Below are 121,896 nucleotides of genomic sequence, written 5' to 3'. Positions count from 1 at the left end.
CCCAGTTTGTGTCTGAAAGTTACTTCTTTGCAGGATCTACACATCTTTGTGAGGATTTCATTCGAAATTAATTGCTTTCTTCCTTTCTTTGGAAGCTTCTCACATTTTTTGTATGAAGATGAAGAAGTAGAAAAGCAAAAACCCTTCTTAAACTTAATATTTCTTAAAAATATACCTCTTTCAATTTAAACGAGAAATTCGAGGCTTTATAAACCAATAGCATTTTGAATTTTTGATAGCCCAATCAATTCCAAAGAAATTTATGTGTAATTCATCATATCTATTTGAAAGCTTCTGTGATTCATACGACCTATTGTATCATATTTATTCCGACATATACGTCAATAAAAAATCCATGTGAATAAAAAACCACCTGATTTAGTTAAGTCACCACCTAACCACTATCAACTACCAGCGATGACCTTGATTGGCTGAGGAGCCTGTGGTTGCGGGAACAAAAATTCTCTCGGCTCGGCGGTCTAACATAGAAACAGTTGAATACGCCACCGCTGCTGTAGTAGACCCACTACTACTGTGTATGTGCCCCCTTCCATCTCTTGAATAGTCTCAGGTGTCTAACCTGACCGACCGTCAACTTGATTCTTGGTCTCTCCTTCCTTGTAACTGTTAGTCGGCTCGAATCGAGTGACGAGGGGCTCAAGCGTCTACCTACCTGTGCTTCTGTTTTGGGATTATCTATTTATTTCGCCCTTTGTTACCTATTATGCGTGGCTTTTGTCAACCCCCATAGGTATTATACACCTGTTCCCAATAATAGTCTTGTGGTGCAATGTGTTTTGTGAACAGTAAACTTATTGTTATGTTTAGTGTCTTCGTAATGGCATTGGATTCTTATTCTTCAGATTCATCTTGAGCAAACTGGTGAGGATTATGATACAAGTAATGAGTAGCTTACCTAATAAGAGATAATGAAATTCATCCGGATTGTAAACCTAAAACCAGCTAATTAATTTGTCCCAGATTCTAATGTTTACTTCACTATGAACAGACAAAATACTTCATATATTTACAAAACCAATAAGAAGAAGAAATTCCAACAACTTACGTACTTTCTTGGTTTTTTGTATATATGAAATGTTTCTCCAAAGTTTACCCGTAAGTAAACAAGCATTTCCACTAGATATACCTAACTAATAATAATTTTTCGGTGGAATTATCGTTATTGTTTTATCACCAAACATGTTTGAATTGAATATGAGCCTTGAAGCAACCATATAGCTTTATCAGTTATTGTCGTTCTCGCTACTATCACCTGTTTGAAAGAAAAACGGAATAATAATTTAAAGCAAATATCGTACTCTACTTTACACTGTTGCCACGTGAACACGGCACATTTAATATAGCCAAGCTCCATATCAAGCGGAAGATAAAATTTGCCGCCATCTTGACTAACGAGTTCAGATGAATTGACAGATCGACACTCTCACCTTCTGTCCTTTTTTCAAACTATTGGCGTATAGAACACTTGGTGTTATGAAATGATAATTTTCTATTCATCCAGGTGCTTGAAATTATTGCTGTCTGAACCACATCTGGAGGCTTGTCGGACAAGAAATATTTTAACATATTTCGCCCACCAGAGTTTGTATCATTTACTGTTCTGGCTACTAGAAATAAAGACTTGTGTCTTGTGTTATTGCCAGTATATTTAGGTGATGGTGGTTAGATATTCCGGAATATCGGAGATGTAGTTAAGCTTCCAGTTGAAAATATTTTTTAAAGTACCTATATATTACTATATTTTTGATACGTTATCTCGCCAAAAGTTCATTTAATGTTGTTTTTTTTATTCATTTATTACCGTTTCATCGATTTCTAATTTGGTTGCGATTCAACAGTTTGTTTTGCTTTCCCAGTTGATGATTGATTTAAACAATCAAAGATTATCAGATGATTGCCTGGAACTAATGACTATATAACTGCCCAAGTCAAGATGATTAGTAAATTGTGATACCTTTGTTAACTTTTGCTTCTTACTTTATAAAGTAAATTTTCTATAATTAGAGAATGACAGCTTTATTGAACAATATATATACACAAACTTCATTAGTGACACTGATATATTTTTTTAATTTTCTGTGGCTTCCATTTTAATGATTACCGGTCAAATGTGAATTCAGATGCCTTGTGAGGTTGGTTCAGTAACCCCTGTCAACCACATTGAATTTTCATATTTATTTTCAGGCCTTAATTGTAGTCTGATTTTATACTTTATTTCAGAGTGTTTTGCTCTTCTTTTAACACAGATATCGTTGAGCTAGCAGGATCCAACCACAGAAATAAACATTTTTTGAACCAGGTTACCTAACCTAAACTAACCTATCCTAACCTAACCTTACCTAACCTTTTGTTGAATCAGGTTGCGTCATAATTTTAGGTTTATTTTAAGAACCAATTGCAACTTATCACCGATTTTCTATGTGTTTTTTTAATCAGTGTGTTCTGCTAGCTTTAGTGTTAGGCTGGCAGAACTGGATAAAAATCTTTCTCTTTTGGAAACCAGTTTTTTGCTTCTCGTTTGAAGCAAATATTTGGATGATTACCTTACAGACGCAATAAAAGCGGAAATAATTTTTGAAAATATTTCTCAACTATGTGGGAGGAATATACTGAGAAATTTCAGGCTCATTAAGGCTCCTGTGTCCCCCCATCGCCGACTTTAGATGTGTGTGCTTTAGACCACACGACAGAAGTGAAACTTCTTCAGCTCCATATATAATAAGTATTATGTACAAATGTATATACATATACATATATTAATTTTATACAAATATTTTAATTTATTATGGGTTTTCATTGATAAAATTATTTTTGAATATATTATTTATTTTTATTTATTATATCTATAGAAAACTGCATAGATTGTTCTTCCATGTCCTGTAGTAGCCCCATTTCGGTTATTATTCAATAGCGACCCCCTCCGGCTTCGCATGGGTGCAATGCTGATACTAAATCACTATACCGGGTGTCAACGAATCTATTAGACAAGTCATAACTTCTAGACTATTAGGAGAATTGAAATGAGATTTGGTATAGTTGAATGGTATGTGGAGAGGAATGTTTTCACATATTTTTCACTTTCCGGTCACTTCCGGTTTCAGCGGAAATGGCTCCGGTTCTGAATTTTTAAATGGAACACCCTGTATATTGTAACATTTTTGGATTTCTGAGACAATTCTGGATCAGAAACTGACATTTCCGGAAGTTTTTCAGCCTACTTGATTTTTTCAGAGTCACTTTTAAAATTGCATCTAGGTGGTAAACTAATCTATGGACCTCAGGTGATATCAGAAAATTGCAATAGCGGAGTTTTAGTGACTAGTGTGTTGAATGTGAATGAGACAAGTTTACAAAATAACATTTTCGTGTCTAACTATTATTTTTCAAATGGCGACCATTTTTTGACAAGCACTTTCCGAAAAAAGGATTTTTTGACTAATCTAACGATACTAATTTATTTGCGATTGGATTACAAATAAGAACATAAATTAAATATTACTGAGGAAAATACTCCATACAAATTCATTTACTTTTGTCAAGGGTGCCATGGATAGGAATGATGCATAATATTTTGCGGTTATTTCCATCAAGTCTACTTTGGAGAACAAAACGCTCACCTAGGTTATGACAGTGACATAAGCTTTATGAGCAGAAAGTAGAAGTTTCTCTTGATTTTCGTTAATTTTAGTTTAATTTTTCGTCGAAATAATGTATACTCAAAGTGAAAAAGTGGATATGTTGTTATTGTTTGGAGAATGCCACAGAAATTCAAGGAAAGCTGCTGAGTTGTATGCTCAGAGATATCCCAATCGGCAACACCCATCTCATCAGTATTTTCCCTATGTTGAGAGTCGTTTTAGGCAAGAGGGAAATCGAGACGCAGAACAGAGGTTTGTCATAAATGAGGAGACTGAGATTAACGTTCTTACTATGGTAGAAGTTGACAAAACGGTTTCTTTAAGAGAAATTAGTAGAGAAATGCAGATAAGTCACGAATCAGCAAGAAAAATACTGAAAAAGCACGGATATCGAGCATTTAAATATCAGTTACATCAACATTTGTATGCTGACGACGGCAATAGAAGAGTAGTATTTTGTGATTGGTTGCTTCAAAATCATAGAGTTAACCCAAATTTTATCAACTTCATTCTATTTTCCGACGAATCACGGTTTACAAATAATGGCATGTTTAATAAGCAGAATTGTCGATACTGGGCCCAACAAAATCAACATGCAATGAGAGAGGGCAATTTTCAATAAAGGTTTGGCGTCAATGTCTGGGCTGGTATCGTTGGAAACAGAATAATTGGTCCAATATTGTTTCAAGGTCAGTTAACAGGGGTTAGATACTTGGGTTTTCTTCAAAATGAAATCGAGGATCATCTTAATGATATGCCTTTAGAAGTTTAACGGCAAATTTACTTCCAGCAAGATGGAGCACCACCCCATAATAGCAGAGACGTACTTGATTTTTTAATAGAGCATTTTAATAATAGAGTTATTGCAACCGACGGTCCAGTACGGTGGCCTGCCCTCTCACCGGATCTGACTGTGTTAGATTTCTTCATTTGGGGATATGTAAAAGAAAGGGTCTACTATGCAACAGCCCCAGCCACTCTCGAAATCTTAGAAGAAAGGATTCAACAGGCATTTAGAAGTATATCGCCTCAAATGTTACAAAACGTGTTGAGAGAAACAATTGAACGAGCTGAAATGTGTCTTGAACAAGGAGGGATGCACTTTGAAAATTTACTTTAGTGGAATTTTCAAGAACTTAGGATATTGCAAAAAATCTAAGTGCATCGCTGAAATTATTAGTTAAATTTGTTAAATTTGTTGATCCAATCGCAAATAAATTAGTAACGTTAGTGACCGGAAAGTGAAAAATATGTGAAAATATTCCTCTCCACATACCATTCAACTATACCAAATCTCATTTCAATTCTCCTAATAGTCTAGAAATTATGACTTGTCTAATAGATTCGTTGACACCCGGTATAGTATAAAACAAAGTTGCTTCCCGCTGTCTGTTCCTATGTATGCTTAGATCTTTAAAACTTCACATTGGATTTTGATGCGAGTTTTATTAAATAGATCTGTTTAAATCTGTTTTTCCGTTAACCAGCTGTCGCACCCCTACGAACGACAACCCTCAGAAGCCGAAACTTGTGCGAGCTAAGGATTAACGAGGTCTTGCCTTTTGACATGTGATTCCTAACACGGATTGGACGATAGCAAGTGAAAATCGATTGTTCAGACTAGAGCTTGAACCACCGACCAACACGGCAGTGAAGTCGAGTGAGTGAACAAAGCACCCACGTCGAACCGCCTGGCTACCGATAGAGTGATTTAAGAGAAAGGTAACAAGTATAAAACATGCATAATATAGTAGAGAAACACTGATAATTATAGAGGTTTCTGATGGGATGTCATCTATCTCTATGAGATAGATCAAAAAATGTACTACAGTATTTGTACACATTAAAACGATTCACAAAATAGTTCGCGATGGTATATGTCTATCTCTTAGACATAACCCACGATAACCATTATTTATCCTCGAAAATTAATGGCTTGTGTACGAAGTAAAATTAAGCAATACAACATTAATCCTTATCCAATTAAGTACCTCAGATACATTTTGCATGTAATATATGTATCAATATGGTCCTTTACAGCATTGGTTGCGGCGGTACCGGCCGGAATGCCGGCGGCGCGTGCCTTTAAATAGCTCGTCGAAGGCTGCGCTTCGCCCTATAGCACGTTATGATTAGCAACGATCTCATGCATTCATATGTATTAGTATCTGCATTGCACCCGTGCGGAGCCGGGGCGATTCGCTACTAGACATGTTAACTCATACGAATCATGAAGTGCTATAAAGCGAAACGCGGCCTTTGACGCGGTATTCAGAGGCACGCGCCGCCTGTCCCCGGCCGGTACCGCCGCAACCGCTATGTCCGTGCGGTTTAAATCTGTCATATCTTTGTAAACATTCATTCAAATCACATGATGTAAAAGGTCGCATTGATCTATATTAAATGCACAATGTTTATAAGGTACTTAATTGGATGAGGATTACTGTTGTATTGCTTAAAATCGCTTCGTTTATTGTACCATGACGGACTTTTTTGTAGACCTTTTTAAGGTGTACAATACTGTTGTACATTATTTTGATCTCGTAAGGTTCATCCAGCGTTTGCAATTTAAGCGCAAAAAATTTGTTCATTAACGATATCACATTAGAAACGTCTTAAATTATCATTGTTTCTCTAGTACATTATGCATGTTACATACATATAAACCTAATTGAATCACTCTATCTATTAAAAAACCCGCATCAAAATTCGTTGCGTAGTTTTAAAGATCTAAGCATACATGGGGAAAGAGAGCGAAAAGCGACTTTGTTTTGTACGATGCAGTGATTTGTAGTCTCTAATTTATCTTGTAAAAAGTTCACCAATAATTGTCCATCTTCGGTCGCGAAATTAACATTGAAATCTTCTGCTAAAATTAATGGCAACGTATGATAGTTTCCTTCTAATTTTTCAGTACTCGTCCGTAAATGTGTACTCGCACACATTTATGCACGAGTAGGCTATTACTGTAGTACCTTATAGTAATATATAAAACGTATATCTCTTCTTTTCTATCTTTACCAACTTATACCTCCCTGTCAACTTCCGTTCGCCTCGTCCGATCACACTTTTCGTAACACTCACGTTACGCATTCGGACAGTTTAAATGAGGAGAAATAAATTGTTCAACAGCATAATTTGGGTTCTTTAATTATTGCAATATCAAAAATTTTCAAAAAGTGAATGACTTCCTTTTGGTTTCGCTAACTCAACGGTAAAGCTAGCAGAACCCACTGGGTTATTAAAATTAACAGATGGAAAATAGGCGATGGGGGTAATAGAAGCCTAAAAGAAGCCTTCAATTCTCATTATATTTTATTCCCACCCATAATTGAAGAATGTTTCCGAAAAATTATTTTCGTTCTTGTCGCTTGTGTCTGAGGTAATCACCCAAATAGTCAATGCAAATTAGGAGCAAAATAAAGCTCAATATCATAACGGGGGAGCAATTTAAAAGTTTCCAAAAAGTGAAGTATTTGGTTGTGTCAAAGGTGAAGGTAACAGATCTCTCTGATTTAAAAAAATAGAACGTACATAATCGGCGATACAATCAATCGGAGCCTAAAATTATGACGTAGCCTAATCTAACAAAATGTTTTTTCCCGTGGTTTGGTTCTGCTAGCTTAACAGGGGTCGTACGGTGAAATATATCCGGTGAAATAGACATGACACTATGACGATCACCAGTGTGAAAAAAGAAACACTATGAGGGATATTGAGCTTTATTTTGCTCCTAATTTGCATTGACTATTTGGGTGATTACCTCAGACACAAGCGACAAGAACGAAAATAATTTTTCGGAAACATTCTTCAATTATGGGTGGGAATAAAATATAATGAGAATTGAAGGCTTCTTTTAGGCTTCTATTACCCCCATCGCCTATTTTCCATCTGTTAATTTTAATAACCCAGTGGGTTCTGCTAGCTTTACCGTTGAGTTAGCGAAACCAAAAGGAAGTCATTCACTTTTTGAAAATTTTTGATATTGCAATAATTAAAGAACCCAAATTATGCTGTTGAACAATTTATTTCTCCTCATTTAAACTGTCCGAATGCGTAACGTGAGTGTTACGAAAAGTGTGATCGGACGAGACCTCATTAATCCTCCTGAGAGTTGTCGTTCAGATTTGACAGACATAAATTCATTTCAACATATCTATTCATCATTATATAGATAGATATGTATACTGAATATTGGATTTAAATATATTTTTGATGATCTTTTTTGTTCTTCCCTCGATTTAAGAGCGTTATTTATATTTTACACGATTTTCATTTTGTAAACCTTATTATATAGAGCTGTTCTTTTTTCAGCAACTATTGAATATTCTTCTTTGTTTCGTGTATATTCATGCGAACTTCTTTTTTATGAAGAAGTTGCATAAATAGCCATCAATTTTAGTGCAGCAGATAAACATGCACATTTCTAATGGACCTACTTCGTCAAGTGTTACAGTATTTTTATAAATTTGAAAACTCTTCAGAAGTCCTTATAATTCGATCTTGAAAATTACTGAATCAGTTTCTTTTTTTTTTTTTGATTTTGTACATTATTAACATTGGTTACTCATTATTGACAAAAAATTTTCGAAATAAATTGAAAGTGTATTCCATCATCAAACAACTTGTACAATATGATCTTTCAAAACTTTAGAGAGCAAACAAGGTATGTAATTATAGGATGATTTAATAATTCTAAATTTTTTTCTTCATATTCACCATGTTACCTGCGTCATCAGTCATTTCACTAATAACACAGTAAAATATATTCTTGCACATTTATTGAATTAATAACCAATTCGGTAAGGTAATGAGCAGTATGGGGATGACCAGATGTATCTATGATTTCTAAAAAACTATTTCGCAATTTTAGTTATTGAATCGTCTCTCATTATGGCTCATTATAGACCTTCATCATTAGACCTTCATCAAAGATCATACAAATTGTGAGTCCAGATGAGACGTTGAAACTTTCAGATTGTTTTTTTTTCAAATATATAATTCCACCATATGGTGGAATTAGCCAGATTTCAATATTTTGACAGCTCTCAAAAATCGTTTTATGCATCGATCTAATACTTTTCTTGTAAACTGCTTTATAACTATTTTCCCAACAGCAAACCGTTATTTTACCAACTCGACACGTGTTTCGATCACCAAGTGATCATCTTCAAGAAGAAGTTTGATCTTTCTTTTGAATATGATCACTTGGTGATTGAAACACGTGTCGAGGTGTTAAAATAACGGTTTGTGTTGGAAAAAAACTCCAGTAATATTCATTTAAAAAGAAAGCAACTGGAAAACTCCAAAAAAAATTACACCTATTGCGTTGTTATCTGGATCTTCAAATGAGAGTTCTTTCAATACTCGTTGTTAAACACCTGAAATATTCGAGGATACTGATAGATCGTTGATATGGTCGGGCGGATCTTTGTTGTGGTGGTTGATGACAAAGTCTGATGCTCTGATTCATTAGGTATAAAGACTGGTATGGTATGGTTCAATTCTCTAAAGTTTCTATTTTTCTATGCTACCTGAGTAACCTTTATTCATACTGTTGTAAATCACGCTCAAAAGAAAATAACGCCGGCCGACCATAAACCAAATGTGACGTTGCTACGAGCGCGCGAGAAGCAGCGAGAATAATGCTGCCGACTTCGACAGAAATTCGGAGGCATTTTTTTATCGGAAAAGTGGATACCCCATTCGATTTGGGCATATTTGCAACATCTAGGTTCCAAGTTTCAGCCCAATATCTCATAAATGGTGCTAGGTTATAGGATGACAAATTTCCAAATGCATGATTTTTTGACTGACCCTGTATGAAAGTCTATGAACTTTACAGAAAAGATGAAGTAATCATTCAATGAAATAATACTTCGCATACTCAGCTACGAAGTTACATAGATTGTAATCGTTTCATGGAGTTGTGTATAATTTAATTAAAATCAACAAATCAAAAGTTTAAAACGTGTTTTTAATTTTAGAATACTTACCAACAACATAAATAAATTAAACAGTAAATGGAACAGTTTTTTCATATATTGGAGTTTTCAATATATCCTCCTTCAAGCTTTATACATTTTTCGTAACTTTGTCGCAAATTCTGGCGGGTCTTCCTTAATTGGTCTGGTGTTATTTCACCACACTTTTGCTTTATCCTCTCTTTCAATTTTATGGTCTATCAAGTATCCCCACAGAAAAAAATGTAATGGAGTCAGATCTGGTGATCGAGGGAGCCAACAAATAAGAGGGCTGTTTCTTCCAATCCATCTTCCTTGAAGTTTTTCATCAAGATATTGCTGCACAGCAATTACATTGTGAATGGAGGCACCGTCTAGCTGAAATATAACATTTCTGCGTTCTTCAATGCTTAGTTCTAACATGTAGTTCAAGAATTTCTTGTCAAAAAATTATAAAATCCTCCACCGTCTAGTGTATTTTCAAAAAACACTGGACCTATTATATGGTTTTTCAATATTCGTACCCAGACATTGATTTTTTGTGAATATTGTCTTTTTGCATTTATCATCCAGTGTGAATTCTCACTTCCCCAGTACCTGGAATTCTAAGTGGAAACTGTACCGTTAGTGGTGAAGAGAATATTGCCCAGAAAGATATTGAAATTAATAGACAGTTACATACTCTCGCTACTTACAATATGTCTATCAAAAGTGAAATATTTCCAGTAGCAATTGTAGTTCCTCTTTTCAAACAAGAAAATACATCTCTCATAGATAATTACCATCAAATATCATTGTTATCCTCGTTTTCTATAAAAGTTTTGGAGCGAGCTGTGTACAAAATAATAATGAATTTTGTTGAAACGTTCAATATACTATTTCCAAGTCATCAAGGAAATAGGAGAAATAAATCAGTTGAGACAGCCGTATTATCATCTATTGAATTTTGTTTATTTTTATTTGGATCAAAGTCGTTATGTATTAGTATCATTGATGCTTGATCTATTATATCAAATGCTTTTGGACAAGTTGTATTGGCAAAAGTGGCATACTGTTGGAATGGATCATATCATATTCAGAAAATAGAGTGACATCGTCAGGCAATTTGTCCTGCTTGGGGTTCCACAAGGTACTGCACTGGGGACATTAATTTTTCTGCTATTCAATATTGATCTTCCCAGATATATGAGTAGAGGAGAAATTACTATTTTTGAAGAGCATACCACCATCCTCAAGTGTCTGTCCTGGTGGATGAAAAAGCAAAAATCAAGGGATCAAATTTTTTTTGTCGTGTTTGAATGCAGATAAGTTCACATCGGTGCCTTGACTGGAGTTCTTTTATTCAGATAATTGCATATATGATGCTTATGTTTGCCTTTTTATATTATTTTTGTTGTTTAATCAATTGAATTGATTCCTTTAATCCAGTATATAGAGTGAGAGATTTCTTGCAATAATTTCATTCTGTAGATAGGTTCATACCTTGTTCTTCAAATAACCAAAATGTCCAGAGCTGAAATGAAAGCTGAAACCAATACATAAAAATGAACCGATTAGGAACTATCCGCGTGGACTGTTGGATTGGCGGTTCGTATGGGATAATTTTTACTGAGTTTCATAATTGGCTGAAGAGTCATAAAATTAAATTAGAAGTCATGTTACGGTGATGAATAGAAATCGGGGAATGCGGGGATGGTTAACGTCGTCGTGTTCAGTTCAGGAACTGCTCGCGATTTGAGTGTTGAAATTCGATATTGGTGCAGTTATAATTACCCGAAATTTTTAAATTTTTGTTATCTGTTTAAAATGTGGCGTTCTGGACAAGTACTAATAGTAATAACAAGTGTGATAACAACGCAGACTTTTTCCTAAAAAGAAATACCAGTGTATATTTAAATGTATATAAGAATCTACATGTCAAGTTTGGTTTCGAGGGAAACAAACTATTATAAGCAACATCAGATTTTACCAAAATTCCTTTCTCGACTGTACGTAAAATAGTCAAAAACAAACCTTATGATACAGGATTACCAATATCGTTAGATGTTCATCTAATAAAATCATTGAAAAAAACAATATACGACTGTTACAAAAGCAATGAGATTCCTACAACTGAAATCATAAGGAAGAAATTGAATTATTCCGGCTATAACATCAGCTGCTGTGACAAAACTCTTCAGAATTGGATGAAGAAACTAGGATTTAGATTTGAAATAATAAACAAACGTCAAACAGTCATAGAAAGCCGAAGAATATTGGAATTGCGTAACAAATACTTGGTACAAATACCGATGGTTGGCCGACGGGTGGACCGATGGTTCGAGAATGTGTACGCCTAACATGCCTACAAACAAAGGATCGCGACAATCATTGTGCATTGCGGAGAAAGTAAAGGATGGGTTCCGAGTTCTTTAAAATTATGTGGAAAAAAACTTGAGGACTGCAATATTGACTATCATAAGAACATGGAAGCTAATATTTTCGAGGAATGGTTTGAAAACACATTGATCCCAAATTTGGATGCAAATATTGAAATAGTTCTTGACAACGCTTCCTATCATTCGCGACAGCTCATCAAAGTACCGAATAAAAATTCGAGGAAAGATAAAATCAAAGTTTTTTAATGGATAACAATTTGTTTTTTGAAGATTACTATACTAAAAAGCAACTACTTGAAGTTTTACAGACAAGTATCCAAACAAAGTATTTCTTTTAAGTCCCAATCCATTTATTGAAAATATCTGTATCCAAACCCGCACCATCTTGACGGTCGTATTGTGATCGAAAATTTTTTCTAGTAACTCAGATATATGAATCTGTAAAACTTCAGATGAGCCTTAAAGGCTCTTCGAAAAAGTAAAATGCTATCAGATATTCATTGATTGGTATATTCGCGACCAAAAATGATGAAATGTTACGTCTAGCATGTCACAGCGAAAAAAAAACAGAAAAATAGTTTTTTAGATTGTCCCTTTTGTTGTCTCCTTTCTTCCTTTTTGTTTTATTAATCCTTCCGCCATATAACTGTTTCTTCTCATTCCATGTTGATTCAGTTATTTTAGCAGTTTCTTGTTCTTTCATTTTCCTTTTTTTAATTGTTTGTTTCATTTCTTGTTGCTTCAGTTATTTCAGCAACTTGTCTTGTTGATTTTTGCTGTCATGTAATCGGAGGGATCAAATATGCCTTTTTTAGCGAGAGCTCGTTAACATTCCACGTTAACACTCCATCATTATCACCTTTTTGAAGAACCAGAGCTGTGTGAACTCACACATGTTTGCATATGCTTTCAACAAGTTTTTATATACTCCTCCAAAAAACAATATGTCGGAGTCGAACGGTCAAAGTCTTCCAGGTATTGATGAATCTTCAAAATGAGTTGATCGTATTTGCGTTTGATATCCACAAATAGAAATCGGTTAGTAAGGCAAATAAAAGCCATGATTCCAATAATTCCATAAGTGTCTGAAGAATTGAAAAAAATATATATTGCCAATAATATCCATTATGGAAATTCTAAATAAAATTTCCCGTGAAGAAGCATTATCAGTGAGTTTTGGGATCTGAATAATTTTATGAGAGGACTGAAAAGAAATCGAATTTATGGTTTCCCAATAACCAAAGTGAAACTTAGAACTTGGATAGTTTTAGGACAAAAAACATTTTCTCAGTGTGCATTAGTGACTTTGCATAATTTTGCAATAGTTTGAGTAACGCTTATAATGATATTTTTATAGACTCCCAGAAACTTCTTGTGAACTATCACACCGTTATTTTTTCTTTGAAACTCTCCCAGAATATGCTTTGAATATTCTTGTTGAGGCCATTAATAAATTATTTCATTCTGGCAGATTTCCTACAAGTCTGAAACTAGCAATAGTCATTCCGCTTCATGAAGGTGGTGAAAAGAATGATCCATCCAACTTCCGGCCTAAATCATTGCTTCCGACAATCTCAAAAATTATTGAAAAACTGGTAAAAAAGAGAATGCTCAACTTCTTAAGTATTCATAACATACTATGCGAATCTCAATATGGATTCCAAAGCCATAAAAACACAGGCGATGCTATCTTCTATTTTCTGGAAGATGTATACATTGGTTTAAATAATAACGAATATATTGGGGCAGTATTCTGTGATTTCTCAAAAGCGTTCGACTGCGTGAACCATGAAAAACTATTATTTAAACTTCAGTGCTATGGCTTTGGAGGATTGTTGAATAACTGGCTTTACAATTATCTAACAGGCAGGAAACAGTTAGTAAATCTCCAAGGAAATACATCGCATATTGAGAATAATACATCAGGTGTACCACAAGGTTCGGTTCTGGGTCCTATCCTTTTTCTGCTTAATTTGAATGATCTCGTAACCATAAAGGGAAGTTTACACTTTTTGCGGATGACAGACACCACGATCCTTTGGCGTGGGACAAATGAAGCTAATCTCTGGATCTTTATAGGGTTAAACAGTGGTGCAATTCAAATTCCTTATGTTTCAACACAAATAAAACAAACATAGTTTGCTTTAAACTCAATTTTGACGACTTACTTATAGAAAATCACGCTATAGTTAACAAAACTCACAAAATTTTAAGGGGTATTTATAAATGATGAACTAAAATTTGATGGGCATATAACATATTTATGCAAAACAATAGCATCTGGCTCCTATGCAGTTCAAGTCGTTTCTAACGAACTCAATCAATCCTCAGCCAGAACTGTGTGTTTTTCCTTGATAGAGTCGCACTTGAGATATGGAATTGCCTTTTGGGGCTCTTGTAGTCAGAAACTACTAAATTCAGTATTCGTTCTACAAAAAAAGGGCTGTCAAATACATATGTAGGGCAAAATCACAAGACCACTGCAAACGACTTTTCATCTTACTGTACCTTGTTTATTCCTTTCAGAAACCGTTTGCCTAATTCACAAAAAATACTCCAGCTCAGCAGCAAATAATGACAGACATTACAACACGAGAGGAAATCGGAATTTACCCTTGCCAATTCTAAAATCAGCAAATACAATTTTTTTATATATGAAAGCAAAAAAATATACAACCACCTTCCAATGTGCTATAGGGCCATAGCAAATTTAAAAAAAAATTATTTAAAGGGGTACTTCTGCAAAAAGCCTACCATGACTTAAAGGAATATTACGATGATGTATTTTAACTTTCAGTATTTCAGATGCTTACATACTTATCTGTAATGATTTATTTATTGTCTGTAATGGTTTATATATTGTTTTATTTATGTGTGTCCGTATATTTATATTTTTTATCACTATAATGACTGTTCACTGTATATCATAATTTTAATATTTTTTAAAAACTTTAAAATTGTGGACTTCATAAAGTTTCACTAGCTTTGTCAATAAGGATTTCTCGAACAATAATATTATTGGGTACCTTTAATTGATATTTTGAAATCGTCCCGGATTTTCAATTGTCATTATCACCAGGAATGAAACCTTGAAAGAGGGAGAAGTAGTCAACTTGAAACTCAATCCGCAAACTTAAAATGAGTATTCGATTCAGAGAAAGATTGTTATCAATACTGGGTGGAATCAATTCGTCACGAATCACTGTTATATTGTTCACATTCTTTTATTACGTAAACAAGTAAACCGCACCCTGTCATACATTTTAATATAAATGGTTTCATTAGATATTAGCGGTTTTATGAAACAATACTGAGAATTGAGTTTGTGGATAAAATATCGTGATACGTGTATGATTTGCAAATGTGAACGTGACACAACCAATGCTAAACTTATTATATTTAGAATTTCCGTGGGACAATGATTTGCGGGAAAAAAATTAATCGTTAGTAGCCACTGTTATCACTCGAATGACAGTTGACATCATTTAAGTGTTTCCCCGTTAGGGAAGTACCTACAGCTTGTTGAATGTAGGAAGAGCTTTCTGAATTCCTTTATGGCCCCGCTCACTAGATTTATAGAATAGATAATAAAATTTATCAAGTCTCTTCCTAGATTTGACAAGCTGTAGTTCCTTTTGATGAAAACCTCAGCGAATCGTTTTTTTATAAGTTTCTTTTGGAGTTATATTGTATATATGTTTTGTGTACACATATAATTCTAAAGTTGGGATTGGAGTCATTAGCTCAAGTTTTCAAGCTATCTATATGAATGATTAATATCCTACAATATCAAATTTTTGATGAGATTGTAGGAATTCGGTTCCGAAATTTTCAAATATAAGGCAATCGTGTATGAACTTCGAATCGTCGTTAAAACTATTTAAAATACTACCGCTGAAGAGTCGAAACCCAGTATTTTTACCGAAAACTTGGGTTTCTTTGACAACAAAAAGATTCGCAGGAAATTTAATATAAAAATAATCTCTGCAATTTGACATATTTATGCGAAGCTCTCAAAATATGATCACTCATAAATTTCGGCACTTTTCTTGATGATATGATCTGTTCATTCTAACTTTTTCACTATGAATATTGCTGAGAATGAAAATAAAAGGGTTAACTCATTCCTTGATTTTTTTGTGATAACTACAAAGGCAGTCAAACCACGAATATGTTTTGAAACAAAATGGACTATCCCATTCCTAAAATTCGACTCAAATTTTTAATTAGATCTATGTACTGTGAGATTGTTCAAAATCGAGGTGATTTTTGGGAAAGAAAGGTTTTGGATTTCTATTTCTTCATCAGTATTATTTTTGAATTGGCAAATAAAGGAAGTCCTGATGATATAAATGCAGAATTTTTAAAAAATTGTTTTCATAATGTTGCAATGCCCTTAATTAATGTCATAAATACTTCTATAGAAACCAGTACCATTCCATCAATCTTAAAAATTTCAACTATAACACCAATTGCTAAAGTTGCTAATTCGAATAAGGCATCTGATCTTAGACCAATCAATATGCTCTGTACTATTGAGAAAGTATTGGAAAAAGTAGTCTATAGGCTACTTGTTGAATATTTAGAAGAAAATAGTTTGTTAAATAGTGTACAGTCAGGATTTAGGGACAAACACAGTTGCGAAACAGCACTGCAGTATGTTTTAGATGAGTGGAAACTAAACCAAAATAATAAATTAATCACAGGTGCTGTTTTTTTAGATCTTCAGAGGGCATTTGAAACTGTTAACCGCTCTTTACTTATTAGAAAACTAGAAAGCTTTGGTATTATTGATGATGCTTTAAAATGGATGATGGAATATTTAGATAATAGAAAACAGAAATTAAAATTAAATAACATTTTATCTTCAGAAATTATAAACGAGTGTGGTGTACCGCAAGGTAGCGTGTTAGGTCCTCTTCTATTTTTATTGTATATCGATGATATTTCATTTATAATTGATAGATGCTTTGTTCATCTGTTTGCAGATGATACTTTAATATATTATGCATCAAATGATCTGCTTGATATAATTAATGTAATGAATGAGACACTAAAATCTGTATATAACTGGTGCTGCTTCAACTCGTTAAAAATTAATAAAAATAAAACAAAATTCATGATTATAGGAAATGAGAAGCAGTACTATGACTTCAAAAAATATAATTACAATATTAAAATATCAAATGATAAAATTGAGTTAGTAAGAAAAATTGAATATTTGGGTGTAATTGTAGATAATAGAATATTTTTTAAGGAACATGCTTTATATATTATTAAAACAATAGCATTCAAAATTAATTACATAAGTAGGCAATCTAAGCACTTAAACCAATGGTCGCTTTTACTTTTGTATAATAGCTTGATTTTACCTCATTTTACTTATTGTGGAACCATCCTATACTTACTAAACCAAAATGAAATTGGAAGACTTCAGAAACTTCAAAATAGAGGAATGAGAATAATATTATCTTGTGATAGAAGAACACATATAACATTAATGTTGAATACATTAAAATGGTTATCAGTAAAAAATTACTTTCGTTATTTAGCATTAATATTTATTTTTAAAATTAAAACTGGTGATGTTCCTGTATATCTACGTGACAAATTAAAGTATAACTTTGAATATCATGAATACAATACAAGAAATCGCAATAACTTTCATATACGTCAGACTAGTAATGTCAATTCAAATAATACAGTTTTCATTAAAGGAGTTCAAGCATTCAACGAACTACCGGAGGATATTAAGAATGCTACCTCTCTAAATATATTTAAAAGAAAATTAAAAGTGCACCTTTTAGACCTACAAAGTGTTTAGTATAGGAACCTGCTAATACAGTTTTTTTTCTTCTTTTTATTTTATTTATTGTGCTGTTTTTATTTATATGTTTCAATGTACATGATTTCAAATTTTAAATTTTAATTGTGACATTTAAATTTTTAAATTAGATTAAGACTAATATTGTAACTGCATTAGCTTGTGCTAAATAAACGATACATATATAGTATACAAAAATGTAGGAATCTTTCTAAGAAAGGAAGAAAGCAATCAACTTCAAAAACATGTGTAGATCATGCAAGGAAGTTCAAAGTACAGTTTGTCAAGAATAGGAAAAAGGGTGAAATTTTTGCAGCCTGCGCATAACGAAGAGATAGAAAGCATTCGGAGGAACAAAGATGCACATATTTGCGATTAAAGTTGTCTCTGCTTAGTGTAGATGTAGTCTGCTGAATAAACTGTAAAACCAACGTACAAAGTCCCCGCTATTAGTCCATCTCATTATTGAATTCAAAATAATTTTGGTCAAGACAGGAAATGAGGACTATAAAGATAACTTGTTTCTTTTGAGCTAGAAAATTATGAATAATGGTTATGCCATTCATCGGAGAAATGTTTGGAATAAATAAATAAAACTTGCTTTGAATTAGAAGGTTACTTTTATTTTACTTTTAAGTATGTACGGTTTTTATACTTAAATTAAACGCAAAATACGGCGAAAATTTTCTAAGAACGTAACAATTACAAATAAAAAAATACAAAGCAAAAAATTATAAAAGACAAAAAACGCAATCACACGTTAAAAGGTATGACCTGGTTAGTCCTTAGCTCACACAAGTTCCTCAACTTCTGAGAGTTGTCGTTCGTATGGGGGCGACAGCTGATTAACGGAAAAACATATTTTTGAACAGACAGACAGAAATATTTTATCCATATCTTCGGAGGATGAATCTTCGCTAAGGTCTGAACAGATGTAATCTGGTTCAGTGTCACTATCATCTTGCAAGTTGATTATCATGTCGTCTACCATGAAATCTAATATCGCTTCCTTTTCCATGAAAAACTGTTCAAAACTTTGAACATGCTCACATCTTTTTTTCGACTCAGTTTCAGAAAACTGAGTTCATCGCATAATCTTTCCACGGTCTTTAAGCTAAAATCTACATTTCTTTGTGCAACATATTGCTTTGAAGACGCCCACACTAACTCTATAGGATTTAGGTCAGGGTGGTATGGAGGAAGCCTTAGAACGGTATGCCCGTGGGCGCTCATAATTTCATCAATTTTATACATTTTATATCGCGGTTTATCAATTTTAATAGAAATACAAATCAATTTTCAACATATCTTCTGTAAAAGGTATATTTCGTTGCGTTAGCCATTCCATCATTTCGATCTTTCTATTACATAAAGTAGGAGACTGCACATTGTGATAGGGAGCATTGTCTATCACTAAGACACTCTTTGGTGGTAAATTAGGAATAAGTATCTCCTGTAGCCATTTTATGTAATTCGTAAAGTTCATCTCGTTATGATAATCACCTGACTTCGTATTTGATCTATTTTTTAAATAAGCATTTTTCACAAAACCATTTTCACTGCCCGCATTCACTATTATTAGTCTTTGCCCTTTTGATATTGGTTTATGTAAACCTTCACTAGTGTTGTCATTCCAGGTTTTTATGTGGGTGTGCGAGGAATGAATATAGATTTCGTCCATGAAAATTATAGGTCGCTTTTCTTCTCGAATTTTTTTCATATTTCGCAATAAATTGTTCTCAACTGAACGATATCTGGCTTTTCCATTATTAATTTTCGATTATTTTCGTTTTCCTTCAACGAAATCCCATGTCATGCATAACTTATCCAAGCTTTCGTAGGAACCAGCTTAGTCATTTTCGGATTCAAATTTATGCTGTATACGCCGAAGAGTTGCAACCTTTTTATCGACAGTATAATAATTAATAATAAATCTTCGAAGAAATCCTTAATCAAAACCATCTAAGTTTTAGCTGCGGCTTTCTTTCTTTTTATCTTTGGTGTCAAAAAAGCAGTGGCTATTCCATTCTCAATTGATTTCATTTCCTTTGAAATTTTTTGTATACTGCTTAAACTTACGCCAGTTGCCATAGCAGCTCTTTCTTGAACTATTTTAAAGTACTTTATAGGTTTATTTTCTGCCGCTTCTCGTTGCATAAAAAATTACATTGGCTATAACTTCCCTTGTTTGATTTGTCAGCACCTTACTATTTAGGTTTCATTTGAACTCCATCCTGGTTAAGTTACAATACTCAAATTGTACCCTTTACGCTTTATTGCTGCTTGGACTGTACACTCGATTAACCCGCGATGCTCACTTCACAACAGACAAATTCGACTGACTGGGCTGTGTGTGTTTCCACTCCTGTCTTCTGCGCACAGCTAAGGTGGTCTCAAATTAAGATTTTGAAATTTTTTCCTAATCTTGTTCAAATTGAAAGGGTATCTTTCTAGGACAGTTATATTTTTGGGAAAGAAAGGTTTTGGCTTTCTACTTCTCCATCTTGATACAAAAAATGTGGGAAACTTCCAAAGAAAGGAAAAAAACAATTAATTTCAAAAAATTTACTCTAAATAACGATATGAAGATCATACAAAGAAGTAAATTTCAGACACAAACTGGAAGAAATAGCCCTATCGAAATAGCTATTTTCATGTAAACATTAAATTACACGATGGAGGTGATGTTCTAGATGGTTTTGCGGTACCCTAGAAAAAGTATTGCAAAGACTTAAAAACCAAATCCATTGATATAATTATTGTGGTGAATTTTATATCCTTTCAGATCCTAATTCAACATTATTAACATATAAAGAAATAATAAGAGATGGACACCGAAGAAAAACTAACAAATAATATGACAAGTAACCAGACTATAATTTTTTGGCCGAATGACCATCATGAAACAATACGATGAGTAATAACTTTTTTTTTACTTATATGTCGCAATTAGTAATACTTTGATATTATCAAAATTAATCTTCGCCTTGAAGATGATCACATGGTGATTGAAACACGTGTCGAGGTTTTGAAAATAACGGTTTGGTGTTGTGATAAAACTCCAGTTATATTTGTTACTACACCAAAGGTTCCAAAGAGTGAATCACAATTACCAATCAGACTTTTCGTTAATTAACATTATGGAAAGGTTCTAAAATATCAAAGACATACTAAAAGCGTTTTGACCTTGAAGTGAGTACTGAAGTTATATAACGACAATAATGGTAGCGCTAGTGTCTAGGCACAGCAGCCACCTTGCGTGCTAAGTTTAGCGCAGCGAGAATAAACGTCATCATATCTCCAAGTGTACAATTATTGATATTCTAATATGTCCTTAAGTAAGAATATATTATGGACAATACTTATTCGAAGAGTAAATGAATAAGAAGTACGAATTGGAAAGTTTTATAGTAGTATTTTCTTTTCAAAGAAACCAAATCCATCTGGTAACCAAACATAATTAATACTAGATTCAGTAGATGATGGCTATAACTGAAAGAACTATTCCTGTACTTCATTTTAGAATATTGTCTTAGAGTAGAATGTTCGTTGAAATCAAACCTAACGTTAACTAAATATAGTTGTCTCCAAATAAATTTGACATCTCAGAACTAGATTATGAGATATTTCCATTGTATGAACAATTCGAAATCAATTAATTTTAAGTTCAGGAAAACCCCGTTGATAAATTCATGAAGAAAAGTAATGTGTAGTGAGTTTTCTCAGTTTTCCTTCACTATGAGCACAAAATATTTTTTATATTATTTTTTTTTCTAGCAACAATCAATACACATTTTTTCCAGTCAAATTATCTACATACTCCTCTCTAGAATTCGATTTAAAACTACTTTCAAATGCCATTATTCTACTCGTATATGAATATACTTGATCATTAATATAATTCAACTTGAATGTGAATTCGACCCTACGAGTCATTGTGATAATCTGTAAAAATATTCTGGATTGTGAGAATCTATGTGTATATCATAAATGATATGCAACTTGATACCAAATAGACTTCTGAAATTGTCAGACAGTTTACAAAGCGTGAAACTGATTATCATAAGACGACAATTTATGCAATGAATTATTTATGACTTCATTTTGTTACGGTTATGTACTATAGGCACTACAAATGGTTATCGTTAGCATGTTATTAGTAAAATATCAGTTTGAACAGTTACTATTTTAACTGTTTTTGTTAAAGTAATTAATCATGTATTAGAACAAATAATAACACTTCGATGTGAAAAATAGTGAAGAGGTAAACCTACACGAAAGTTCATAATTGAAAAAAAAAATTTATTGGACCAATTTTTCTACACAGTAACACTTGGCAAACTTCTGTAGGAAAACAACTATTTCCTTGCTAATAGCCAAGAATAGTATGTGCCTATCTGACCTTGACAGTTCTGGGTGGTCTCATGAAATGAGCTCCTCTCGCTCTCGTATTACGTTTGTAAAACTGATAATTGGTTAGAATTACATGCTTATTCTTATGTATTTCCAGTAGACATTGGTGAATTAATATAGACGTTACTGTCATTATACCAAGTTTTTTCGAAAAAGGAACAACAGGAATCTTTGAAACCAGTGCTGAGAATTATTCTGACAGCTGGAATTAATTTTGGGGCTGAAGTCATCTTCTAAATTGCCGCAGATATCATATTTTCAAAAACTCATTTTGATTCATCTTTCGAGAGAGACATGAAATTAGTCTCGAAGAAGCTCTGTTCAGATACTTTTTTATATGTTTATGTTATACCTTGGGACCTTGCGCTAATATAAAATTTATGACTTTCATTATTGGTTTACCGAAAAAAATGTCTTGAATTTTCTTACTTGAGAGATAAAGGAGCTCCACCTCTCATTTTCGAAATATATCCATAGACGTTGGCCCAACATAAACATAGGTTTTACTTTTTCGTAAAATGTTTATTGAATTCCTTTACTTGATAGATGGAAGAATAAAAACAGGTTCCCGTTTCATTTTTGAAGAATATCCAGTTTCGCCCAACATAACACTTTGACTGACTCAAATTTTTGAGCTGGGCGTTTTTGAAATTTTGCCAGTATTTGAAATTATTCTGCTGGCATTTTTTTGAAGAATGAACATCTTTAAGGTATTAATTTTGAGGATAATGTCGTATCTCAAGCTATGATACATATTATCTATTAAAAACATCATTGCGAAATATCTTTCGAGAAAACTAAAGCTAGTCTCGAAGAGGCTCTGTTCAGATATCTGTTTATATTTTTATAGTTTATCTCATGACCTTTATATTCTTAGGTATAGTGCTTATACCAAATCTCTAACTTTTATTATTGGTTTTCAGAAAAGTTTGTCTGGATTCCCTTACTTAAGAGATAAAATGTTGTTCTTAGGAAACAAATACCTTTGTCGTTTTTAATTAAATCGGTTTGGTGTAACTAAAAGGTCTTCCATTAGGCGCTTCTTATCTTGAAATGTAACCAAACATTTTTTTCAAAAACTACACCTCACGATTTGACCTCCACAAACTTTATTTGAAAAATATAATCACAACATGTTCAAAGTTAATGAACACTTTATCACAACATGAATATACTTTCATATAGTTAAGAAAGCTACTGTGCAAGCGAAACATGTTGTGATTATATTTTTCAAATAAAGTTTGTGGAGATCAAATCGTGAGTTGTAGTTTATGAAATTACTATGGATCTTCATCAAGTAACGGCCGAATCAATCAGAAAAAAAAAGTAAATATACAAAATGTGTGTGGGATATCATCAAAATTTTTCATTCGTTTGAAACCCTATTGATGCCATTATGTGTGGAATATAACATCCTTCAAATGTCTTCCTCGGCTTCTCTGGGTGAAGCGCATCCGAAACGTCCAATTTTCCATGACTCTGGCGCATAAGTCAGGCTGAGTTTGACTGATGACATGGGTTATGTTAGCTTTGAGGTCCGCTGTAGTTTGTGGCTTATTTGCATACACCTGCAACTTAAGAAAAAAAATTCACAATAAAAAGTCTAAATCGCACAATCTCGTGGCCAGTGCACATCACCTCCACGTAAGATAATCATAACCTTAAATCGCTAGTGCCAGTTGTGTGGCACCTACCCTTGAAACCACATTTCGTGGGGTCTACATCATCCAATTCAGGCCTTAATAAGTTGGTAATCATCGATGGCCTGACCAACGTAGTTCTCAAAGAAATATAGACCGATGACGCCGCCAGCCCGTAATCCACATCAAACAGTGACTTTTTTATGATGCATTGGACGCTCATGGATCTCATATGGATTGGTATCGTCCCAAATTCGACAATTTTATTTGTTCACTACACATTCATCCAGAAATTAACCTCATCGCTGAAGATGAGAAAATTTGGGTCAGTTGCCAACTGCTCCAGAGCAGGTCGTTTATCTTCAGTTCCTGTGGAGATGAATTTTGTATGGGTGCAGGCTCAAGTCACGATGCAAAATTCGCTAAGTTGTGGTCTGCGAATGGTCGAGTTCTTGTGAGCGACTCGAAATCGACTGCCTCGGATTCTCTTGAAGTAACGATGTTTTCGGCAGATTTTGGGTTTCGTCGACGTACGTGTGTTGGTCGATCGTTTACTGAACAAGTGGACTCAAATTCATCCACCACATTGCGAATAGGCCTATCGGTAAGACGACTAAGGCGTCCGAAAAATGGACGAGGGGAGCGATACGCTGCCCGAACAGAACACCCATTTTGATAAAACAATATTTGCACGTGAAGTTGAATGATATACCCGTCCATGGTGAGTTGGCAAAACAGACTGAATAAACGGCAACTAATTTGACAGATGTAGCAAGATGGCCGTTATCAATTGTCAAAGTTAAATGGGAAATTAACGATAAAGCCATGATGATTTCATTTGATATACCTACATAAAAACTTATTTTTACATGGACTGGATAACGTATTCTGTTTACCCAATATTTTAACAGCATTAACCGACGATACAGTCGGTTAATGCTGTTATTAGAAACTAACGTTTACTGAAAATTTGGTGATGAGAGAAATAATACGTAACGCAATGTCTTGTTTCAGAAAAGATGCCGGAAACAGCAACAAACCTATCTGCAGAAGATCGCCCAATCTCACGCCGTGAATTTTCTCTACCGTCTGGTGTTAATAGTAGGTCTTCTTCTGCTACTCGCTATGAGGGGCAGTTGTCCTACCACCATCAAGTACCTCTCCAATCAACTATGAGCCACCACAGGGAAAGTTCAGCGTTTGTACCGGTTGTTCCTTCTCGGAGTATGCATCCTATATTATATCCTGGTGAGATGCATCCTTTACTGGGATCTGATCTGATTCAGGAAAACAGAGAAAGGAACGAGGGAGCACCCAGTTCGGAGAAAAATGTTTCCAGCAGTTTTTCGACGGTAAGGAAGTCTACCTCTACTTTTGATCTGATGGCCATGATGCAGGATAAACGGAAGGAACTCCATTTTCGCGAAGAAGCAGCCTGCGTCGCAGCGGCGCATGCTGCAGCTTTGATGCTTCCTCATCGTCCAGGGCTACTGGAAGCGTCGGGAAGTTCGCAGAATCATTCTTTCTCCGGATTTTTGCCTACTTCACCAGCCAACCCGTCCACATTTACGTTTCGGGAAGTGGGACTCTTTTTCCGCCTGGCCCTCCTCAGATGCACGCCCATTTAGACCGAAGGCTACTCAGAGCACCAGGACGGGCGTCAAGACCTAAGAAGCAGTTTATTTGCAAATACTGTAACAGACAGTTCACGAAAAGTTACAATTTGTTGATACATGAACGAACCCATACCGATGAAAGGCCTTACTCATGTGATATTTGTGGAAAAGCTTTCAGGAGACAAGACCATTTGAGAGATCACAGGTGAGCAGAACTAATATCATTACTGTTATCCGAGGAGTCAATTTGGAAAGTTTCCATCCTCAATTTAATGTTTTCATGAAATGGTGTGAACAATGGGAAATACTTCAATTTCATTTCTAAGGGAACAGTTGCGAGAAATATTTTCAGATCTCGTAGTTCAACTCCCTATGAGGGATAGGAAAATGGGAAAGGTCATTTAGTCCTTTATTTTAATGGTCTTTTGATTCTCTTACCAGGGTTATACAAATACTTTATATTTGAAAAGCATTTTCTGAACAATCGTGTTCGAAAATCATTGGAAGAATTATTACAACTCACCAGCTCTTAAAGTAATATTTTTCGGGTTATTACTGAAAAAATACCGCGGAAATCAGCGCAGAAAGTTGATGGTATTTCAGAAAATCAACGAATCAATCATATAGGCCAATAAATTGCAAAAAAAAAACAATATACGATTTTAACACAGAAAAAAAAACAAACGTATTCCAAACTAACTTTGAACAATCGATTACTAGAAACAGAATTAACGCCATTAACGTATTTTTGTAGCACATACCACATCCTTTATTAATGAGATTGGATGGCTGAAGATGTGTAATAGACGTGAGCATCACTTAATAAACTTTGTTTATAGGTACACTTCTGAGTAGTAAAACTCCCGAATGAATAACTTTGTACTCAGAAGCTTCATATATGACAGAAATCTCCGTCTTACAAATCTTCTCACAATTCCCAAACATTCTTCACAATTATATGAACGCCCATTTTTTTCACCAGGCAGCAGCTCTGCTCAACATCTACTTTTATTATATTAAAATCAAATCACTATTTTCATTTAGAAAAACATTCAGGGAAATTATTTCCAGTAAACAGTGAAATGAAAAAAAAAAACAAAATTGAATATTGTTCCCTTTTTTTGTCTATCTTTGTATGATTCGTCATATGATAAGAATATTATCAAACGCTTTTGTCAAATGTCTGTTCTTAGTTGAGTAGAAGCTATACTAAAATCCGCCAAGTTCGTAAAGATCATTTTTTAATTTTTTTTTAACCGAAGTATGCGCTGGTCAGGCCCTATCCCACAAAGCCCCCATACTTTCGAGAGGAAGCGCCAGCATTATCAACTATCGGCCACTCTTCACACCGTGGGGTAAGTGATCATTGGGTCCGAGAATCGTGTGTCCTGAGCAGGCGCAATGAGCCAAGAATAACAGCCTTCTGCATCTGACCGGCTAAGATTTCTGCCTTAGTACGGCAAGCTGGTATGATTTTGAGATTCGAGAGTAGAGAGGGCATTATTCTATCAAGGACTCCAGTTATCAGAACAACCATCTTGACAGAGTGATCTGGATAGAGTCTGCGGAGTTTGAAGAGAAAATCTCGATATTTCATCCGTTTTTTTCTCCTGTTTTCTGACGATATTCATTTCGCCAGGAGCCGAAAACTCCACGACAAATATTGTCTTGCTCTGGTGGTCGAGAAGGACTACATCAGGCTCAATAGCTTGTATGAGCCTGAGAGTGGGAAACGAATAGTTCCAATAAATTCAGCATGTCTCGTTCCCCACAACAGATTCAATATCCCCCGGAGCATAGGGCAACACTGGTGACTCGTCAATACCGTAGGAATGCCGTAGATAGTAATATAGCACTCTAGGGCCGCGTTATGTCGATGGATATAGGCCGAGAACGCATATGCTGGACATGCTGATAGCAAGTGCATTAGGGTCTCGGGCGCCTCACGGCAGGCCCTGCACCTTGTGTCAGGAACCCATCACGCGATTGCGGTAGACTAAGGTGTTGAAGACACTATCCTGGCAAGCCATGATGGACTCCTCAGTTTCCGACTTCAGCCCATTCGACCTGAGAAAAGCGAACGTTAGGCGCTTTGATAAGCCAAGGTCTCCAATGTTATTGTAGAAGACCCCATGCATTGGCTTATCCTTGTGTTTCCGCAGAAGTAAGGAGATCTCGGCGGCTTTTATCTGAGCTTTTTGCTGAACAGGTTCCAACTCGGTGACAAAGTTGTGGTCACTTCGTTCAGTGTCGTAAACTATACCGAGTTCATCAGCTGCTCGGGCAGCTGCCCTAAAGAGAAATGCTCCAATTCCTGGTCTCTCATGATCACGGACCATGCAGAGAAGGGGATCCGAACTTCTGACGACTTTACAGGCTGTATCCAGTAAGTACCATTCTGACATGTAGACACTGCAAACTCAAAAGTCCATGGCCTCCCTGTTGTCGGGGGAAGTACAACCGTGGAACGGACGATTTGGGATGCAAACTCCTATAGAGATGCATCATTTTTCGGGTCTTTACGTCGAGTTGATACAGCTCCTCCGAGTCCACTTCACTACTCCAAACGAGTAGAGTAAGATTAGAACGGCAAGCATATTTGTTGCATCATTGCATTATTATTATTATTAATATTATTTGTTCAATCTCGGAAATGAAAAATATTTATATTATCTGTAGATTATTTGATGATAAATCTTGAAAGTTAAAAAAAAATACAGTGTTACATACAAAAGTTTGTGTTTTTTGAAATATTCTCAAATATACCGAGTAGAAGAATTGCCTATCAAAGTTTTTTTTAGCAAAATTACATGCATATATTGCTTTCCATATCCCGATTACGTCAGAGAGGTACTTCCAAAAAATATATGATTATTTTGGTATAAACCGAGCCGTTCAGAAGTGATATAAAAAATATTGCCAGAAAGCTGATTCGTTCAATTATCATCATTTTCAATGAAAACTGTATTGAAAAATATAGCTTTGCACTTGACAATATTAACGGGAGAGCTTTCTTCAGGAATATATAATTTTCAACTTTTTGAGATCCATAACGCTCATCGGTTTGACTAGTTTCGTAATGTACTGGGAATTTTGCACATTTTTTGGTACCAAGTAGTTTTTTCCTAGCTGACTCTTTCACAATTTCAGGGATGTATTTTGTTGTATGGATGCCTGGATTTCTCCTTGTTAATTTTCTGTAATGAACATTATAGGGCTGCAACATATCCTATCTCATAACTAACCCTGGAAAATAATTTTTGTTATACTCCTTGAGTGGAATTTTATCTTGGCTGTACATGATTCGATATCCCTTATCAAACCACAATCTGCCATTTGTGATGTGTTGTCTTTTTCATTTTCCTATCCTAAGCAAAAATATGATTCGTGTTTGAAACGATTTTCAAAGGTGCATTAGTGACATTATTTTTGAAGTTCTTCAGCTCAAAATCCAAGGGCTCAATTATTGGAAGAATCAATGTCTTGTTGATGTTAGAGTTCTCTTCCTTACAGTTGAAATTATTCTTATGTTTATATATTTATATGACTTCTTTGAATAACCTCGGATAATACCCTCTGATTGTAACAAGAAATTGCAGACGTTCAAAGGCAATGTCAACGCTGCCGCCTGAGAGAGCAACTACGAATTTATTTGTTTTGGACATAGCGGCAATTTTTGATGGTCAGTCATGGGTCTTAAGTGTCGGGGTATTTCGGCTTGGTTATATCCGTTACCCATGAACGCATTCTCCAGATGACATATTTCCTCTTGTAGCCTCTCCGGAAAGACCTCCGACAGAGCCTTACGACCGATACAGAAATACTCCAGGGTGACACTGGAGTGAACGGCCAATAGAAGAACTTTTCTGCCCTACATAAGTGATGTGGTGGGCCAAATTGTAAGGATCTTTGGAAAATATTGAAGTTAAGGTCCAATTTCAAGCCAACAAGAACGATAGAGAATAGTCTCAGGTCAGCAAAAGACCCCGGGGATAATTAAGTACCCAAAGAGTACACCACATACCGTGTAGTTGTGGTTCGTCTACAACGGAACCATGGAAAGAAGCGTTAAAACTCCACAATACAAGAGCAGTCGGCCGTCCGACACCTGGTCCTGCGCATCACAGCAGTTCAGGTTACTTCGACCTTTGACGCATCGTCTTTGATAATGTCTGCCGCCGTAGCAGACGAAATGTCAAGTATAAAAACTTGCAGACCACGGCTAATGAACCCGGAAACATCGGACAATTTATTGGACACTAGCCGTGAAAGCTTATGGCTATTGTCTTTGTCCGCGATCAACTATTTATATTTTATTTTGGGCATATCAATGGTGAACATGAATCCATCGCGAATATGGGGGAAGTATCAGTATGGTGTGTCCATACTTTTCAGCAATACTCTCAAGGGTATACACTTTTTCAAATTTTTTTGTCTGTAAAACTTGAAGTAGTTGATTTTTGGTATAGTAATCTTCAAAATACAAATTGTCATCCATTAAAAAACTTTGTATTTCATTTTTATTCAAATTTGGTACTTTGATGAGGTGTCTCGAATGATAGGAAGCGTTGTCAAGAACTATTACACTATTCGCATCCAAATTTGGGATCAATGTGTTAGCTTCCATGTTCTTTTGATAGTTAACATTGCAGTCCTAAAGTTTTTTTCCACATAGTTTCAAAGAATTCTGAACCCATCCTTCACTTCCTCCGTAATGCACTATGATTAGTCGTGATCCTTTGTTTGCAGGCATGTTAGTCGTACACATTCTCGAACCATCAGTCCACCCTTTCGTACCTTTCTCCTGAATGTCATACCAAGTTTCATCCAAATAGAAAATTTGCCGTTGTTCTTGTCTATATTTGAATAGGATGGCGACCGTTGAATATGATTTCGATTGTCAAGTTGGCGGCTTTCCGAGTTGAAGAGTGAAGTGAATAATTTCGACATAAAATATAAATACATGTCGAAATTATTCACTTCACCCTTCAACTCGGAAAGCCGCCCTAAATGTAAGTACTCATCAACATTGTTTTTTTTTTTGTAAAGTGTTCGAACCGTTCATTATTATTTTTTAACTATTGTTATATTACATAATTTATTTTGTTTCTAACAGAACTGGTTTGTGAATTTCCATTTTAATATGTATGTCTTGTTCTTATATGTCAGAGTCCTGAAGATGAAACAATGAAGTTTCGAAACGTCGACAATTTAGAAATAGGTTTTCTTCAACATTTTGACCGAATTCCCGTCAACTCGACAATCAAGAGTTCTTGTCTATATTTAGTTATTTGTTCCAAGTATTTGTTACGCAATTCCACTATTCTCCTGCTTTTCATAACTGCTTATTATTTATTTCAAATCTAAATTCTAGTTTTGCTACAACATCTCACGTTATGGCCGGAAGTATTAAATGTCTTCCTTATGATTTCAGTTGTAGGAATCTCATTGCTTTTGTAACAGTCGTATATTGTTTTTTTCAAAGATTTTATTAGATGAACATCTAAAGGTCTTGGTAATCCTGTTGCGTTCATAAGGTTTGTTTTTGACTATTTTACGTACAGTTGAGAAAGGCACTTCGGTCAAATCTGATGTTGCTTGTAATAGTTTGTTTTCCTCGAAACCAAACTTGAGATGTAGATTCTTATATACATCGAAACATACTTTGTGTTTCAATATTCAAATGCAGCTGAATCTTATTCACTGGTATCTCTTTTTCGCATTGTTCACCAGCGCTATTGAAATCACTACACAGGAAAAAGTCTGTGTTGTTATCACACTCGTTCCTGAACTGAACATTGACGACAAAACGGCGGTACTCATCGCTACATTCTATTCGTCACCGTAACATGACTTCAAATTCAATTTCATGACTCTTCAGCCAATCATAAAACTCGGTTAGTAAAACTTATCCAATACGAACCGCCAATTCTACAGTCTACGTAGACTAGTTCGCAGCCTTTTCATTTCTATGTATTGGTTTTTTTGGCCTTTGAGAGTGCCGTCAACTTCAAATGTGCACAATAACGTTTACCTACTTCGACTGTACCATTGGAAATGCTTTTCAAAATGATGTGCCACTTGGCCCCCTTTCTGTTGGACAGTATGGGCTGAATATATTCCTTGAAAGCTACTGTTCCCTTGGAAAATTACTTAATTATTTTTTCACCACACTGAGTTTTGGCGAATTGAAACAGATTCAACTCATGACGGAATATTTGTCCAAAAGCTCTACCTGTGCAAGACAGGTCAAGTTCGGAGAGCAAGTTCATTATGTATTTTATTATTGTTTCTCATAAATATCTATTCATAATTTTCGTCTCTTGACTTTTATTGTTCATATTTTACAGACTAATGCTACTGAGGAATATATTCTTTCAGTAGGTATAAAACTATAAAAATGGCATACATGTTAACCTTTTATAATTATAAATATTAAGCATCAATAAAATTTAATTGATTATTATTCATGTGAAAAACCACTGACTACCGTTTGAGGCCAGTTCTCGAATTTATCTACTCAAATAATAGACGTGTAATCGTTGGTGTACTAAATTTATGATGAAATTAACAAATTGTTTTAGTTTTAACTCTACCCCATATGAATGTTTATGGTTTATTTGATCTGAACACTTCTTGTTTACAGTACAATTCAAATTTAGTGGAAACCACAGTCAATTCGGGAAACTGTATGCTTGGGTGGCATGACATAATAATAATCTCTTTATTGCATAGCTCAGATAGTTGATATCCTTCAACAGTAAGTTTTCTTCATTAGAAATAATTTGTAGGTAGCTCTCAGAAACTTGAACTTGCATTTTTCTAACAAAACTAATTTTGCCAAAATATCATCAGGAGATGATTGTAACCAATATCACACTTCATTTATATCCAGGTATATGAATCTTTATTCGATATCGTTAGTAACCTCGGTTATCTCTATCACTCAGTTATTAACTGATTACCATATGAATACTTCGTATGAATTTTGGGAAAAGTAATCTGGAAACCGTTGAACACTGAATCGTAAGGAATAAAAACTTTCACTCTTCATGTCGCAATTTGCTTTTGTAAGGCTTTCAAAAGCATCGAGAAGTAAAATGTCATATACCCGTCTCATTCATTCTCAACAATTCTCCACACTACAAACGGTCTCCAAAATATTCACAGCAACAGTTTACTTTTATGCTACATGGTTCATAAGAATTCTGAACCCATCCTTTACTTCCTCTGCAATGCACAATGATTAGTCGTGATTCTTTGTTTGCAGGCATGTTAGGCGTACACATTCTCGAACCATCAGTCCAACCATCAATTTTTTCTATAAAATACTACTCCCATACATTAGATCCGTAACAAAAACTAAGTTTTTGAAATACGTTTTCAAAATAATATTTCAGTTCTGTGTTTCTGTTGGATTAAATCTATAGGGGTGCTGCGTTTCAATTATTCGGTAATAGTTTTTAACGTTTCAGTTTTAATTATGTTGTATTTGGAGTTGCCTGTAGAGGAGTTGATTGTAGAGGATGAAACATACAGTGTGTCAATTTTAAAACTTAGAATGGGCTGTATCTCACGATACAGCCGATAGTAAGCCCGAATAGTAAGGAGGAACTAAAGTGACTTGAAAGAGAAGTCAACCCCCTTCAACCCCTAGGCCCCACCGACCAAAACACAAAAAGATTAAATTGGAAACCCCTACTTGTGATACATCATTGAGAAGACTATAAAAATGCTGTCCAATGGTATAAATAATAATTGTACAGGGTGAAGCAATAATTGTGAAACTTTGGCTTAAATGGAATATTTAATGAGTTTTTTGTTTAACTGCAAATTTATTAAAAATGTCGATTGAATAAATGTTCACAGTGTGTTCCGTTGTTTTGTAAACAATAACACAGCTTATTTTCAAGTTCTGCACGAACTTTGGCAAATGTTGTTCTAGTAATGGCGCGACATGCTTGCGTAATTCTTTCTCACAATTCCCCAAGTGACGCAGGTTGAGTTTTATAAACAACTGCCTTGAGGTGATCCCACAGAAAAAAGTCAGGTGGCGCCAAGTCTGGTGACCTCGGCGGCCACTCATTGGGACCTCTCCTTCCAATCCATTTGTTTGGATAATTAGTATCCAATCAGTGCCTAACTGGAGCTGCATAGTGCATCTTTTGCCCCAAAATAGGCCTCAGTTTCAGCAATAACCTCTTCATTCAAGCGAAATTTCCTACCGGTAAGCATTTTTTTGAGATCTACAAACAGCCAGTAGTCGCTGGGAGCCAAATCTGGCGAATACGGTGGATGTAGAAACAATTCAAAGTTCAATTAATGTAGTTTTGCGTTGCGTTATCTTAATGCGATCGTTTCTTTGCAATTTCGGCCTTAAAACGATCCAATAATGCTATATAATATTTTCTGTTGATGGTATTTCCCCTTTCAAGATAGTCGATGAATATTACACCACGCAAATCCCAAAATACCAAAGCCATAACCTTTCCAGCCGATTGTTGTGCTGTCGGGCGTTGGACGAGGTTCACTAGTTGCTTTCCACTTAGATGATGATCGTTTTGATTGATGGATCCATGTTTCATCCATTGTCACATACTGACGCAAATATTTCAGTTTGTTATGTTTAAACATGACCAAACTCTGATCAGAATCATCAAGACGTTCTAAATTTGTAGCAAATTGCCAAAAACGACTTTCCTCAATAGGAAGACTTAAGACATAGTCTCTGATCTGGATTCCTGGCCACACTGGCCTGGAATGCAATGAGGCTGCTGACTTTCTTGCAAAGGAGGGTGTTGCAAGCAGCTTTATCAGACCAGAACCTATCATTTGCATCGCTTTAGGTTTTTCCAAACATCAAACACTTGTATGGCAAAAAGATTGAAGGACTTCTTGCAAAATCTTCCAAGATTGGCTCACTCCAAGGCGTTCATTAACCATTCGAAGCTTGATATCAAACAGCTGTTGGACTACAGTAGGGATGAACTTCGATGTCTAACAGGCCTCCTCACAGGTCACAGTCGTCTGAATCATATGCAGAGAATCGGACTACCGGATGACAGTACGTGTCGCCTCTGTTTGGAAAATGATGAAACAGCAGAGCATATACTTTGTGTCTGCCCCGCTGCAGACCGATTCAGGTTTTCAGAGCTTGGTAGCACCACATTCTCACCATCTGACCTGAAAGATCACTCACCATATGAACTTATCGGCTTCGTTCAGAAGTTGGATTTATTTGGTAAAGTTTGAATAGGTGGGGGCTTAATAAACCCCTGCGGGTTGCGATGGAGGGTCGAATCAACCCATTTACTTTGGACCTAACCTACCCTAGGTTAGTTTCATAGCTAAGTGATTTATCATGATTTATCAAAAAATCATTTGTTTTCGATATACAAATAACTAAAATTGCATAAAAATTATGACAAAAACCAACCATGTTTTGAAAAATTAGTAGTATCTCGAAAATGCATAATTTTTCGATAAACATTATATAGGAAAAAGTTGTTTATTTTGACGAGATTCACCACATACTTAGTTTTTGTAATGCTCTCAACAACTTAACTCAGCGCCCTTGGAGCTAAGTAATATGCATCGATATAGAAAAATGTAAATATCTCAAACAGGATCACCTACAGAGTTGTTGGGGAAGTGTACCTTTTTTACTTCGAAAAAGGTGTGGAAATTAGTTTTATTTTCATGAAAAGTACCAAACGTTTACTGTTGAAAAAGTTAGGTCAATTTGAAATAAATAATGACAGCGTACGAATCACCCTCTAGGTGGTACATTATTATTACGAAATTATGATTTCTCAAGTCAAAATACCCCGGGTACCAAATTTCGTGCAAATAACTTATTTTTTTCAAAAGGTATTTTTGAAATACGAACAAAAAATTCAATTTCAACACCCTGTATTTCCGGAACGAAGCATTTTTGGACATAGAGACTTTTTTCTTAAAATTGTCTCAGAAATACGTCACTTGAATATACTATATATATATATATATATATATATATATATATATATATATATATATATATATATATATATATATATATATATATATATATATATATATATATATATATATATATATGATGTGTTGTTTTTCCGGCTGTTCATATTCTACCATCCGTGAAAACCTACATTGTAATATATATATATATATATATATATATATATATATTTGTCATTCACGTACCAAATCCATGACCATGGTTCAACTTTCCGCTTGAATTTATTTTCAGTGTGACATGCAAAAATTCGTTGTGAAAAGAGACTGGAAACTATGACGTCAATATATATAGTAAATATAATTAAATTGGTTGAAACTATATCAAAAACTGGACCACTGGACCAAAAGGTGTTGGCCTCCGAGGGAGCTTAACGTTGGCGAAAAGAACGTTTTACCACCGCTTCACATAAAGCTGGGATTGATATAGCAATTTGTGAAGTCGCTTCCAAGAGATGGAAATATTTAAAATCAAAGTTTTCAGGCCTCTCACAGCAAAGTTGAAGGAAGATACTTCATTGTGAGATTTTCACTAAACGATTTTACAAAAAAGCAATACGTGTTTCGCCATACAATGGCTTTTTCGGGCGCATCTTTACTTACTTATTCTACATATTCAAAACTAAATATACCTTATTCTATAATTTGAAGTACCTACCAGATTTTTACCTAAGTTTGTAATGAATTAAATTACCTGAGCTTATGTCCCAGTTTCAAGATTTGAAAGAATATTTAGTAACGGGGAGTTATTCAATTCTAATTGATCATTCAGTAAATTACCCGAATTCCCGAATTTATTGATATCTGAATATGACAATGTGCTATAACTGACGTTATCGCATCTTGAATTTGGGTAAACCAAGTCCATGGCTTGCTTTTCTAGTTTTTTGGAAAGAATGGAGTCTCAGTGGTGAATTTTATTGACGGGTGGATGGAATTGACATATTCAATGAACTTGCCTAATTGCCTATCTGTACCAGTAAAACAGACTATGATATCATCTACGTATCTGTAACAGTACAAGAAACTGGCTAGTTCACTGAATATCATGGATTTCATACTCTATGTTATCCATGAAAAATTCAGTCAGCAAGAAACTCAAAGGGTTCTCATTATTAGTCCTTCACTGCATGAATAAAATTTTTCGTCAAACTGGAAATACTTTTGAGATAGACAAATAGTAAGTAAATATAAAATGTTCTGTTTTAGTTAGGGGATTCACGTGGTTTTTGTCTAATAGACTCTCAACCAGTCCAGTTGTTTCAATTGGCGGAATACTGGGAAATACATTTTGGACATCGAACGATATTAATTTTGCGTTATCAGGAACAATTACGTTTTTAATATTATCCATTAATTGATAAAAATTATTTATACTAAATATCGGCTTGAAATTGGTATAGGTTTGAATCCATTTTATAAGAATTTCTGAGATTTTTACGGTAGATGCCGTTACAGACGACACCACAGGTCTAATCGGGAAATTGGTTTTGTGTAATTTAATAAGAGAATACAGTTTTGGTGGTTGTGGATTCATGATCAATGCTATACATTTCCATTGTTGTTTCCTTAACCTTTTTCTGGTACATAGTTGTAGGGTCATTTCTCAGAATCTTGTAGCACCGTGAATTAAGGAAATCTAGAGTTTTTCCTACGTAGTAATTTTTATGTATTGCAATAACCGTTCTACCTCTTTCAGCTCACTTCATTATCCTTAGCATTGAATATGTAGAATTAGTTAGTAAAGACACGCCCGATGAAGCCATTGAATGGCGAAACACGTGTTGTTGTAAAATTGTTTAGTGAAAATCTCACAGTAAAGAGTTTTTGTGAATACGTTAGTTATATATTTTCATCAAGTATCGTCCTCTTCCATCATATATTTGAACGAAAATGTTTTTGTTGGACCAAATATTAGACGGCTTATGGCTGATCCACAATTCATCACAACCATGACATATCCTCAAAGAGAAGGGTGGATTGCCTTCATGAAGGTTATAGAAAAATTTTTAGTCAATAAAAAATACCTTAACTACAAACAAATCGTCAAAAGAATGGTAAAAGTATTTCAAGCTTTAGGATGTCTAATGAGTTCAAAAGTATATTTTCTCCATTCCCACCTTGACTACTTTCCAGAAAATCCAGAAAATTTAGGAGATGTCAGTGAAGAGCAAAGTGAACGATTTCACCAAGATATAAAGGAGATGGAGAAAAGATACAGGGAAGATGGAGGTACTGTTGGACGCTTCAGAGAGACCATCCCAATCAATGGCGTAACTACAGGGTGGCAAGTCGGCAAAATGCCACGGGCCCCCAGCCGGAAGGGGCCCAGGTCAGAGGAGAATCCCAACCCAAATGCGGTTTATGTCCATTGCACTGATCATAATTTGAATTTGGCATTAAATGATGTAGTAAAAGAGGTCATAGAAATACAAATATCATTCGAAACTGTGCAACAAATTTATAATTTTTTGGGCCATAGTATTAAACTATGGAATGTATTATCTATTTTTATATCTGATAATAAAGGAGAGGCCGGGGTATCATCAAATTCAGTAACATTAAAAACAATGGATCCATCTAGATGGGCAGGATGCTTTGATGCCATGTTTGCTTTAAAAGTTCGGTTTGTTGATTTTCAAAAATTGCTTACAAAAACTGTTTTATCAAATTCCGAAACATTTCTATTATGTTGTTGAGTTTCCATTGCAAAGTCTTACAAACTATGCTTCGAAGTGTTGGCAAATCTGTCTAGAACATCTTGAGAAGTATCGACATGAATTTGAAGATTTAAAAAATGGAAGCAAATAGTATTGCAGTGAAGTGGTCTATAAACCCTGAATTTCCTAAAACTCGTCAGAGGAAAGGGAAACGTCATTTTGATGAAATTTGTGAGGATGAACCTCTCCAAGATCCTGAAAGCTTGTTTGAAGTGAACGTATTCTATCGTGTATGAGACATAATCATTAATCAACTGAAATCGCGTTTCCTTGGAATGAATGAAATTGTTTTCAATTTCAGTGTCTTGCAACCTGCCACTTTGCAAAATTTGAACTATACTGATTTATTGGAAAAGGCTTTAGCATTTGTCCATCTACATGAAGAAGATATATCCATCTCGTTTTCCAAGGAAATTCTCAGTTTTCAATCCACTTTTAGACATGAAATAGAAACTTCATCTTCTATAACTTGGTGATTTATTAATAATAAAAAATCATTCTGTCTTCAAGCTTTCCTGAAGTGTGCACTATATTTCTATTATTCCTCACCAAACCTGTGACTACGGCTAGTGCCGAGGGATCATTTTCAAAACTGAAATTGATAAAAACTTATTTGAAAAATTCTATGGGGCAAAAAACAGGTTAAGCAACTTGGCTATTCTATCCATCGAAAATTCTACTGATGTCATTATCACTTTTGCTGAACAGAAAGTCCGAAGGAAGGAATTTTAATCATCATATTGTTGTAAGCACCTTGTGTGCGTATATTGAATTGCTTTTTTGTTTTTTAAATCATTTTGACTACTCTATGTACCCATATCAATTAAACGCTGACTGTACTTTAAATTAGGTACTTTTAATTTAAATTAAATTATTAGGAAATCATGTACCTAAGTATAACTATAAAGTTTGTATGTACCTACTTAACGTAGTAATTTATTAATGTACTCTCACAAGTAAAAGTGTATAAATAAGTATTATAAAATAAAAAAATAGTATTATTGTTGGTTCAGCTTCTTTATATTGGGGAAAGGGGGCCCATCCGATGAATTTGCCACGGGCCTCAACCGGCATAGTTACGCCACTGATCCCAATGCTTCCTACAAACGAAAATGTACCAAAAGGAGTTTCACTGGAAAACAGAAATGTGTTTGATGCTAACTACTGAATTTATATTTATATTTTTTCAGTACTTCACCTTTTATTTTGAGATGCTAACTTTTTCAACATAGAGAAAACGTGACGTTCTATGACAAAAAGAAAGTCATTTTTGGATTCAGCATACCCAAAAACATAAAAATTACGCAAAAAAACCAAAACAGTTCTCAATATTTTTTATAGACTTGTTACTTTTGTTTCTATATTGAAAAAAATTGAAGTCAAAGTTTGATTCGTTTCAATTTCAAACTAGAACTGTATTTTATTTCAAATTAAACCGCAGAGGTTGGAAAGACTGAATAAATCGTATCAAATGGTCGGGTCACGTATGCCGAGAGACTGGAATGAACGACAGCATCGGCGTTTAAAATAGGAACGGCCATCTTTCTTCATTATCAACATCAACCCGGTCGGTCGCTTGCCGGTGCTCCAGATACCAACGTTTCATCGAGAACCTGTTTTGGATGCTGGGTGATTCTGCGCGTCTTTCTCTCAGCGTGGCATGCACCGGTCAACGAACGTTGTGGTCGCATGTGCACGTAAAACTTCGAACTGGAATGAAATGCCTGAATAATTTCAATATTTAGCTCTCTGTTCCCGCCGAAGGTGTGCACAGACGTAGAAACGGGGCGAATGAGAAACGCCTTCATTATTACATCGGTTTTCCCAGAACTACAGGTTTGTTCTAGTTCTAACATCCGAAACTGTTTGGAAACATCTCCAGACATGATGCGTACAAGCAAAAAGTCCGAAATAGTCTCGGACACTTGTTTAAACCAGAAGCATTTCGAGGAGACCACTGTGCCACCTATCGTATATATGAAGAGATGAAAAGGAGAAAATACTGTTGATCATGTCCATTTTGTTATGTAGCGTATCCTTGTAGTTAGTTCAAATGTTATCTAACCTCAATCATCAATTATTTGAATCAAATAAATAAAAAATCATCCTAGAAAATAGCCCAAACAAATTTCTACATGAATGCACATCAGCAACGGGAACAGTTCTCAACAGTTCAGCCTCGAGAGCAAGAACGTTTCGGGACGGTTCAAGACAGCAGTTTAGGATCATGTCGCAGTCGAAACTAGAAAAGAGGATTCATCAGTCTGAAATTATCCTCAATAAACCAGAACGCTCTATATCAACTGCGCATCATCCTGACGTCCAAGAACCTGAATTTCGTAGAACTAGAACAAACTTAACGAAATATTAGGGGTTTCACCTCAGAATTAGAGATAGTCAGCTATAAACTTGTATGAATCTTTATTTTAACACCCCAAAACTTGTCTCGAAACCTACTTATCGTAGGGTGTCCGCGACTACAGATATTCCAAGGTCAAAGGTCAAAAATCGTTTTTTCACATATTTATTGCAAGTACCTTTGTCGTTTTCTATGGGTTTTATGATATTTGTATTTTCTATAATAGTATAGTTTATATTGAAAGGATTATATTTTTAGGAGTGAATAATTTTTGGGAAAGAAAGTTTTTGAATTTCTACTACTCCATCTTGATACAAAAGAAAAAGTGGGAATCTTCCTAAGAAAGAATTTTAAATGTAGTAACTCTACGTGTAGATCATGCAAAGAAGTAACTTTCAGAAACAAACTGGAATGTTTGAAAAACCCAGTACTATACTGGGAAAGAGAGTTTTTGTACCATTAATGGTAAATAGACTATATAAAAATTTTCTTCGAAAATTTTTATATAGTCTCCGAAAATTACGATCAAGGTGTCATTCGATTCGTATTGTCACCTAGAAAGTTTAAAGAAAAGATCTTGGATTTTTTTATAAACAATAGTCGATAACCAAATAAATAATAGAGCTGGAACATAAATGAAAAGCTAAAATTGCAAATGAATTGATAATGAACGAAAAGACCTGAAGCATTATTTTCATATCTGCAACAGTTTAAGAGTTATTATAATTTCAAAAACAAAAAGTGAATGAAAAAGACAGGTTTTATGACTTAATAATATGAAAAGCTTCAAAAAATAGAAACTTTTTTTCAAAAAAACATACATGACTACTTTTATTATATGATTAAGAATTTGAAAAAAATAAATGGAAAAAATTAATTTATTTGTAACAAATTGTTAAAAAGAAACAAATAAAAAATAAATTTCCAAAAACAATAGAATTTGTGATTTTTAGAAAAGGAACTATTTTTTCTCATCAAATCATCATTTCCGTCATTAAGTATATTACGAAAAAAAATTGATTTACTCATGAACAATGCATTTGTTTATAACAATTTTTTTAAACAATAACAGTAAAACACAAAAAAATTATTTTTGCGTACTTTTAATCGTTAGACATCGAAACAATTAAGATTTAGGAAAAATATTTTTTTATTTACTTTTTTCATTTGGAAAATAAAAATTTGGTAAGTTTTGCAACGGAGATCTTTTCATTAGCCTGTTTAGATTAACTTCACGAAGCGAAAAAAATTCTAGGGTTTTAGTTTGTTAATTATCACGGTTTTTATGTTAACTTTCAGTTTATAAAAATTATTATTGCACAATTGCAGCTTGAATGACATTGAAAATCAAGATCTTAATTTTCGGAGACTATAAAAATTTTCATATTTTCAAGAAAAAATGGTACATGTGAACTAGACTTTGAATATTGTAGAGGATTTATTTCGAGTGTCATTCGAGGTCAACCTGTAGTTCCAATTAAAATCACGCCGTATGAAGCTTATAAATTATTGATAAATCTGTAATTCCGAATGATTTGCATTACGTTATAATTGATGATTTTTTCAATAATGCAGTCTCTATTAATTCAATAACACCCACCTACTTCTGTAATTATAAAGTTATTAAGGAAAATACTTTAATTGTTTTTTAATTCTAATCTTATTTGTAATAATTACTTCGTGAATAAATAAAAAGAAAATAATTGAATTTTTGAGTAATGGTTTTATTGAAAAATTCCATTTCATATACTTATGCACGTTGAAATTAAAAAATTGAATAATAATAAGAACTACAATTCTAATTTCAATTATCTTTTTCATCATCATCGTCATCCAGTCGGTGTTAAATTTTAAATTCCTCTGTGTCTTCGTCTTCAACGACATTTGCCTCTAGTTCTTCTAGGATTTTGGGTACCGTCTTGATATCACTCTGAGGTGAAGCGACAAGCTTGCCCATTACACTGGCCGCAAGCTATTCTTGCAGTTGCAGAATATTGTGTTAAGCAATTCCTCCGGAGCGGATCGATTCATAATAGGTTCCAGGAATTCAACACACATTATCCAACTTCAATTCTGGGGTTCTAAATTATCTCCTAACCAAGTCTGAACTTGATAATGAACACGGTTGAAACTAGACTCTTTGGTGGAAGATTTGATAACTGCACAGGTTGATTCATTTTTGTTAACTTGATGAACTGTGCATAGCAAAGACGATCGATACAGTTTTTAGATTTTGGAGCATCATAGATTGCCAACAAGGTTCGCACTCCATTCTCAAATAATGATCGAACCGGACAGTTTCTAGGGAGTTTTCCGAGTGTTTTTACAAATGGTCTTTTCCTTTTCTACAGCTACTTATTGCGTTAAGAAACAATATATGCGTTTTATAACGAGGATATTTATCAAAACTTTTTTATTTTTTTTAATAAAATTCCTTTATGATGATATGGGATACGCCCAATTAAAATGACGAGTAAATCTATATCTTCTATTATTATAAAATCAGTTTTTTGACGTTTAGATTCATCAATAGCTGTTTCAATTATAAGAGCAGCCTCATCATCTCTGGTCTGTTTTGTTGTGATAATAACAGCTTGTAATTTTTCGATAAGCATATTCATTAGCTTTTTTCATTATTTCGATTTGATAGAAATGTTTCTTGGGTAATAGATATAACCATGGTTTCGCCGAAACACACGTGCTGTATATTTGAAAGGGCAGCAGTTCTTCTCCGCTGCTCCATTGCTTTTATGTTTTTATTATAGTCTGAATATTCTTCAAATACAACACAAATGTCTGAACCATAATTATTTAGAATTATATATTTATCATTAATTTATAAACTTTATACGGCATGTTTTTAATCGAGACTACCACGAATGATATTCGAAATAGTTGAACACTGTGCGCTATGCCCTAAAGTTATAAAAAAATGTTCGAAATACAAATGTACAGAATTTAGTTCTCTACAATATTTATATTGAATACTAATAGCATAAAACCCATAGGAAACGAGATATTTGCAATAAATATGTGAAAAATTAATTTATTGACCTTTGATCTTGGAATATCTGTAGTCGTGGACACCCTACGATGAGTAAGTTTTGAGACAAGTTTCAGGGTGCCAAAATGAAGGTTTACTAACCGGTCTAGAGCCTTCTGATCTGTAGCTAAAGCTGTTGAGCAGAACTTTACAAAAGCCACAATTCCACCACTAACACAAGCGGATGATTCAATTGCAACAACAGCCATAGAAAAAGCTCAATTTGCGTCCCACTCCACAGTCGATTTCATGGGAAAAACACTAGAATCATGCCGGAAATTACTTTTCGATAACGTTTAGTTAGGCGAATTTTGAAGCAGCTCAATATCAACCAGGCGTCTGGCTCTGCTGAAGTCGCTTTGCTATCAGTGATATCAAAAATCATAATGAGAGTCGTAAACTACCATATCCTCAATTATTTGGAAGGCTTCAACATCTTTAGCGATCATCAATATGGCTTTCAGAGACAAAGATTAACAGGCGACCTTCTATCGTATGTCACCCATATTTGGAATCATATTTTGAGAATTAAGAGCCGTTGACCGTGTGTGGCATAAGGGTTTGCTCGCCAAACTTCGATGCTATAGCTTATCGAATCATTTTTGTATATCACTCTTCAGCTTTCTGAAACAACGTTCTCTGCAAGTGGCGGTCGATGGATATGTCTCGAATACTTTCACGATCAACGCTGGTGTTTCCCAGAGATCCATATTGTCTCCAATTCTGTTTTTATTTTATATCAACGACTCATTGGAAAAAAGAATCCGATACATTGTTTTGCTGATGACAGCGCACACTTGTCTTGTCATTCCATTTGGATTCCAGGACATCGCGTAAGCAGCAGGAGGTTGCATATCTCAATGAGGATCTAGAAGTGACTTCGACTTGGGGTGAAAGTAACCAGGTTCAATTCAATGCCACAAAAACCCAGGCATCGGTTTTCTCCAAGAAGATAAATGTCTCCGAACCGGATATAATAATGTCAGGTCAGACAATTCCGCTTTCTGCTTCGATAAGTTTGTTGGGGGTTAAAATGGACACCAGTATGTTTTGGCACAATCATGTCACAGGAATTGCAAAGGCTGCTTCTCAAAAGCTTGAAACACTGTTCCGAACCAGAAAACTGTACACACCTCAGCAACTTTTGATGCTTTATAAAGCTCAGATCAGATCTTCCTTGGAGTATGGAGCTCTGCCTCCAAACATACCCTGAAGTTGCTGGATTCCATCCAGAAAGGAGCCATCCGCCTGATTGAAGACGCGAACATCACGGGCAACCTTGATAGCCTGGAACATCGAAGAAAAGTTGGAGAGTTGTCTCTCTTCTTTCACGGGAAGTGTTCAAGTGACTTGGCACATTTGATTCCACAAAGAGCGGTACATATCAGAAATACGCGACGGACTGTGACTCCCCATCCTTTTGAGAATCATTCTTTCATCTGGAGAACTGCTTTTATGTGGAATAAACTTCCTGAGAACGTTTTTTCAAATGGCTTTAATCTCCAGCGATTCAAATCCAATGTGAATCGCTACTTTCGCACAGGAACCGCTCTGAGAGCACCTTAAGGATTTTCCTGTTGTGCTTGTGTTTTGTTTTTATAAAGATACGAATTTGTACCTAATTTTGTTTCGAAGCGCTACTATATTCCAAAAAGATAACCCAACAATTTCAGAATTTTTGAATTATCTGAGCAATGTCCTTGTAAATAAATTGTTTCAATTACCAAATTTCCAGTGAGCTTACGTTTCAGAATACTCGAAGAATTTAACGAAATTCACCTTGAAATCACCAAAATGAAACTGCTTGCCTGTCGTTATGTTTACTGACCTCATATTTTTAAAGATATCGAAAGACAACTTAAAAAATGTAGAATATGTGCTATCATTAAATCAAATACTGTAAAAGTTTATTTCCAGTTGTTGAAAAAAATGCTGTGAAAGTCGAGATGAAAGTACTGTTCAGTTGATTAGGCTGAAACTTTGGTTAATTATTTGTATAACGATATTCTTATGAATAAAAAATTGGGAGCCGTCACAGGACACCTGGTAGATGTGAAACATCAATAATAATGAATATAACCCCTTAAATTCAAATAAGATTCCTCTTGGCTGGGAATAAATCAAATAGGTGAATGAATGTCATTACGATGTCATCGGTGACATAAGCAGATCAAGCTTATTCCGTGACATTATAAATCGTAATTCATGAATGAATTGTGTGTATTTTCTATAATGTTATCCAATTTGGTACTGAAGAGCCTTGGGGCAAGTGTCTTAAGGAGAAACATTGATGTACACAAGTGAGGGTGACAGTTTTCCATGTAAGTGCAATTTGTTACCATTCATTCAAAGTAGAACTTATGTGAATGATATCTGATTTTATTTCACAACGAATGTTTGAAATACAAACTGAGTAGAGAAAAGTATCTTCTGTATAATTCGGTGTTCATATAGAAGTATTTGTTTCGAAATAATTTTTTTTTTCGTGTAATTCAAAGTTTATACGAAAGTAGCTGTTTCAGGAGGACTTTCTTTCAGTTTGTGTCTGAAAGTTACTTCTTTGCATAATCTACACATCCATGTATAGAGAGAGTTACTTATTTTCAAATTGATTACTACCTTTCTTTGGAAGATTCCCCCATCTTCTTTTTTTGTATCAAGATAGAGAAGTAGAAAGCCAAAAACATCAATAATAATATTTTGTGACCCCTGTGATGATTGTTGGGTACTGAAATATTTAGGAAAAATATGTAATTAAAATATACATGAAAACATTTCAATGTGGTGAAAAGAGAAATGAAAATTTCTATATTTTTTATACAATAAATTCATTGTATAAGTTAGAGATTGTCCATATAGGACGAAACTGCAGTAACGTTAGTTAAAAAATAAAAGTGGTAAAAAACATAGAAATTTTCATTTCTCTTTTCATTATGATCTCCTAAGTAACGGCTACATCCATTAATTTATTTCAATGTGGCTTTAATATACTAAACTCAAGAATCAGCTAGTTATTGCAATGACTATCATTATTAAATATCAAAAATTTAAATATCAATAATGAATGTTTCAATATAAATTCCCTCTACGAAACCTTTCATCACTTGGAAGGATACATTGCAGCTTTAGAAATGGTTCTGATGCAGATTCTGTGAAACATGTTTTTCCTTACGAATCAGTAGACAGTTGTTCTGAAAATCTTGCGAAGAAAATTGGATTAGATAATTTAGGAAACACTTGCTACATGAATAGCCTTTTACAAGTGTTGTTCGTGACGAAGAATTTCAAGAACGAGGTTTTAACGATGAAGGAGAACAAGAATGTTTCCTACTTATTCACGATACTCAAACAATTGTTCATGCAGTTGCAGTTTCGTAGGAATGTATCATTTTCTCCACCAACCGATTTCCTGGAGTCTTTGAAGTCCACTAGATACTTGTTAGGACAACAAGGGGATTGTTCCGAATTCTTGGGGTTCTTGTTGAACACTCTTCGTGAGCAAAAAAAATAGCAGAATCTTTACTACTGACGGCTCTAGATTGAATGATTCCATACAGTCTATCTCGTCTTGTGTTCTTAGCTATTTGTTGAAAAAATCCTCACTTGTTTACTTTGTAGTAATGTTCAAGAGGTAGCAAAGACGTCTGTGATTTTCTGGAACTTCAACTAACGTTTCCTAGTAGGGCTGATAACCAGTCAGTTATTACCAGCTTATTGTTATATCATCTGAAAATGGAACTCTCAACGGATTGTGATCAACTGTATTGCCAAACATCCGCAAAACTAACTGACTATCATAAAAAACAAGTATAGCTGAGGTACCAGTCAAGCTAATAATAACACTGATGATCTTCAATCTGACGGAAGCAATAAACTCTTACGAAGGTTCGAAATATATGAATACTTCCATCTAGCAGACCACTATTATAATATATATAGTCATTGTTCATCGTAGTTCTGGCGTTGAATCTATTAATTATTACGCATTGGTCAAAGACGAAACGGACTGGTTTAAGTTTGACGATAGTCGTGTCACTAAGTGTCACTGGCGAAGTTTTAAATTTATTGGAGCCTCTGGGGACACCCTTCATTTTTTTTATGAAAGAGAGGACATTGGCGGGTTTTCCTGCAGCTAAGAAAGCAAATGCGCCTCTGGAGTCAACGAAGTCGCCCCGGAGTGCCAATTAATTTTTGTTGATTCATAATTTCATGATTTTTAATACTTTTTTCTTCACTATTACAATTCTACCATCATTACAGAATCAATAAATAATTTTTTGATGCTTGAGTCAATGGAAATGAAATAAAATCGATTTCTCATAGTTGACATTCAGAAAAAATGTCGCTTAGTCCAGTCGATTTTTTTCAAGGGGAATATCTTTCAAGCATATTTTCAACCTTATCACTGCCACTCCAGTGGTAAGTTTCACTCAAGGCAACAATGTCAACATTATTACTAACTATATAATCGCCAAAAACATTATATTATACATGAGTTTCATAATTACTTTCCGAAATATTTGATCTGAAATGATGATTCGTGATGTCGAGTATGCTTTCCACTCCCTTCTTTTCAGGGGCAAATTGAGATTCCGCTTGCTGACGTGTTGATTCAATGTTTTTTGTTTTGGCTTTAGTTATTTTTGGAGCCTATAGAATTCGTAGGTACCGGAATAGACATGTTGATAGTTTCAAAATTGTCTTTGGCAATTTAGTTTAACGGAACTGATAGCACCGTACAAGACCTAACATGAGGAGCTATTTTCTGACCTCCAGACTTTTCCCTGAGCTTTTTTCAACGTCGTGTTGGCAGCGAAAGACCATTTGTTAAGCAAAAATCTCACCCAAAATAAATGAGATTTCTTTATATTCGGCTCGAAGAAATGAGTTGATTTTAGAATATCAAAAAATTATTTATTCATTTTGTTTTTCTCATACCAACGAATATAAATAAACATTAATACAAAAAGTAATAATAAACAGTAATAACATATACCGCTCTTTTCGTGGTTGAATTAAATTGCGCCGCATAAATAAATTAGTCAGTAGTACTGGAAACTCTGGTAGAGAATGGGTCTATATAAATAACGTCTTGTAGCAAGTAATGACCCAACAGTTGAACTGCATGAATCATAGCAACAATATATTATTTGAATTATTTACATCCCATGAATATTAAATAGGTTTGTTTGATAGATGAATAGTTTATTAAGCTGAAACTTGTTAGACAGAACTAGTATATTATTCGGTATGGTTATTACCAGTAGGAATTAAAGTGAGCGTAGACGATGTCGTAAATCATTGAAAAGGCCATTCTCTCCGAAAAAATGCAAAAAATGAATAGTATGATTAACAAATATCTGATTAAAAAAAGTAATTGCCTGGAGAATATCAAATGGACATCACGAATGAGTTTGAATGGCATCTGTCATATATCCGGTCCAAAAATAACGGTTATTTTAACACCTTGACACGTGTTTCGATCACCAAGATCAAACTTTGATCTTCCTCTTGGTCTAGAAAGGTTAATGCAGTCAAGCTGCTGGAAAATAATTCCATGAAAAACAAAAAATAAATAGATAAGTACTTTTTGATCATTCCCATATTGATTTCAATTCAAGAGCCACCGGTAGACAGCTGTTTCAGCCTATTGGGCATCGTCAGTACCGGGCAGGCGGTCCTCGATTGAAGACAAAATGAGAAACCAAGAAAGTACTTGATAAAAATAGCTGCTTGGCAAGTTGATTTGGGAGTTACACCAATAGGTGGTTCCACTTATGTTTCTCTTGCGTTTACGCAGCTATTTTTATCAAGTACTTTCTTGGTTTTTCTCATTTTGTCTTCAATCGAGGACCGCCTGCACGGTACTGACGATGCCCAATAGGCTAAATCAGCTGTCTACCGGTGGCTCTTAAATTGAAATCAATATGGGAATGATCAAAAAGTACTTATCTATTTATTTTATATATATATATATATATATATATATATATATATATATATATTTTTTTTTTTTTTTTTTCGATGATCGATATTTTTTAATAATTTTTTTTATAAATATTTATGACATATGTTTGAAGCCTGTGATTTCTTGAGTTATCTCCTAATAAATCTAATCTATTCTGAAGAATAGGACATTTCTTTGCTTTATTCAACATGTTAGTCATCCCAGAATTATCTTCAAGAGACGATTACAATAATGTTCTATTATGTATACGATACAAAGTGATTTCTGAGTATTCACAAAAAGAAATCAGCCAGTGAAAATATAAAATCAATTTTCAAACAAAAAGTGAACACTAGAAGATACATGGAGGGACTGAACAGTGCTTATTTTAATTCGTTAAATCGGATTCCTCAACAGTTTATTATAAATAAGTTTCCACCATCATGTGTACTGAGATATCTTTCTATCGTTTATAAATTAAACAAAATCTATTCTGATCTAATCTAATTCTAATCAGTTGTCTCCTTTGATGGCGTATTCATTTTTAATGTGTCTGTGTTTGTATGTGTTTCATGTAGTTAGTCTCTATTTTCGTTTGTTTTGGTACCTATGTTGTCTGTTATACAGGTTGTTCATTGAACATGCGGCAAAAATTTATGGGACTATTCCTTGGGCTTGAAAATGACTACCCCCGCTCGGATAAAAGAATCCAATCTTCTTCTCATCGACTCCCGAACTCTTTCAAAAACACCAGGATCACTTACGAGACATACTTTTCAAATTGAATGTCTGCAGCCGTTTGTAGTAATCGGAATGTTGCTGATAGGTTCCAGTGGAATTGTTAGATTTTTACTTACTTGGTAGGTCCAGTGTATAGTACGTTATACTTTTATTTCGGCTACGTTCATAATTTTAAAATCATCAAAATTGTTATTGTTGAAATTCTGTTTCGCCCTTTATCTTCAAAACAAAGCGCCTTATCAAAAATCATCAAAGGACAAAATATCCTCAGAATAGTCCAAGGAATAGTCCCTTAATTTTTTGCCGTATGTTCAATAAACACCCTGTATATATTTTCAACGTTTTTTAACATGGATAAACTTTTTTTTACAGAAAACGAGATTAGTTGATACTATATTAATTTGCAATATGTATTGACATGTATACTATTTCCAGTATTTCCTTATGAAATTATTTTATTCTTTACTATTCTTCTATGGGTTACCTTCAGTGTTTATGAGGAAGATATAATTTTCCTGTTTCACTCCATTCGTGAACTATTGGAGATCTAGTAAAAGTATAATAGGAGGGTGTTTCGTTCTCATTTTGAATGGGAACGAGTTTTTGACACTACTAGATGTCTAAAAACGAATCATTCGTGATGAAAATCCTTGTTTTGCTTATGAAAAAGCAAGGTTCAAGTTTTATGTCAACCCCACAGTTGGATTTTCCATATATTTCCAACCTTCAATAATATACGCATATGAACATATCAAACGCCAACCGTTTTGCTATCTTTTTTTTCTAGGATGTTAGATTATAGGATTTGTTGAGAAAAAAGTTTGATATTACGAAAATATTTTTGGACAATGTAGCCAATATATTCGATGTGATAGTTTTTCCTTTGATGTAGGATAAAAAATAGTAATACCAGTGAGGGATCAATTTTCCTAAATAGTGGGCAAACTGTAAAATACTACCTTACTTAGTAAACCATTTCTCAACGGCTGATTTTATTTGTGCAGAGACCGGAAACAAAGATAAACAGGCGACCTTGTATCGTATGTCACCCATATTTGGAATAACGCAATCGAGAAACATGGAGAATCAAGACCTGTTGCGCTTGATATTTCTGATGCCTGGTGTTCACCAGGGATCCATATTGTCTCCAACCCTCTTTTTATTATATATAAACGACTTATTGGAAAAAACCATGGATCTTCACTGGCATTGAGAGGTTGCATATCTTAATGAGGATCTAGAAGTTATTTCGAATTGGTGTGGAAGTAACCAGGTTCAAATCAATGCCACAAAAACCCAGGCATCGCTTTTTTCCAAGAAGATAAGTGTCTCCGAACCGGATATAATAATGCCAGGTCAGACAATTCCGCTTTCTGCTTCGATAAGTTTGTTGAGGGTCAAAATGGACACCAGTATGTCTTGGCACAATCATGTCGCTGGAATTGCAAAGGCTGCTTCTCAAAAGGTTAGAACACTGTTCCGAATCAGAAAACTATACACACCTCAGCAACTTTTGATGCTTTATAAAGCTCAGATCAGACATTCTTTGGAGTATTGTTCTCATGTATGGAGCTCTGCCCCCAAACATACCCTGGATCCATCCAAAAAAGTGTCATCCTTGAATGATTGAATAGAACTGGCCGATACTCGATGAAAATCCATATTATAACTAATAACTAATACAGTTTATTGTATGATTTTCACTATAGTTTTACAAAAACCGCGACATGTGTTTCGCTATACAAAAGCTTTCTCAAGCATAAACAGTTTATGCTTGAGAAAGCTACTGTATAACGAAACACGTGTTGCGGTTTTTGTGAAACCCTTTGTAGTAAAAATCATTCAATAAACTGTATTAATTAAAGTGCCATCCGCCAGATTGGAGACGTGAACATCACGTGCAACCTTGATAGCCTGGAGCATCGAAAATAGTGACCTGGCACATTTGATTCCACCAAGAGCGGTAAATATCAGAAATACACGACGGACTGTGGCTGCTCATCGTTTTGAGGTTCAACTCAGTACACCTAGAACTTTACTGTTCAAGAACTCTTTCATCTGGAGAACTGCCTTTGTGTGGAACAAACTTCCTGAGAACGTTTTCCCAAGTGGATTTAATCTCCAGCGATTCATATCCAACGTGAATAGCTACTTTCGCACAGTCACCGCTCAAAGAGCGCCTTAAGGATTGTCCTGTAGTGCTAGTGTTTTGTACTTTAAAAAATGTTTATCAAGCCCAAGCCTTGGCTTTAACAACATTTCGCCAAGAAGTAATTCTTTATCAATACACAAAAATCCTTTTCATCCATTTTCTTCCAACTAACAGAAATTGCATCACTCAAAATGTTGTATTATACAAACTAATAGTCCGATAGCTATGAAATTTGTACACGTGTTTTTTTTGATGGTTAGGATTAACTAAAAATCATATGGATTTAATACTAGTGGTGTCATGTGTGTGTTAGCCTATGAACTTTTCAGCCCATGTAATATTGTGGTAAGAGACTTTGGCTAAATATATTTGTAGTTAATAAAACGGATTGTTTTATCAAAATGAGGCAAATACATGGGAACTTTTTTCTGTTGAGTAATCTGTCGTACATCATCAATAGATCATAGAGAGTAGAAAAAGAAACAGAAAAAAAATGATAACAATAACACAACACAACAAAAAAATATTTTTTGAATGTTTCCTACACTAAATTAGTCAATTTCTACTAATTTTGGGGTGATGAAAATGAAAATAACAATGAAAAATTTTTATTAGCTCTGGTTTTTGAGATACACAGTACTTGATCTTAAAGAGTAGTTATACTATACGTGAAAAGTGAAAGTACATAAAATAATATTGTTATGTTTCTTTTAGAATATTTTAAGTACAAAATTAATAAAAAAAACATTATTCTTAGTGTTTTGACAAATAAAAGAAGTTTGTACCACCAAATTTCAATTAAGTCCATCCGATTCATTGTAAGATCGCTGTCGTTTAGCTTGTCTTTTATAAAACACTTCTGGAGCATCCCTACACACAGACCAGCAGTAGTCTGCAAGCATTGCTTCATTCCAACGGCCCTGATATCTCTGTTCCATTAAGGCAATGTCTTGATGGAATCTTTCTCCATGTTCGTCACTCACAGCTCCACAGTTTTGTGGGAAGAAATTAAGATGAGAGTGAAGAAAATGAATTTTTAAGGACATGTTGCATTCAAGTTGGTGGTAAGCTTGAAGAAGCTCTTTAACCAATGCTGTGAAGTTATCATCTCTTTTTTTACCTAAAAACCCATGTACAACCCCCTTAAAGGCTTCCCAGGCTCTTTTTTCATTTCCTGTTAAAATCATGTCAAAAGCAGGATCATTTACGATTTCACGGATTTGAGGCCCAATAAAGATGCCTTCCTTGACTTTAGCATCACTCAACCTGGGAAACTTTGCTCTCAAGTACTTAAAAGCTTGTCCTTCCTGGTCCATGGCCTTCACAAAGTTTTTCATTAGTCCCAACTTAATATGTAATGGGGGAAGGAGAACATCCTTAGGATCTACAAGAGGCTCGTAAACTACATTTTTCTCATCAGGGTTTAGGTCTCGTGTAGGCCAGTTCATTTTTTTATAGTGAGATTTTCTATCCCGACTGTCCCACAGACACAAAAAACAACAGTACTTGGTGAACCCTAATTGCATTCCTAGGAGTATAGCAATGACTTTCAGATCACCACAGATGTGCCACTTGTGTTGTTCATATTTGATTGATTGGAGAAGTGTTTTCATATTTATATACGTTTCCTTCATGTGAACTGCATGACCTATAGGAATAGAGGGTAGCTGATTTCCATTATGCAGAAGTACAGCTTTTAAGCTTAGTTTTGAAGAGTCTATAAACAGTCTCCATTCAGATGGAGTGTGATCCAAATTCAAGCAGTCCATCAAACCATTAACATCAGAACAAACTACGAGGTTTTCTTTTTTCTCAAAAAAAGGAAGCAAATCTTTTTTGACGCTGTCTGTACTGAGATATTTTCACATCATGTTTTAGAAGATTTCACTGTTGTAGTCTTGACCCTAACAGCTCAGCCTTTTCCTTAGACAAGTGAAGATCTCTTATAAGGTCACTGTACTCTGCTTGACTAATTCTGTGCGGATCACTAGACCTAGGATGTAGAAGGATGGGTTGCTCCTTCTAAACAGTCTTCATCACCTTCCTCTAAAATTTCATAGTTTTGGGGTGGAGAAGGGACTGGCAAATTGTCTGAGTGTGGTACAGGCCGAAGAGCAGATGGGAGATTAGGGTATTTAACCGTTCCTCTTTTCTTCATAGATAAACCTTGCTTAATGGGAGGAGTTAAGCAGAAATAACAGTCGTCTGTATGATTGATAGGCTCACGCCAAACCATAGGTACTGCAAAAGCCATTGCCCGGTTTTTATTTTTCAGCCACTCTCGCAATATGACGGAACAAGAATTACAACATATATGAGGAGCCCATGATTTATCTTGGTCCCCAACTTTCACACCAAAATAATGTTCATAGGCTGTCTTAACGATAGGTGTCATTTTACGTTTCTGAGCCTTAAATGTTATTTCACCACATATATAGCAAAAGCTATCGACAGAATTCACACACTTTCGAGGCATTTCAGATCAGCACTTAAATTAATTTAAAAATCAACTTCACACGATAATTTCAATAGCAACCACGTGCGTATAATTGACAAACTCACATAGGTTATGTTTACTACTTAAGAACAGCTGATGAGAGGGGTGTTATGTAAACAAACATGTGTACCAACTGTTGGTGATGAAATATTTCATTTGTTGAAAACTCAATATACATATATATAATATAATGATACTATATCTTGAAAACAAGAGCTAATATATAATTTTTATGGTCACTTTCGGTTTTAACACGTGGAAATACATTAAAATCATCTAATTTCAACCCCGAAACAAAAACTTTGTTGTGTTGTGTAATTTTTCCAAATTCTAGGATATAACAAAAAGTTTTATCGTTGAAATCGGTCTGAATATTCAAAACTAGTAGGTAGATATACAATTTAGACTCAAATATGCAGGTGTTGCGGTTTTGTGCGGTAGAAACAGGTAGTAGGTAGCGGACAACGTGTTATTAATCATTTTGCAAAACACTATTTTGAGAATAAAAAATAGTTTTCAGGTATAGAATGCTAATCGTCCTATAATATTTCCCAGCTCAAGTTTTATTTTAAAATTTGAAGAAGCCAGGATTATGACTTAGCGATAATAATTGTTACATGTCTGAACTATGTATATGTGTACCTAAAAAAGACAAAAAAAAGGAAAATGTGAATCCGCTAATTGAAAGCTTATTTTACATTGTCTTGGATATGAAAACAAATTTTCATTTCATTGAGAGAAGTTGAAGTTTAGTAACATACATGTATCCAATTCGAAAATTGTCAGGTTGTATGAGAAGCTCAGATGAATTTTATAAAATCAATTTTTTTTTTCATGCCATTCCTACCTGATCATTTCATATTTTCTGAAATGAAAACCTACTTTTCAAGAAAATTATGTTGACTTTCATGTAAATATTGAGAGGGGTGATTCTATGGATGATGCTACTATTATTTTTTTGAATTTTATTATACGCCTCATATTTTTCTAAAATATCGAATTTGAAATTAATACTTTTGTTATCACTATCCATGAAACGGGTTTGAAAAATTTGTAACTTTATATAGGGTCATGATCCTTCCAACGTCGTCACTGACTCTTTTTCCTATAAAAACAGATTGCTCATTCTTGTCTTTTGTGTGTTTTCGATGTTACATACTGTTTAAGAGATATTTGGAGTATTAGCTCAAAAAATTGCTTCATCTGGAGCTTGTCTTCAAACTAATTTTATATAAATTTTTATAGTGATCCATATAGACGTATTCGTCACGCACTTGTTTTGTATACACCCGGGACTTGAGATGATATAAAAAGACATCTAAACTATTTATATCTGGTGTACCATCATGTATTGGCCACATTTAATTTCTTAATATTAGTGGAATATCGTTTCGACTATCACGTAAAAATATGATCCAATCAAATTATTGCTGTAATACCGGCCTAGACTTTAACAGAAAACTGCTTTACAATAGCATGTGGATTTTCCTCACACCAACAATAATCATTTCGAAAGTTCACAAAAACATTTCGTGAAAATTTAGCTTCATTCGGTAAGGAGAATCAAAGTCAAAGCTGTGGATATGCTGCTAGTCTCTGGAGGTAACATACTGGCAGAAGTTGATCTGCATCGGTTAATCAAGAGATGCAGTATTTGTACTCTTTGAACTTGGATTCAACAAGATTTTTAAAACAATATTATGTCATTGTGATGAATATTACTGGAATTTTTTCCCAACACCAAACCGTTATTTTAACACCTCGAGACGTGTTTCGATCACCAAGTGATCATCTTCATGAGGGAGATCAATCTCCTTTTTCCAGTTTGATCTTCCTGTTGGAGATGATCACTTGGTGATAGAAACACGTGTTGAGGTGTTAAAATAACGGTTTGGTTATATAGTTCAATATGATGTCAGACGTTTAGATTACTAGAACTAGTTTTTGGAACCCCTTCTATTTCATTAAACGGCTTCCTCGACTTGAGGTATTGTCAATACAAGGTTTTCCAGCTCTGTCTGTAGTTTTTGAAAGTGCGTAGCATTTTTTCAATTCGAAGTTGATATTCTTCACAAAAAATACCATCTGTTTATAATAATAATAGGCTTCATCATCCAACAGTTGAAAACCCTTTACAGAGTTAAAAAAGTATGTTAAAAAAGTAATATAGGTGCTAGGTGCTCATAACTACAAAGTTACCAGTTGAAAAAATGAATAACAAAAATATAATATAATAAAATAAAATGAAAAATTATATCAGGAAATTAAAAATTCTCCATGAAAAACTGAAATTATTGCAAATGCTAATGAAAGGTGACTTAAGGTAAAAATAGGTTCTGGCCAGTTGGCTGTAAAAAGTTTTTGTACTGTTAGTTCTAAAATGAGGCACACAGAAATGTATGAGAGACAACATCTCCACAGCATCCACATTGTGTTGCAGTAATTTATATAGAAAAATTATTTCAGCAAGTTTTCTGCGTAATTCAAGAGTTTCAATATTGAATTTTATGGTAAGAGATTCATATGGAATACCTCTATCGGGATAGACACCATGAGATTTGAAGTAAATAAACTTTAAGGAACGACGTTGAACTTTTTCAATGAATGTATAGCATTAGTAGAATGGAGACCATAGAAACAGAGCTATATTCTAATTTTGACCTTACGTAGGCTACATGTAGATTAATTACAGCAGATATGTTTGAAAACTATCTATAATTGCGAACTATAAACCCATAAACACTCAATGCTCCACTTACTCTCGATCTAATGTGGTTGGAAAATAGAAATTTTGATCAGAATATACACCAAGATCTTTAATTGAGTTACAACGTGACAGTAAAATGGAATCATCTCGATAATTATACTGGATGATTGACATTTTTTCCCTATAAGACACTACTTTACATTTGGATGCATTGAATTTGTTAACTTCATACCAAGTATGTACGTTTTCTAACTGTCGTTGCAATGTATTACAATATTCGATAGTTTTGACACGTTAATATATTATTAAATCATCTGCAAAAAATAACTTATTACAATCGACATACTGAAGTCATTAATAAATAATAATAGAAGTGGTCCGAGATTCAAATATTAAAATATTTCGGAAACTTTCAGAGCTACGATAAAAATAGTTGATTCTCAATTCATAATATAGTTTTCGTTGGTACATTGTCCTCTGTACTAAAGATATACGTTGTCCACATTTTCGAATGTTTGATCTAATCTACGATATACCTAACGTTGAGAAAAATTGAGTTTGCTTTAATTTGTTCATCTATTTAACAAGGCAGCTCATTGATTTTTTCCGTTTGATCTTAACTGCACAGTATTATGCTGTAGCATAATACTGTGCAGTATTATGCTACAGCATAATACTGTGCAGTTAAGTTGAGTTTGAGTAGAAAGGGGATAATAAACATAATGAACAAGAAAGCAATTAAATCTCTCGATCGTATTTGATCATCAACAGAAGACATTTAGAACTGTTTAAGTCGTCTTTGAAAAAATCAACTGTTACTCAAGACTTCAACGAAATTGGTTAAAATGAATTATAACAACATCCCAACAATGAATTCCAGATTCTTTAGTTAAATCTAACTCAGCGACTGAAACCAAACCGTCTAGAATCTAGAGAATTACTATAACACCCGACAGGTCCGGATTGAGGACAACCTTCCTGATAATGAATTTCAAATTTATATTTCAGTGTAGATATTAGTTTACAATCTTCCCCTATTCATTGTTGTTATCAGTCATTTGAAAGGTGGGCGAATTTGGCAGTAGTTGGCAAATTCACGCTTCGACTCGACTGTCGACAAGATTCGTCCTCTGTCTTTCACTGCAAGGCAATTAGTAGAAACCCAGAGCTCAGGCATTTATAATTCACCACCAGACTAGCTGATTTGAGACGCCTCCAAGCTCTGGTTTTCAACTAGTTGCCTTCCAGTGAAAGAAAGAGGGCGTATTTCGTCGGCGGTCGATGTCGAAGCTTGGTTTTGCAACTGACTTATCTTTGGTATTTGGTTTATCTTTGGTATTCGAAGATTGACAGCTCTGTCGATCCCATAGATGGCGTCTTCGTAAGGAAAAATGTCATCGTCCTCACTTACACACGCTTGTCTTTTGGGGACAGTTGATTCCAGCAATGCATTTGTGGTTCAGCCCAGCAAAACTGATGATACCTATGGCGGGTTGAAACAGCGCTGTAAACCATAAATGCGTAGTATTCGTACTTATTTCTTTGAAGGTAAACATAACAAGTACATTTTTCATTATTTGAAGAAAACGACAGGGTTTCACCTATCGGAGTTGTATTTGCCACTAGGTTGTCCTTTCACTCAATACCAATATTGAATCTTGGTATCAACCAAGATTAACGTTTTCTAAAATATGAGAATCTATATCTTTCAGACGTCGAAGGAAGAGTTGAAAGCTATGGAAACCAAATACTGGCACTGCAAACAACATCTTTAACTATCATGTAACCTATCGAAGGAAAATTAGATGTTCTGAAATGAATTACGAGTATATAGTAGAATAAAAACAGGAAAATGATTTTCTGAGATTGGTAGTGGTTGATTTTGTGGGTATTTAGTGGGTACAAACTATAAAACTCCTGCCTTAATCATTTTTTATGATCTTTGACATAAAGAAGCTATCACTCAATGATCAACTCAATAAAATGCTCACAAAAATGCTACAAAACAACTAAGAAAACGGCGAGTCTGGAAAATTCTACCCTACCAAAATTACTAGAACAGTATCAGACCGGTTACAATTTTGATAACCAAATTGACATCATTATAACATAATAGTAACTAGCAGTAGCTGTCAATAATCAGTTTATATTTTAACTAACACATTTTTCAATACGTCAAGACCCAGTAGGTACTTCCAAGTTGATTTCTGTAACATCGGAGGTCTAAACTAAGATAAGAATTCGAAGCACCTCTGCAGACAAATAATAGGACCCTCAATTAAACAAGTCAGACATAACTTTGGATTTTCTGTCTTCTTCGGAAGTGTTTTTTTTTCTTGTCAATAAGAGAAACATTAGAACTTCAAAACTTTGATGTCTTGCGGTTTAGGATACGACTAATATCACATAAAATTACCATATTCGTAAGTGCCAAGTGGCACTATTTCCTTCACTAGCAAAAACCCGTCAAGTATTCCAGTATCGATATTTGGTGATTTGAATTTCCACAATGTCAACTGGCTCAAATTATGATGTATCAATGAGGGGCAAGTTCGTGAAGCCGAGGCTTTTGCAATAAGCAGCAGTCTCAGATTATAAACAAGTCAACAAAGATTTCTGATCGAGATGGAGAAAACGCCGTGAAGACTCATAGGGTTGTCTGAGTGAATTACAAATTAGGGTTGAAAAAAATCCAAATCACTCAAAGTCTGGCATTACAAATCTGCTAAATGGGAAGATCTGCAAGACCACTTCCGAACTCTTCCCTGGCTAGCCGTTTGTTTCAAATCTGATAATCCTCAACTTGTGGCTCTGAAGTAACATGTTTTTTTTTTCAATGAAGCGACCTACTAAAAACAAATCATTGTTTGACCAAGTCTGTTAACGTTCACAACAAATGAATAACCGAACGTGAGGAATCGCACAACCAGAGGAATAGAACAAGTTTATTGCCTGTCCCACGGTCCTAGATTTTTCTAGTCTTCAATTCCACCACTTACTCAAGTGGATGGTTTATTAGCAACAACGATAAAAAGTTACTTACCGAACATTTTGCATGCCACTCTACAGTTGACTGTCAGGGAAAAACACTATATCTGATGTTAGATATTACTTTTCAACAGGGTATTGTTAGACGAATACTAAAACATCACATCACGCTTGAAAAATGCACCATTGTTCTGTAGGCTCTTCACCTCAGTTTGTCTTACAACGAGGGATTCCTTCTTGTTGGATAACCATTCAGGTTCAGCTTATACCCACAACGGGCAAAAAAAAAATCCAAAAATTTATAGACCAATTGCTTCAGTATCAGTATTATCCAAAATCATAGAGAAAGCTTTTAATTAGCACAATTTTATGTATTTGGAATGCTCTACCATCTTGATTCATATTGTCTCCAACACTTTTTGTATTATACATTAACGATATATTAGACTGACAAAAGCACACTTGTCTCTTCTTTGCATTTGAATGTTCGAATAAGAGCTACCATTGAACACTTAAGAAGGAAACAAGACGTTTTCTATCTTTTGAAAGCAAATGGAATTTGAATCCAAAAACTAAGCATCGGTTGTCTCTGAGATGGTGAATATTTCGGAACCGGACCTCACAATATCAAGTCACACAATTCCACTAACTGCGTTGAATAATTTGGTTGGGTGTCAGTTTCTAAGATGATTGGAACGCTGTTAGAAACCAGAAACTCTACACATCTAATTCCCTGTTACTCACATGTATGAAACTCTACCTCCAAGCATACCCTGAAGCTGCTAGATTTTCTGTTCAGAAAAAAGCTAGTCGCTTGACAGTTGGTCATCTTAATACACCTAGAGTTACGTTTTTTTGAGAATTCTGTGGCAACAGAAAAAATGCATTCATAATCCAATAGCAGATAGCGATATTTCCACCTGTCAGAGATGTTATACTTAGTACTAGACGCACTTGTAGTGAAAGTTGTAGATAGAGACAGAAAACAATTTCTTATTTTGCAGCCAATGTCAAAGCTTGACATTGCACGCCCTCTTTCGGGACACTCGTTTTTCTGCGATAAGCGTTATTTGAGTTTTCTGTCTATTCCATAGGTGCTTGGGGGTTCTTCACTTGAATGTATTTCTCTCTCATAACTTTGAATATTTCAATATTTAACATTCTCATTTTTTGGAAAACTATTGTTCTTCATATCAATATATTGGGCAATTTGGGAAATTATAATATTTACCAAGAAATTTTCGATAATGGATGCTCCATAAAAACCAAACACTGACTCGATATTTTGATCCTTCTTTTAAATAATAATTGAGTGGAAGAAAAACTATAGTATTAACTATGTCGAAAATTCATTCGTACGTAGTGGGTTGGAAAAAAAACCTACTCTTGCGAAACATCAAGAATATTCACTATTTCCATTGAATAATTTTATAATGATGAAAATTGATTCTGAACTATTTTTTATCGATTTGTTTCGTGCTGTGTATTAATTTCGTGAGGCGATCCGCCGGTCCTGTCTTCAGATCTCTTCAAATACCCTCCTATCGGAGGCAGCATCATCAACCGGTTAGCCTTGAAATGCGGCCGGAGACCCAAAGAACGAAAGAAATGATGGTGAGACCAGTGACTTTTCATTGGAGTAAGGGAATCGGTAGGGTAGGTATTTTTATTCAAACAATTGTATTTATCTCGGTAATCGATACTTTACTTCTCAAATCAATTAAACATTTCCGAATAATAAGATGATTTAAATCATTATTTATAAACTGCTTTAAGATGGCTAACGTCTGAGTACCTATTACAGGAATATGATGCGAGTCAAAAACGCATGGATTCTAACCCTTTTAGTGTAATGTGAACACTCGTATATGATGGAAATAAACTTTTTCGTGTTTGTCTCCACATATAATTCCACTATGTCAGTATAGTTTGTGAAAGCATAGTGTGAATAATAGAATTTGAGCATGTATCTAGTATTGGATAATAAAAGAAATATTACTCTCGTGGGGATTCAGAAATAAATTTATAATAGCGGGTTCATGCAGCATACATAATAACTAAACCTAAGACTAAGGTTAAGAACTCGAGAGTTTTCGTCTGTAACGTCTGTAACATAATAACTAAACCTAAGACTAAGGTTAAGAACTCGAGAGTTTTCGTCTGTAAAACTTCAAGTAGTTGGTTTTTAGTATAGTAATCTTCAAAATACAAATTGTTATCCAATAAAAAACCTTGTATTTCATCTTTCTTCGCATTTTCATTCAGTACTTTGATGAGATGTAGCGAATGATAGTGAGCGTTGTCACGAACTATTACACTATTCGCATCCAAATTTGGAATCAATGTGTTTTCAAACCATTCCTCGAAAATATTAGCTTCCATGTTCTTATGATAGTCAACATTGCAGTCCTCAAGTTTTTTTCCACATATTTTCAAAGGATTCGGAACCCATCCTTTACTTCCTTCGCAATGCACAATGATTAGTCGCGATCCTTTGTTTGCAGCCATATTAGGCGTACACATTCTCGAACCATCTGTCCACCCTTTCGTAAGTGTGTCGTTAGTGTCATACCAAGTTTCGTCCAAATAGAAAATTTGCCGTTTTTCTTGTCTATATTTAGTTATTTGTTCTAAGTATTTGTTACGCAATTCCATTATTCTTCTGCTTTCCGTAAATGCTTGACGTTTGTTTATAATTTCAAATATAAATCCTAGTTTCTTTATCCAATTCTGAAGAGTTTTGTCACAGCAGCTCACGTTATGGCTCACGAAACCAAACTTGAGATGTATATTCTTATATACATTTAAACATACTCTCTGTGTTCCAATATTTAAATGTATCCGAATCTTATTCATTGGTATCTCTTATTCGCATTGATCACCATCGCTATTGGAATCACTACACTAGAAAAAGTGTGCGTTGTTATCACACTTGTTATTACTATTATTATTTGTCCAAAAACCCCACATTTTGAACAGATAACAAAAATTTTAATTATTTATAACTGCACCAAAATCAAATTTCAACACTCAAATCGCGATCAGGTCCTGAACTGAACACGACGGCGTTAACCATACCCGCATTCCCCGATTTCTATTCGTCACCGTAACATGGCTTCAAATTTAATTTTATGACTCTTCAGCCAATCATAAAACTCGGTTAGTAAAAATTATCCAATATGAACCGCCAAGTCTACAGTCCACGTGGAGTAGTGCCGGTTCATTTCTATGTATTAGTTTTTTTGGTCTTTGAGAGTGCCGCCAACTTTGAATGTGCACAATATCGTTTACTTCGACTATATATGTCTATCTCTTAGAGATAACCCACTATAACCATTTTGTATCCTCGAGAAATGATGACTTATTTACGAAGCGGTTGCAACGGTACCGGCCGGGAGGCCGGCCGCGCGTGCCTATAAATAACGCGTCGAAGACTGCGCTTCGCCCTATAGCACTTTATGATTAGCAGCGATCGCACGCGTTTATCGAAGCTCTCTACAACATACATATTCAGTATCAGCATTGCACCCGTGCGGAGCCAGGGCGGGGCTAGTGTAATATAAAATGAGGAATTGTTATTGTAATGTTTTTTTGCACGCAAGATCTTTTCGACCAAAAACTAGTGTATAAACGGGGGGCACTTTTCTAAAGTATAGTTTCAGTTACTCTTTATTAAGTTTGAGTCTTAGGTATTGTTTCATAAATCCTCTATTAGATTCAAAAATAATGGTTTATTTGGATGTGCAGGGTTGAAACATTTGTGTCAATGATTGTTAGAGGTTAGGACTTACATTGTTTAAAAAAAATCTGTTTTTCCGTTAATCAGCTGTTGTCCACATACGAACGACAACTCTCAGAAGTTGAAAAACTTGTGCGAGCTAAGGACTAACGAGGTCTTACCTTTTAACGTGTGATTCCTAACACGGTTTCAAAAGCGTTAGGTGAATATCGAAGTATCACAACCGAAATCTCCCGAGAATCAGAAAAAAAAGAAGATAGTAAAAAATCCTATGAAATAAAGGAAGGGTATTTAATTTGAAAGTATATGAACGCTAATTTGTGAAAAAATTGTAATCTGAAATGGAAACAAATTTATGACAACGTAATTTGTTAACAATATACACAGAGTAAAAATGAAAATGGAGATTAAAGTGAAAGAAAATTTGAAAAAATAATTAAAACTAAGTTACTTTCAGTTGTTTGTATCCACAATCATCATCGGATGATGTATGACCTATTCCTGGTATTTCTAAACTATTTACGGGTCATTTGGGTTGCTTTCCTGTTTTATCTATCCTTCTGGTTTTCTGTTTCAATGTCATGTAGCCCGTTTTCCCGCTTCATCTGAGGAATCTATACGTTGTGGATATCTACACTGTTATCACTAAATACCATCGTCCATAGATATTCTAATTCTATGGACGATGTAAATACGTGGATGTTCAACATATATAATGTGTTTTATAATTATCCTTAGATATTCTGTGGAACAGTAAAAGTATAACCAAAATTGAGTTGCTCTGAAAAGAGCACATAAACCAGCACATAAACCACATTTTCAACAAAACATTCTTCAACATTAATTAATCTCAAACTAACCTGAAAAGAGAAACAACATTTAAAGCTATTGCTTCACCAGTTCCTATTAATTGTTTAAATTGCAATATCTTCTTTAACATAACTAACATACATATTCATCACATGGAAACATGAGACCCACAGAACCATAGATTCCATCAGTTATTACGCGGCAAATTCAAACTAAATGAAGTGTCACTCACTTCGTTTACACATATACGCAGCTTCTTTGAACTTTCTTTCAAACCACTATTCCTCCACGTTGATGATTTCGACTTTGGAACACTTGATGTTATGTTGGTGTGTCATCTGACTTAAAGAAATGATAACATTGGGTTTTCTTCAGTACTAATGTTATGAAAGGTCTCAAGCTGTTGAGGAGTTGCAGAAAGGCATGCAATATAGTTTTCTTGGAATTGTGACTGAACTAATTGATCCTAGGGCCCAGGTGTCGAATGACTACTATTTTTTAGTATTGTTCTATATACTACAAATGAAAACATCCAAAAGGCATAGTAGGTTCATTTTTTTAATTATTGTCAAGAAATCCATCGCTAGATATTTTCACTATCTACATTGAACATATCGATTTTTTCAATTCGATCAACAGTTATGCAATAAGTACTCCGAAAACTGGTTTTTCATTTTTCATTTCAAGCTTCTCTATGCTAAACGAAAGTCTCTGGAAAAATAAAGAGAAATGATTTCAAGAATATTTTCCCAAAAGATTCAATTCATTTCTTTTAATGGAATGGAATGATCGTACTGGACCATTTAACAGGGGAGTTTATTTGTATAAACGGAGTGTAACTTCGCTAACAGAAATGGAAAAAAATTGAAGGTCTGTTTACAAATAAATGTCACGAATTTTGAAAAGGTTGTTAGATATGCACTGGTCGTTCAACAGATGTTTCAAACAGCACGGTATTTCGGTGTGGTCGTTTGAGTCGAGTCGATATTTCAAAATTCTCAAACAACCAGTCTCCAAAATCATCGAGGTCGAGATATTCGTGTAAATACCCAGTGCATTTCTGTGAAACAATAAACTTATGTCAATAACGCTAGAGTGTGAAAAATATGTTGGGTTTGTAGGTACAACAGAAGGCTATTGCCGAGGTTCTCAATAAGCAGGATTTTTTTTCATATTTCACTATGAGAATTGAACATCTTCCTGTTCGTTCTGTTTCCTTAGAAGTGGAAACAAATTGAAATCGTGGAGAAAAAAACATAGTTTTTGTAAGGTCTCAAAATGAATTCTTTATTGGGGTAAAGTAGGATCAGACGTAACGACAAAAAATAGACAACTGACCCTAATGGAGGTTTAATTAATTTCATAGGCACATGTTTGATAGACACCAAAAGCTCTCGATAGGAATCACACGTTAAAAGGTAAGACCTTGTTAGTCCTTAGCTCGCACAAGTTTCCCAACTTCTGAGAGTTGTCGTTCGTATGGGAGCGACAGCTGATTAACGTTAACTGAATTTAAACAGATTTTTTTTAAACATTATACATTTTTTAAAAGCTTCAAAAACCTTCAGATTCTCGAGCACTCATGATGTACCATTTTCATCTTAATTATACTAAAGCATCTAGAAAGTTCACTACATTCGTGGATGAAAGTCAGAGGTTTTTTGCAGTCTTTATGTACAGTTAGGAATCACACGTTGAATGGTAAGACCTCGTTCGTCCTTAGCTCGCACAAGTTTCTCAACTTATGAGAGTTGTCGTTCGTATGGGGGCAACTTCTGATTAACGGAAAAACAGATTTTAAACAGTATACAATTTTTAAAACCTTCAAAAACCTTCAGATTCTAGAGCACTCATGATGTATCATTTTCATCTTAATTATACTAATGCATCTAGAAAGTTCACTTCATTCGTGGATGAAAGTCAGATGTTTTTTGCAATCTTTATGTACAGTTAGGAATCACACGTTAAAAGGTAAGACCTCGTTAGTCATTAGCTCGCACAAGTTTCTCAACTTCTGAGAGTTGTCATTCGTATGGGGGCGACAGCTGATTACCGAAAAAACAGATTTTAAATAGATTTTTTAAACAGTATTCACACAGTAAAATAGCCACTCAAAGTGAAAATATTTGAATTTGATGCGTGGCCGGATAATTAAAATAATTGTACTGTACTATAGGTACATATACTAACTCGGCAAAAAGTTACATGAATATTTTTTTATTTTATCAACTTGGCATAGTCAAGCCCCAAAAAATGTTGAGGAAAACATTTATATTGGAAAAGAATGTCTACATGAATCAATACAAGAACGAGCAATAGCTAGTAATTTATATTTTTACTTCAAAACAGTAACTAAAAAAATATGCCAACTACACTAAATAATGAGTAGCTTCGAGAATCCAATTATGTTACCTATAAAGAAATTCTTGAAACTAACACAACCGTCAACAACGTGTGCCTTAACACGTCTGCCCGCGTTTGGGTCGCGTTGTCGGCGATGGCACTTCATTGCTTTGACCGCCCCTCCACCCCCGCGCATTGTCTACCGTTATCTTATAGTAGACGCGACGCCTAATGGCTTACTGCGTTGCGTCAAAGTAATGTTATCGTGAAAACTTTTAAACTATTCGTCCAAATTACTTATTGTGAATGACAAAGTTTATCTATATGAAATACTTAAAACGACAATTATATCAATTTTTATAAGAATTTGAGAGATATTCCAAAATGTGCATTGTAAAAAATGTATCCAATTTAATTGTATTTATGGCTCAGTATTTTGCATATTATGGCTACCACATAAGAGGTAGGTAGATATGCTATCGCGGACTTTTATTTAGAACTATTCAAGATAAACAGTCTTACGGTACATTATCTGCATGTAACTCCAACTGTTACTTAATCTTTATCGTTTTATTCAGTACCGGATTAGCCACGTAGCAAGAGTATCAAATGCTATGGGCCCCGCGACTTAAGGGGCCCCGCGGTCCAATGCCTGTCAGACCGTAAAAAATATCAATTTAGATAGGAGTGTAAAAATATTTTTTTAGGCTATGCTTCAGTGAGAATCTGAACCTAAAAATCCACCTGAAAATCTATAACTAGATTTCGTTACGTTAAATCTTATATGACATTAATCATTTATATTGTATAAAAATATATTTATTAGATAGAAAATTAACCAATTGACACGTTTTTAAGTCTATAAATCAACACGTTCATGTAAAAATAGTTAATTTTACTAACTTTTAACGTTAATGTCTTAATATTTATGGTGTTGGAAACACTACAACCCCCAATAAATATTTTTTTTCGTAATACTCTTGAGCAGGTCCCCTTTGAAAATTGCGTTCATTACTTTTCAGTTTGATTATAATCGCTTACTATATAAGGTAATATTTTTTGAATGATACTGAACAACTTTTCACAATGAACTTATGTCGAAAAACTGAAACGAATTTTCAGTCTCCCATACAAAATTTCCGATTTATTTCGAGAAAAAGACGAACTGTTTATTTTTTTAATTCAGTCATGATCTCTGTTTGCTTGATTTATTATAAAATATAAAATAATTTCATAAATGAATATAGCTGACCTTTTTTTTGGATCGATTATCATATCGATCATATTTCGAGATTATTGAGAGCTAGTAACGGTACTTTGCCTATTAATTTAGAGCAAGATGTTTCATTCTAGGTGTAGTACCTACCACGAGAAACATCGGTATCAAAATATATAACAATAATTCAAATTGTTACCACATTTCCAAAACTGGGCGCTGGCCACACCAAAAGTTATGCGTTGTTCTACTTGCACTGCAAAACTGATATTTTCATCGAACGAGCTAGTTGTAACAACCCGATCAAATGAAATAGGTTTCTATCGACTATCAAACAATAATAAAATGCTGTGCGTTTACATTTGGCACAACATAAAAGAACTTTGGAAGGCACTGTAGATGTGAGCCATTCTTGAGAAAATTTGTTTCGACATTGCTTTGAGTACTAGCTTCGTCCAAGGTCCAAGCAATGCGATCCATATTTCCAGATATTGAGGCAAAAGCCAAAGATCTGACCGGCTATGAAGAATATCAGCAACAGACTTCAAGACGATGCAAGCGGAATACAGAGTACGACCATTTCACCGCCTCTATACTCCTGAAGACGACTTTGTTGAAAATGAAACACCTGGACAACGTTTCAAAATTCATGTGTTTATTGTCATTATTGATAACTACTGTCTGCTTTATCTGAACGTATGGAAGCATATCTTAAAATTTTAGATGGTTTTGAAATATTTCGACAGCTGAAATCCCTTACAACAGAAGAGACTCTGGAAAACGCCTCAAGTATGGTCAGTGCTTACGAAGACGATATGGAGAACAACCTAGGTGACGAATTAGTGCAGTTCGCTGAACTGCTAAAAATAGATGTGGCTACTGTTATTGACAGCAAGAAACGAGAGCTTCTGGAACTGTAATTTTATAAACTTTTATCAAATATTTCGTTAGAATCATGTTTCTCAAACGTGGAACTTGCCTTTCGTTGCCACTAACTGCAGTGGCGAACGTTCTTTTTCAACGTTAAGTCGAAACACGATGAGCCAATCATATCACTTTGACGAATATAGAATATCATTTGCCAAAGAAGTCGATATATGAAAGTGTCATCTCTAAATTTACCCATATTGAATCCAGAAAAGTTTATTTGTAACAGCTTTGTTTTATTTAATACCCTTAACTTGAGAACCTATAGCAAACCAAGGGCCTCTTGACAGAATTTGCTACAGGCCCCGCGCTGGCTTAACTCGACACCAAAATAAAAAAAAAACTTTGTAAATTGTAGCCTATATGTTATTCTGATTTAAGAGCTGTATTTATCAAAGTTTCATCTAAATTCGATCAGTCGTTTAGGTGTGAAAGAGTCACAAACATACATTTATCCATCCTCACAAACTTTCACATTTTTAATATTAGCTTGGTGTAGATTCCCAATATTCCTATTTGGACTCCCGACAGAGAGATGGCGTTCCAAGATATTTTCATATATTTTTGATCATCAACACAGAAGTACCAAGGAGAAATGTATTTTATAGAAGGGGAATGAAAAAATGAACACCATTTGCTTAGTTGCAAGGCCGTCGCCATAGGGGGGGATGGGGGAAGCCCCCCTGCTTTTTTCGACTTGGGAAAAAGTTGAGAAAAGTGGGGAAATTTTGGGCCGTGAAGATAGAAAAATATAATAGTGAAGAAATGAATAAAAATTAAAAAATTAAAAATGAGAGAAAGGAAAGGGAGAGGTAATAAAAAAAGGAAAAGAACCAGGAGAAGGTTGGGATTTCCCAACATGCATCCCATACTTTCAAATTCTGATTTTTTTGAAAACTTCAAAAACGTTCAATTTCTCCCAAGTAAGAGAACAGTACACAAATTTTAAAGTGACAATTTTACAAAATTCCCAACTTTTCGCTGATTTTTTGACTTGAAACATTGGGAAATACAAAAAATAATAGTAGAAAACAATAAGCACAATATTATTTGAGTGTTGTTTCCTTTCATTTGTATTGAATATTCCTATACATGGTGGATATGGTGGAAGACCTAGCATCTTGGTCCAAAGTAGAATAATTCCCATTATTATTTTTATAATTACCAAAATTTACTTTTGGTTGTGCATACCCTAACGGGCATAAGCATTCAGTCAATCTATGGATAGCTAAGTAAGAACATTAAAATATTATAGTAGTAACTAATCCCTCGGCTTTAATTTTTTCGAAAGTTGGGTAATTTTACTGGTGGGGTTGGAAAAATTTGAATTCCCTTCCCCCCATGGTTTTTATTTTCGCTACGGCCCTGCTTAGTTGTTCTTTTTTAAATCATATTGATATGGAATAGAATTGACAAAATGTTTTTAATCCAGTGGTCACATTAGCTGCTATGAAAAATAAATTAATAACCTAGGTGTATCATGTTAAAACAATTTAATTATTTTAATTAACAATACAAACATTTTTCAATCGTTGATCTTTGGGTAGTTTTGATTTGCAGTTTTTCAAAGCTGCAGAAAATCCAGTGAACAATCTCTCGTTCATGTCCATTTATTAGCCGATACCATTCTAAAAAGATCACCGGAAATCAATGAGATGAGTTTGGCGGTTTTTATTCTGTTATTAGCAGCATTGCTGAATAGGAATAGCACAAAGAATAGAAATTTCTATGGTACCTATTGTCATTGAAAAATTACAACTTTGAAAATGAATGAACGGTACTTTGTCGATATATTTAATAAGAAACTTAATATATAACTCAAATGTCTCAAAATATTTATAGCTTTCGGATTAACGAAAAGTCTGCTGCCAATTTAATATTGCCAATAAAGACTGGACATTCAGTGTCACTAAAATTATAGTTTCACAATATACATGATTATTCCAATTTGTTATTGATAATATCCAAACAAAAGAACCAATCAGTAACACTATTATTTTCGTTTTCAGGTACATCCACAGCAAAGAAAAACCATTCAAATGCGGGGAATGCGGAAAAGGATTTTGTCAGTCAAGGACCTTGGCAGTTCACAAAATACTACACATGGAGGAGTCGCCTCATAAATGTCCAGTGTGTAGCAGATCTTTCAACCAGAGATCTAACTTGAAAACCCACCTTCTTACTCATACCGATCACAAACCATATGAGTGTAACTCATGCGGTAAAGTTTTCAGAAGAAATTGTGATTTACGCAGACATGCATTAACACATGCTGTTGGCGACGTTCCTGCAGATGGTTTAGGAGAGGAATTTATGGCTGGAGATGATGTAGAAAGGGAAAGGCTGTCTCCAAGACCAAGAAGTCCGTCAGTAGATTCGAGAGACGATAGAGATATCAGAGTATGCTCTCCCACACCAGAAATAACACGATGTCATGAACCCTGTTCATCCTCCAGTCCTTATTCAATGAGACCATCTATGGATCGACACCTCGATATAGATGATGACGATGATTTGGAAGAAGATCCGGAAATTGATCCAGGACAGGAAGATTGTGCTGATATTATAAACGAAAATCCTGAAGCTGCTCCGGCACAACACATTCATGTCCCACAACTACAAATAAGGCGAGATCTACATTCAACTTTGCAGCAGAAACCAAGTACAATAACTGGAGAAACAATGCAGTCAAGCTTTTTTGGTTCCTTCAGAAAACGTTCCTTTGATCAAGATCGACCCTCTTCGATATATAGTTCTATCAGGGCACAGACTCCTCCCATGAATTTGAGGATGTACCATTCAAGTTCACTTACTTCCCAAAATCTTCGAATGAATCGAGAAATGCATCCTTCACCCGTTCTTAAACCACCTGATTGTGAATCGTCTATGATTTTCGGGTCAGTTATGCAAAATTCACCAAAAATTATTCAAGAACAAAATATTGCTAGTTGTAGCAACATGGCAAGTGATCTGAGCATAAAGAAGAATGAGGATCCTTTGATAAGGCCTCCGTCCCGACCACCGAAACCTCCAAAAAAGACTGGATTCACTATAGCAGATATAATGGGGAGATAATACATATTTGGTCGTTTCTACAGTGGTTCTTTTCCAGTGATGATAAAGTTTATTTTTATCAAATGAAAGTATTGTTGTTATTGACATTTTGGAGAAATAGACTCTGAAAAACGTGTCAGAAGTAATCCATGAAATGACTTTCAGTACAAGTCCAATTGAATATAGAATTGAGAATATATCATAGATAATAACATGACTCGATATAACATTGTTTAAAACCAATTTTATGAAACTAATTGATGTAAAATGTATAATTCTCTGAAATATTTATAAGTATGTATGATGTACTTTTATGAATGTTTCTGAATTGATTGCTAAATGTATTTCTCAGCTTCTGTCTACAGAAAATTATGAACGTGATATTTCACCAATTGGTAAAATGACTTTCAAATTTGGTCAAAGACCTGTAATAATAAACTTTTACAATAAACAACTAACTGATTATCGAACTTTCTTGGTATTAGAATAGTTTTTTTCTACATTTTTTGTTCTATAAAAAAACATTTTTACTTCCTCCAGCTTTTTGTTATAGAATTTCAACATGGCCTGAATCAAAAATTTCGTATATATTATACCGATAGTGAATCTTTAATATCGAAGTTTCAATGAGTGTCAGCAGATTTTATATCTTTAGTTGGTAAAAAAATGGAGTGATTTATTGCATTTCATGAATTTATAAGGGTGAGACTTCTGTACATAATTTAGTATATTAGTTGGATAGTACACATTACTACTTATACCGTTCATATATATATTTATAAGAATCTATGTTTCCTATCAGTACCTAGTGTAAATATTAGAAAATTTTGTTTTGTGCATTGTATTGAATAAAACATATCATTTATCATTTTTGGTATACGTGTGTCCAGTTTTAGTTTTTATCAGTAGATGATGGTACAAAACTTGAAGTATTTTTATGTTTTTCGTAATTTATTCTTAGTATTAATTAATGTAAGCAGATTCAATCAAATTAATGTTATAGTGTTCCACTGTGCCGTACTATATTTAAATTTTCTGAAGACTCAAAATAAATCAAACACTGTTCAGTTTTCATTTGATTATTCTACAAATTCAATTTAAAGAAGAATGGTTAATTGCAAATTGAATCATCAATAATTAACTGACAACTGTTGAGCAATTGTTATATAAAATAGGTAGTATATTAATGTTGAGAATTGGATTTTATTTGGTTGGTGATTTTGAGGTCATTAAATCATTCAAAAGTTTGGTACAGACTTTAATGAGCTAGTCTCTTGAAATACAAACTTTTTTATCACCTTTAATGGTTTTTATAGATTGTGTTATACCAAGAATGATTCCGGATGTCAAAATCATTTGAAATACATTTTTACGTGTTTTTGAGAACTGGACAGCTCGAAATTATTTCGTCTTCAGAATATTGCATGACAATTTCCGTCCATTATAATTTTAGTGCTCATTGACTTTTCATGTTCTCAAAGTTTCATTATTTGAAGTACATAATGAATTTTATTGTTTTTTTGTAGTTTTTTATTTGTTGTTTGATCTCCTACTGAGAGTGAAAACCTTATTTCACTGTGTAATGTTGATTTTGATATAGTTTGTTCTTGTGATTTCAAAATTGTAATTAATAAATTTATTGTAATTGATGTTTTTTGTCATTGCCTGTTAGTTTTTGTAATATATTTTTTGATGATTTTTTCAGAAAATGGAAAACACAATTTCTCAACAGGTGTTTATAGATCCATTCTCACCATTGGGATCATGCGACCAACAAAATGCTGTTTAGAAAACTTCGAAATTGGGAGTATTTTCTGAAATTATGGAAAATAAACTGAAATTGTTTACATTTTGGCTTATTTTATTAAGACGAATTACACGTTTTTATTGGCACTTTTTCTTGTAATATGATGGAGCTCTCATATTTTCCATTCGATGTTTTGTCTTCCAGCCACCATCACCAACTTAATTTTTTCTTATGGACGCCATATTTGAAATAACTTTTTGTACTTGTTCAATGATGTACCAATAGTTATCCTTGTTTTTACAACATTCTGAATCATTGACGTCATAGGCAGTCATAGGCATTGACTTTTAAATCTGTCACATTGAAATGACGTTTTGAAACGCAGTTAATCATTTTGAGTATCAAAATTAATTTCACCAATGAAGAAAAACGCGATATGATGATAATTCATTATGAAAACCATAGGGACAATATGAAAACTTCAAGACTGTATCTAAATATATATCCCGAGAGACGGCAACTTCAGTTTTTTTGTTTTATTGAAAGTATTTGTGAGTTTTGGTTTTCGAATCCAATGTCTTGAATAAAGTTCAATGTTGATATCATTTTACAACATTTCTATGAACCAAACTCAACAAGACTTCTCTCTAATAATTTGAACTAAGTTCAATAAAGTTGTTTCCAAGAATATATGTTCAGACACATTTTTTATGATTTCCCACTGCAACACATTTCTTTTCTTCATTTGTGAAGTTTATTCTTATCGTCAATACTCATTAACTGTGTTTGAAAATATCATTTAAATGTGATAGATTGTTGCAGAAAAACATTTTTATTATTTATTCATAGTTTTGTGAAAATGTGGGTAACTTGAGATACATCGTTCGAGAGAGCTTTCAAATAGTGTAAAAATCAATTATGGGGTTTATGAGACAAAAACGATGTTGATTATGATGGTCGATAGACGAAAGAACAATCATCTAGCTGAGAAAAAGTACCTACGGAAATGTTTCATTCGTTTTAAAATATTTCATCAAATGAAGTCAGAGTAAAATTGAAACGATTTCAGTTCTTTCCCAATATTTCAGGAATAACTCCGGATTGAAAAACTTTGAACAACATTTTATTAGTCACAAATGTACAACCTTGGCCCCATTCGTATTCCCTATAGTTTCCAAGATCCCAATGTTTCACCATTTGTTGAATTTGGATGTCTCCAATACTCAACACCTTGACACTCTTGAACGGTTTGGTTTTGGGATAAGACTCCAGTAATATTCAGTACTACACCAAAGGTTCCAAACAGTGCATCATAACGATAAGCGTCAACATGTGTACAAAGTTGGGTCAATCTAATTTCTCAAGTTGAGAGTTTTCGGCAAAATAAAGACGAATCTGCCCAAATACATCGGTGTACTGGAATTGAGGATCGATCAAGTGTTGTTGAAGTTTTAATGAAAACAAAGTTTTATCAAGTTATTCTTATTTTTCATCACCTAAAATGTAATCGTCTTATGAAAAGTTCAAAATGTGAACTATTCAGTTCCATACAGAAGTATAAGCGATTTTCGAAATGTCTTTCCATATATCTCAACATCTCTGGAGCCACTGCACGACACTCCACAACAAGTCTCCTGTGTGAATCATCAAGAGAATTTTGCTGTGTAATATAAACTCCATAAAAAGAAGTCTAATGGTGATAAATCAGGAGATCTGGACGGCCATTTAATTGGTCCCCGCCTTCCAATCCATCTCCGTGTGAAATTGTCATCTAAAAATTGACGTACACGTGCAATAAAATGCGAAGGAGCTCCATCTTGTTGAGAGGTGAGCTGACCTTCAAGTAGACTATCATCGTCTTCAAATAACTGAGTAATTCTGGGGTTCACAGTTGTATCAAGAAGTTCGAAAAACGTTTGTCCTTTGAGGTTACCATCAATAAAATACGGATCTGCAATATGGTCTTTCAGAATACCACCCCAAACATTTAATTCTGGGGAGTTTGTGAATGAGTTTTCCTGTACCAAAGGGGAGTTACGTCACTCCAGTATCTGCAGTTATGCCTGTTCACACGTCCATTTAAATAAAAAGAAGATTAGTCAGAAAAGCACCCATTGTAGAGGTAATTATTAGCACTAATTAATAATAGACTCATGATTTCACAAAACTCTGTACGTCTGTCAGGTTCATCTTCATTTAATTATTGTCCATTCTGCATTTTATAAGGATGGAATTTTGATTCCTTCAGATTTCGATGTACGCTGCTTTTAGAAACTCCAGAAATAGCCTCAAGTTGTCTTAAAGATTGAATGTTGTCCATCACTGCATGTCCTACAACTGCAACAGCGACCCCTTCGTTTCTCATAGGCTCCTCGGGTTCATATTTTTTATGCAGCACTGATCTCAACTTCATGAACGTATTCATCAAATTAATCACGTACTGGCCATACCGGTATGATGTGGTTTTTTCTAGATGAATTTCATTGAAAATTTGAGCACATCTATTATTTTCAAAATACGCAGCTACAATGGATATTATTTCTTGCATAATATAAACCATTTTCGAAAGTTTTCAAATTGTTGAAGGAAGTGAATCGAATACATCAATATACCAAGGCTTAAATAAAGATGTGCGTATAGAAAAACACATGGAGACATTTTTTTTTTCAAGAAAACGTCTGTCTCACCTTCTAAACTATTATTTCTGAAAGCATATTATTTTTCAATACAGTGAATCTTTCTTACGATGATAAAAATATTGTCTTGTTGAAGTTTCAATGAAACTTTCAAGTTTCAATTACCGATGTATTTGGGATACTCCCATTGAAATTTTTTAAGTAGCGGGTGCTGGAGGTGAGGGGTTTGACAACACAGTGATAATGTATTTCGTGAAAATGTTTCCCGTTGAAATAAAAATCGACGGGTCTGAGCGATTTTCAATTTTTTTCGTGAGTTCGCAGATTAGGAGGGGTGTCAAGTTTTAGCTGGGACACACTGTATAAGCTCATAAGTATAATTTCAGTGTATCATGAAATTTGTAGTTGTGATAATAATTTTCCTTAATGTGCTTAGTGAAAAACAGAATCAAAATTATTGTTTATATCGTTCTTCAAAATCGTCTGGAGAAATGGTTTGATGTTGCTATTCGCGAGAGTTGACGTTCGTTGACATATTATCATTGTGTCAAATTTAAGAAAGTATCTTTGCTGGTAATTGACAGATTCATTCAACCCCGCACCATTCTCATGGAAAATAGGGCCCCGTGAAATTCGATGAAATTTTGTTATGTAGTTCAAGTCAAGCTGATCCAAAGTGTCCATAAGCCCAACTCATTCCTATGCTAGTTTTCGAGATACAGGGTGTCAACGTTGGTAAGTGCCAGTAAAGTAATATTGCTTTCAGGAAAACATCCTATCAATCAATCAATCATGCTTTATTGTCCAAACAATCCTTATTGACAGCTATTGAAACTTCATGAAGTCAACAATGTTAAAGTTTTTTAAAAAGTTAAAATTATGATATACAGTGAACAATCATTATAGGGTTAAAAAATGTACATATATACGAATACACATAAATAAAACAATATATAAACCATTATAGATGGCATGTCTCTCATACCATGGAAATACGGTAAACCTGTGGTATGGGACTTTACTTGCGTTGACACGGTCGCGGCTTCCCATCTAGCCGAAAGTTCCAAGTCTGCTGGAACTGCAGCATTGTCTGGCGAGAAATTGAAAAGGAAAAAATACCAAAATCTTGGAAACAACTATCTGTTTCATCCAGTAGCGGTTGAAACTTTTGGTGTTTATGGCCCGGAGTCTCTGTTATTCGTTCATGAACTCGGAAGGAGAATAGGCCAAGCAACGAAAGATCACCGTTCTACCTCTTTTTTGATAGAAAGAATTAGTATTGCTATTCGACGTGGCAATGCTGCTTCAGTACTTGGAACTATTCCTCCTTCACATAATTTTGATGAGATCATGCATTGCCCTAATTTCAGTACGGAACTGAAACCTCTTCGAAATAAGCCAAAATATGTGGATATTTATCAATCTCCTATCAAGGTCAATTCACAAGTTATTGATCCACCTTCTTCTTTTTCAGTGCGGTCAGTGGACTCAGGTCATTCTTGGCCCCAAAAAATGAGTTGCATTCCTCGTAGAATTGGTACCATTTCAGTGGAAGCGCTTCTTGAAGCAAGAGCCGAATCGATTCCTCTACGAAACCCTTTTTCACTTGGAAGGATCGATCGCAGCTTGAGAAATGGTTCTTATGGAGATTCTGTGAAACGTGTTCTTCCTTACGAATCAGTAGAGAGTTGTCCTGAAAATCTAGAGAAGAAAATTGGATTGGATAATTTAGGAAACACTTGTTACATGAATAGCATTTTACAAGTGTTGTTCATGACGAAGAATTTCAAGAAAGAAGTTTTAATGATGAACGAGAACGGGAATGTTTCCTGCTCATTCATCAAACTCAAACAACTGTTCATGCAGCTGCAGTTTCGTAAGAAGGTATCATCTTTCCCTCCAACCGATTTCCTGGAGTCTTTGAAGTCCACTAGATACTCCTTAGGACAACAAGAGGATTGTTCCGAATTCTTGGGGTTCTTGTTGAATACTCTTCGTGAGCAAAACAATAGCAAAATCAATGCTCCCAGCCGCTCTGGACTGAATGATTCCGTACAACCCATCTCGTCTTGTGTTTGTAAATCTTTTGCTGGAAAAATCCTCACTTGTTTACTTTGTGGTAAATGTTCAAGAAGTACTGAAAACTTATGTGAATTTCTGGAACTTCATCTAGCTTTTCCTAATACGACTAATTACCAGTCCGTGCAAAGCTTATTGTTAAATCATCTGAAAATGGAATTTTTAACAGGTGATGATCGACTGTATTGTCAAACATGCGCCAAACTAACTGACTGTTATAAGAAAACAAGTATAGCTGAGGCACCAGTCAATCTAATAATAACACTGATGATTTTCAAACAAGACTCAACCTCTAACGGAAGCAAGAAACTCTTTGGAAGGTCGAAATAGATGAACATTTCAACCTAGCAGACCACTGTTATAATATTCATGCAGTCATTGTTCACTGTGGTTCTGGCGTTGAATGTGGTCATTATTACGCCTTGGTCAAAGAAGAAACGGACTGGTTTAAGTTTGACGATAGTCGTGTCACGAAGTGTTCTGGCGATGCATTGAATTTATTGGAGCCTCTGGAGACACCCTACATTTTGTTTTATGAGAGAGAGGACATTGTTAGATCAAGATCTTCAGATGATGTGGTGTTGCAGGTTTTTCCGGGTTTTTCTGCAGCTGAAAAAGCAAATGCGCCACTGGAATCAATGAAGTCGCCCCGGAGCGCCAATTAATTTTTATTGTTGTATTTATTTTATTTTTATCGTTGTTTTAACACATTGTAATAATTTTATAAATATATAGATAATATATAAATAAATCATTACAGATATGTAAGCATCTGAAACACTAAAAGTTGAAATACATCATCGTAATATTCCGCTAAGTCATAATAGGCTTTTTGCAGAAGTACTCTTTTAACTAATTTTCTGTTTTTTTTTTTAAATTTGCTATTGCCCTATAGCACATTGGAAGGTGGTTGTATATTTTCTCGCTCTCATATATCAAGGAAAATTTTGTAATTGCTGATTTTTGGATTGGCAAAGGTAAATTCTGGCTTCCTCTACTGTGGTAACGTCTGTCATTATTTGTTCCTGAGTTGGAGTATTTTTTGTGAATAAGGCAAACGGTTTCTATAAGGAATAAACAAGGTACAGTAAGAATTTTCTGACTGATGAAAAGTGGTTTGCAGGGGTCTTGTGATTTTGCTCTACATATGTATCTGACAGCCCTTTTTTGTAGAACGAATACTTACTTTAGTAGTAGCTGACTACAAAAATCTATAAATACCCCTAAAAATTTTGTGTGACTTTTATTAACTATAGCGTGTTTTTCTATAAGTAAATCATCAAAATTGAGTTTGAAGCAAACAATGTTGGTTTTATTTGTGTTGAAACATAAGGAGTTTAACCCTATAGAGATCCAGAGTTATGATGTCTCTGAAATTATCTTCATTTGTCCCACGCCAAAGGATCGTGGTGTCATCTGCAAAAACTGTGAACTTCTCTTCAATGTCAATGGTTACCAGATCATTCAGATATAGCAGAAAAAGGATAGGACCCCGAACCGAACGTTGTGGTACACCTGATGTATTATTCTCAATATGCGATGTATTTCCTTGGAGTTTTACTAATTGCTTCTTGCCTGTTAGATAACTGTAAAGCCAGTTTAAATAATAGTGTTTCATGGTTCTCGCAGTCGAACGCTTTTGGGAAATCACAGAATACTGCCCCAATAGATTCGTTATTATTTCAACCAATATATACATCTTTCAAAAAAGAGAAGATAGCATCGCCCTGTGTTTTAATGGCTTTGGAATCCATATTGAGATTCGCATAGTAGGTATGTTCTGATGACTTAAGAAGTTAAGCATTCTCTTTTTAACCTAAATAAAAATGTTTTGCACGACGAATAATGCTTGCACAGACTGGTTTTTGATAAAAACATATTGTTTTATACAGGGTGAGTGCAGCATAATTCAAAATGAAATTCCCAATCAACCATGTGAAGTGAAGATGTAACCAAAACAAATAACGCACTGATACATTTATCGTTCAAATATCATCATTTTGTACAGGGTGAGTCAAGAAGTAACAGTTTTTCTGGCGACATTTTGTATATTATTTTATATTTTGAGCTTAAGGGAAACTTGCCACGAACCATTCAACACACTTCTTGAACTCAATTGATTTACAGTATGAGACAAACACTAGGTGATGACAAAAATTGCGAAAATGAGATTTTTTTATAACTCATGGTGTATTTGATTTGCTGAATTTTTGATATGAAGTTCAAGTCAAGCTGATCGAAAGTGTCTATGAAAAATGGACAATTTTTTCTCTACAAAGTGTTGAAGATTCACATATAAAACTAACTCAGTTATCCACATATTCCATCCAGCTTAAAGTCATATTTTTTGTTTTCAATTCTCACTTCAGGGGTTTGGCAAAGGATGTTCACAGGGTGAATAATTTTCAATGACTAATGTTGAAAAAACGACGAAAACCAGACACTGACTGGCCCTTCGATCATTACCAATTGAAAAAAAGTTGTATCAGAGAGAAAGTTTTTTTTTGAAGGATATTAAAAAACGTGATATATTTTAATCATTTATACGGATATTTCAATTTAAAAAAAATTGAGGAATATTTAAAAAAAATAAACATAACTTACATTTATAATAGAATTTCAATTCCAAAGAAAATATCACCACTAATATTGTAAAGAAAAATAGAATGGGAAACACTGAAAATACAAAATGATGAAAATAACAAAAAGCAAAGTAGACCTGAAGCAGGGAGATCAATTTTTGGATCCAAACTGTTCAATAATGACAAAAACACTAAACATCAATAAGCTCCGGTGAGTTGTATTGGTTAACTTGCTGACGTCTATTAGCGGCATCAGATATAACATATGTGAGTCTTGTAGAGGGGTAGCGAATGTTTTGCTCATGTCGAGCATATCCCATGAACCACAAAACGCTGATTATATGTGATCATGCACCTAGAGTCTCCAGACTTTCGAATACAATAATACCCTCGAATTTTTTCATTGTCATCATCTTCTTCTGCCTCGTCGATTTTATTAAGGTTATTCGGGCGATATGTAACCCATAATTGATACTTAGTTCCATGTAAGTGCATTATACTTCGAGGAATATAAATGAACGGTAAAGAAAATGAAAGGCATCTAGGAGAAGCTTCTCAAGTTTGAAAGACTCATTAGTACTTCAGTTTTCAAAGATATTTACATATGGCAATAAATTTTTATGAAGTGAGAGATTGTTTCCACTTTGATCCACAGATTAAAGATCTAAATAAAATACGAGCGATATATTTCGATTCGTGCCCTATCTATCAAAATGTCTCCAGATTTCGGCAAATTTCCCTTCGCAGGTCGAGAATTTTGGATAAAACAATGGAAAATCTCTTCAAACCCCAGGGCAAAGAATACAAAGTTCATAAGTACAATTTCAGTGTGGCAATAAAAACAATGATTCACGGTGAACTCATTTTCCCTGGACTGGGTGAAAAGGAAACTAGACTCCAAAAGTAAAATAAAGATCAGTTGTTATCATCACTGAAATAATGAAAATTTGGATACTTCTGAGATAAAAAAAAACAACGACACGCGGTGTTCCCAAGCGGTCACCCATCCAAGTACTAACCGCGCCCGACGTTGCTTGGCTTCAGTGATCGGACGAGAACTGGCATTTTTCAACGTGGTATGGCCGTTGCATGTAAATTCACTATACTCCGAGGAATATAAATGAACTATAAAGAAAATGAAAGACATTTAGGAGAAGCTTCTCAAATTTGAAAGACTCATTGGTACTTCAGTTTTCAAAGATATTTACATTTGGCAAACAATTAATTTGAAGTGAGAGATTGTTCACACTTTGGCCCACAGAGTAAAGATCTAAATAAAATACGAGCGATATATTTAGATTCCTGCCTCATCAATCAAGATGTATCCAGATTTCGGCCAATTTCACTTCGCAGGTCAAGAATTTTGGATAAAACAAAGGAAAAACTCTTCAAACCTCAGGGCAAAGAATACAAAGCTAGGTCCACAGATTAAACATCTAAATAAAATACGAGTAATAGACTTCGATTGTTGCCCCATCCAGCAACACGTATACAAAGCTAAGTCAATCTCATTTCTCAGTGAAGATTCGCAATAGTAGGTTAGTCTATATACAATGGTAATGTATATTTATATCATCAAAAAGTAGAGATTTCAACGAACAAGAAGCATAGCGATAAAAAAACAGATATTTTGACCGAGAATTTTTGATTGAAAATCAGGGTACTTTTTCGATATTAAATCAAAACAAGGTGAAAAGGTTAATCTTTCAAATCCAAAAAATTACAAGTAAGTTTTCACCAAATATGGTGAAATACCGTTGCATGTAAGTGCATTATACTCCGAGGAATATAAATAAACGATAAAGGAAATGAGGCATTTAGGAGAAGCTTCTCAAGTTTGAAAGACTCATTGGTACTTCAGTTTTCAAAGATATTTACATTTGGCAATAAATTGATGTGAAGTGAGAGATTGTTTACACTTTGGTCCACAGATTAAAGATCTTAATAAAATACGAGCAATATATTTCGATTCGTGTCCCATCTATCAAGATATATCCAGATTTAGGCCAGTCTCACTTCTCAGGTCAAGCATTTTGGATAAAACAATGGAGAATCTCTTCAAATCCCAGGGCAAAGAATACAAAGGTCATAAGTACAATTTCAGTGTACAATGAAATTAATAGTTGTGGCAATAAAAAAAAAAGATTCAAGGTGAACTCATTTTCCCTGGACTGGGTGAAGCTAGACTCCAAAAGTAAAATAAAGATCAGTTGTTATCATCACTGAAATAATGAAAATTTGGAGACTTCTGAGATAAAAAAAACAACGACACGCGGTGTTCCCAAGCGGTCACCCATCCAAGTACTAACCGCGCCCGACGTTGCTTGGCTTCAGTGATCGGACGAGAACTGGCATTTTTCAACGTGGTATGGCCACAGTATACTATATACAGTAATCCCACTTCGGGTGATTTTTGGTTTGAATTTTCTACACGCAGACCCAGGAGTTGCAGTCTCAGGTCTGCGCAAACGACGAGTTCAAGACAGGCACGCAATCAAAGCGTTTAAACACTGCTCAACATAACAAATATTCATATAAACTGCTCAAAAAAATACAGTCGATGAAAACCATGTTGGGTACCTAAGAAAATTGTACAAATGATAATTTTGCATTTGTGTAATATTCAAGTAACCCAGATCATTTCGACAATGATGAACTATGTTTCAAGTAGATTTTAAAAATTCATGGGATCGGATGTGACAAAATATACTTTAATTTCAACAAGAAAAAAGACAAGATGAAGAACGAGTTTTGTTATTCATGAACCATGGTACTGTGCAAGAGCTCTCTAGGAGGAATAACGAGTCCCTGTGTGTATACAACCGTGATAGCATGGTCTGCACTGATGAGGAAAACTTCAAAACGGTTCGCAGTTGGTTCCTTGTTCGAATCAGGCGAAGTCCCACTATTTGTCCTAGAGAGCTCTTGCAAAGTTGTTTCTTCAAAGTGAGAATCTTTGCAATTATGTCTGAGGCGACTTGGATTCCGAAAGGTTAACAGTCGTAAGGTATTTTTGATAGTCAAATTTACATTATATAAGAAGTTGCTGACTAATAGGACATGTTTCATTTAGAATAACTGTTTTTAATCTACGCAGCAACTTTTCGGGGTTGATTAGACATCTAGACTTGTATAGATTCAAATATCAACATTTGTCAATATATGTCGAGTTATTAGCTAAAGAAGTAGTTGTTTTCTGTCGGAAAACATATATAATGGTATAGTCAAAATGCATTTGGACTTGTCAGTGATTTTATTATCAATTTTTACTTGGATAAAAGCTGGAAGCAGCAAAACAACCTATTATCTTACAGTGTAAATAATTCATAACTTCCGACTCCGAAAACTCTCACATACATTTATAGTTAGTACATACATACAAAAAAATTATTTTTGTATGATTGAACACTACATACTTAATTACTTTTTTACTTCTTCAAGTCCTGAATAGTAACTACATAATTCAGAAAGAATAGGCTCTACAGATTCCTTAATCTTGAGTGATGAATTCGATTAGGAATATTTTTAATAATTGGTCCTTAATATAATCGAATCGGCAAACTCGTCCGCCATCTTGAATTCTCCAATCAATAAATGAATATGCTATATTTGGCCCCAAAAGTCACTACAAAGAAATTTCGCATGGATTCGTACCATGGTTCATGAATAACAAAACACGTTCTTTATCTTGTCTTTTTTCTTGTTGAAATGAAAATATATTTTGTCACATTCGAATATGAACATCTGCCGATTCCATGAATTTTTAAAATCTACTTGAAACTTAGTTCATCATTGCCCAAATGATCTGGGTTACTTCAATATTACACAAATGCAAAATTATCATTTGTACAATTTTCTCAGGTGCCCAACATGGTTTTCATAGACTGTTTTTTTTTTGAGCAGTTTATATGAATAGTTGTTATGTTGAGCAGTGTATACACGCTTTGGTTGAGATTGTAGTAGGGAGAAATGTCATTAGTGTCAAATACGTCATCATTATAAAAAATGAAACTCCTGGACACCGACATCAAAGGGACCGACGCTGAGTGAAACTACTGTATACAGAAATACTGTGGTATGGCCGTTGCATGTAAATTCACTATACTCCGAGGAATATAAATGAACGGTATAGAAAATGAAAGGCATTCAGAATAAACTTCTGAAGTTTGAAAGATTCATTGGTACTTCAGTTTTCGAAGATATTTACATTTGGCGATAAATTGATATGAAGTGAGAGGTTGTTTACATACAATAAATTCCATTAAATATAATAAATAAATATATTCAATAAACGATTGAGGTTATAGGTATCTCATTCTAATCAATAATCCACTATTCATTTCATGTTTAGAGCATACATATGAATTTTTATTTATTTTTTGCACTGTCAAATACACTCTCCTCGAAGCATGTCTACATTTCTTACATCTAACCTCATTAATATGAGGTTTTATAAATGGGATGAAAAACATGTTTTCTTCCGGATAGGTATCGATTTTCCGACGTAGGTACCTACAATTCGCAAAACAGCAATGCTTTGTTGGCATTATACTAGCACAAAATAATTTTTTATATCAGATTTATATTTTTAAATAATAAATTAATATTACGTAAATAACACTGTTTTACATGTGAATAATTTATGTTTGTCCCTTCTACTAGTGCTGCCTCTCGTGACACGAGAAAAAGGCTCATTGCGGTAAACCGTTTTTTATCCTTAAAAACTCACCCCCTTCCACTTCCCGACCTCTGTTCGGCTATGTATTATTTTTCCTATTATTTTTGTCATGTTTAAACTTCCTCTTGAAGATGATCACTTGGTGATCGAAACACGTGTCGAAGTGTTGAAAATAACGGTTTGTTGTTGGGATAAAACTCCAGTAAAACTGAAAACAAGCGACGCTCAGTTGACACAACCAGTGGAAACATGTATAATACCCCTAGAAAAGAAAATACATTTTTAGCTTCAAAAATTGGTAGGTCAAAGACACTGTAATCATCTTGGCCCAGAGATCTGAAGCATAGTACCGGAAAAAATACAACTTATTAATAAACACAATAAATCCAAATTCAAGAAAGAAGTGAAAAATTGGCTCAGAAATTCTGATCGAACTCTGTTTCATCAAATTATTAATCAGCACACTTTTTAAAAGAAAAAAATTATTTGTGATGTCTAACTTAGTAAAATACAATATGACTTCTATAAGTGAGAACAAAACCCCCTGTAGGATGAACTTAATAAAAAGTACTTAATTTCAATCCCATCATGTCCTTATGTGTTTCATATTATGTAAATAGTTTTTCAATTCATTATGCTAATTTATTTTCATCAGTTTTTATCTATTCATTGTATTTTATTAAATTCATTACAGTTAACAGTTTATATCTATATTCATTGTGAAGAATATTCTCACATACATATTTTTTAGTTTAGTTATAGTTTAGAATTTAGCAATATCACGCACAAGGAACATTTTTTCGAAAATGTTGCTTCTGTGATGCCTACGTTTATTTACCGAATCTCTGTTATATACATGTTATATACATACATGTGATCAAAATGGTGAATAAACATTGAAACTTTCACTCAGCATGACTATTCAACATATTTCACATATGTAATTTTTTCTCGCCACTGTGTTTATCTTGCATTGAATATATATTACGAATTTTTTTGCTGTGCATCAGATAATAAATGAGCAAGGTGACGAAATGACATTTACCATTATCATTTTTTAAAACTGAATTGAAAATTACAAAAAAAAACACCGATAAAATCGTAAATCTGTCTTGTCGGAGAGAAACCCTATAATCAATCTTTCTGTTAGCTTTCACTCAAGGGGCGAGAATGACTGGCCAAGGATATTCATTGTTCATCATGTTCTGCAAACAAAATAACTTCTGCAGATTGGCAATGGCTAGCTGCCTTATTGGCAGGAATTGCTGCCACGAGGCTTTGATTAAAAGAACTTTATATCTACTCATAAACGAAGTCACCTCATTTTAGGGGGATACGCCATTAGTTTGTTTAATGTTGTTGATATTGTGTTTGTTCAACTGATTGGAAACATTATAGCGTCTATTAGGATTTATCACTGAAACGATTCCCACGATTAGTTTTTTGTTGAAAATCTATACTGATATTATAAATGTGAAATTTTATGAGGATGGATAGATGTATGTTTGTGGCTCTTTCGTGCCTAAAAGACTGAACGGATTTAGATGAAGCTTTACAACAACATATAGACTACAATTTACAAAGATTTTGTGTAATTTTGGTCACAATATAACGATGAGTATTAGGTAAGTCGAAAAAATTCTTGCTCCCTGAGAGCTATTACATAAAGATAATGCACCGTAAGATTGTTTATCTTAAATAGTTCTAAATAAAAGTCCGCGATAGCATATATCTACCTCTCATGTGGTAGCTACTATATGCAAAATACTGAGCCATACATTCAATTAAATTGGATACATTTTTTACAATGCACATTTTAGAATATCTGTCAAATTCTTATTAAAATTGATACTACTTAATACAGATGAACTTTGTCTCTCGCACTAAGTTATTTGGACGAATCGTTTAAAAGTTATCACGATATGATTAAATTGATGCAACGCAGTAAGCCATTTGCGCGTCTACTGTAAGACGACGCGACGGGAGACGATGTGTGGAGGTGGAGAGGCGTTCTAAACAATCAAGCGCCATCGCTGAGAACGTGACCCGAATGCGGGCAGTCGTGTGAGGGCAGACGTCATTTATAATAATAGTTTATTGGTTCTTTGGATTATGTCTAGCATAATATAGAACAAGTCAGTATGGTACAATATCATTTTAAAAAAATGTTTATAACATAAAATTAATATTGAAAGCATTTCACACAAATTGTAGTCAATATAATTAATATAGTTATTGATGTAACTAAGTGCATGAAAGCATGTAAAAGGACACAATATAATAGTATTGGTGGTTAATTATTCGTAATTGGTTCTTATTACTATTTCTTACATAATACAGAACAAGTCAGGTGTCAGGAACAGTTTGTCCACGCGAATTTTCGATTATAAACAGATTACAGATTACATATTATACAGAAAAACTAAAAGCAATAAAGACAAGTGGTTTGATACCAGAATGTCATCGTGATTTCATCCAGGTTTGGAGACCAGCTCCCCTACCCTTTTGGCTGATTGTTGGTCTTGAGAGGGACCAATGGGTTCATGACTGAATTGGTGACGGCATGAAGTCCTTAGACATCAGTGCCGCCCTTCACGGGATACCCCTACCTGGCTGGGGTGGGATGGATGAAAAAGTTATTCATCCGTTAACGGGGGACATGAGGGCCTCATTCGACAGAGTGCCTTCTATATCGGGAGGGGTCGTCTACAGCATAATCTGTGGCTTCCCTAACTAACGGGTTTTCATGAGTTTCCGTTTTTTCGAAAACTCTCTCATTCCTCGACTGAATGGACTGCCGAATGGAAGGCAGCTGCAAATCTCTGCGGATGGCTTCATTCCGCACGAACCAAGGAGCATTCACAATCATCCTAATTAACTTATTTTGCAACCTTTCCAAAATGGAAATGTTGGACGGAGCCGCTTTTCCCCAGACGCCTGAAGCGTACATGATGACAGGCTTGAACATCGTGTTATAGATCGTAATTTTGTTTTTTAAACTCATCTTTGATTTTCTATTGATCAGAGGGTACAGACTGGCTATCCGACCCTCGATCTTAGATTTGACGTACATAATGTGCGGGTTCCAAGTGAGCCTACGGTCTATCAGAAGGCCGAGGTACTTTACCCGCGCTTGCCAGTCAATCTCCCTTCCAGAGATTCTCACTTTTCTGGCCGGAGAAGATAGTAATCTTCCCATGGTTATCGCCTGAGTCTTTTCCGGGTTTACTCGGATTTTCCAATCGAGGTACCAGCGCTCGAGGTCGTCCAATGCACGTTGCATGTAGACGACGCCGAGCTCCCGACCCATGGAAGATGAGAGAAGAGCCGTGTCATCGGCGTAAGTGGTTTGATAAAATATAAATTGTGAAAATATGCATGCATACATAAAATATAAAATCAGTTAAAATATGTGTCTCCCAAATACTCACATATAGAGTAGTACGCTTTTTTTAATAAGATATTTTTGACCACTATTTTGAATTTATTCAAGGAAATATCTTTGTAGCAGTTTGGTAGATGATTAAACAATGTTATTGCCATGTATTTTGGGCAACGTTCTGATTTTCGGAGACGGTGATTCGGCACTTCCAGGATTGCTGCATTTCTTGTGTGATATCTACTGTTTCCCAGCGCTCCGAATAGGGCCAGCTCTGTTTTGGCATATATCAGTATATGCATGATATACAAAGAATGGAAAGTCAGGATTTTCAGCTGTACAAATATATTCTTATAGCTTTCTCTCCAGGCCACTCCAACGGTATTTCTAACTGCCCTTTTTTGGAGTTTGAATACCATATCGGCCTCCTGTGATATTCCCCATACTATGATTCCATATGGCATTACTGACTAAAAGTGTGCAAAAATATCATCAATACAGATTTTTCGCCGGTCTTCCTGAGTTGGTACAGGAGATAACACTTTAGAGCTAGTTTTTTGCATACTCCATTCATATGGGTATGGTATGTTCATTCACATGCAGCCCAAGGAGCTTCGTAGAAGGTGATTGTGTGATAGATCTGCCGTTAGATTTCAGCAACAAGCTGTGGTCGAGTTTATTATTTGAGTGACTAAATCTTATGCACGTTGTCTTCTCCATGTTCAAAACTAATCTATTTGAAAAGAACCATTCCTTAGATGTTTTGATTTCGTCATTGGGTTTTAATCCTGTTTGCGCTTCATTGCTCCCTGTAGCTATGAGCTATTAATGGTTGTGTTAGTTTTGCGAATTTCTTTATAGGAAACATAATTCGATTGTTGAATTTATTCATTACTTAGTGCAGTTGGCATATTTTTTTAGTTACTGTATTTTTAAAGTAAAAATATAAATTACTAGCTGTTGACCGCGGCTTCGCCCGCGTAGATCTTGGTTTGTCACATTGACAAACCAAGTCAAACATTCACAATACTTTTTTATTCACCCAAACCTTCAGGTTTTCAACTTCAAAACTGACGAAATTCAATACAATCTTTGAATCCCTTGGGGTGGAAATTCCTGATTCCCTGAATGTTTTCATAGAAACAAGAAATTTTTGATAGGAAAATGTACATTTTCGGTCGGTAGCCGAGTTGGTCGGTGGTTCAAGCTCCAGACTGAATGACTGACTCTCACTTGCTATCGACCAACCCGTCTTAGGAATCACATGTTGAAAGGTAAGACCTCGTTAATCCTTAGCTCGCAGTTTTGACTTCTGAAGATTGTCGTTCGTAGGGGTGCAACAGCTGGTTAACGGAAAAACAGATTTTAAACAGATTTATACTGAGAAACGATAATAGATATCAATATGCGCCTCAGACGCCGCCATCAGTTTTTATCTATCTAGTTTGAAAACAGGAGTTTTCTGTTGAGAGTGACCAATTTGACAAGCAGCCTTGCCTGGGAGATCACTTGCACTATGCATTATAATATTTTGGAGCACTCTGTGGCACAAATGAATATTACAATGAATACGAAACGAATATATATATGAATGTCCATGACTACGGTTTATTATTTCAATTAACAAAAGTTCCTTATTAGTCAGTGGGCTATGCTTGCCAATTAACCTTTTTCCTGAAGTACGAAAAATCATTCACTAGTAGCGCTAGTAGTTCGGTAGGGACAAACACTGCCTAATCCTCATATAAACATATGGTAAAATACAATTAAAAAATAATGTTTTTAACAGAAGAAAATGTTCCTGGGGCAAAACTAAAATTTGCAACTGTAAACGATAACAATGTTGTAACATTAAAACGTTGGCTTGCATGCCGTAATTTGAAAGTAACCGGAAAAATGTGAATTAATAGACAGGTTAATATACACACTCTAGTAAAAGGGTAGCGGTAGATTCAAATTGTAGGTAATGAAAGAAATTTAAAATAATTATGAATTTCAGATTTATTTCCCAGTGAAATATGAATCAAATCTAGATAATGGTAATTAACTATGAAAAATTTACTATTCATTTCATATTTAGAGCATACATATGAATATTCATTTATTTTTTGCACTGTTAAATCCACTCTTGTCGATGCATATATCCATTTCTTACATCTAACCTCATTAATATGAGGTTTTATAAATGGTATACAAAACACGTTTTCTTCCGGATATCGATTATCCGACCTACAATTCGCAAAACAGCAATGCTTTGTTGACATTATACTAGCACAAAATAATTTTTTTATATCAGATTCATATTTTTAAATAATAAATTAATATTACGTAAATAACACTGTTTTACATGTGAATAGTTTATGTTTGTCCCTTCTACTAGTGCTGCCTCTCGTGACACGTTCGCTGTACTATTTTCAGGAAAAAGGCTTTTTGCATATGCAGGAAATTTTCTGTGAAGATTCCTGCACTGACGCCTGTCGGATATAATCCAACGCCCTTCGTGGTATTAGCCAGGGGAGTAGTTGTTTTCTGATAGGCGTCAGTCCATTTAACCTACTGTGTAGGTATATTCGAGACTGGCTTGAACGTTGAAAGTTCATTTTTGTAGATTTAATTAACAAATAGTTTTGATGAGTTTGAGTTTCAATCATAAAATCCACATTCACTTGTCTATCAGACTATGATCGATTTCAACTATTAAGGTATAAAATAAAGGATATCTTACGAATTAATGGAGTAATAATAAGTAATAAGTTTGAATATTGGAATAAGGCTTATTCATACTCAATTCATTAGATGGAGACCAGATGAGAAATCGTGCCGTCTAGTAGCGGATTATTGCAACTATTCTTAGCTAAGCTTATATCGCCTATTCTACGGTAGATGTCGGGAGTGTTGGAGAAGTGTCAGTTAAAGCTTTTTGTCTGAAGGAAGTAATGGACAGATTTTTTTTAATTTGAAAATATTAGGCGAATTGTGTTCAATGAATAATACTGTTTCGGATGTTTTTTCATGCACATAACGCTTGAACCGACATTTATACCTAGACGTGAATTTTCAATATATACTGGATTAGTGCATAGAAATCCAACAGCGCCTTTCCTAACCCCAATACAAAAAAAAGTTTTCATTGATCAAGACGTATATTCCGAAAAAATGTAAATATTTTCCTATTTTATTGTGACATCGAAATTTATGGTGTTGCCGCGTTATTCACAATTTACTAAAACAATCGGATAAAACAGTACACTCGAAAAGTAATTAAAAACAGCCAGAAGTTCGACGTCGATTTTAATAATGCATATTGACATTTTTATAAATAGCAAGGGAAACAGTAGGTACAGTTACTAATAGAAAATTTACTACAACTTGTATATGGCCTTCTTGATATTGGGCACAAGTGATTGAAATTTTCTGTTGGCGACTAGACTCTTATCATTATAAATGAATTGGATGCTTCTTCTTATAATGTTATACAGATTTGAAGCTGAAGATGCGATAAGGCAACTGTCATACGCCGAAACATCGGATGTCCGCCAGTGAGGATGACAGTGTTCCATGTAAGTGAAATTTTACTGCTTTCTGTTCAAAAAAATCTCTGGTGTTTCCATTAATCAGTATATTGTGTAGCAATCATGTGAATGATATCTGATTCAATTCCATAACGAAGGTTTGAAATACAAACTGAACAGATAAATGTGTTTGTTGTATAATTCAGTGTTCATATAAAAGAATTTGTTTCGAAAGTATTTTTCTTTCGTGCATTTCAATGTTTATATGAAAGTAGCTGTTTCGAGAGATCTCTTTTTTCGTGTCTGAAACTTATTTCTTTGCAAGACCTTTATATAGAGTTGTTTTTTTGAAATTAACTGTTTCCTTCCTTTCTTTGGAAGATTCCCGCATTTGTTGTATAAATATAGAGGAGTAGAAAGTCAAAATCTATCTTTCCCAAAAAACAATATCTCCTTAAAATATACTCCTTTGAATTTAAACAAGATTCCCATGGCTGGGATTCGATGAAATAAGCGAATGAATGTCATTACGTATTGTCATCGATGAGATGAGTAGTTTGAATTTAATTAAATATGTATTCACACTTGGCAACAAAACTTCAGCATCGATTTAAGCAAACATTCTGACTTCATGTTTTTGATACCTGTGGTTCTAGAATTGTTGTATTCCAAAAATATTTTGTATAGCGAAAATCAAGTGTAAACGTATCTATATTTTTAGACTATAAAAATATCAGGATCTATAGCTGAAAAATTGCATGATGGCGCTTCTATGATAGGTACAATAGCTCCCCAATCGGATCTCTGAGAGGGGGCTGATTCGGGGGCATCATCCTGCAGGAGTTATTCGAAAACCACTATTTCTGACACTAAACAGGGTCTTCCTAACATCAGTCCACAGAAAAATAGTATGATAACTTTCAGTTGCTAAGAGGCACCAGAGGACTCAACTCAAATATAAACTTAGTGCACCAACATCTGCATCTGCAAATAGTCCTCACATATTCTTGCACTCACAGAAACCAAATTCAGTGCTTCAACAAACTCCATCAATTTTCTATATCCCACCTATGATTTTCAATCCCGATTTAGACGTAACTTTGGAATATCTTTTTTTATCAGAAGCATCTCTCCTATCAACGAGAGGAAATGATGGAACCCCAAAACTTTGATGCTATGTGGTTCAAAATAATATCACGGAACATCACTAAATCGATATGCTGCGTTTATCGACCACACAATATAGGGCCCTATTCTCTTCACTTGCAAACATCATTAACTTTTTGCAAATCAATCATACCAGTGCCGAAATTTTCATATTCCGTGACTTCAATGTCCACAATATCGAATAGCTTAAATTTTCAAATATTAACGATGACCAAAGTCGCGAAGCTGAGGCTTTTGCAATAAGCAGCGGACTTACTCAGATAATAGATGAACCAACCAGGATTCCTGACCATAATGGAGAATATGCAGTCTTCTGAATCTATATCTAACTGGTTTAAGTTTGACGATAGTCGTGTCACGAAGTGTTCTGGCGATGCATTGAATTTATTGGAGCCTCTGGAGACACCCTACATTTTGTTTTATAAGAAAGAGGACATTGTTAGATCAAGATCTTCAGATGATGTGGTGCTGCAGGTTTTTCCGGGTTTTCCTGCAGCTGAAAAAGGAAATGCGCCACTGGAATCAATAAAGTCGCCCCGGAGCGCCAATTATTTTTTTACATTAATTAAAATTGTACCTGATTGATTTATATTATAATAGTATAGTCTAACAAACTATCCAGAAATTTACATAGTCACCGTAAGGTCTCTGGAAAGCAAATCTTTTCATTTTTTTAGAGAATATAAATTGAATTCGATCGATTCCTCTACAACAAATTCGCAAGTTGAATGGACTCATTTATTTACGATTGATAATTGCTAGTTCTCCTATCATTCGACGTAGTTATTTTCACCCTTCACCAGAATATGAGGAAACTTTTCAATACATTAAATTTGCTTGCCACCGTTCCTAAAATGGACTTGTTAGGAATCACACGTTAAAAGGAAAGACCTTGTTAGTTCTCAGCTCGCACAAGTTTAGATTTTTGAGAGATGTCATTTGTAGGAGGTTACGACAGCTGGTTAACAGAAAAATGAAAGTACTGAAGTACATAATTCAAAATTCTAATGGATACAATGTTTTGCTCGAACTTTCAGCTGCGGGTTTATAGGAGCCAAGTATTAGTTAAACAAAAAAGAAATATAGTACAGCAGATAATTACGAGAGTAGCTCTGAATGCTTTTAAATGTATAAGGGTGAAAGCAACTAAACATAAATATATGGTATAACATTTTGTTTGTTTGTTCAAATCGTTTTTTTATGCTGAGTTGTTGAAGTCATTCCCGTTTAATATTATTGGTGAGCCTCACTGAAATACTATATGGCCATAATTCACAGAAGTTAATGTATGGTCATAACTCTAAGAAGTTATTAGAGTTCAGTAATTCCATTAAAATTTCAAGTCTTTCAGTTTCTATTTGAATTTATGAACTAGCTACTAAATCGTCAGTCTTCAATATTTGAATGGGAAAAAAACATAACTTCTGATGAACTGAAACAGATTTCAGGAAAAGTAAGTAAGAGCACAATTATATTTTCAATATTCGAAGTTTCCAAATCAAAATACATGCAGTTTGTGCGATTTTAAACCGCAACACCCTGTTATTTTGGAACCAATTAACCGATTTTGAAAAATACAAATTCAAATTATAGTCCTCGACGAGCTCTATTCGAAGATGTCGATAGATATGAATTTTTCTTATATTCAAGGCATACTATGACCTGCTCAATGGGTCAAAATTCGAGATCGGCCATTGGGTATTCTTTATTGGAAAAGTGGATAGTTCATTCGATTTGGGCATATTTCAAACCCTCATATACCAAGTTTCAGTCCAATATCTCATACAGTGCGTTTGTTATTTGATGAGAAACTTCCAAATTCATGATTTTTTGACTGATCCTGTATAACAAACTGTACACTTCAAAGGAAAGGTGAACCAGCCATTGAAATGAGAAACACATGAAATATTCAAATACGGAGTTTTATCATCGTAACAGGTACAGATAGATGTCCCTAGTTCAACCAAAAATCAAAAATTGAAAATGTTTTATCCATATCGTTTGATTTTTTGGTATAATAAATAATCAATCAACGATTGTAAAAAAACTCCTTCATATGCTTTTTTAAACATGTGTCTCAACCCGGTGATAGATTTTGGCAAAATTCTCATGATTTCATTTCATACGGCATATTCATATGATTAGATCAATAAACCAGGTACTGTTTTTCATAGCAGGCGTTTTTATAATTTTTACACTTAGGTATCTTTTGGTTAAAATTTTGCAATTTTGGAACGAACTTTGCTGTCACACGCTTCTTGGACAAAATTTCAACGCAAAACTAAGGAAAACATGAAGAAATTAGTTGGATATTTGCTCATATATATTTGCCATAAAGTAACATTTTTTATGTATTCATTATTAATAGAATTGTCGCTCCAGTATTTACTTCGAAAACAAATATATTCGCTCATCAGGAAGTTTATTCCACATCAACGCAGTTTTCCAGATGGAACAGTTCTTAAAGTGAAGTCCGAGGTGTATTGAGTTGAACCTCAAAACAATGAGCAACCACAGTCCGTCGCGTATTTCTGATATGTACCGCTCTTGGTGGAATCTAATGTGCCAAGTCACTTGAACACTTCCCGTGGAAATATCTATAGAAGAGATACAAGCCACCAACTTTTCTTCGATGTTCCAGACTATCAAGGTTGCAAATGATGTCCGCGTCTCCAATCAGGCGGATGGCTCTTTTCTGGATGGAATCCAGATGTTTCGGATGTTTGGAGGCAGAGCTCCATACATCCGAACGATACTCCAAAGGAGATCTGATCTAAGCTTTATAAAGCATCAAAAGTTGCTGAGGTGTGTATAGTTTTCTGGTTCGGAACAGTGTTCCAAGCTTCTGAGAAGCAGCCTTTGCAATTCCAGCGAAATGATCGTGTCATGACATATTGGTGTCCATTTTGACTTCCAACAAACCTATCGAAGCAGAAAGCGGAATTGTCTGTTCTGACATTATTACATCTGGTTCGGAGACATTCATCTTCTTGAAGAAAACCGATGCCTGGGTTTTTGTGGCATTAAACCTTTTCACCTTTCACCCCAACTCGAAATCACTTTAAGATCGTCATTAAGATATGCAACCTCCTGCTGCCGGTGAAGATGTGCCTCCGTAGCCGATGTCTTGTGCTGTCGTCAGCAAAGCAATATATTGGATTCTTGGTTTTTTTCAATAAGTCGTTGATATACAATAAAAAGAGGAATTTGAGACAATATGGATCTCTGGGGAACACCAGCGTTGATGGTGAGAGTATTCGGGAGATATCCATCGGCGGCCACTTGCAGGGAACATTATTTCAGAAAGCTGAAGAGCCATACACAAAAATGATCTGACAAGCCATATCATCGAAGTTTAGCCAGCAAACCCGCATGCCACACACGGTCAAAGGCCTCAGGAATATCAAGCCCAACAGCTCTTGACTCTCCTTGTTTCTCGATAGCGTTTTCCAAATATGGGTGACATACGATAGAAGGTCGCCTGTTGATCTTTGTTACCGAAAGCCATATTGATTATCGCTCAAGATGTTGAATCCTTCCAAATATTTGAAGATGTGCTGGTTTACGGCTTTCTCCATGAAAAAGTAATATATGAAAACATGGATGACAGCATAACTTCCGTGACTTCAGAAGCACATGTTTATGGATCTTTAGAGCTGAAACAAACATTTAGCCTGGGGAAATTTTGGAATTGGTCTTGAAGATCCTCCCATTCAGCTGATCTGTACTGCCAAAGTTTGTGCGGCTTAGATTGTTCCTCAACATTTAGCGGTGATTCACTCAACACTTAAATGAGTTTGTGGTCAAAAGAGTGGATTGGTTATCAGGTATAGATCCAGAAGACTAGAATATTCTCCATCACGGCCAGGAATCCTGGTTGGCTCATTTATAATGTGAGTAAGGCCGCTGCTAGTTCGTCGGTGATATTTGAAAATTTGAGCCATTCGATATTGTGTATATTGAAGTCACCAAATATGGAAATTTCGGCACAGCTGGGATATTCTGAGAGATTCTGAGTATAATATTCCATACTTCCTCTATTTTTGTTTCTTTTGGAAAGTTATGACTTTTCTGGTTCACTGAGAAATATTTTCAACTCTATATTAGTCATTATGAAGAGCGTATTTGTATTTTTGTGAAAATACATTTTTGATTGTTAGTGCTAGGAATCGCACGTTAAAAGGTAAGACCTTGGTGATTCTGTTCTCAACTTTTCCTCATTCAATCCCTAACACCTCGTAAATTACAAAAAAAATCGTATATTTCGGGAATTCAAAAAATGTTCTTCGGTATTTTTCTCATTTCGACGATATAGATTTTTTCCATGGGTAAATAAATAAGTGTGATTTGTATTTCTAATCACGTGAATCATTACATGTATAACGTACGTGGGATTTTCATTTCAATACATTAAAAAAACCATAAGAATATGATAATAGGACTGTTTTTCATCTCTCACATGAGCAGAATACTTATTAGGATGGGCAGAAATTAATAAATAAGTACCTGTTTTTCGTGGTTTTTCCGGAATTCACATTTCCAAGAAAATCATGAAAAGTAATCGATATTTTGATTACAGTCATCCAAATTGATGGATTTCTAACGTTGGCCATGGCAAATGTTTGCTCAACAAATGTTATAACATCAATTATCGTTATCTTCTCCGACTGAAAGTGCCGCATACAAACTTTGGAGAATGTGACATGGTTATGGTTAATTATAAACCAATTAAAAATGATAAATAAAAAAATACTTTGAATTGTATTCTGAAAAACAACTCAGAATTCTGTTGGGTGAGAAGTTTTTAAGTAAATAGTTGACTTATATTCTTCTTGTCGGTGTGCGGAAGCATAACAAAGTTCCTGTCATGACACATAAATCCACTATCTAGTTATTACGAAAAATTGATCAATTTTAGAGGTCTTGAATTGACAAAAAAAATATTTGTACTGATTCACATTGTTTGCTACATGTTAATTTCCTTCTTGAAAACTTAAATTTTTGACCCTTTTAATTTTTTATTTATCCTGGTGCTAGCTGTTCTATTTTCAAGCTAGTCAATCTGTTAAATTGTGTGACATCATCACGATATGATTGTTCCCATTTCATATAGGTTTTATATCATTTTACAATAAAAGAAAATATAATCGAAATGATGACCAGGATTTTATTTCTTGAGAAAGTTCACATTAGTCCGGTCAATTTAGACATCCGAAGCTACCTAAACTACCACCAAGCTGAAAATCAGTAGGATTGTTTAAAATATGATTAAAAATGAAATTTGAACGTTCCCCAACTCTCCCTGCATGAAAAAAAAATTATGCAAGGTCAAAGGTCAAAAAAATTAGTTTTTCGCGATTTTCAGCAAAACAGTAAGTTTTATCATAAAAATACTACAGACAAAAATTGTAGATCATAAAATTATCTACAAAAAATATATCAATACTTTTCTCCTACGAGTCACCGTTTTTGAGAAAAAGTTGTAAAAGTTGTAATAGTCACAATATGCACACGTTTATACGCCACCTATGAGGTGGTGTACTTAGCGCGTTTTTTTTAACGTGGTTTCCTCAGTATGCCTATTCCACGAGTCAGTTGTGATTCTGTTTAATTTGAAACTGTTGCAAAATAATGGATATCAGTCGAGATGGAAAAGGTAAAAACAATTTAAGTTAAAAAAAAGTAGTAAAATTTAATCGTCCGAGTCGTAACTTTCAAATTATTCTTCTTGTTCTTGTTCGTCTTCTTCTTTTTGTTCTTCTTCTTTTTCATCTTTATCCTGATTACATGTAAACTACGTTAATAGGGATGTATCGCATGTCACCTCGTTGGAATCAAACGGAACCTCCACTGTTATTGATTCAACATTAGAGCACGACCGGCTTTGACAATGTATACATGCCAAAGAACAAAACAGTCCGGCTTTTTTGCAACCACATTTAGCACTGCACCCCTTTTTGCAGTTGCAAAAAATTGTGTTCAGCAGTTTTTCCGGCGCAGGTGGAAGTAAAGTTTGGACTAGTTCTAATGAATTGTTGACCAACTTCCAACCTTAGTCTGTAGGGTCTAGCTGATAACCAAGCCACACTTGAACTTGGTAATATACCTGAAAAAGATATTGATGAGCAGCAACTGAGGTTGGAGGAAGCAAGGTAATTGTACTTGTTTAGTTTTAGTAGTTTTTTTAGGAGCTCCTTACATAGAAAGAAGAAAGCGAATGCCATTAGTGATAATTTCTTGTCCGGTTGAATTACTATTTTCAAAAGCTTCATCACATTGAACTAAATTTTGTTATTTTACCCCTCCTGTGGAATGCAGATGTTGTATCATAGCCATTCAATGCGTGTAAAAATAGTACATGATTTTGACACTTTGCAAAAGTAGATAAACTTTCATGGTTTTAAGAAGAAAATAGTTTTTTCAGTTGAACAGGGACAGATGTCTCAAGGTTACAATGGTGTATAAATTAAGGTATTGGGTTTCATTTTACCTGATATTACAGTTATAACTTATGTACATTTTATATTATAAGTGTAAGTTACAATGACCGATAGAAAATATTTTAACAGAGATGCGTACTCATGCATACTATGACGATTACAACATTTTGAATCGTTATATCTCAAAAACGGTTACTCGTAGGAAAAAAAGTATTGATACAATTTTTGTAGATAATTTTATGATCTTCTATTTTTGTTCGAAATATTTTTATGATGAAACCTATTGTTTTGCTGAAAATAGCGAAAAACTAATTTTTTTGACCTTCGACCTTGAACAACATTTTTTCCATACAGGGGAAAGATGGGTAACTTTCAAATTTTATTTTCAATCATATTTTAAACAATCTTACTGATTTTCAGTTTGGTGGAAATTTAGGTAGCTTTACTTTATTTTTGGTCTAATTTGACCGTACTACAAAGATAATTTAAGGCTTAAAATTATGACTGTAGGCGATATTATCGAAAGTAAATTTACAAATATAACGACAAAATCGGGTTTCACTTCTACAATTAATTTTAATATACGAATTCATAATGTATTTTTTTTAAAGCGACTGATTTTTCTAGTTATGAATCATTTGTTTTAGAAATTGATATTATTTTTTGATTATAGCATATATAGATGTTGGAAATGTTCACCATAACATCCTTGAACAAAAAATTGAAAGATGTTGTGGAGAAAGAAAACGATCTGATTTTCAGAATGCGAAAGTCGTCACTGGAAGGGTTTCTAATCAGATAATAATCAAAAATAATCTAATAAAATGAAATACGTGGACCACTTTAGGATTTATTGAATTCTTATATAATAAGCAAGAACGAAAATACCAATTGAAGTCGAATAATCGAGTAAATGAATGGGAATATAAAACACACGAAAAATTCAATGAACTGAAAGCGCAACAGAAGTTTTTAACGGGGACTTGAGAAATACTACATTGTTTCAATAATTAATTTACGATATAGGAATAGAACTGGTTAATTGAATATTGCAACCAATTATTTCGGCTGTAGGACGTTTTATTAATTTTCCTTCACAACGCACACGAAACTAGAGTGGAAAATATAGTGAAAGAACTCAAAGTTATTAAAGCACTAGGTTTGGATTGAATATCCTCAAATATATTGAAAATCATATCCGAGTATATACAAAATCTATAGCTCATATTTAGGTTTTATTGAAAGTCAATTGGAAAGACTAGAAAAGAGATCTGAACAAATTTCTGTTCGAAAAGGGAGATCCTCAATATAGGATTAGACTATACTTGATTCCTATGTATACAACTCCAAAGTTTGTAAAAATCGTTAAATTAAAGTAATATGACAGGTATTTATGCTAGAAAAATCCGGTATAAAAATGAAATCAAACAATTTCAAAAAGTACCAGTACATTATTTTCTTGTACATAAAATTATATATTTCCTAAATATCTGGAAGTTGAAGTGGAAAAACCTCACTGGACGTATTAAAGGTTTGTGTTTTCACATATTTTAGGTATCTCTACTCAAGAGGATAAGAATTGCCTTTATTCGAGCGATTTTCATGTCCTTAATAAATAAAATAATTGTTTTTTGATGATCATCAAATTGCTCAAACTATATGAACATCACCGACCAACAAATTGCTATACCAACAAATTACTATAAAAACACAAGTCTACATGATCATATTCTGATAGCCCAATAAGGATTTGTGCAAGAAGAGGAAATACAGCATATTCCGAATATCGTGTAAATCGATGTCTCAGTATTATTCAATAATAACCGTGAATATTGGCAACTATCCTTGTCTAATATGATATAAAATGATTAAAAAAATATGATTTTCAAATATTTTTTTTCCGTTAACCAGCTATCGCACCCCAATGAACGACAACCCTCAGAGTTCGAAACTTGTGCGAGCTAAGGACCAACGAGGTCTTACCTTTTAACGTGCGATTCTTAACACGGAATCACACGAAATCCTCCACGATGTTTCGATTGTTGGTATCCACAATCGTCTTCGGGTGATGACTGGTGAAGACGATTGTGAATATTTCGAAACGTCGTGAAGGATTTCAGATCATTTTATATCATATCAGACAATGGAAGTCCGAACTGATGGAATTCGCTAAGAAACATTGTCAACCACCTTCAAACATGGTAACTTTGTCATAATTTAACCTCCTCTGTATCTCTTAACGTTCACGAGATCTCTATGCATAGACTCGAATTTGAATAGCCCTGTATATTGCAATTGTATTATTTCCAACATTCTGCTCATATATAAAAAAATCCAGAATACATCAATTTCAGTTTTTAAAATTAGAACCTATTTTGCAATAACTTCAACTCTGAATTTAACATTTTTAAAGTGATATAAAAACAAGTGATATTCAAGTGATATAAAAACATAGGAAGTTTTATTTCTCATTTTTCATGAAAGATATCGCTGTTCATTAAAAGTTTTCATTGTTTTCTAATTCAATATAAAAACTAACATCCCGAAAAGTAAGATTAAGACTTCTAATGAAAAGAGAAATAAAAATTTCTATGTTTTTTACCAGGATGAAACTGCAGTACAATTAAAAGTGGTAAAAAACATTGAAATTTTCATTTCTCTTTTCATTATGATCTCCTACCACGTAGTAACGGCTACATCCATCAATTTATTAGGACTTCTTCTTATGGGAGGATATGTGAAAAGATTGGTATAGTCCATACGGAGTCAATCTGAACAGCTAAATGAAAGACTAATATACCGGGCGTGATAAATTTACTAGTTAATACCATATAAAATCTCCCACATAAAAATAATAATTATACTTCATATTGTGCTACGCCACCCATGCCATCCAAAGAAACTGCTGACATTCGGTGACTATTGCCATTCATGCCATTCGAATTGACTTCGTATATATTAATATAAAACTTAACTATTAGATTCATCTGATTTGATAAGAAGAACGTTAATGATTCAGTTGGTCACACAAATGTGAATAATGACTCCAGACAGTTTTATTTAAACTTTAAATGTTGCGAAGATATACGAGGCAGGCACTTTGATTATTATCTACTAGACTCTTTCAATTTTTTTACATTATCTAGAAGTAAACCTAATCTAAGAAGTTTCCAGTACGATGTGATGAATTTCGTCAACCAGGCGATTAAGAGAATGGACAATAAAGGAAGCTTTTAAAATTTATAACAAGGCCCTTGAAATTATATATGTTGCGATGTTGTTAAATATAGGGATGAGAGTTCATAATATAGATTTACAGTTTTGGAAAATGATCAGTATATTCATTATTATACTTTTTCATTATAATGATTTTGAAATTAAATTATAATTCGATAATTTCAACGACACAAATAACAGAGTCAGGGGAACAACAGTAAGTTTGATATTCGAATGTTTTCAAGTATTTCAAGTATTTATTTCAAATATTGCATTTACAAAATTATTACAATTTTCTTTCTTTTACAAAATGGGTCAGAACACACACGCACGTAAATGCCTGTGTGTGTGTTGTATTTAGGGTTTCTCTAAAAACTATTACTACTGTACATAAACTATGCTAAAAAATTTGGCGGGTAAAAATTTACAAGAATAAATAAGGAAGGTAACTGACTGTAGTGTAAAGCATAACTTCAAACACATGTGTATTTTATGTGTGCATATGTGTGTACAGACGGCTTAAAAGCCAAAGAAGGTTCAGGATGTGGGGTGTAGGTACCCCATATCACTGAGCCTAAGGGTTAGGAATAGGAAAAAATACCACCGTGGTCTAAACAGAACTGGCTGGTATCTCAATCGCCACGAAATGAATAATCAGGAAAGGAATTTTTCTGGCGAAAATATAACAATCTGCACTGATAGCAGACAAGCCCTATTAGCCATGAACAGACAACGTGTTACCTCAGGGCTAGTACTAGAGTGCCACCAAGATTTAGCCAAAGCCTCGGTAGATAATAACATCATCTTGAGGTGGGTTAAAGGGCACGACAGGAGTAAAGGTGATCGCATTATCGACTCTTTAGCCAAGGAAGCTACTGGACTAAGAATTTTAGGACTCAGTGGCCTGATGACTTCGACAATTGCGGAATTAGCCAAACGTCACACCCATGATCAATCCCTGAAGTGATGGGATGAAATAAAAGGATGCAATCTTGCCAGGATCACCCTGGGCGACCCTGGAAAGCTGGCGCCGAAGAAATATCTGGCGATGACCAGGAAAAATCTACGCTTAACAGTAGGATTTCTGACTGGCCACTGTCACTAAGGAAACACCTCCACAATATGTGGCTAGGGGACACACCTCTATGCAGGATGTGTGAACAGGAAGATGAAACTATCAGGCATGTCCTGGACTGGTTGGACGATGACCTAGGAGGACAACTCCTTGGGAGGATGTACAATGGGTCACATGTGGCCTAAGTGCTATTGTCTCACACTCACTCTCCCTAATCTACAGATACAGATACAGCTATGTGTGCACATTAATTTTAACAAAAATTCTGAATGATATTTCATGATTGGTACAGGGCAGGAATAGCAGCAATGGTGAGTGTATGTACTATCGTTGTTTTATAGAAAGTTTCATTGTGTTTCAGGATATAGTTTTTTATTTCAGTTTTGACATTTCTTAATTTGTCATTTTTTCAAATGTATCGCAATTGCATTGTAAAATTTTGGACCCAAAAATAGAAACGTTATAGCTTTTTTAAATAAATAATCATATTGAATATACGGGATTTCAGTATACAGATATACACTTTTGGATCAATGACATAAATCCTAGACTTGTCACTCTAACCGAATGGGATTTTTCCATAAAGATTGTATATATTTTTTTTATAGATCAGAACTTTCAGTAATCCAGAGCTCGATGAGATGGACTGCTTTGTTAATTTTCCCGATTTTTTTATTAAAGCCTGAAGTAAACAGTCGATATGTTACCCGTGACAAGTCTAATCTGATAAAACGAAATTCGTAATTCCCCATATTGAGCTATCAGATTCAGTGACAATCATTATCGAAGATACCTAGATAATGTAACAAAAGAGATCAGGTTTTTATTAACCGGCAGCTTTCATTGTTTACCAACAAATAATTATGTTTAAGCGCAAACCATTTACGCATCGGATTAATATTGATTTCTCCATTGCGTGTACGTTAAATAGGTTACTCCAGTAAAACGACAATGCTGTTGGTGAAATTTTGTACTAAGAAGATTTTGAAATAGAGAACCGACTAAAACCCTTTTTTTTTCAGCAGAAAAAAATCTGTCACTCGACGCGCGTTTTGTTAACCAAGTCAGCAACATCAGGAGATCACTACTCCTTACAAACTATGTTAATTTATTTGTATGTGTAATATATGTTCTTATATTTCAAGGCAGCGTACTTGTACGGATTCGAGGTCATTTTTTATATTTCAAACTGTTTTTGTGTTTTAGAGTTAGTTGAAAATGAAGGCTTGTGTTAGACACTTCGTGTATCATTTTTGTTGTTGGGATTACCTTCAATTTATGGACAATATACCTCAGTATGGATCAAGTCAAGTCAGAAATGTTTATTCAAGCTTTTGGATAAATTACAAAATATTTGTTATAGTTTGTGGGAAAGAAAGTGTTCGGCTTTCTACTACTCCATCTTACAAAAAAAAGATGTGGGAATCTTCCAAAGAAATGAAGGAAGGAAGTAATCAATTTGAAAATAGTAACTCTTTACATGAATGTGTAGATCATGCAAAGAAGTAACTTTCAGACACAAACTGGAAGAAAGTCCTCCTGAAACAGCTACTTTCATATAAACATTAAATTACACGAAAGAAAAAAATTCTTTCGAAACAAATACTTTTATATGAACACTGAATTATACAGAAAATAATTTTCTCTACTCAGTTTGTATTCCAAACATTCGTTATGGAATAAAATCAGATATCATTCACAGGAGTTCTACTTTGAATGAATGGTAACAAATTGCACTTACATGGAACACTGTCATCCTCACTGGTATACATCGATGTTTCGCCATAAGACACTTGCCTTAAGGCTCTTCAGTACCAAATTGGATAACATTATAGAAAATACAGACAATTCATTCATGAATTATTCACTCCTAAAAATATAACCCCTTCAATTCATTTGGTATAGTGTTTCTTGTGTGGGGCCCTGCTATAGGCTTATGTCTGTTGAAGGTTAGTGGATTGTGTGTGTGTTTTGTCTTGTGTAATGATGTCTAATATTGTATTGTCTTATGTTGTCATGTGTTCCTCTTGTTTTTCTTGTTTTTCCGTTGTTCCGTTAGAATGGTCGGGGTCAGTTGTAGTGGTCATTGGAATATGGGTACAAGTTGTAAGGCCGGGGGTAAATAGCTTCCGATTTCAGCTCCTTCCAGAACGTAGCTGTCCGCTATTTGATTCCCAGTGGGTATTCCTCGAGGATTTCCCGAATCTGTTCCGGCGGATCTTCCATTGCTCCCAGGAGTCTTGCTGGGGGAAACGGGAGCTTCTTCCTAGGTATCCTTCTGGGTCCTCCACGGGGAGTCCAAGGTGTTGTCAGCGAGTTGATGGCATCGGCGTTATTACTGCCCAATATTCTTGTCGCATATCGTCCTTAAAGTTCCTGAAATCGTAGGTTGATTGGTGTAGTATTTACTAGGTTATATAAGTTTTGAGACGGATAGCGGTAAGCGAGGTTGTGGATGTTGCGTAAGATTCCTCTCTCGGTTGTTAGGATACGGTGGGATAGTCTCGGGGGAAGCGTATAGTATATAATCGCTTTGTAGTTTAGGACTGGTCTGATGAACGTTTTATAAGTGTGTAGGAGAGTTTTACTGTCGCACCTCCCGAGCTTGCATCTCAGTGCTTTTAGCAGGTTTGCTCTTTTCCAGACTCTGTCCAGAGAATCTCCCAGTTGAGGGTCCTCGTGAAGGTGACCCCCAAGTAGGATACCAAATCTTGGAGTGTGAGGTTTTCTCTTAAGAGCCTGAGATTCAGTATGGATCTATACGAATCATTTCATTTCATACTGAGGGTCAATTAAGGTCTCTGTAACGTCGAAGACCACGCACATGCTATCCATCAGTAGCGGATACAAATTCTTCAAAGGAAGAAAGAACCAACAACTCCAGCCATTGGACTACAGCAGGACGGTCTCTGTAATGTCTGAGAACACGCACATGCTAACCATCAGTGACGAATCCAAATTCTTCAACGGATGAAATAACAAACAACCCCAGCCATTGGACTGCAACAGGACGCTCTTCGCAACTTAATATTAGTGGCAGATCAAAATTTTTCAAAGGAAGAAAGAACCAACAACCCCAGCCGTTGGACTACAACAGGACGGCCTCTGTAATGTCTGCGAACACGCACATGCTAACCATCAGTGACGAATCCAAATTTTTCAAAGTATGAAATAACAAACAACCCCAGCCATTGGACTGCAACAGGAAGCTCTTCGCAACGTAATATTAGTGGCAGATCCAAATTTTTCAAAGGAAGAAAGAACCGACAACCCCAGCTAGTGGACTACAACAGGACGGTCTCTGTAACGTCGAAGAACACGTACATGCTAAGCGTCAGTGGCGGATCCAAATTCTTCAAAGGAAGAAAGAACCAACAACCCCAGCCATTGGACTGCAGCAGGACGGTCTCTCTAATGTCGAAGAATACGCGCATGCTAACTTCATCGGAGCAATGGTAGGGAAGCCGAATTTTATTCTCTATGAACATCCTTTGCCGTAAAAGTTGCTTAGTATTGAACCAACATTTTTCCACAAGGGGAGTTATTAGATAACCATGGCTGACCTCTAACATTCATTCACAAGATGACCTGCACAAGATCAAACTGAGTCGACATCCGTCAGCTGCGCATTTTCAGGAGGATGCTTTGCGGTATTTTCTCTGTATATAAGTCCTACGTAGCGAAATATTACTCAGGGGTAACGTACGTTTTCCGCTAGTACCTGAATGAAAGGTAAAACTGTAACATCTGGCGTGGAATAAATCCAAAATAAGCACTTTTTGCGAACACCAGAACTGCAGTACTCTTCTCGACGAGCGTTTCACCAACCAAGACGGCAACTTCAGGAAATTAAGAAATAATTTTTTTTGGGAAAAGTGGTTGTTTTGGAGATTGTACCTTAGTAAATTTTATACCGTGATTATAAATTTCAATATCATTGAGAACGCCTCTGTAAAATGTTTTGCTTAGTGGAATATTCAAAATGCCAGACTTTGGAGTTGGAGTATGTAAATTAATTCATAACTCATAACTGATCGTAAGATGGGGTTACTTTTTAGTAAACTTTATCTTTATACTAATACAAATGTGAAAGTTTGTGAGGATGGATATATGTGTGTTTTTGTGGCTCTTTGACGCCTGAACGACTGAACGGATTTAGATAAAACTTCACATAAATACAGCTTTTACATCAGAATAACATATAGGCTACAACTTACAAAGGTTTTGTGTAATTTTGGTCACAATATAACGATACGTATTAAGTGAGTCGGAAAAATTCTTTCTCCCTGAGAGCTATTTTGGCATGCGCTGCCTATACCGTTGGAGTTATAGTCGAAGTAAACTATAGTGTGCATATTTAAAGTTGGCGGCACTCTCAAAGGCTAAAAAAACCAATACATACAAAGCCGAACTTGGCAACGTGGACTGTAGACTTGGCGGTTCGTATTGGATAATTTTTACTAACCGAATTTTATGACTGGCTGGTCATAAAATTAAATTTGAAGTCATGTTACGGTGACGAATAGAAATCGAGGAAATCGGGGAATGTTATCACCGTCGTGTTCAGTTCAGGAACTGATCGCAATTTGAGTGTTGAAATTCGATATTGGTGTAGTTATAATTGCTTGAAATTTTTTTTATCTGTTTAAAATGTGGCGTCTTTGGACAATTACTAATAGTAATAACGAGTGTGATAACAACATAGACTTTTTACAGTGTAGTGATTCCAATAGCGATGGTGAACAATGCGAAAAAGAGATACCGTTAAATAAGATTCGGATGCATTTGAATATAGAAACACAGAGAGTATGTTTCAATGTATATAAGAATATACATCTCAACTTTGGTTTCGAGGAAAACAAACTATTACAACCAACATCAGATTTAACAGAAATTCCTTTCTCAACTGTACGTAAAATAGTCAAAAACAAATCTTATGAACGCAAGACGCGATGTGATACAGGATTATCAAAACTTTTAGATGTTCATCTAATAAAATCATTGAAAAAAACAATATAGATAGACTGTTACAAAAGCAATGAGATTCCTACAACTGAAATCATAAGGAAGAAATTGAATGCTTCCGGCGATAACGTGAGCTGCTGTGACAAAACTCTTCAGAATTGGACAAATAAACTAGGATTTACATTCAAAGTAATAAACAAACTTCAAGCAGTTATGGAAAGCAGAAGAATAGTGGTATTGCGTAACAAATACTAAGAACAAATAACTAAGTATAGACAAGAACAACAGTAAATTATCTATTTGGACGAAACTCGCGACATAGTTACGAAAGGGTGGACTTATGGTTCGAAAATGTGTACGCCTAACATGCCCGCAAACAAAGGATAGCTACTAATCATTGTGCATTGCGGAGGAAGTAAAAAATGGGTTCCGAATTATGTGAAAAAAAACTTTAGGACTGCAATGTCGACTATCATACGAATATGAAAGCTATTATTTTCGAGGAATGGTTTGAAAACACATTGATCCCAAATTTGGATGCGAATAGTGTAATAGTTCTTGACAACGCTTCCTATCATTCGTTCATCAGAATACCGAATAAAAATTCGAAGAAAGTTGAAATACAAAGTTTTTTAATGGATAACAATTTGTATTTTGAAGATTACCAAAAACCAACTACTTAAAGTTTTACAGACAAAACATTTGAAAAGGTGTATGCTTTCGAGAGTATTGTTGAAAAGTATGGACATACCATACTGAGAATTCCCCCCTATTTTAATTTGGTAAGAAGCTAATAAAGCTGATTAAAAAAGAAGAAGTATCTAATATTACTGAAGAAGACTGGCAGAAAAGGATTAAAAAAGTAATTTTAGTTAAAAAATACTATATGGAGATTGGACACTTCCATATTAATGGTGGAAATCATTATTGATTTAAATGACGACAGTGATAGTGAAACAGAGAATATGGAAGAGGAATTATCATAAACGGGGATATATAGTTATTGTGATTCTTATATAATCAGAAATGATTATTGAATAACGAAATTAGTTAGCTTCCTAACAATATTATTAACGGGGAGCTGTTGAAAGGTAAGGTACATTTGAACTATAGTTGGTGATAATGTACCGCAAGATTAAATATATTTAAAGTCCGCGATAGCATATATCTACCTCTTATGTGCTAGCCACTATATGCAAAATATGGAACATAAATTTGAGTATTTAATACACTACTAACAGAGGACATTATACAGCATACTGCAGACACCCGTATACTAGCGCGTGGCACAAATACAACGATTCACACGTGTCACCAATTTCACCAAAGTCGCTTGTGAGTGGAGAAGTATACGTCCTCTTTTATGTAAAGGATGGAACAAAATCGCGCCTTTAAGATAACCGAGAGAAAGTTTAACTTTTAGTTTCTTCAATTTTGTAATTTTTTTCAACTTCTCATTTTTGTAAACAAGAGATTAAAGAACACAAAAATTAAAAAAAAAAATAAAAATTAGAATATCAAAAAAAAATACACTTTCTAATACATATCTAATACACTTTTTCTTTCACACAAGTAATTTGGAGGTATAGTTTGATAGTTTCAGGATAAGATTAACCTAGAATCATGAAATATACAGGTAGGTTTTTTGTATAGCGTAAATAAGCATCAAGAAAGGAAATCAGGAATTTCCACTCTCAAAGGGAAAAATAGGGATTCAAAGATTGTATTGAATTTAGTCAGTTTTGAAGTTGGAAACCTGAAGTTTTGGGTTGATAAAAAAATATTGTAACAATTTGTTTGAAATAGTCTTTCACGAAACTTGATGTGACAAACCAAATTCTATGCGGGCGATGCCGCGGGCAACGACTGGCATTATATAAAGAGTAATTTTTCATGAATATGTGAAACTTCTCAGAACCGTCGTTTCGTTCTCATTACTATTTCGACTTATTTTGCATGAACAAATGGATTACTCATATGTGAAGGTCCATTGACCTTGTTTTAAGTTCCGGAAAACTATGAAACTTTTTTCACTCGTCGACTTACCTGCTTATCTTTGAGCTCTACGCCAGGAATACGGCCGAAACTAATCCAAACAGGTGGTAGTTAGCCTTGGATTGAATGACGCAGAATAACGCTTCGGCTATTAGTCCTACCGATGGTGATGTTATAGATAATATTTATTTCAATATATTTTCTGGAAGCAATTATTAAAAGCAAAATGTGATAACTTAATACACAACAGTAACTTGCAAATAGCAAAACTGTGTCCACGGCTGTATATAACAGATGGTAGAGATAAAAGGGTTTAGAAGTAATATATGTTATACTTCAGTATCTCATTTGTATCATTATGTCAATGAGTATCAATTGTAATACTAGATTTACTCCACAATAAATGATTTGGAATATCCTAATACACTGGATCACAGTGTGACCGATAAACGAGAAACACAGAGGTATATTTGTATTATTTTAGTTCCATAGGAATACAAACGGGACGAACCCTAAGACAGTATTTCCATATGAATTATAAATGCTATTCTAAGAAACAAAAAAAAAGATTGCAAGCAGTGGTGAAAGTACGGTAAAAATTACACATCAGAATTAGGTACGGAGAAAACACTTTTCTGTAGTTTCAACACAAAGGTGATCAAGGAATCAGAAAAAATATAATGTCAATAATATTTAAAATACAGTTATAACTTTTTAGACAATGATTCAGAAATGTTTGGAATAGGACAATCAAATGAAAACATTTTCAATTTTGCAATAGTGCAGGCATATAAAATAACAAATGATATTTAGGTTCGGTTATGATATGATTGTTAAAAGTAAGGTTTTATTTTGTGAGTGAAAAACTTTGCGAAACGAGCACAGCGAGTTGAACAATTTCACGAACAAAATAAAACTTACTTTTAACACAAATATCATACAAAGTTTTTTGTAAAACTGTCCTGTTTTACTAATAAAATAGATGAATTAAATATTTTTATAAAAACACATTTCGACATCTCTTGCCAAGTTAACTATTTTCATCTTATCGCATTTGCTGTGAAGTGGCCGTGTCAGGTGACGCCGAATCTCCTGGTTACCAACAAACAGTATTGTTTACAGGCGTTTTATTTAGTCACATCTAAAGTTCTTGTTGGTGTTTGATGTCTTGCATAATGAAGAACAATAGTGCGGAATTGTGTGTTCCTGACGATATTGAAGAGGCTGCAAAAAGAGCTTCAATTGAATTGTTACCAAAAAAATCGGCTCAGCAGTACCACATCGCATTTGTTTGAAGGTGATTGACAATGTTTCGTGATGAATTTCACTAGTTCGGACTTCCATTGTCTATTATATAAAATGATTTGAAATCCCTGAAACAAGTAAAAAAAGAATAATTAAAAAAGAATAGTTGAAAATAACAATTATATTAAGCAACAATAAACCTGAAATGAAATGATAGTAAAATAACCTACAAGTAAAAATATAATAATTGAATAAATAAAAATTAAAGGAATGCAAAAAGAAAATAATAAAAATAAAAAAGTGTAGAGATTCCAAGTCACGTTAGTTCACGACGTTTCGATTGTTGGTATCTACAACCGTCTTCGGGTGATGACTGGACTGATTCCTCCGAGAGATGACTATTTTATAGGTCGTTGAAATACTTTCACTTTCTCTACTTTCCATTTTCCGCTTCACTGATTCCGTGAGAGATGACCGATTTGGCGGGAGTTGGTCATTTCTCGTTTGATGATGGGTTTCCATATGTTTCGTATATCTACGCTGGCCTGGCTGAATACGTTGTTGGACAACATGTATGCGGCTTCCTTAAATTTTCTCCTGAACCAATGTTCCTCTCTGTGCAAGATCTCAGCTTGGGACCACTCGATGTTGTGTTGATGGGTCCAAACATGGTCTGCTATTCCTGATTTGCTGGTTTCTCCTCGCTGTGTGTGCTTCTTGTGCTCGGCAATGCGAATATTCAATGGCCTCTTAGTTTCACCAATATAGGATTTTCCGCACTCACAGGGTATCCGGTAAATGCAATTCTTGGAATCGCAGTCCGCGTTTGGGGGCCTGGTTTTCGTGAGGCTGCTACGGATAGTGTTACCGGATCTAAAACAGGTTCTAATGTTGTACTTGGAACCAATTCTTCTTATCCTCTCCGATAATCCTCTGATGTAGGGAAGTGCAAGCACTGGTTGTGACGGCTTCTCTTCCTTGCGAGGCTCCTGCTGTCTTTTGGCCAAAGTCTTTTCTACCATCGCTTTGGAGTATCCATTCCGCTGAAGATCACTTTTGATGATGTCTAGTTCCTTCTCGAGACCTTCCTTTGTATTACAAAGCCCAAAAGCACGGTCTAATAGAGTCTTGATGATTCCTCTTTTTGTCGATTGATGGTGGTTGGATTCGTGGTTCAGATACTGTCCCGTATGAGTGGGTTTTCGGTATACAGATGTTTCCCACTTAGTGTCGGTCCTCTTCACCAAAACGTCTAAGAATGGCAATTCATTGTGGATTTCCTTCTCCATTGTGAAAGTGATGGAAGGTCTCACGCTGTTGATGTGTTTCAGAAACAGCGTGAGACCTTCCATCACTTTCACAATGGAGAAGGAAATCCACAATGAATTGCCATTCTTAGACGTTTTGGTGAAGAGGACCGACACTAAGTGGAAAACATCTGTATACCGAAAACCCACTCATACGGGACAGTATCTGAACCACGAATCCAACCACCATCAATCGACAAAAAGAGGAATCATCAAGACTCTATTAGACCGTGCTTTTGGGCTTTGTAATACAAAGGAAGGTCTCGAGAAGGAACTAGACATCATCAAAAGTGCTCTTCAGCGGAATGGATACTCCAAAGCGATGGTAGAAAAGACTTTGGCCAAAAGACAGCAGGAGCCTCGCAAGGAAGAGAAGCCGTCACAACCAGTGCTTGCACTTCCCTACATCAGAGAATTATCGGAGAGGATAAGAAGAATTGGTTCCAAGTACAACATTAGAACCTGTTTTAGATCCGGTAACACTATCCGTAGCAGCCTCACGAAAACCAGGCCCCCAAACGCGGACTGCGATTCCAAGAATTGCATTTACCGGATACCCTGTGAGTGCGGAAAATCCTATATTGGTGAAACTAAGAGGCCATTGAATATTCGCATTGCCGAGCACAAGAAGCACACACAGCGAGGAGAAACCAGCAAATCAGGAATAGCAGACCATGTTTGGACCCATCAACACAACATCGAGTGGTCCCAAGCTGAGATCTTGCACAGAGAGGAACATTGGTTCAGGAGAAAATTTAAGGAAGCCGCATACATGTTGTCCAACAACGTATTCAGCCAGGCCAGCGTAGATATACGAAACATATGGAAACCCATCATCAAACGAGAAATGACCAACTCCCGCCAAATCGGTCATCTCTCACGGAATCAGTGAAGCGGAAAATGGAAAGTAGAGAAAGTGAAAGTATTTCAACGACCTATAAAATAGTCATCTCTCGGAGGAATCAGTCCAGTCATCACTCGAAGACGATTGTAGATACCAACAATCGAAACGTCGGGAACTAAGGTGACTTGGAATCTCTACACTTTTTTATTTTTATTATTTTCTTTTTGCATTCCTTTAATTTTTATTTATTCAATTATTATATTTTTACTTGTAGGTTATTTTACTATCATTTCATTTCAGGTTTATTGTTGCCTAATATAATTGTTATTTTCAACTATTCTTTTTTAATTATTCTTTTTTTACTTGTTTCAGGGATTTCAAATCATTTTATATAATAGACAATGGAAGTCCGAACTAGTGAAATTCACCACATCGCATATTCAAATTCTCTTAGCTAGTGTTGATTGAAAACATCGAAGGAAATTTCAGCGAAACCGTCCTCTTAGCATATCTAGAAGAGAAATCAAAAATATTAGCAGGGGAGCCCACGATGCCAAATTGGGATTTACTCGAGCATCATTGAGACATATTAGGTTGCAAAGCTTAGATGATAAGAAGAAAAAAATGTTATATACTATATACCTTTTCATCGGTGGGGGAAGCGGCTATAGATTTTTAAATATGTAAAAAAATACTGTGGCATGGACATACTCGAGCGCGTCAGATATAGCATCAATGTCCTAAGTATTTTTAATAATGTTGGTATGTTAATCTGATCGTTTGCATGATTTGGGTGGTTGTACGTAAGGGTTAAAAGTGAAAGGAAAAAAAATTAGTGCGTCAGATTTTCTAAGAGGGTTTTAAGTGCAACAAAAAAAAGCTCTCATTCAATAATCTAACGATTTCGATCTGACGCAAACTCGCGGCCATTATTATAATGTGCAAAAAAAATTCGCCATTTTGAAATATTCAAGCGCGTCAGATTAAGATATATATGGTTCATTTTTATGTTTTAGACGTGCTGTCTCATAATCTGACAATTATCTAGAGGGATTCGCTTAATCTGACAAAACCAATATTTAAAAAAAAAAATTTAATTCATTGAACTTAATTAATTGAAAATCTCAGGAAATAGCATGCAAATAAATAAGTGTATGTTTTTTAAGTAGAATACTTGTATTTATAAAAAAATAATTTAAAAAAAAGCTCAAAAAAATTTAATTTTCAATAATCAATTGATTAATTGATGAAGAAAAGAGAAATGAAACTTTCTATGTTTTTCACCATTTATTTGTAACTAGTCTTTTAATACTCTTGACAATCATTAAAAATGTCACTTTCAATGGCAGTTGTACAAAAAACAGTTCAGTTATCCAACTCGACCTAGTCACATTCCATTATTCAACTGGCTTCAAATTAGATCAATTCTGATTTGGAGTTTATAGAAAAAACTTTTCGGAAACACCCTGGATATTCATCTTGAGCACAGCTTGAAAGGAAATTGCATCAAACAATCTTCATATGTCACATACTAATTTTTAGTAAACACAAATGTGATTTCCACTCAAATGAAAACAGTTTGAAGTTGCCTTGCATTTTACATTCTCGTATAATTGAATTTATTCACCAGGTGTATTGGGGTAATTACATTCATTCAGTTTTGAGACCTGGAAGATAGAACGAACTTATCTATAGAAGTAATTATGGAATTACTAGGATGCTGTGTAAGAAACTGTTATTTCCAACTGAAATTGAATTCAGTACACAAGATGAAGGACTGCCAATGGAATCGCCACTTTCACTAGTCATAGCCAACATATATATGGAGTGGTTTGAAACAATGTGGCCATTGAAGAAGCCACACAATATACCCCGACTCTAGGTTGAGAAATGTTGACGACACCTTTATAATATGGAACCATGGGCATACTGAACTAGACCCCTTCTGGAAACACATCAATAGCGTTAGACCTTCCATCACTTTCACAATGGAGAAGAAAGTCGTCCACAACGAATTGCATTTTTAGACGTATTGGTGAAGAGGACCGACACTAAGTGGAAACATCTGTATAACAAAAATCCACTCACACAGGACAGTATCTGAACCACGAATTCAACCACCATCAATCGACTAAAAGAGCAATCATCAAGACTCTATTAGACCGTGCCCTCGGGCTCTGTACTATAAAGAAAGGTCTTGAGAAGGAACTAGACATCATCAAAAATTATTTTCAACGGAATGGCTACTCCAAAGCGATGGTGGAACAGACTTTGGCTAAAAGACAGCAGGAGCCTCGCAAGGAAGAGAAGCAGTCACAACCAGTGTTTGCACTTCCATTCATCAGAACTGTCAGCAGACAGCAGAGAATGCTCTGTGTAACATTAGCAGCCTACAATTCAATGTCTGAAAGTCTAATGGGGAAAAAATTGCAAAATTGATTAAACGAAAATTCAAGGATAATGAAGTAATTTTTACGAGAGCAGATAAAGGTCGAACGGTTATTGCTCTGCATAAAAACGACTACGAAGGCAAAACTCAAGATTTCCTCAATTCAGGAAGTTACGATATTCTGAGAAAAGATCTTACAACTATGTACTAGTAAAAGGTTAAAGAAATTTTTAGACAATAGAGTTAGTTATGAGTTCTCTTATTGATTTACATAAAACCAATTTCCCGATCAGACCGGTGGTGTCATTTGTACCGGCTCCTACCGTAAAAATTTCAGAAATGCTAAAAAATGTATTCAAATCTATACTAATTTCAAGCCGCGATTAAGTATAAATGAAACTTATCAATTAGTGAATAATATTAAGAATGTAATTCTTCCCAGTAATTTATTTCCTAGTATTCCGTCAATTGAAACAATTGAACTGGTTGAGCGACGAAAACCATGTAAATCCATTAATGAAACAGAAAGTTTCAGATTGACTTACCATTTGTCTATCATTATTATTATTTCTTGTACTGGTACAGGTATGTGATTGATATCTTGGTCTGTTTTATTGGTACAGATAGGCAAGTAGGTAAGTTTGTCGAATATGTCAATTCCATTCACCCGCCAATAAAATTCACCACTGAAAGGGAGGTAAATCATTCAATAAATCACCTCGACTTGACTATACAAAAATTAATAATAAACATGGTTTTGCAATTTTCCACAAAGCATCTTATACAGACATTGTCATACATAATTCCTCCACACACCCTTACCATTATGAAGTAGCTACATTCAATAGTATGGCTTCACAGACTGAAGTACTGTCGGTAAGTAATTTCCTGAGAGAGAGCTGAGTTTGATCAAACAAATCGCGGTCAACATCGGTAATAAGGTAGATATTATAGACTTCATACTGTCCAAAAAACTACAAAAGCAAGCCATGGACCAGGTCTACCCAAATTCAAGATGCGATAACGTCAGTTACAGGACATTACCATATTTTGGTGAACCCGCCAATAATACCTCTCGTTTTTTGAAAAAAAAATGCTCAAACGTTGCTCACAGAACGAATAATTGTTCAAGTAAATTTATTGAAAACAATAATCAGGATAGATCAGGAGTATATAAGTTGACTTGTGGCTCTTGCCCAAAAACATTATAGTAGCCAAACTTTCCCAAAGAATCAAAGAGCATAGAAGTAAATTGAAAACATAGAAAGTTTCTTTTCTCTTTTTCAGCATAGAAGTAGTTTCTAGAATGGAAAAACCAATTTCAAATTTCCAAATCATCTTTCAGGAGAAGGGCATAAGTTCAATCATGAAAATGACGTGTTATATTCAGGAGAGACAAATTTGAAACACAATCTTTTAGAATGTTTAGAAATAAATAGATTCAAGAATTCGGGTAACATAAGCTCAGGTCATTTCATTCATTACAAACTCAGGTACACATTAAACATAAATTGGGTAGGTGAAACACAGGTACTCGAAATTGAGGTATAGTCTATACTAGGGGTCTCCAAACTTTGAAGCCTTCGGGCCATAATGATTTTTTCAGTTTGTTCCAAGGGCCAATTTCTGCCCTTAACTATATTTCTAGACTAGGATAGTCGCAAAGTGCGTGACCTAAGCAGACTTACGCTTATTTTGCAATTCAATCATTATTGTGTATTGTGACACTTAACGACATCTAGTGGAGAGTAGTGGTACTATGTACTATCTTTTTCAGCTATCCGCTAGGTAGCATTAAATATTTGGAATTACCGCGGTGGTTCGAGAAAGTTCTGGTTCTAGCTAGTGTATTCCGATCCTCTCGAGATGGCAGTAATAAATGCATATAAAAAGGCTAGCGGCGCAACTGCGAGTTAGTCTGCGTAGGAAAGGCGAAGGAAGCGAAACAGTCTATTGTGAAATAAAGTAACACCCGTCAATAAAAGTATTTTAATTTGACTCATTGTTTTTATGTGTGATTTGTTAGTATGGAAAAGAAGTGAAAAATCGACAGTGAATGCAGAACGTTCTAAGAAAAATGGAACTTTCAATATTTTGTGATAAGTAATAAGGCACTATGTTTAATTTGTAATGAAACCATAGCTGTTCTCAAAGACTATAACATTAAACGACACTATGAATCGAAACATCTTCAAAGTTACTTCAAGTATACAGTAAGTTTGCGGAAGGAAAAATTTGAAGCTTTGAAACGCGGACTCAAATCGCAGCAATCTTTGTTTACCAAAGCGAATACTGAACAAGAGTCTGCAACTCGCGCCAGCTTTCGTGTGGCTCTCTAAATCGGAAAACGTGGAAAACTATTCACCGATGGAGAAATAATAAAAGAATGCTTGATTGCAGTAGCCGAAGAAATATGTCCCGAAAAGGTAAATTTATTTAAAAGTGTCAGTTTGTCAGCAAACACCGTGGCTCGGAGGGTGCAAGACATCGCAGAAAATATATCATCTCAACTGTCTGACAAAAATGGACATCATGAGTGGTTTTCTATAGCATTGGATGAGTCAACGGATGTGTCAGATACTGCTCAGGCGTTGATTTTTATTCGCGGAGTAGATAAAAGCTCTGGACAGGTCAACTCAGATAATTATAATTTGGGATACAGAAATTATTGCATGAATACTTTATTTTGAAGTGAAATTGATAGAGAAAGTTTAAAGATGGCGACTGGGCGACATCTGGGCAAAAAATTGAATGGAAAGGGGCGTCTTGTGACACATCTTTTTGAAGCTCCTGACAAATGCTGCACAACCCTTTAAATAATGTCAATATCTTCAACTACTACGAAATGGCGGAACTTTTAATAATTGCCTGAATACATTGACATTTCACTACATAATATGAGGTAATGAGCTTGAAGTCAGTTCAGTAGATGATCGAAATGGTTGCCTTAAACTTCTTAACAAATGAACAGCCTATCTGATATTTCAACAATCTCTAAAATGGTCAATTCTCGTCCATTGGAAGAAAAATTGAAGTGATTTTTATTTACGGTGCGATGCGTAACTTTCACGAGACCGAAAGGATTTTCAATGATCGTTTTCCGAATCGTCCAATCTGTAGAAAATATTTGAGAGAACTTATATCCAAATTCACAACTACCGGTAGTGTACATAACAAAAAACCCCCAGGTCAACCATCCATTCCGGAAGAACAGCAAGTGCAAAAAATTGGTGCGATGGTAGTAAATTCTGAACAGTGTACTTATTCCGTCGCGAATGTTTGTGAGGTATCTCCTTCTTCTGTTTGGAGACTTTTAAAGAGGAATAGGTATCATCCATACAAAATTAAAATGGTACACCAATTAACTGAAGATGACCCTGATCGAAGAACAGAATTCTGCGAAATCATGACGGAAACCATTGCAAGACATCCTAGCTATCTCCACAATATTTGTTTAAGTGACGAATGTGTTTTTTTTTTCAAACGGCATTGTTCACAGACAAAATTGCCGATATTGGAGTGACAACAACCCTCACGTTTTCTGGGAAACACATACCCAATATCAAAAAATTAAAGTTTGGGCAGGAATATCAGGAAACCATATTGTAGAACCTCTATTTATTGATCAAAATTCAACAGGGGAACTATATTTGAATATACTGGAAACTACTGTTGACCCTCTCATCACTGAAATCGTCGAAGCGAATCCTAATGAATTCGATATGGATATTGTATTTCAACAAGATGGAGCACCACCATATTGCTCCAGACAAGTAAGAAACTATTTGGATACTACTTTTTCCGGTCATTGCATTGGTCGTCGAGGTCCTACAGAATGGCCAGCCCGCTCGTCAGATTTGACACTTTTGGACTTTTTTATGGGGCTATTT

At 34.7% G+C, this 121,896-nt stretch overlaps 1 protein-coding gene, 1 non-coding gene and 1 pseudogene across 2 annotated transcripts; 1 reads left to right on the top strand and 2 right to left on the bottom strand.

The window, feature by feature from the left end:
• Positions 1-481: 481 nt before the first annotated feature.
• Positions 482-74,599, top strand: LOC111507516 (uncharacterized). The gene is given in 4 exon segments (XM_023162830.2): positions 482-882; positions 24,892-25,466; positions 25,469-25,698; positions 71,706-74,599. Coding segments are annotated over 3 exon segments (1,866 nt in total). The 5' UTR covers positions 482-882; positions 24,892-24,896; the 3' UTR covers positions 72,772-74,599.
• Positions 74,600-82,764: 8,165 nt separating this feature from the next.
• LOC111507517 (5S ribosomal RNA) lies at positions 82,765-82,884 on the bottom strand. Its single transcript, XR_002722405.1, has one exon. It is a non-coding gene; the product is annotated as a 5S ribosomal RNA (ribosomal RNA).
• A 1,170-nt stretch (positions 82,885-84,054) lies between these two features.
• LOC141484046 (5S ribosomal RNA) lies at positions 84,055-84,174 on the bottom strand (annotated as a pseudogene).
• Between the last annotated feature and the right edge of the window lie 37,722 nt (positions 84,175-121,896).

The sequence above is a fragment of the Leptinotarsa decemlineata genome, unplaced genomic scaffold (genome assembly GCF_025532065.1).
Source record: "Leptinotarsa decemlineata unplaced genomic scaffold, Ldec_3_MD MMD2_tig00004307_RagTag_RagTag, whole genome shotgun sequence".
Lineage (NCBI taxonomy): Eukaryota > Metazoa > Arthropoda > Insecta > Coleoptera > Chrysomelidae > Leptinotarsa > Leptinotarsa decemlineata.
The sequence above is the reverse complement of the archived record's forward strand: the minus strand, read 5'-3'. Positions and strand labels throughout refer to the sequence as shown.